Source organism: Empidonax traillii, unplaced genomic scaffold (assembly GCF_003031625.1).
Source record: "Empidonax traillii isolate 1590-97213 ecotype Southwest subspecies unplaced genomic scaffold, ASM303162v1 scaffold1046:size245406, whole genome shotgun sequence".
Taxonomy (NCBI): Eukaryota; Metazoa; Chordata; class Aves; order Passeriformes; family Tyrannidae; genus Empidonax; species Empidonax traillii.
Window position 1 is genome coordinate 54,752 of NW_020956239.1, and position 144,179 is coordinate 198,930.

General features: G+C 39.0%; 4 protein-coding genes and 2 long non-coding RNA genes across 6 annotated transcripts in view; 5 read left to right on the plus strand and 1 right to left on the minus strand.

Annotated features, from left to right (window-relative positions):
• STON2 (stonin 2) overlaps positions 1-1,935 on the plus strand; it is a gene marked incomplete at its 5' end in the record, with an annotated part of 56,682 nt that extends 54,747 nt beyond the window's left edge. The window contains one exon of the mRNA XM_027904357.1: positions 1,555-1,935. Coding sequence (XP_027760158.1) covers positions 1,555-1,638 — 84 coding nt within the window. The remainder of the gene's footprint in view (positions 1-1,554) is intronic.
• Positions 1,936-19,475: 17,540 nt separating this feature from the next.
• GTF2A1 (general transcription factor IIA subunit 1) lies at positions 19,476-47,063 on the plus strand. The gene is made up of 9 exons (XM_027904360.1): positions 19,476-19,742; positions 26,880-26,981; positions 28,642-28,849; positions 31,198-31,262; positions 32,521-32,596; positions 34,354-34,487; positions 35,028-35,348; positions 37,405-37,494; positions 42,545-47,063. The coding sequence occupies exons 1-9, from the start codon at positions 19,713-19,715 to the stop codon at positions 42,650-42,652; spliced, it is 1,134 nt and encodes a 377-aa protein (XP_027760161.1). The 5' UTR covers positions 19,476-19,712; the 3' UTR covers positions 42,653-47,063.
• A 4,168-nt stretch (positions 47,064-51,231) lies between these two features.
• On the plus strand, positions 51,232-72,851 carry LOC114068348. Its single transcript, XR_003573574.1, has 4 exons — positions 51,232-51,713; positions 65,923-65,996; positions 68,402-68,570; positions 72,664-72,851. It is a non-coding gene; the product is annotated as an uncharacterized LOC114068348 (long non-coding RNA).
• On the minus strand, positions 57,769-117,576 carry TSHR (thyroid stimulating hormone receptor). The gene is made up of 10 exons (XM_027904358.1): positions 117,379-117,576; positions 99,221-99,292; positions 93,944-94,018; positions 87,393-87,467; positions 86,196-86,270; positions 83,013-83,090; positions 81,944-82,012; positions 71,966-72,043; positions 60,322-60,510; positions 57,769-59,494 (listed from the first exon to the last, which is right to left on the minus strand). The coding sequence occupies exons 1-10, from the start codon at positions 117,546-117,548 to the stop codon at positions 58,087-58,089; spliced, it is 2,289 nt and encodes a 762-aa protein (XP_027760159.1). The 5' UTR covers positions 117,549-117,576; the 3' UTR covers positions 57,769-58,086.
• On the plus strand, positions 91,065-92,142 carry LOC114068349. The gene is made up of 2 exons (XR_003573575.1): positions 91,065-91,449; positions 91,538-92,142. It is a non-coding gene; the product is annotated as an uncharacterized LOC114068349 (long non-coding RNA).
• Positions 117,577-128,469: 10,893 nt separating the features above from the next.
• The window catches only part of CEP128 (centrosomal protein 128), a gene marked incomplete at its 3' end in the record, with an annotated part of 59,816 nt that continues 44,106 nt past the window's right edge, over positions 128,470-144,179 (plus strand). The window contains exons 1-8 of the mRNA XM_027904359.1: positions 128,470-128,502; positions 129,679-129,721; positions 132,035-132,195; positions 133,602-133,688; positions 134,878-135,004; positions 135,946-136,067; positions 138,724-138,815; positions 139,510-139,582. Coding sequence (XP_027760160.1) covers positions 132,049-132,195; positions 133,602-133,688; positions 134,878-135,004; positions 135,946-136,067; positions 138,724-138,815; positions 139,510-139,582 — 648 coding nt within the window. The remainder of the gene's footprint in view (positions 128,503-129,678; positions 129,722-132,034; positions 132,196-133,601; positions 133,689-134,877; positions 135,005-135,945; positions 136,068-138,723; positions 138,816-139,509; positions 139,583-144,179) is intronic.

Below are 144,179 nucleotides of genomic sequence, written 5' to 3' on the forward strand. Positions count from 1 at the left end.
GTGGCAATCACCATGGTTATGCTGCACGCTTTCATTGTCTTGAAAAGTGTGGGCAGACAAATAAAATACCATGGCCAAATGAGATGGGAATTTGGCACACGCCAGGCTGTCTGCAGTGGCTGCTCATGTGCTACCCAGGTGCTACTGATTCATGGCAAACAGCAAAGATGAGATAAATTTGCTGGCAGTTTCCTGTGAAAAAGCATGCACACAGCTAGCTGCTGGGGATTAGCTGATATGGTACAAGTGTGAACAGGGAGTTTTGCAGCTCTTCATAGCATCTCCAGTGAGAATACTACAGTGGGAGTCCTACAGCAGACAAAAGGATCACATTATTTCTCTGCTTAAATACTTTCTTCCTCCTGCCTGCCCTAAGAAGAAGAGCAGATGGGAAAGTACACTATATATACACCTACCAAGAATCTCAGTAAATTTACATGTTAGCTGAACACTTAGCAGAGAAATTGGAATCCTACCTGCTTTCTTTAAGAGCAAAGATGAGAGATTCTGGAAAGATCTTTGTAGCAAATATTTTTACTGGTAATTGTAATTACATTTTTATAATCTCTTAAATTCCCTAGAGATGATATTTGATCTTCCTAAGTATGCCTTGTAAGAATTAAACATTGGATTATTCCTGAGTTTTCAGAGATGTAGAAATTTAGAACCCAAATATAGACCCCCTTGGTCCTGTGCCAGTACAGTAAGTAAGTAATGGCCAGTCTTCGTGAATGAAGAACTGGGGAAGGTCTTTCCACCTTCCAGCCTGCGCATTGGATTTTTTAGGTGAGACACAGTGTGCGCGGAACTGAGCCCACCCTTTAATCCTGAGGTTCATCTGCCGGGGCCAAGCGAGCTTGGACGGTGGCAGCGAGGTCCTCAGGACGTAGATGGATTGCTTTACAGGGCTAACAAGCTCCATCCGCCCGGGGAGTGGCCCTGACCGGGAATCAAACCTGGGTCTCGGTGTTGACAGCGCCGCGCCTTAACCACTTGACCACCAAGGGCTCCCTTGGTATCAGTATGGCAAAGCACCTCTGAGCCTGAGGACAGCAATGAGGGTGCTGATGTTTGGGTGGTGTTAGGCAGTACCTCAAGGAGCATTTGATGTTCCTTATGGGTCCCTTCCAACTCAGGATCTTCCAGAAAATTAATCTCTTTGCTTTATACATCAGTCTTTGCAGAGTTTAAAATTAAAGCTGGTTTTCTGCTGGCACTTAAGAAGTCACCTATCACCTTCAGATTTAGTTCCAAGTTGGGATTCAGAGTGCATCTGGGAACGGTAATGAATAAAAAATCATGTGAGACCAGTTCTCTGCATGATGTTCTCTCTTCTGTAAATGGTTTCATGACACTATTGAGTTGTAGAACCGCTTGGAATAGACTTAAAATACTTACAGTAAATAAAATCCAACTTCCTCTGATTTTCAATCTATTTTAATTCCCAACCCTCTCAGTTCACCTGAGAGGACACAAACCACCACTGAGGAAGATTTTTGAATCTTTTGTTTTCCTTTCTCATTACAAATGTTCTCCCTCTTTTTCTTCTGCCAGGTTGAAATAGAGCGGAAAAAAAGCTTGAATGAGGATCTGAAGGGAGAAAATACAGCAAATGTCAATGAATGTGCTACACAGTGAAGGAAGATCAGTCTGCCAGTCCCAAGAGGGGTGGTCAAACTAGCAGACCTGAAAGAAAGGACTTGCAGGGTTTGGGCATTTTTCTATTAAATTATAGAGTACTACTTTCAAAATAATACCCTGAAGAGTATTATTTTTTCCTGTGTGATGATCCATACTTTGAGAAGAAGCTCATCAGTGGTTTGTTTGGAGCAGTCCCTTGGGCTTTTTCTGGAATGATACAAGTACAGTTGGAGAGTCAAGCCTGCCTTTTCTGCCTCTTCACCATCCAAGTTCTGCACTCAAGTATGGTCTGGCAACCATAGAATCATAGAAACAGCCGTGTTGGAAAGGACCTCTGAGATCATCAAGTCCAACCCTTGACCCACTACCACTGTGGTTATTAGACCATGGCACTAAGTGCCACATCAGAAATCAGCCTTTATCTCACTTACAATCTTGCCCTCCTACATTAAGCATTTTATTTATATGCCTTTTGGTTTGGTCATTGACTGAATCACTTCCTTCTGAACTACCAAAATAAAATCCGAGGAACATCAAGTGAAAAATTATATAAAATCTCCTTTTTGAAGTGGTCAATGGATTGAAAACCCTGAGCATCATTCTGGAGAATCGACACACTCTGCAACATAAACATAGAGAATGATCTCTATGACAGACGATTATGTAGCTGTTCTTCTGTTCACCCCTTTCTGTCTCATCCCCCAAAATGACAATGTCATTGTGCACATTTTCATGGAGTCTGCACAAGTGACAAGAAAACCTCTGCAATTTCTTGAAATTTTTATTTTTTTAGTCTGAGCTGTTCTGGTATCTTGACTGACCATGGTTATGGCTGCTAGCAACAGGGAATGCGTGTTATAATAAAGGAGATACAAGAGGGACTTTGCTAAGATTAGATCATTCCTGCTTAGAAAGATATTTAAGGGAAAAACATGGAGGGTTAGTTTTGGGTTTGGGGGGGTTTTATACATTTTCTTGGATGGGTAAGGTGGGTGGTTATTGAAAATGTCATAACACAATTACTTTACGAGACAATGTTGCTTTCCTGAAAATCCTTGGAAGTCCATACAGCGCAATATTATCTTCATGTTCTTTCTTGAACCTACAATATAAGTAATTTGTATCTTCATAATACTCCCATTAACTGGGCCCCAAAATCTTTTTCTAAAAAAATAACAACAAGCTTCTGTTACGGAGATTTTTTTTATCCCAACTTTAGCTTGGAAGTAACAGCAAGTCTTAAAGCTTCTTTCTAAATAAAAATACAGAAGACATAAATCACTCATTTACATATATTTTCTGAGAAAACAGTGTTAAAAGTACCCATTTTTAGTTGTTTCTATGGCCTGTGTAATATTTTGTCTCATAATTTTAAATGTAAAAAGATAATTTATTAGATCATTTATCTTTTGAAAGGTTACTACTGACTTTAAAATACATATTTGGAAAGCCTTGGTAATGTAATTTAAAATCATAGTGAGTTAAAATGAAAGCCTTTTTATAAATTTATGTCATTTTAAAATGAGTATAACAAAAAATTAATACACTCTTGATTTAATACTTTCACTGTGACTACTATGAAAATTGCTACAATGTTAAAATCCCAAATAAAACGTGATTAATTACATTAAGTCTGAAACTGGTAGTTGTAGAATTTAAAACAAATTGTACAAAACTTATAAATGCCTTTTTATACGTACCTAAATTTCAAGCCTATATCATCCTAGTGATACATACTTACACAGGCACACCACTGTAAATATGTAAAGTCTCAGTCCTTCTAGGACTTCTTAATAAGCATGTGATCCTCTGTTGCAGGTAGCCCTGCAGGGAACTCCTCGGAGCACACCAGTTAGTACTACGCAACATCCTTCTGTAAATGGAAGAATGCTATTAATTTTTATGAGGAATTTTGAGATCAGTGGATTAAAATTACTGATATTATTAAATGATTCAGCCCCAAGAGCATGGGGCTGAATTTGTGACTGATTGTCAGCTCTGCTACAGACTGGCTGTGATGACTTGCATGGCAACTCTTCTATACAAAATTCATTCTTCTGTTCAAAGGCAGTCAAAGAACTTCTGACTATTTTTCCTGTGTTTCACTACAGCTCCTGGTGTAAGTTTCTTAAATCTCACCAGCAAGAAATCCAAGAAAACCAAGCTGAAGGAGTGCTGAGCTGTTACTGAGGAAGTGTGAGAATGTTTTGTAAAAGAAATGGTTGGGAGATTTCCTACTCCGACCTGCAGGCTCAGTGTCTTAATTTTTACCTATTGCCCCCAGCCCATAGACACACAGATAAGTAATACAAATAAACAAATTTATTTCGTACTCCTTGAAGAGGGAAGGAAATAAAAGGAATTTCATTTCCCATCTCTGTTGAATTCTTAAACTGTTCAGCCTCTGTCATACTTCAGCCACAGAATATTCCATGCCCCAAAAACTGAAAGAAAAACATATTGGAGGTTTCTGGATTTACTTAATTTTTCTACCACTTTATCATTGATTCTTTTTGGGTTTTTTTTGATTCAGAATCAATGAATGAAAGAAAGAGTATGGACCTGAATCTAATCTTTCTTTTGTATTTAGTTGTACACTGAAGTATCTCTTCCAGTCCTCAAGGACCTAAGCAGGCAACACTGGAAAAGTGTTTTGGTTTATATGAAAGTCATTTTAATCCATTCTGAACTCCAGAGAGCATTTTTCAGATGTACCTGCCACTGAATTTCAAGAGTTTAGCATGAATACCTCAGCCAGAGTTTCAAAAGACCTTATTTCCTATTAAAGGACTGGAGTTAGTCATTTGATTTTTCAAAAAACCGCTCACAACCAAAACCTTTAGAAAATCCAGTGTTGGTGTCACCAGTTCTGCACCATTGCAAGCACTGAGCATTTGAACACTGGATCCTAAGTGCCCTTAATGAGGCTTCCACTGTTCTTTATTGATTAAACAGTGCCAATTTTTCAGTGTTAGACACTGTCACGCATGACCTTTATCTACATGAACCATATATTCTTCATCCATATGAATATAGTATTAATCTGAACAGACTGTTGATAGGAATGAGGGACAAGATATGAGCTGTGTGAGTTTGAGAGTAGCTGCAATTATTTAGAGATGCCTGTAGTGGGGATGATTTTTTTTTTTTTTTAATCTTGCAGAAAAATCTCTGACTAGTTTCAGATTAATACTTCTTTTGAGAAAAATGCAATCACTGGCCTTTGGTTTATTTGGAAGCTTTGTAGTACTCAGACACTCCATGCAGGAAATGTGCCTTCAAGGTAAGCATACTGCCTGAAGTTATTCTCACTTTCAGCCCTCCTTCTATTTCCCATGGTTGTTTTGTTTAATTTTGTACTGTGGTAAGACTTGAGCTATCGTATGGAATTTTGCCTAGAAAAATAAACTGTCTTTGATCACAAGGGGTAAAGATGAACAACATCTCCTGGCAGCTGAGTGTATTTTAGTTAATGCCTCTTGCATATATTAACTATGGACACTCTGCTAGAAAAGGAAAATGTGTAAATTCAGATGATAAATACTATAACTGACTTCTGTTATTTTTATTCTATATTTTATTTAGACTCTAATTTAGTCTTCGTATGAAGGAGACATATAACTGTATCATCAGAAACATTGCATAAATAATTTTCCTTTTCTGGTGGGTTGCTGGCTGACATATTTGATCAATAGGAAATCCAAGACCTATTGGTCTCTCTGTCCACACTATTTAGTAGCTGCTAAAACTCCCTCTCGAACATTGACCTCCCAGGATAGAGAGCAATGACATGCAGAAGAGCATGAAAGCAAGAGGAAAAACTGTACAAAGTTCAGCCTGGACGTACTTACTCTGTTGCCTGCATAAAATTTTCAGTAATTTCCTTGACCCTTGAGTGCACTAATAAAGCCCTTGATAAGTCACTTCTGATCCAGATAGTGAAAAATTCCTTTCAGTGACTCTTAGCAGTTGGTGTTTATAGCTATATTCGTCTCCAGAACTGGCCAGCACAAGAATTTGCAGCACACAAAAGATCACTTATGGATGAAATACTTAGGATCTTCTGCCACTACAGTTAAATCTATATCATGACATGCCAGAGATACAAAATTTTCTGTGTAACAGGCACAACTGTTCCTAACCTGTTTTGTGTAGCCAGCCACCCACCCACACATCCATCCATTCTCCATCCGTCCTAGCCTCCCTCCCTCTCTCTCTCCCATACTTGCAATTCATTCTTTGCACTATTGACATTGATTGGCTTGATTATTATTTTGTAACATGTTCCTACCTTTTTGTTTTGTAAAATAAGTAAGTCTATACACTGGCTAACTTCGTAGAAGTGGTTTTTATTTTTTTTTTTGTCTTTTTATTTTGTCAGTTGAAATGGGATGTCATGTTTTATTTTAAACTATGTGAAAACTTAAATAAATGTTAAGATGAAATAGCATATCCTAATTTTCACTGTGAAATTGAAAGTTTTATGTGCTGTACATTCTGATAAATCAGAGGCCTTGAATTCAGAAGAGGAAAAGGGGATATTTTGAATGGCATAAAGAACAATATAAATTAGAAGTAATGGGACTGCATACAGTAAAGAGATTATTTAATTCGATCTCCAGATTAAAATTTAGACTGCAAAGGAAATGGAGCAGGCCTAAAGCTTGAGTCACGTAACAGGTGTGTGGAACAATACTGACATAATATGGAAGATGTTCCAACATTTGAGCAAAACCATCCTGAAACAAAGTAATTGAAAATTGAAGCTTCTGCTCAGTGGTCTCCTGTTCTTTGATCACTAAAGCCAGGAGTACATAAAAAAGTAGTGTCTTCCTGTGATCAGAACATTTGTTTGCAAAGCAAGTATAAGGATATGGTCTACAGTACTTACAGAGTTCTCTGCTATGATCCTCTGTGTTCTTTCAAAGTAGAGTAAGCCATGTATCATTTCATACATCTTTCCACTTCTCTCACAGTCACCGAGACCCCCTTCAGTCTCCAGTCTTTATCAAAAGCATTCCCTGTATGAGACTGAAGAGCTGGGCACTCTTAACCAAAGGAAATCGGATACCTACCATCAGTGCTGTTCAGATTATTGCTTTGAGATCAGCACATTCTCCATAGGAAGCCTCAGTACAACTGACAGTAAATCAACCATTTTACAGTAACAGAAAACAGAAGTACACAGAGAATGATGCTTCATTTTCATTATTCAAGATTAAATCAGGTCAGCCAGAAGAGAAAAGTTCAAAAAGATTCAGAGGCTGTTAGTAATAGCAGTTTTTTTACTATAATTCAGATATTCAGAGACATTTGGAAATGATCCTATAAAATTGGGAGGGTAGGATTATATTAAATATGATGGTTTGCCAATATACAAAATGTTTTTAAAATGAAAATTAAAGACAAAAATCAAAGTTTGACACAAGGGAGCTCAGAGTTCCTTGGCAATAAGTGCAGTTCTTAGAGACAAGCCAAAATAACACCTGACAAGAGATAGAGGAGTGCCAATGCAATGTGTAACCAAAGACATCCCTAGAGTGAGATAGTGGAGAGAAAAAACTCCAGTTTTCTCTCACCGCTCTTTGTTGCCATGATTGCCCTCCCCATGTGTGTTGTACGCCCTCAGCAGGTATGTTGTAAATTTTTAAGACAAAAGGTGCTGAAGGTAAGCTGAGGTAAAGCTAAAGATGGAGGAGCAACCCACTGTTTCAGCTTAGATGCTGGTCTGGGTCACAGCAGACTTGTCTGAATCTGAAGCGCACCAATCACAGGAGAAACTCCTGTTGTTTTGGTCACAGTATCAGAAGCCTAATGGCAACTGCTGTGTGTAAAAAAGTAATTGGAATAGTATTTTATATACCAGCTAAGAAAGTTGTCTTTCTCAACCCTGAATAGTGGGATAGCAAAGCCTGATGGAAAGGTGTGACTATACTAGAGCCTGCAGTAGCATTGGGGTGCTGCAGCAAGGGGTAGACACATGCTGGGGTTAAGTGGGTCTGGGCAGACTTGTCCTTCCCTGATCAGGGGCCTTCTACAGTCTCTCATTGGTTACTGCCCCACAGGCTGTACATAAACTGGGAGCAATCAGCTCGGCCTAAATAGCTTCTAAAGGAAAAGGATGAATACTGGGTGAATATAGCCAAAAGTAATTTCCTAAGTTGAGAGCCTCTTTTGTAAAGGTTTCCCTGATGCAGGACTGAAAAGAGGAGCTCGACTCCTCTGTGGAAGTAAAGAAATTTGTTAGGGCATGGTCAATTTGGCAACTGTACAGATACAGAGAGTACTCAGAGTAAAAGGGAATAAAATGGGAAAACCTCATGTCAGTGCACAGATGCAGGCAGAACTGTAGCAGAGTTCTGAGTTCAGGTCAAGAGAAACAAAAGCAAAACTGCAGACAGTTTTCAGCTGAGATTAATAGAGTTTGACCAGTATGGCCTCCCCTGTCCCCATCTCCCTTTGATCAAAATCTTGCTTCTCAATGCATCAGTCAGCAGGCTTTTTTTTTTTTTTTCCCCAAGCTGTTACAGGTACCCTTTGCCCTGGCAGTCAGGATGTGACAGTTGGTGTGAGAGGAACTCCCAGGGGAATGCAGGTGGCAGAATAGGATACACTGAAGTTACAATCTCAGCAGAGAAAAATGTGTGCTAGTACTTCAGGTTTTTGCCTGGACCACTGACCCACTGCATTGAGCATCCTCAATGAATCACAAGTCTCTCTGGTTTTCAGGCCTGTGTACCCTATGCAGAATTTTGCCTGTTGTTAACACACTGGAAAACAGTTAGATCTCAAAATTGAGTTTAAGAGTTGACTACCTCAGCTGATTCAATGTTTAGCTCAGAAAAGGACAACAGAGAAATTAATTTTTCGGTTGTGTTGACTAGTCCTTTTCACCCAAGCAGTCCTCACTTGTGTGCGCAGTCATGCACACATTCAGTTTAAATTTACATTCATAAAGCACTTTAAATACCTCCAGCAGAAAATCCTGTAAAAGGACTTAACATTTATCTACTGTCTATTAAAAAACAAAAGCATATGTATGTGTTGTATAGTCATGTATAGACTTATACAGTTATGCATAGTATGATGGAAAGAACAAGTTGACAAAAAAGTTTTGTTTTTTTTTTTCTGGCCACTATTTTAAAAGAGAGCCACCCCCCACTGTCCCGAGATATGCCACTGGGGCTCAGTCCAAGTCGGGGCAGCCAAGCCCATTACTCCCATCTGGTCAACCCCCATGCAACTGCCTCCTTCTGGAAGTACCAAAATTCCCAGAAGCTCTCATACATTTGCATGAAAGATGTCTGCGGACACCTACTGTTCCTGTGTGTGCCTCTAACTACCACAATTCTATACAGCCTACTCCAGCTTGGGTTTCCAAGCCAGGCATTCTCCTACTCTCCCTCTCTTGAGGATTCCAACCTGCTGCTGTGCTCAGAATAAATATTTATTTATTCTATAAACCTGTGCACTGGTCACAACACTGCACTGCTGAGAAGCAAATGGGTTTGGGGTCCCTTTCTCCTCCTCGTTTGAGGCTACCTAGAGGGTAAGTAAAGAGGTAGAGACAATTCAAGACTGAAAAGAAGAACTGAAGGCTTTGAGTACTTAGAGTACTGACTGGGTTTGCCCATCCTTCAGTGCAGTTTCTGAAATTCTCTTGAGTATATTATGGAAATAGTCCTTGGAGCAGGAACTAGACACCAGGCTTACCCTCTCCCTCCTCTCCCTCCATAAAAATTGCTTTTTCTGCTGAGCTCACTGAATCTAGAAGGCCTGTTGTCCAGTGAAAGTACTTAATAGGATAAGTAATAGCACTATTTGAGGATAGTGCCTTATCTGTTTGCTGAGGTTCTGTGGAAGTGTTTAAATACATCCTTGTGCTGTATTTGCTAAGAAGCAAATTGTTATTAAAAGTTTCTTTCCTGAAACAAGGTGATCCTTCTATCTTAGAGCCTGGCAAGAATACAACTATATGCCTTTGAAGAACAGGGACAGTTTTCCTTCCAGTCTACAAAAAAAACACATGAAAAAAATTTCTCCTGAATCAGTTTCTAACCTAATTTTTAGGTTTAAGAAAATTATGTATTACATACTAATTTTCAGCTTACGTTAATTTAATGATTGCTATGCATTGTGAGCCCACTTTTGTAGAAGTTACAGACAATGGTCATTGCTTTCAATGTGAGAGCTACCGGACAATTGTAGCTCAAAGTGGGAAAATTATAGAACACATTTCTCTGATTTATTTTCTGCTGGGGTTATTATACAGGCATTGGAGTTCTGCCTCCCTCTTGTGGCTACATCTTTTAATTTGGACTTGGAAAAGAAACATTAATAGTGCAGCCACAATCGGAGTTCATGCTGGTTACCTTCCTGATAGTTAAGTTCCTGATATGTCTCGTCCTTGAGTTTCATAAAAAAAACCCATTATGTCAGGAATCTCCCATCAAAAAAAAAAAAAAAAAAGTCTACCTAAGGAAGAGATTCTTTTTCACATTCATTGGGAACAACTGAAGATGTTTGATAAAATCTGTAGTAATTCATGCTAGTTACATTTTGTAATTGAATCCAAATGTTAGCATTCAAGTCAGCCAAATGTAGGAGCTCCACCTAGGAGTTACTAAGATATATCGCACAGAACGTGATATTTTCAAGTAGATCAAAATCTCATGGCCTATACATTTTAGGATATCGCTTTGTTCTTTCCTATCCCCTTCCATTTCCTTACATAGTCCTTCCCAAACATTACGAAATCAAGCTATCTGAAGAGTTAAATCAAATAAAGCATTGTACCCCTCATGAGAAGAGAACCACAATATCATTAAATCAATGCCTTGGAATGATAGAGCCCCAGCTGAATGTCCCTCCAGTGTTTCCCTAAACCAAACCATCTTCTTCCTTCAAGGTCCTTAGCAGACTTGCAGCATTTGTAAGGTGATTTAACTTGAATGTGCCTATTCTGTGCCCTTCTTCATTCCTTTGCAATTTACACTGATAACAATATAGCCCATTTCCTCACACAACATTCAGAAAGAGATATGAATTGTGTCTTGAAAGCCACAGCTGGAAACTACGCAGGAGGGACATGGAAATTTGCAGCAGAAGTCTACAGTAATGGAAAGAGAACAAGCTGCACAGCTTAAACACCATTGCTGGTTATCTTGCTTTGTCACGTCTAAAAGAAAGAGACTCTGTAGTTCTATACTGCTGTTACTTGATTGCATCCTCCAGCTTTGTCTCCAATTTCATCTGGCTTTGGAAGCAGGGCAAGGAACTTGCTTTGAGCACTGATACATTTAGAGTGATGTGGATAGAGATATCATCACTTTGGCTTTGAAGGTACTCTCATCTGCTTCCCATTAGATCATATCCATCAGCACCTCCTTGACAGCTGGCCGCATTCATGGGAGCTGAGCTCAGCTGAGGTCAGAGTACAGACTCTACCAGGGACTGGCTGCAGTGACAGCTGGAACTTCTTGGGAAAAATCATCCCTGGTGCCTACAGACCGCATCCAACAAAGGCAGCCTTGGGTCCTCACCCTACAACTGTTAACACTGTGTCTGCATCTGAGCAGTTGGGTCAGAGTATGGAGCAGTCCTTCCAGCACAAATGCAGCTGCCTGAAAATTCTATAAACTGAAAGTTCTGTTTTCTACTCAGCAGATGCATTGCCTGTACCCTAAAACAGTGCAAACAAAATTGCAGGTATAGTGGATGTCATGGGATGCCTCACTAGAAATATTTCTTTTCAAGAGAGGTACAACCATGCTGACTCCTAATCTGTCTGGAGTCCCAGATTTGTAGTGGAAGATGATACTTATGGAAAAACTATCTTTCATCCAAAGCAGCAAGACAAGGGAGTCGGAGCAAGCAGCTGAGGAAAAATGTGAGCTCCAGTCTATAAGAGCAGCTTCCCATTTTTTTTACACGTTTGCAGATGTCAAAATCTTGGTATGCCAAAGAATCCCAGGTTATACATCAGTTACCACGAAGACTGGAGCAGAAAGGAGCTCTGGAAATGGGTCACAGGTTAGGAATGGCAATAAATGCCTAGGGTCCTATATCTCCATTACAGGATGAGTAAGGCTGACTTATTCCTGCTGTTTTCCTTTCTCTCAAAGCCAGAGTCTCCAGCTGCCCAGCAATTCTCACACTAGTGCAGCTTTGCAGTTAGATAATTAGCCACAGAACGAGAACTCCACATTAACTGCTCATAAGCCATAGGTTGTCTCCAGCTGAGTTCATGTTCACTGTTCCTCACTGGGAAGACTGAACTCAGCCAAAACTGAACTAGAGTTGTTTCCTCCAAATTCCACTCAGTCCTGTGAAAAACAAATCTAGGACTCATCAAGGGGGGGGGGGGGGGGAAAGGGGGGGGAGAAGAAAAAAAAAAGTCATCTCTTCCTGATGCTTCTCATGCTGCGTCCCAGAGGGGACATCTGCTCACTTCTGAATGGGCTGCAAAAGTAGGATACACCCATGGTTTTTCCATGACAGCTGTAGACTCTGTGCCCTTAAATCAGCTCTGTGAGATTCTCGACAACTCAGAAGCTTGTGTGGTTTGCAAGGCACAGAGGAACAGGTTAATTAAGTGTGAGGCAAGGAGCACCCGAAGTGGAACAAACCTGCCTCGCACAAAACCACTTTTAGCGGACACATGAACATGTGGCTGAGGGACAAACCGCTGAGTAAAATACATCACAGCTCATCTTTGCGGCGGCAGCCTCTGTGCTGTCTTCCACTCCGCCAGCTGTGTCAGGGAAGCTGAGGCTACAGAAACACACGGTCCCAAAGGAATCACAGGGTTATCATGCACACAGACCAGCACCATGCCATAATTATACACTGCATATTTGTATTCTGGCATACTCCAGGGGAATTGCTTTATCCTAAGTCACCACGTGGAGCCTGACATATGTAAGGCTTCTGAAGGCACACTATATAGATCACTCAAAATTTTCTCTATGAATATTTCATTCTCTGACGCTTATATATATCAGGAATAACTTTCCTGAAGTTAACTAATTTCTGCTGTGGATCTTTGCACATCATAGCTGCTGCCTGGAATATTTAGCAGTAGTCAGTAAAAACATCTATCAGCATACTAGGTAATGCTCTGCTTTGGATCAGTAAAATAGGACATTGCCTGTAAGGAGACTAATTGGTATTTTAAGTCTGGGTTTTTTTGTTATCTGACTTCTTTGTTGCTTGGCTTTATGGATCACAGCCAACAATATTTTGGCTGTTGTCAGAACCTCATCACAGCTGAGTAGCTTTGATTCATAGTGGTCACGGTCTGAGTGATTAATGTTACTACTTAAAAAGCAGTTCACCAAGGTAATAATATAGAATGTGTAACTCAGAGGCACTCCTTTAGCTCACACCCTTTTCAGAGAAGCTCTAACCTTCAGAATTTTAGGGACTTTTTTCAGGTATTTAAGAATCGCTACTCTATCCAAACTATGAATCATTCACTTTGCAGAGAGTTAAGTATTAGGTCAAACGTGTATACACACACGAAAAATGAAGGGGCGGTACATGCCCTAAGACAGTAATCTTCCTGCTACAAGCATTAGAGCTTGCTTACAGCAAGCGGGGTGTGCATTTTAGTAATGGCCAATTCTTCTTCAATAAAAGGAAGCCTGGAGACTTTTCTACATGACAAAGCATTTGGCAACAATGTTGTTTTGAAGCATTTCCTCCTCTGGTCACTTATTTCTACTCCTGTCAGCTCTTTCAGTCGCACTAACACGTCTTTTGTAGGGCTGCCCTATGAACTAGATCAGGAAACTGATCCAGGTTAAAAATTAGCCAGCATAGGGGAAAAAAAAAAAAAAAAAAAAAAAAAAAAAAAAAAAAAAGGCACAGCAAGGAACTGGCACAACTGCAAAAGCAGAGCGCGGTGGCACAGGGACAGAACGAGCACACAGGGGTATGGAAAGGAAGTACGAATGCCTGAAATCCTCATTATCACTGAATGCTTGGGGGTCGTGGGAAAGACGGGGTCAGTGTCTCAATTAAGTTTTGCCTTTATGAATTAAGTGTAGATTTGTCAACCAGAAACATGAAAAAAGCAGTCTCTGATCCACAAATCCATGACAGCAAAAACCTCTGCCAAGGTGTAAATAAATGCAGCACATGGTAACAGCCTGGAAAAGAGCAATTTGCCCCCTCCAGCTGTAGCTGATCATTTACTAGAAACAGCTGTTATAAAGACCATGGTGCACATGTGTGAAATGATTTTTTGCAGGAGACTAAGGAAAGCCAATTCCCTAAGCAGAGCAGGCACAAGTGGTCCTATAAAAGGAATAGTTTTGCAAAACCTGACATGGAGTTTGTGTATAAATAAGAGAGGGAACTAAGATTCTGCTAGAGAAGAAACCCTAGTATTGAGAGGAGAGGGTCCAGCAGCTGGTGTCAACTTTTGAAGAAAGTCTCTGATCAGTAGTCTGGGTTTCGTGGTGCCGTTCTTCAGTGTTTGAAGGCCTGAGAGGTCTGTTGAAGACAACTGGGGACAGATGGGGTTACAGTAACATACAGTAGCTGGTGACATGCTAATGTGGTCTTTTGTGAAGATGCAAGTCGAGTATTTTGTTTAGGGGAGAGAAAATGGCTTTCTAACCTTGGTAGCTGTGTGGCTCTGACTGTATACCTAAGCACAGAGTTTTATTGTCCAGTTTAGACATGCCCTAATGAGACAGGTTCATATACAAGTTGTTTCCAAACAACTATATACATTCTGACAGTAAACCATCTATATTGGAGAAAAATTGTTTGTATTTCCTACTTTGCTCCAGTAAGCACTTGGTAGGACCAGAGTAAGCCTGAGACTCTAAAACTCTCATCACGAAATAAAAGCTTAATGTGTAGCAAGACTTTCTTGCAGGTCTTGCCTGCTCTAGCAATTCAAGATGAGACTTTGCTGAAACATTTTCTACCCTCCGCAAGGTCACAAGAGACAAAACTCATTGCTATAGGATGACAAGGTTTGGCTCTCTGTGGGCCGTGAGGAGGGCTGTTGAATTGTGTATATATTAGACCCTTAAATCTGGTGTTAGTGTGCTTTGGTAAAGCATATTGCCATGCTTCAAATTCTAAGTATGAGAGTAAATCCAGCTAGACTAATACAGGTTCTTTCCAATAAGGGTGATGTAAGCTATTTCATACAACTTCTGCCTCGTTAAAAAAACTTTTCTGGAAAACCTGATGCTGAAGGCAAGAGGAACATGTTTACTGGCTTTTGTTTCCAGCTACTAGATCATGGTGAGCAGGTTGTCAGGAGAATGTCACTCAGTATATACTTTATATCATTTAATTAAGGAATTTTTATACAATACCTGAACACTGTTTGTTTGAAACTCATATCATGTAAGTTTCATTATGTGTCAGCATCTCTTCTGACTCTTGAAGTCTGGTTGTATCCAGAAAGGCTTCAGTATGATGTGTCTGCTGTCAACTTCTGCCTGTGCCCAACATTTTGGATTGTGGCTTGGGCCACTTATTTTTTTATTTTTTTTTTTAATCTGAGTTGGACACTTAAAAAAAAACAAACAAAGAACAAAAACCCCACGCACTCACAAACAAACAGACAAAGTTGCTCAAATTTTATTTAAGGTTATACTCTCCCTTTTGTACAGTGAATTGAAGCAGTGAGAGACTTAGAGGTGAAAATAAGCTCTAATCTCACAATGCGTGAGCATAACTTCGAGAAGCATTTTCCTCTATTAATGTTTTTTAAACTGACTTGGTTCTGTGTATGTTCCTGTTTTATCCTTTAACATGCACTATTACAATTTAAAGTTAAACATGTATCTCATTCTTCTGGAAAACTGCCATTTCAGTGATTGGGTCAGAAGGTTTACTTCCTTGACTATTATGTTGCCAGAGCCTTCTCAAAAGTGTTCAGTGGCTTAGCTTGTTTTTAAGGAAAGAGTGTAATATACTGTGTGAAAATTGCATGCTGTCTTCATTCCTGAAGTGGGAGACTTTGCCAGCACAACTACAACAGCAGACTGGTGACACGGATAAGACAGTGATGACAAATCTGGAAGGTGTCCTGACGGTGAGCCTCATTCTGGCCTCTATGTTAAGATTTGAACTCCCATAATACAGTTCAGACCAATTTTTGTTTTGTTTGGTCAACCACCCCCCCCACCCTGGGTGCAAGGGGAACCGGTCCACATGATCACACTGCACAAGTGTGAGCAACAAAACAAGTTTTCTGTTGTTTCAAGAACTAAGAAAATATAAACCACTGTGTCAGCAACACCTCTTCTTTGCTCTATGATCAGAAATGATCTGGTAGTGATTTCTCTGGGTGCAGATCACGCATACTCATGGTCTGTTCCTAGGCGGTAGAAGAGTAGTTTCAGATTAATTTCTTTTTTTAAAATAATTTTCAGATGAACCAAAAAACTGCAAAATATCAAAAATTAAAAAAAAAATTAAAAATCTCTTTTAAAAGGTGTAGTTCCCTGATGGACCACAAAAAAGATGAACTACAAATATCCCCATATCCTAGACCGTTACCACTGTTGCAGTGGTAAGTCATTTTCTCTGCTGAGAAAAAGTAAGGGATGCTTCTAAATAGGACAGGAATTGTTCACGGCACTCAGTGTAGGCTGTGCCTCTGAGTGCAAAATGTCAGCTATAAAAGATGATTTGTCTTTGTCTCAAACACCTGTTAGGAAAAGAAATATGATTGTGTCTAGGATTGAGTGGGAACATTTCTATTTTATTTCTTTCTCTAACACACCAAGGATCAGCTTTTGATGTTTTTGCACAAATCTGCTTTTCCTTACACTATCCCACGCTTGGCACAATTTTTGCAGTGAAGGAGAAAGTTTACCCAAATGTCATCATCTTTGCTCTTTATGTAATATCCACGGGGTTCAAGTCTAGACAGCACAATAGAAGTGTCCACTCAGCAGGAAAGATAACATTATTGATAAGCCTGGTGAAGCCACCCCAAGATGCAGAAACCTCAGGGAGAAAGATGACAGACAGGGTAACACACAAACTTAGTAAGATTCATGCTTGCCCAGCAAAAAAAGGGAAATTCTGGCAGATAAAGGCAGCTAACTATAAAGGCAATATTGCTATGTAGCTTATGCCTTCTGATGGTACCCCAACCAGCAGCGTTGCTACTGTACTGTACATAAGCATGCACATTACTCCAGCCTAACAAAATGCTAAATGAAGTAGAATCCCCTAACATCGATCCAGCAGGCAGCTATAATGCTGGGGAAAGCCAAGGTGAACAGATTTCAGGAAGCATCTAACTCACTTGACTCCCCAGGCAGCAGCTGAATTGCCATGAATTAGATGGACCATTAGTCCGACTCAATGGGGCATTTCTCCTGAGGGCTTGATTTTGTTCACAATAATATTCCTCAGAGGCACTTGGGGGTTTCAGTGCTGCACCACTACTGGATACTAGTGCCTGATAAACTATGAAAGGGCTGTGCACACAGGTCTTACCTTCTGGGAAGGCAGTCTGATAAAATGTGGAAAATAGCATGATACCAGATTAAGACAATACTGCTAATGTGCCCATATGTTAAATTTTTTAACTATTCGGTAAGGCACTCTGAAAAACAGGGAGGGGGTTCCAAGGAAGGAAACTGTAGCCATACAGTGCCTTGTTTTGGAAAGAAGGGTATGAATGGCTATCTGATTCCTTCCTGGTAACGTGCCAGTCATTTCAGCAGTTTCATTTCAACTCGCTGTGAGAGACTACTGCCTTCCTATCAGAGGCATCGTAAGCCAAGTGACACCAGCACCTCAACTGACCCCTGTAATTCATTCATCAGACCATGAATTAGGCCTTCTGAGGGGGCAGATCCTCTTCAGTCCTGTTGGTTGTGCTATGCAGGTAGAAAACTCTAGCAAAAAGATGAGAATGGTAGAACTTGATAAACTATGATTTTTTTTTTTGCCTGGAACTCCAGCAATATGCACAGGGAATAGTGGCAATCAGCTGACTCATAAAAAGTCTGTACTCCAGCAGGGAAGGAGGTGTTTGTTGCTGTAGAAATGAAAGGTTTGAAGGAATGGGAAGGGAAGGTCTCCTACACCTACTATACCCATTAACAAACTCCTCCCCATCAAAAGATACCAGACAGGAGTTCCTGAACTTGTTGCTTGGGATAATTAATAGAGAGGACTTCAGGTTGAAAGTAACATAACAAATATAGTTTACACCACCATAACTGTTAAAGAGATGTAACCTGCTATGCCTTCTGTATGCCAAGTCAGAAGTCAATGTTATTTTTCACTTATGCTTTAGTGGACCTTACACAGGCGAGTTACTCGTGGAGATCAAAGGGATGAGTGGAGTTCAGAAGTTGTGCTAAGGACTGAGCGAAAGTGGCAGTAGTTAACTTGGATGGAACAATATACTTACAGTTGAGAAGATTTTCCCATAGGTTCCCATAGCCTCTCATAGGTTGCCCCAGAGAAAGGAGATAAAGAGTGAATGGAAGCGAAGGCAATAAAGAGGGGAAAATGGAAGTCAAGTCAGCTGGCAGGGCTCTGACAACCTCTCGCACAGCTAGGAGATCCCATTACCTGTGAGGAACTGCTAAAAGCAGCAACACTGCAGATCAGTGTGCACCTGTGGGCCCTGCTGAGGCCCTGAGGGAGGACATCTGTAAATTCTTAGATCAAGTTGACTCCGTTATCCTGGTAAGCACCTCAGTTACCAGTCCAGGTGGTGGCACACAGCCCATGGCAGCAGCCTCTTGTCCCAGGCAGCCTGTTCTCCACTGTTTGTGAGGGAAGGCACCAGTGCTCACCACAGTGGGCAGGGCTCAGGGTAAGAGCCTCATAGTGGTCACCTGCAGTCTTTGATGGCCATGGAGCAGGCAGCTCCTGGGGCTGAGGTGAGGTGTGTGTGTGGAGCCTGGTGCTGGTGGCAGCACAGGGAGCTCGGCCTTGGCCATGTCCCCCCAGGGGCTGCTGGTCCTGTCCCTGTGCTCCATCCCTGGCACAGATGCACATGAGCCAGCAGTGTACCCAGAGGACCGAGAAGGCCAATGGTACCCTGGCCTGTATCAGAAATGGTGTGGTCACTGGGACTGGGGAAGGGACTGTCCTCTGCACTGGTGAGGCCACACCTCAAGTTCTGTGTCCAGTTCTGGGCCCATCAGTTCAGGAAGGACATTGAGGTGCTGGATCAAGTCCAGAGAAAAGAGGAATGAAGCTAGTGAAGAGTCTGAAGCACAAGCCCTATGAGTAGCAGCTGAGGGAGCCTGGAGGAGGCTCGGGGGGGACCTGATCGCTCTCCACAGCTACTTGACAGGAGGCTGTAGCCAGGTGGGAGGTTGGGCTCTTCTCAGAGGCAACAAGAGATAGAACAGGAGGACATAGTGTTAAGCTGCGCCAGGTTAGACATCAGGAGTAATTTTTTCACAGGAAGAGTGACTAGATATAGGAATGGGCTGTCCAGGGAGGTGGTGGAGTTTCTGGAGGTGTTCAAGGAAAGACTGGACGTGGCAGGCAGTGCCATGGTCTCGTTGCCACGGTGGTGGTCGATCACAGGTCGTACCCAACAATCCCAGCTCTTTCCCACCACACACGATTCCCGTTTCCGTCCCGCAGGGGCCCCGTGACGGCCCGTCCTCTGCGCCCCCGCCGCGCGCCCCGAGACGTCACGGGAGGCGGAGCTCCAGGAGACACTTCCGCCTCGGTAGGGCCCGGCCGACGCGAGCCCCGCGCGGGCACTTCCGCCTCGGTAGATGTCATGGCGGCGGGGGCGGGCGCCCCACGTGACGCCGCCGGGCCCGGCGCGGTCTCGCGGCAGCTCTCGCGGTGCCTCGCGCTCCCCCCCCCGCGCGCTCCCCGCTCGCCGGCCGCTCGCGCAGCGCTCGGCTCGCGCTATATAAAGGGGCGAGGCGGCAGCGCGGCGGCTGCAGCCCCGGGGCCGCGAGCGAGCCCGGCACAGGCCGCGGGGCCGCCCCTCAGCCGGGGCGGGACGCGCGGGCGCTGGGGGGACGCAGCCGGGCAGGTTTATTGTTTTAGGGGCGACTCCCCCCCCGCGGTTGGGGGCGTCCCGGGGGGCTCGGGACATGGCGAGCTCGACTAACACAAACCCCGTGGTAAGGACCGGGTCGGGGGGCGAGGGGGGCCCCGGGGGCAGCGCGGGCAGAGGGGGCCTGCGGGGCCCGCCGCCCCCCTCCCCCGCGCTCCCTTCCCCTCCCGCCGCCCGCCTCAGGCGGTCCCGGCCCCCGGCGGGCACGGACGGCGGGGGGCGCGGGGCAGCCTCTCCCCCGCGACGGAGCCAACTTGTGGCGCCCGGCGGCGGGCAGAGAGCGGTGGCGGGAGCGGGGCGGTGGGAGCGGAGGCGCGGGGCGGAGGCCCGGGGGCGGCCCCGCGGGGAGGCCGGGGGTCCGGCGGGCAGGGGAAGGGAAGGGAAGGGCCGGCGGGCGGGGGGCGCCGCCGGCGGGAGCCGCCCGGCGAAGGGGCGAGAGCCGGAGGAGAGTGGGCGCTGCCGCCCGCCCCAAGGCGAGGGGAAGGGGCGCCCGAGCCAGGTTTCGGTTTTGTGGTGTCGGCGGCGGGGAAAGCCCGCCCGGGCTCCGCTGGAGCCATTTTATGTTGCTTTGTACGAAGGAGACGATGGTTGAAAAGCACTTATCCCAGCCCGGCCTCGGCTAAGCTGGGCGAAAAGCCCTCAACTCTCTGGCGAGCGAGGCAGTATTTATTTTAAAAAGAGAAAAAAAAAAAAAAAGCCCCAGACTTCTTCCCCCCCCCCGTTCCCTTCTCGTGCTTTCTGCACCTTGGCGGGTGGCTCGCTGCTGCACTTGTACTCACAGAGGTTTGCAACAAGCAGTCCCACAGCCCTGCGCTGCCCCCGAGCCCCCCCGGCCGCCGCTCCGGTCCCCGGCGCGCCCCCGGCCGCGACCCCCGCCCCGAAGCGCTGGAGGAGACAAACCCGGCGTCCCGGCGGCGGGCTCGGCCCCCTTGTTTGTAGCTCTCAGATCCATCATGGCTTCCCCCTGCCTTTCTGCCTCCCTGCTCCTTGTGTTCCTCCTCCCTGTGGCTGCCCTGTTTATATAGAGCTATTGCCGCTCTCTAATATAGACTCTGCTAGGATGGGAAGGTGCTTTCCAGCCCCACGTCACCGCCTCTCCATTTAAACACCACATCAGCCTTTAAATAGGGAGCGAGCCGCGGAGCGCGGGCTGGGAGGTGCATGCGTCCGCGACGGAGGCTGGGAGACGGGCGGCTTGTCCCTCGGATCCCGAACGGCCTTTTCCACCGCTTTCTTTTCCCTCCGCGCCGCTCGAGCCCGTCGTCACCGGCCTGGGGGGCGGTGGTGCTTTCTGCCAGCTCCGGCGCGGGCGGGGGTGTCTCCCAGCCGGTGAAAATGGGCTTTCATTTGCTTTTACGCATTGTACAAAGACAGTTTTCATCCCCTCCAGCATTTGAATATGTTTACCTTTTTTTTTTCTTTTCCTTCTTTGTTCGTTTTTGAGTTTTAGTGGTTTGGTTTTTTGTTGTGTTTTTTTGTTTGTTTGTTTGTTTGTTTGTGGGTTTTTTTGTTTTTTTGGTTTTTTTTAGTAGCACACAGCTTGCACACGGTCCTGTGCTCCTGTAAGGTCTTCGAAGTAGCTTTTCTGCTGCGTGGGGAAAACAGTGTTTAAACGATTCTTACCCAGCATATCAAGGAGAAATGTAGTACTTTATGGCACTTTGCCAAGGTCTGACTACAGCTGTCATCTCAAAAGTGATGTTAATATTAGAGTTTTGTGTATGGGTCACGGGCTGCAGGTACTCAATGATTTATGTACGTTTCTGGTAACTAATGTGTACTAATTTTTTATTACAGTCCAGGCAGAGCAGAGGTTTTAGAATTTTGACTAACACTTGATTTTATTACAATATTTGGTATACTGCAGAATATTATACAAAAGAAAATGCAAAACATCCTACTTTTCTTTTCCAAATCTGAAATTTTACAGATTTGGCTGTCAGTTAGGGTCGTGCAACTGCAAAGAAACATCTTTGCTTTGATATTTTGCCAACTTTTGTATCAGAAAATTTTAGGAAAGTAGTCAGGTGTTACACAGAGGGCAGTTACTCAGTAGGATTTGTGTGATCTGAATCTGTTATTTGTCCTTCTGTTTATAAGCTTCTGGCTTCATTTTTTTATTGCAAGAAAGAGACTTGTTTCTCTGTAGTGAATTAGAGAGTTTGCTTCTGTTTCTTGGCCGTGTTAGTACTCATTAGCCAAAAATATATATGTTGCATCATCTCCAGAGTACTTGTAAATGTCTTTGACTCAACAGTTTACTACGACGTGGTTCCTCTGGGCTGTATTTCTGTACTGTCCTAAGTTCTTTAAAGTTCTCTTGAAAGGTGTCAGTGTTTGAACATTGTGTTTGGATTAGCAAAAGCCAAGCTTAAAATGAGCCTGCTTCAAATAAGTATACTTTAGGCTAATTTTTCAGTTAAGTAGTAAAACCTTGCAATGGTGCGTGGTCAACTTAGTTAGGTTAGTTGAATCGAATTTGTGTCTCATGCAATGGCAAAGATCACACTGCTTGCCCCAAGGGTTGCCAAAGATGAATGGGAGCATTTTGAAATGCTGCAACCAAGTGGCTTTAGGAAGCTGGACTTGGAGACTCAGAACCTGATATGTCAATAGCGTCACTGAAAGGTCTAGTCAAATCTGAATTGCTAAAAATCTGTTCTCCTAGTAGAGGACAAGTATAAGATGTTAACAGTTATATGCAGTATCAGATTTTGCAAGTGACAAAAGGAATTTTCTTGTAAAAGTCCATGACAACATAAAAAAAGCTCAGATTGTAGTGCTTGCAGTGTAGATACATACGTGTTACTTCTTTCTGTGCGCATCTTTGATGTAACTGTGACTAGTTACCTGTACAGTGTGCTCTTCTAGCTGCATATGGCCAGCTTACAGCAGTAACTACATGGTTGGGAGAGAGGTGCAGAAGCAACCAGGAGCAAAGTGCTGTCAAATGCACAAAGCATGCTGTGGTATATATGTCTCCATAACATGTTGGTGATTGGAAACCCAAACTGCTGAAATCCCAAGTGTTGTAATAATAATTACAAAGAATTGCAGTTTTTGTACCCTTGAAATGGAAGGGATGTAGGAAGTGTAGGCCCCCAAAGGCATGTGGTGTTTCCTAAAATAGCTTGCTGCTTGCTCCTCAGTTTGGAGTGTGTGTGTGTGTGTAGCAGTCTCACCATACTCAGAGTTTTCTTTACAAGATGCACAGGGAAAGTGAAATATAATCATTTCCTTATGTTCCCAGAGGGGGAAATACTAGATTTCAAATCTCTTCTGTGTGCTTGTGGTTGTATCTAATAAATCAGGAATTTTAATTGTTGTCTTTTATCTGTAGTAAGTGTTTGGAATAGTGTTTATTGAAGAGTGATTTGAGTATTTTGCTCTTAAAAGAGCTTGAAGTTTACAGCAATGTACTCTTTATGAGGGAGGCACTTTAATATAAACCAGATGAAAACATGATTATTGTAATAGCAGTCTTTAAAGTCTCCATTTGTTCTCATTGCTTTCTCTGACTTGAATGTGGAAATTTATTGGAAAGCTCACCTGCTATCCCATCTTTAGACTTATTCAGTAATTGTATTACCATGTTTATTTTTTTAGTAAACAGTGTATGAAAATAACTTTGTCATTCAACTCCAGAGTCTTAGATGGCTTATATAAACAGCTTGAGCATCATATAAATAATGCTTAAAGCCAACACTTGGTGTGTATCTAAAGCAATACAGTGTGCTTCCTTTTAAAGATTGGAGCTTAAGGCTGTTTTGTAATTTTACCAGGTGTGCCTCTTTTGAGATAGGAAAAGAGTGTTCTGTGGTACTCTTCAAAATTCCACTGTGAACGTTTCTTTAAGGCGTTACTGCTCCCACTGTGGAAGATGTTGCATCCACCTGAGTTGGATGCTTAGTTGGAGTGTACAAAAGAGAATGTATGTTTTCAACCAGACAAGATTTTTCTGGGTATTATGTGAACGTGTATAGGTAAAATCAGACACTGTTTCATTATAAGCATGCAGATACTTTCTTCTCCCTTCCTTTCCCTCTAATCATGTAGCCATGGGAGTATCATGATCAGAGCAGCATCTGAAAATTCTGAACCATGTTTAGATCCAGTGCGCGGTGTGACTAATACAGAGAAATATGTGCATGTACAAACTGCCTGCGGACTCGTTAACATGCATGGCACTCGACTCACTGCACCCCTGCAGGACTGTCGTGTTTTGGGGGACTTACCTGCTTGCTTTGGCTGTTGGAAGTAGTGGAGAAGGATGCTGTGTCAACAATGGCAGAGTGAACCTCTGTACTCTTAACCTGCCTCTCTGCTATCTTGCTAAGCGAATGCTGAACACTAGAAACCCCTATCTGCTTGAATTTGTTTTTTCTCTTATTACACATGATAAAAAATAAATTCCCGAGCAGACTGTTGGACTGTAAAGTAAATTTGTTGTATCTGAACGTTGATATCTTTCTTATAGGGCTTTACAGACTCAGGAGGCTTTGTGAATAAACCTTACAAAAATGCCTGGCTCTGGAGAATAGGAGGAGGTGTCTACTGGTGGAAATTATTAGGACCTGTTTGTGTAAAATCTGCTTTATTAGAAAAGTGGACCTAATAAGTGATTTAAGGAGAGAAGGATTAAAGGAGAAAATGTGGTCTCCATCCTGCAGGAATTTTTATTGTAATTTCATGCATACAGGTATTCCTGTTGACTTTAGTAAAGTAACTCATGTGCCCGAGGTTAAGCATGTTTATTTGCAGAGTGTGGTTTTGGCATTAAAGAACAGATGCTTTTAATATAATGAGGAGCAATATATGGAATAGGTTAAGTAGTATTTCTGTGCTAGTTGAATCGCATAAGCTTTATGCAATTTGTTTAATTATAGAAATAATAGGACTTAATAACATTAAGTAGAATGTCTTTTTGCATCTGTTATGAATTAAATCTAAGTGGAAAAATAATCCTGTTAATGGTGCTTGGTATTTCTAAGTTACTCACTACACAGATTTAAAATACTAGCACTCAAAAGTAGTCTGGCTTTGGGAGTCTGTTTCAATGTCTATAAGCACAGTTAATGCAGTATTTGAAGCCTGGATAAGTGAGCATGCAGTATGGCATGTTTTGTTTCTTTTGGAGGAGTTAAATTTGGGACATAGGTGCTGTAAATGTAGAAGTGTAATTGTCAAGGATGACAATCTTACACTGTTACTTGAAGCCTGAATTTTTTTTTTTTTGAGTGACAAGTAACAGAAGGATGAATTCTAGCATTTCAGTTACTTGATTTGCAACAGCATGTTTTAAAACTGCAAAGTGATCAGTAGTGCAAAGTGATATGTTGAGTTTTGTTGGTTTTTTTATTCTTTTTCTGTGGTTTTTTGTTTGTTTTTTTTTGGGGGGGGGAGGAGGGTAGATGCTGGCAAAGGTTTGTAAGAAAAATCACTAGATTTGTTTTAAACAGTAAGGACATAATACACTAAGCAGCCACCAGACTGCTTAGTTCCAGGTCCCAAAGATGGGGTTTTATCCCCTTGTAATCTCGGTGCATTTCTTTAAAGTTTTTTGGTTTTGTTTTTGGTTTCTTTCACACATTTTAAAGCAAAGATATTCAACTTCTTTTTTGTGCTTATTGGCCACTCAGCTTTTTCCTGGACTAGTAAATCATGTGCTGCTGTTCTCCCTTTATTCTGTAACTTAGGCATAGCAGTTCCATAATGTGTGCAGTATAATCTTGAGCATGTCTGCAACAAAGTCAGCACTTCTGGAATGCATTAAACAACTGTACATGCATAAAATGTTTCAAGTGCATGCAGTAAATTTGCGTAGTTCCAGCACCTCTCAACTAAATGCTTGTTGCAGGTTTCCTGTATGTACATTGGAGGCACAGCTTTTTTGGGGTACCAAACCCACCGCACCAGTACAAGATGATTGTTTTGCATGTGTACAACATATCTGATGTGTGCGGCATCATTATGGATTTAAGAAAGCATCATTAAGGAAGTTAGGGAACGGGGTTAAGGAGGATATCAGTTTAGAGAAAGTTGTGGCTACTTTTAGATAAATTTAAAATTGATGTACGCCCAGCCCAAGGAGCAGCCTTGGTCAGTGATGTGCATATGGGTCACAGGCTGCACGTTGATCAACCCTAATTTAGAGTTCACATTGCTACCTTGCAATTAGATAGCACAGATATTTAAACCCAGCCAAAATCCCGTTGAGGTTCTTACATAGGGAGAGACATCCAGGCTGTACTGTTTAAAAGGTACAGCATGTGCACAATACAATTTTGAGCTTTGATAAGTTTAGGTGTTCACATTCTGTGTTTTAAATGGTACTTTCATTTTAAAATTCACAAAATGGCTGAAGTCAGAAGGGACCTTTGGAGGCCTTCTTGCAACCTCCTCGCACAAGAAGGGCCTCCTAGAGCTCGTTTTCCAGAACAATGTCCAGGTGGCTTTTGAGTATATCCAGGAATGGAGGCTCCAGAACTTCTTTTGGCAACTTAAAGTGAACTGACAATTTACTTTATCTTTGATTTAGGCATGAAATCAGTGTAATAGAATAGTAGCGTATTTGTAGTGCTTTCCCATGAAAAATTTGTAATGTAAAAGCATAACTACTGATTTAAAACAGAAGTCTGTCTAGCCTAATATCCTGTCTGCAAGAGTTTTTGTAAACAGATGTATAAGGAAGAACAGGACGTTCATATGAATGCTTTCAGTTTTTTGGACCTTCAGTGGTTTTCAGCTGAAGATTGTTCTGAGCCGTATTTGGTACCTGTTAAACTAACAAGCACTAACAAGTTTTTTGTCTGTATTTGTCTAATATATTTTTAAACTGTTAATGTTCTTTGACGTATTTTGCACAGATGCAAGTATTTTTACGTATTCAGCATCTACATTTGCAAGCAGAAAACAAATTGACTGAATGGAAAACAGTCTTTTCTGTTTTGAGTTATACTCCTTATGGCTTGGTAACACTTGTGTTGTAGTTATATCACAAGAGGTCATGAGTAGTCCCTTCCCTTTTCACCTTGTTCGAGCTGTTCTTGCTTATTTACACCTGCTTGGATATTTTAGTCACTTGGAAAGATGCAGTGTATTCTGTAATGCAGTTTTCAGAATTTTTTTTATGTGAGGAAATCTTATTTTAAAGTGATAAATTTCTTCCAAAACAGTGCTGACTAGTTATTGTGTTTTTTTAAAGCCTAAATTGTACAGGTCTGTTATTGAAGATGTCATCAATGATGTCAGAGAAGTTTTTCTGGATGAAGGAGTGGATGAACAGGTTCTTATGGAACTCAAAACTGTAAGTTGCAACTTTAAAGTTCTTTTTAATAGACTAACACAGCAATTAATTTACAAATCTGGTTACTGTTGTACACAGTAGAAATACTAGTTTTTAGTTAATTAAGCATTGTATTAATCTGCTTATCTGTAGTCCCATATCATTTGAATTACACTGTCGTATAGAGAGGTTTGCTCACCTTGTGTATTTCCCCTAATCTGACAACAGCAGGCATCTGAATTCAGTGTTATTTTGGTCCCAAAAACATTATATCTTTGAAAAAGGGGAAGATGTTTATTTTAGAGACAATGTTTCTCTGCAGGAAAAAAGAAGTCTGCTCTGCTTGATGGTTTTGTCTTCTGAAGAAGAAAAGTTACACTGTTGGATGCATTGTCAGATTTTTGCATTTATGGTTTGTGGTTTGCAGAAATCTTGTCATTTGGCAGGTGGTATGTAATAAATCGCACTGTATTCATCACATGTTTCTCAATCTCTTGGATTCAGAATTTTTACACAGAGTGGTGTTGAGCTGTTATCAAGAGTCCAAAATAAAGGCAGGATGTTAACCTGAGCTAATGGGTCTTCTATGGCTTTCTTCAAATTCTTCCTGACTAAAAGAAGCCATTCAAAGGGGAAGGGAAAAGATGGGGGGAAAAAAGGCAAAACAAACCCAACCAAACAAAAGAAATAAAGTAAAAGGAAAGTGGGAAAGTAGGCCCTGTTTGTCTCAGCTTCTTCTGAGAGTGTTGTGTCCCACCCTCACAGTATTTTTGAAGCATTAAAAAAAATGGATGGAAAAGGAAACAAATGTTGAGTTTGACTAGACAGAAACAGGTAAAGACTTTTTTTCTGTGAGACCATGACCTGTCCTGATGGTAGTGCAGTGAGCACTATAAAAAAAAGCACTTTGGTGTTTGTGACATAGTTGTGTTCTGCAAATGATTTCACAAAAGATTAACGAGGAAAGAGAAGGAAAATGAAGTATTGAAGGGGAAGGGAGCTCGAAGCAGACTTGAAAGTCATTAGTCCTAGGTGCCTGTAGTCTTTTTGACTCTGTATTAGAAATAATTGTATTGCTGTCTTTTTGCAAGAGCTGCTTTTTTGCATCTGTGACTATCCTTTGGAGAACTGTGGGGCTGGAGAAGCTGAATTTGATATTGTGGTAGAAACTGTGTAAATGCTTGTAGAGAGGCAGTATCATAGGTATGCGGGTAGTTTCTGTTGAAATGTGTTACAAGGCAGTAGTTTTTAAGCAGCTTTTATTGAGTAGTTCCAAGAAGAAATGTCTTGGGGAAAGCTGTAATAAGGAATTCTTTTTGTGATTATAGAGGTAAGAAAGAAAGAATGTAGGGACGTGGAAAACTTAAAGGCTTATTTAAAGTTACCAGCTCTATTTGTGCTTCTGTTAGGGTTGTTATGAATCTTCCACACGTGGAAAAAATAAAGAATGTAAAAGTTTAAGCTTGGACTGACAAGGGGTATCTGATTCCTGTTCTTAAAACATTACGTCTGTGGAGTTATCTCTCCAGTCTATATTTGCCTAAAGGCTTTTTGAGCTAAGTAGACTGCACAAAATAAACAGTGAAAACAAATTCAATTTTGGAATACTGTCATTATGTTGTTACAAATCCTGTTGAGTAAAAATTGTACACAGACAGTTCTCTTTCCTTTTCCAAACTAGCTGTGGGAGAACAAGCTGATGCAGTCCAAGGCTGTAGATGGCTTCCATTCAGAAGAGCAGCAGCTTTTATTGCAGGTGCAACAGCAGCAACAGCAGCAGCAGCAACAGCAGCATCATCACCACCACCATCACACACAACCTCAGCCACAGCAAACTGTGCAGCAGCAGTCTCAACCACAACAGGTCCTTATTCCAGCATCTCAGCAAGGTCAGACTTAACCTCTAAACTCTCTGACAAAAGATTCTGAAGTTAGTCCGACTCCTTAACATATTCTAAATCTAGGGCAGGTTGAAAACCTTTTAGTCTTTCTACTTACCTCTATTTAATGTATCAAGAGAGCTGTCTTGGTAAAAGTATCTTGGTGTTTGTTTTAAGTCGTATTCTTTAAAAGATTTTGGAAAAGCTGGATTCTCTTGGTCTCCTGCAACATAACATGTTTTCAGAACATGTGACTTTCAAAATTCCATTAGCAGCTCTAAGTTCAAGCCAATATGTGTGTGCAATTGACAGTTTAGTAATGAGGTAAAAAAGTCATTAAGAGCAAATTATTTAAAAAACCCCGTTGTTTAGCATAAATCAACACTGGGACATGAGAAATACTTGTATAATAGTCTGAGTATGTAGGTATTTTTGTGGTCTTAGAAGATTGCACATTGTGTAGATGTGGATGTTCAAGGTGTATTTTAGGTAGCCGTAATAATATCATTTCTTGTAATTAGTCTCGTGTATTCCTCTTTAATAATTTAAGGGAATTTTTTTCAGCAATTATAATTTAATTTGAAAAATAATAAATATTACTGGATTTAACTGTAGATATGCTGAGTAAACAAATCTGCCATCTTTGAAAGGCTTGAGTTTTCCAGTGTATGAAGTTTATGGCATAAAATATTTATCTGTGGTAGTCAGAGACTTCAGTCTTTTCATCAGATTTCATGGATCAGAGAACCTATGTTGTCATAAGGACAAAAGATAGATATGAGCTGATTTCTCTCCCTGCCCCTCAAAAAACCAGTCAAAACCCAACCACCATATATTCAACAGAGAATAGAACTAATGTGACTAGAGCTGGTTCTTGTGGCATTTTTTTACCATGGTGTAGGAGTTTTTTGTGGTTGGTTTTGGACACTTTTTTGAGGGGGGAGAGGGGGTTGATAGCTTGTTTTCTTCTTATAGTACTTTGTGTTTTGGCTACACATGAATCAGTTTTGAGTGTTGGGATAAAATTAATTTTAAGATTAAGACCCCTAAATAAGTACTTGTGATTCCATGGGCTCTGCCACTGTCCTGCCGGGAGGACAGGCAGAGCCTGAAGCAGCTGCTCACCGCTCCCTCTGGTGGCCCCTTCGCGGAGGAGCCACGACTCAACCGACCTGGGTTCCCTGCACTGACGGGGAGGCCCCCGTGCTCCTGGGGTGCTCTTAGGGTACAGTGAGATCCTACCTATAGTAACACATCTAAAGCTGATTTATTGTTGCCACGGCCAAATGACAGTGTGGAGACTAAAAGAAATTAGGATATCAAAGCACTTTAATCCCAGACATGCAGTTTCATGACTTACTTGACTTCCCTGTTCCATGGTAGAAACGGTATAGTAGTTCCTTGCATGACCTGGTGCAGTCACAGGGAGAGATCAGAATCATTGTCCTGGTGATTCCTGCTGTCCTTTGTGTGGTCCTGGCATAGGTTCATGAGATTTTGTTAAGCTTTTTTGCCTTCCTTGGGTTCCCTGAAACTTGGAGACATGCTCTCACATCTTGGTGCAAGGTTGCAGGGCTTCCCACCCCAGAATCTTTTCCAGAAACTGTTACGCGTAGTATTCTTAAGTGTCCTTTGTTAGAGGATTGGATGGAGAATGACTTGTCAGTGATTCATTCATTCAAATTATTCTGTCATTTTTTGCTTTACAGTCACAGCTAATAGCAGCGGCAACCTGCTTGTTCCATAGGCTTGGACACTTTTTTTTCTGGATGGTCAACATGTTGTTTGTATAGTTTAGCTCTCTGTTTCCCTTAGCACGCCCAAACTGCTTTGTTGTGTGGGACAGGTAGTTGATAGCATTTCATCTGCTTCTGCTACATGAGGAAGACAGTGAAGGTCATGAGCTAACAGCTATGCTAACTGCTTGTAACTCAAGCTAACTGCAGCATCCTGTTACTCTTCATCTTGCAACAGTCCTTGCTTAAGTCTGTTTTAAGAGTTAACTATATTCAGTTGATGTTTTTGAAGAACTCTGATATTGGACGTCATCAAGTTTATCAACATTTACCTTTAATTTCAGAAATACATTTAAAATCTTGTTTTACTTAGATTGAGAGTAGGTAACTGAAGCCCTTGAAATAAGATCCATAAAGGCAAAGTAGTCATATCACCTCTCACATCTCCTATTGTATATTGTCTTGAGAGTAAAACTTAATAAGATCAGAGATTGCTTAGTAGTGGTCTTTGTGATGAATCTCAGTTGATGTTTGGGTGATGTTCCTTCTAAGTTACTCTGGCTTGGATATTATTTTGGGCAGACTCTGTATTTTTCATTAAATGCTGTTTTTTGTTTCTAGCACCTCAGCAGCAGGTTATTGTGCCAGATTCCAAACTGATACCACACATGAATGCATCAGGCATGGTAAGAGAAGCAGAAGTTTATACAGACATACATTGTCACTTTTTAAGTTATTTTGAGTAAATAATAAACAGAAATCTGGTATTAGTCATCAGATGCTTATAAGTAATTTAGGACACACTTCTAAAGCTATCTCCCATCTTTGAGTTTTATGGCGGCACTGACAATCTAGAATAAGTAGCAATCCATGATTTCAGTTCTGATAACAAATCTAGGACTTACCTTTATCCTCTGCTGTAAATGTGTTTAACCAAAACTTTTTTTTAAATTGGAAATTGGAGTACTGTTGGTATGCATGATGATATTCTCTTAACACACCACCACTGACTAATGCAGGCATATTGTTTGTGCTAGATGCAGGAAAAAGCAGTGACTACTCTGAAATTTATCTCAAATGAGATGATTTATCATTTCACATATATCTTTGCTGGTCACATTAATTTGATTCACTAATTTTGAAACCATATATAAAATTAAGTCTGGTCATTTACCCTTTTCTTGCAATTTATATCTCTAGAGGTTAATTTTGATTATCTTCTCTTGCTTTAAATGCCCTGGCTTAATTAAAAGGAAAGTAAATTGTTTACATAGCCATAAGAAGAACAGCTAATACAAGTTAAGTATGTGTATTGGAATTCAGTTTTCTTGCAGGTTCAAATCATTACCCTTTGAAAGTATTTCTCTTCGAACCAGCTGTCTTGAGAGAGAAATTAGTCATTCTGTGAACAGTCAATACACAGTATGCGTGTATTCACTTAAAAGAGCTATGTTATATGGAACTTGAAATGCGAATCACTTACTGAATGAAGAAAAGTGCAAACCTGATTACTGCTCCTTGTGAAAATGCAACAGGCGAACATAATCATTGCTTCAGTATCTTACATTTTTTTGGAATTTTAGGCCCCTATCCTTGGCTGCACTGAAAAAGTGTAGCTACGATTGGCACGTGAACCATGCAGTGTTGTACTGTATTAGTAGATTAGCAGAGAAGGCAAAGGAGAGGGGAAAAAAAAATCTGCTGAGCTTGCAGATAAACCAAGAAACCACATGGAGTTTGGGTTAGGGTGTAATACTTAGTGATTTTTTTTTCAACCTACTACCTATTAACAAAGAAGGAAAATAATTTTTATAATTAGTATAATGTATGCCAGAAACTTGTGTACAAACATTGTAAACAGCAATAAAATGGTACAGGCAGTATGTTGTGAGACGAAACACTGGCAATAATGTTTGTGGTTAAAAAGCTTTTTTTGTATTTCAGAGTGCTGCAGCTACTGCAGCTACATTGGCTCTCCCTGCTGGTGTTACTCCAGTTCAGCAGATACTTACAAATTCAGGTAAAATTGAGAACAAACAATAGCTTAGAGGGTGCTTGGGAGGGAGAAAATCTGGGGTTTGCTTTGTTATTTACTGTTAAAAAGCAGAATCAGGGAATCCACCCCTACAAGGTAGTGCAGTCTCTCTACTTGACTACTGCACTCTTTTGCTCTCTGAGTTTGCTATGAACCTTGTGGTTCTGCCCTAACAGTGGCTTGGGTAAGATTCTGTGCAAGTTTTCCCCACTTCTTAGAGAAGCTCATGAAGCCCAAGGACAGGTGTTACTGTCTCTCCCCTTTGTGTGTTTGTGGGCTTTGTGTTGCATGATACTGACCTGGGTATAAAAGCAGGATCATCTTATCTGGGACATCAGGTGAGGAATGTCTTAAGATTTCTTGTATCTGCTGAAAACACAAAGTGGCTAGCAATGCTGATTTTATTTCATTTCGTATTTGTGATTTCTAGCTACTGTTACACCATACATTTAGAATATAATCAAATGTTACTTTGAGCAGCATATCTGGTACTTCATATAGTTTTGTATTATGCTCATTTTACAAACCTGATTATAGATCTGTTCTGCATGGAAAGTAAAGAAAGGCCCAAGAAAGTTCATTTTCTAGATCTAGTTGGTGCTTTTGCCAGAGTAATTAATCTAGTCTGCTCAGAATTGCCTGGGACTTAACCTCCCTGCTCTAAACACTTGAATGTTTAATGGTATATAGTTGAAATAAAATTTAAGTGTGTAGCTTGTCTAAAAATTAAAATCTTTCAAATTTTAAGAAAGCACATCTGTTTGTTATAACATAGAATAATCTGCAGCTGGCATTTGTTACTTTTTTGACTCAATTATTTTTCTTCAGTTTTAAATATTTTTAGAATTTTCTTAAAGGGGCTAAGGTAGTACCATCTTTCAGATATACTTAACTATTTCAGTAAATGGGGCTTTGCATTTTACTCTGGAGGGAGAACAGGAAATCTGTCTCTGAGGGAAATTTGTAATGTTCAGGATTATGTAATTTAATATCCTTTCTTATTTCACCTTTCTCATTAGAAATGTGGAAAACTAATGTTGAAATGTATCTTAGCTCTTGCTTTTCAGAATTGCAGGCTATTCTCAAAGGTGTGTGTGTCTTGGATGTATTTTGTGAAGTGATGAAGGGTAATAAAGCTAAAGGATGATGAAAGGAAATCAAGTACAGGTATTATGGGAACAGAAAGGAGAAGTGGACAAGAAGTGTAAGGAGATTTTTTTTCAAAAAGTGACTGCATGTTAATACTGCAAAGAAAGTTATACACAGAGTAATTTTTTGAAATGTAATTGGAAGGAAAAATTCTGAGGAAAGGACATCATCTTACAGGACCCTGGAAATATTTTGGCATTTGTAGTGGATAGAATTTTTGCTTTGTGAATACCTGTGCGTTCCTATTTTTGTTTGATTTGTCTTTCTAGCTGTAAAATCTATCTTTTGAAACTTGAGGTATGCTTATAGTGGGAGCTTTTATTTAAAATGCTGTGTTTAAGGATTAGACTGTGACTTGCAAAAGTAAACGCATTTTTGGATTGCATACCTCATGATCATATTTAGATGGTAAACAACCCTATTCTTTGTTTCTGGCCCAGTTACTGTAGCATAATATCTTTCCACTGATGAAAGTGAAGAATTTGATGTTTCTCTGCTTTAATTGTCGTTCTTCCAGGAAACAAGCTTCTAGACTAAGATAATTTAAAAAGTGAACTTGTACATTTGATAATTTGATATTTATTTTACTACAGGTCAGATCCTCCAAGTAGTTAGAACTGCAAATGGAGCTCAGTATATAATTCAACCACAGCAGCCAGTTGTTCTACAGCAGCAGGTCATACCGCAAATGCAGCCTGGGGGAGTACAAGCACCTGTTATTCAGCAGGTAAAGGAAAATTTATGAAAAGGCACACTTGAAAGAAAAAAAAACATAATAGTAATTATTATTTAAAAGGCTTGCATTTTTATGAGCAAACTGAAATAGAACACCAAGTCAGAAATGGTATATTAAAAAAAAACCAAAAGTTAAGTGTGGTGTGGAGTTTTTTTGTTTGGTTAGTTTGTTTTTAACTGACCCATTTTGAAATGTTGTTTTCAATTTCACTTTTATTCTTGTCAAATACTGGCTGACTGCAGATTAAAATTTCTCTTGGGCATCTCCTGAAGACAATTATATTGTGTGCGTAATCCTAGTCTACCTACTATACGTAAAAATGTGATTATTGGTTAAAATTATTTTAAGTCCCATAACACACAGAAGAAAATACCTAAAATTTACAATTTAAATTATGTATCTGAGATAGGTGGAATATTTGTAACTGTCTTCTAATCAGTTAAATTGATATGCTTTGATTGTTTCTTTGATTAAGTGATGTGGTTATCTGTCATGTTAGCAGCCACAGTACTTGCAATGATATTCCATCAGGTCTTGGCTCCTCTCCCTGGAGGGATTTCCCAGCAGACAGGAGTGATTATTCAGCCTCAGCAGATCCTGTTTACAGGAAATAAAACACAAGTCATACCTACAACAGTGGCTGCTCCTACACCAGCTCAAGCACAGATTCCTGCAGCTGGTCAGCAGCAACCACAGCAACAACAGGCACAACCACAAGCACCACTCGTTCTCCAAGTTGATGGAGCAGGGGACACATCATCTGAAGAAGAAGAAGATGAGGAAGAAGACTATGACGATGATGAAGAGGAAGACAAAGAAAAAGATGGAGGTGAAGATGGCCAAGTTGAAGAGGTAAACTTATTTCAGTTATTTCAGAAGACTGGAGCACCGCTGTGTTTCATTTAAATTTTTTTGTCAACATTTTAAAGGAAACTGCTTCGAATAATACTGTATTTCAATAATTTTATCCTTGTACTTAAGGTTCTTTATTTCCCATATTGAGGTTCTGGAAGCGGTGTGTATTAGCAAAGCACCTTGAAATGCAGCTGAGGAAGTCAAGGGGGACTGTGAGCTGTCACAGATGCCATTTTAAAAACTTTATCAGTAATATTTTTTCATTTCATGGAGAGGTCAGTCATGATGTTATGACACTTGCTTGAGCAAACAGAAATAGTCAACTCCACTTGGGACTGAGTGCATATAAAAACAAGGTGTTAAGAAGATAGACAGAAAGGAGAGCATAAATATAATTCACTGAGGGGACCAACAAATGCAATCTGACCTGCATCTCACTGGCTATTCCATTGCATTCAGTTACTCTAGAACAAGCTTAAGAACTCAAATTTGATTATTAAAGCACCTTCTAGAAACACACCTGACCTTGATTTAATAAAATTAGGAGATATGAACAAGAATGAATTGTTGCGTTCTTAATATATGCTTAATTTAGACTTTGAATTTGCTTGGTTTTGGACTTCAACCAGTGTTTCTTAAAAAGTGTTGCACCAAAAAGCTTCACAAGAGTAAGAAATCTTATAAAAAGGGATAGGGGGAAGGCAGATACTAGTAAGTTAAAAGTGCTGATATTTAATCTCCGACAGGAAGCTTGGCACTCCTTAAATCAATCCCTAAAATGCATTTTGAACTGTCAGATACCTTCCAAAATTTTCTACAACTTTTACAATTATTTTTAGATTCCATTTAAAATGCCAGTATGAGCAGAATTTCACATTCACCCATGCAGGATACTCAGGTCAAACTTGTAAATTTATCAAGGAGTTAAATCAGGTTTTCTGTAGTATATTTACAGTGGTGTCTTAATGCTGTTTTTCTGTTACAAATTACAGCTTGGGTTCACATCACTTTTCCGTTACATTGATCAGCACTGATGTCAGTTTGAATGTTTTAATAGTTGCCTTATAGGTCATTATGCTTAAATACTAAGTGTTCTTTAATGCTTGATGCTAGCTTTCTTGAGGAAATTTTTTTATATGCCAGGATTTCGTTATCAGCATGCCAGAGATCTATTGTTTTTGCTTCCTTTGCTCATCAGCAGCTACTTTGAGTGGACTGGTTACTTTAAGCTTTTGAAGTCAGTTAAGCATAGCATTACTTTGAAAGGAATTAGGACCTCTAGAACATGTTCTCTCACTAATGTCTCCTGTTTAGCTTATGTACTTGGGAGTAGGTGGGGAAGATAAGGATTGAACAGCAGACTTGTTGCTCTGCATTTATTAGAGGTTGTTTTAGCTTTTGCAGTGTTTGTTATTTACATGGGATGAAAAAAATCCCATTACATTTCTGCTGGAACAGTGTGTTAGCTGAAAGAAAAAATAAAATTTAACTTCCAAGGACATGAAAATACATTCTAGAAGATGTGGAGGAGTTTTTTTTGTATGGGTCTATGCTAGATCATATTAAAGCATTTCCCCCCTGCTTGTAAAAACTTCCTGTATGTGTTGAAGTCTGTTTTCATTTGTGGTACATCAAATGTGAATAAGCCATGGAGTCTCTATTTTTAAGGACATGTAGGGAGTGTTGTTACTAATATCACCTTTCCACTGGTTAGATGCTTTAGGAAAATACAAATCTGCATACTTTTTTTAAAGAAATCTTGCAAACATCAGGAGCAAGAATGATTGTGGCAGAAGGCTTCAGTGCTCAGAATCTGGGCTGGATACTGAAGTCCCAGACTAAAGCTGGTAATCTTTTTAGGAATAAAGGTAGGAAGGAAATGTATGTACCTCAGCACTCTACTGGAAAGCCTAATATTCCCCACCTCAAATGTGTATTAGGTCCTGTAGTTCATAGACAAGACTGTAGCCTCATGTAAGTAATCATGTAACAGTTTTGTAGTCAAAGTAGGAGCTCTAATCTTCCTAAACGTCTTTGCATGTGTTTGTTTCAGGAGCCTCTGAACAGTGAAGATGATGTGAGTGATGAGGACGGACAAGAACTGTTTGATACAGAAAATGTTGTTGTGTGCCAGTATGATAAGGTAATCTCCACAAAACATAATCCAAGAGTTCTATTTTCTCTGTTCTTCCTATCAAGTAATAATTTTTTAAGTAGTATCTTTGTGACTGTTAAGTACAGGTAGATCTGTAAAGATTATAGTAAGAACAAGAATTAGCTGCTGTTTTTAAAATAAGTTTGTGTGGCATGTTTGTACTAAACTTGGTAATGAGTAAAGCTTAGAAAAATTTGGCTGTGTTTTATTTTTCTTCATGTCTTTTTGTGCCCTTTAATGAAGAGGAGAGTCCTCTGGGCTCAGGAGAGATGAACTGTTATAACTTTGTACATTTATTGTGGCTATGAATAGAAAAAGTAGCGTTAGGATTTAGACTTTGGGAAAACTGTTCCTTGATCGCTAAAAATATCTCTTCTGGATGATAGAATAGTTACCAGAGGAGAATGCTCTTTCTGTGTTATGCATTGTGCTATACAGAATGGCAATATGGAATGCTTGTACTTGTTTTGCTTTGAAATCTGCTGAACTGTCTTACCTCCTCTGTGATTAGTAAATTCTTGCATGTTTTCCCTGGAATATACAAGGATTCATCTGTGTCTGGAATTTTTTTTAAATGTGTCTAGAGGATCTCAGACACCTTTTGTCTGAGGTAGTATGCAGAAAGATTATTCAATGGAGATTTTCTTTCTTTTCCTATGCTAGATCAATGGGACCATAATGAATAAGGATCCTTTTTAAAGAAGAAAAAAAGCTGTAAACTAGTTGAATAAAAACTCCTATTTTGCAAAGAATGACTGTATTAGAAAATCTTCAGTTATGCCCAGATTCTGCTTAGACTTGCCATCAGATTCCACTGAGAATTTAGATAGAGAAAAGTGGCATCAGTATCTAGATCCCAGCCATCTGTCTCTTCCAGACTGTAACCAAAACTGTTAGGTTTGAGGCAATTTGTAAGGACCTCGGAATAGCAGTCAGTAATGCTTGTTGGGAGCTGCTGAAGCTGAGTGACAGGAACTACTCTGAAATTCTCACCTTCTTAAGAACGGCAACTCAGAGGGCAGTGTCCATCATTAACCTCCAGTGGCCCAAGGACTTCATCTCTTACCTAGCAGTCATTGATTTGTCTCTAAACTATCCAGGATCATCTCAAATCTGAGCAGAGTTCCCTCCTGCCCAGCATGCTGAATCAGCTGATGGTGGACTTCTCCGGAACTAGGAGAAAAGGGCAGAGAGGTGACAGTGCTCACGTAGAGAGCATTTTACCATCCTTCTGTAAACTGTCTCTTGAGGAAGAGACAGTGGCTTCTCATCAATGACTAGCTGAGAATTTTTTCCTTTATTTGACAGAAATTATTTTGGTTATGTGTGAATCCTTCAAAACTTTCTGATGACAAGAAGTTTCATAAATGCATTGTCTGATTTGTGGTGAATCACCTAGTGTTTAAAGCTGTTAGTTTCATATGATACCTCTTAGTTCTAGAGAGTGTTGCCTTTGTTTTCTTGGTGTCGTTTATGATCTTGCAGACTATCATAAGTCATCTCTTTGAAATCAGAACTATACTTTGCTTTGATATTTGTGCAGGTGTCCAAAGATTTAATTGTTCTTACTTTCATTCTCCAGATGTGTTTTATTTTTCTGTGTCTTATTTGGTAAGGGTAGATAAGGTTGAGGGACAATCAGAGCAATCATAACACGTGTAAATCTTCAATTTATCCAGTGGTGTCACAGTCTTCTTCAGTAGTTTGTATATGCTTTTGACCCCATTGAACACAGAGCTGATGTTCTCATGGAAAAGTCTTTGAACATTGGGATCTCATTCCTGACTTAATTGTTAACTCAAACCCATCATTTTTATTGTCCATGTAAATTGAAATAATTTTTCTCCCTTGTTACTACCTTCATGTACATTGAATGCCACCATTGTTTTATTACACAATGAGTAAGGACAGTAACATTGTTCTGCAACTCTTCAGTAACTGTTCTTTTGTATCATCAATGGCGTTTTGTCATTTGCCAGATGCTTAGTGAGTTCTTAAACTGCAGACTCCAACCAGCACAAACTTTTGCTGGAATGATCTCATTGCATTGAACACAGTGTTCTTAACCTGATTTTCCCATTTTTAATTCAGTTATTCATTCATCTGAGGACCCTCCTTCTTACCTCATGGCAGCTAAAATGCTTCTGGTTAGCGTTTTTTGTTGAATGCCATTGGGTAGGACAAATAGCATATATAAGCCAGACCTTTCCTTGTTCATTTATTTGCTGACTTTTGCCGCTTTTTTTTTTTCTTTTTTTAGCTTAAAATGAGAACAGACCAAGCAGTGTTACTGATAATTAATGGGGTGATATGGTCATAGCTGTGCTGGTGCTACTTTACTGTTCCTACAACACTAAGAGTAGACAGAGAGACTTCTTATGCTTAATGAAAATTGCAGAAGCAGTTTTTGGTTTTATGCCTCTTGTTAAATTTTCTTAACTTTTTCTGGGCAGGCTTAATTACATTTTTGTTTTGTCGGCGGAAGTTTATTGTAATCTTTCCTCTTTTGGACAGCATTTCAGCTTTGTTCAAGTTCTTTGAGTTTTACAACTTAATTATACTAGTGATCTTCTGCTCTTTCTGATGATGTTTTTGATAGACATCAAGTATTTGTCTACTCTATGCTTACAGTATGTGATGACGTTTTTGTTTTGTTGGAGTTTTTTCACTTTTTCCTCTCAGGGTTTACTCCTTTAACTTCAGACTGAATTTTGTTCAACTTCCGTTAGTTTTAAATTAAACATACAGGTTGGACATCAGGAAGAATTTCTTCACAGGCAGGGTTGCTAAACATTGGAGTGGGCTGCCCAGGGAGGTGGTGAAATTGCCGTCCCTGGAGGTGTTTAAGGAAAAGACTGGACAGGGCACTTAGTTCAATGATCTTCTTGATGGGGTGGTGTTCAGTAAAAGGTTGGACTCTATCTCAAAGATCTTTCCAACCTAATTGATTCAGAGAGAAGAATCTAAATTTACTTAGACACTGCTAGTGGATTTATGGACCTTTTTACCCCTGGGAAAATGTTTCTCTTGTATAGTTTCTGTTACTTCTGGTGATAATTTGTAACTTTATCCTTGCACAGTATCTTGAACCGAGGAAAGGATTGTGGCTCTTGTGAGTTCCTGACTTAGCTTCTTCATGAAGTAGGGCTTGACTGTGCAATGTCTAAAACAGCCTCGATGCTGCACATTGACGTAGGTGTGAGATAATTGAAGTCTACAGATGTTTTTTGGTTTTGTGGCTTCTCTGACCTCCTTCACCACATTGGTCAACTGGCTTCCTGTACTTGGATAATACTTGTTTGGGAATGAGCATGAAGAAAGAAGAGTTACTACTATATGAAATATTTTTGTAAAAAGAACATGAATAAAACTGTTGTTTGATTCTTTGTCTTATGCTGTGTCAACAGGAATATCCATTATAACAGGAAGATTCACTGTCAAGACACCCATAATAGGGACTCTGCAGGGAGCAGGAGTTGAATTAATATTGGTGTTTTTCAAGGGTTTTTTGGGGGTGTGGGTATTTTTGTTTGGTTTTTTTGTTTTGGTTTAGTTTTGTTTTGGTCTTTGTTTGGTTTTGTNCCAAAAAAAAAAAAAAAAAAGTAGACACTGGAAACAAAGTGGTTGCTCAGAGAAGTTGTGGATGCCTCATCCATTGAAGTGTTCAAGGCCAGTTTGATGAGGCTTTGAGCAACCTGGTCTAGTGGAGGGTGTCCCTGCAGGGGATTTGGAACTAGATGATCTTTAAGGTCCCTTCAAACACAAACCATTTAATGCATTTAATGTTTGGGGGTTTGTTTGTTGTTTTGCTGTCCTAGTATTTCTTGGGCTGTTGCAATTAGTTGAACCTATCTCCCAGCTCAATCTTACAAACTTGTTTTAAACAAAGCCTTAAAGCAGCCAATATTTTAACTGGAAAGACTATAGCTTGAAGTTGAAACTTCGGGAATCATTCCTAATGCTGGAGATACTACTTTTCTCACTTGATACTTTACAATATGAATTGGAATGTAAACTATTTAGCAGACTCACTGTTGAAGAGTAATTTTACAATATAAGACTACTACATTTGGAATCGTAGAATTCCTTAGGTTGGAAAAGACCTCTAAGATCGTAAAGTCCAACTGTTAACCCAACTGCTGCCAAGTCCACCTCTAAAGCATGTCCCTAAGTGCCACATTTACATGTCTTTTAAATCCCTTCAGGGGTGGCAACTCTGCCGCTTCTTGGGGCAATGTTCCATGTTCCAGTGTTTGACAATGCTTTTTGTTTTTCCTAATATCCAATTTAAACCTCCCCTGAAGCAACTTGAGACCGTTTCCTGTTGCCCTATCCCTTGTTACTTGGGAAAAGAGACCCCAACTTGCTTGTGCGTTTGGTACCATAGAGATGTTCAGACTGAAAACTTGTAAATGATCCAATTGCCTTTTAACCAAAGCTTAACTTTCAGAAATCCAGAGTCAAACTCTTCTGATAAGAAGTGGAATGTTAAGTAGGCCTGCTACCTATATGTACAGAACCTAAACTAGTTTTCATGCAAAATAGAGGATAGATAAGAGTTACAAATAATGAAACTTAATGTTCTAGCCTTTTAGGACTGTTTTAAAACATTAGTCTTTGTTACAGTGGTTGAAATAAGGATATCTAGATTTCAAGTAGTGTTTCATGGCTGTCATAATCAAAGATAATCAAAATAAAGCATCAGAGGTGGATATATCTTTATTCTTCATTTTCAGCAACCTGTAAAAATGTACTGTATGCTTTAGATTTTGGAATGTCTCTGTGCTTGCATGGTTTTGTGACAGTTGCTGTCACTGATTTAAAAAAAAAAAACACAACAAACACTAGAAAACATTGATATATGCATAATTAGGTTTTGTTTTTCATACCTAAGCACACAATTGATTTTCAGCATATTTGTAGTAACTTACTAATACACATCTAATAGTTATTTTCATTTTTTCTTGCCCTTATAATTATGCATAATCACCCATTTCTGATACAGAGTAATAGTTCAGCTTTTTCCCTCTGTTTTTAGATTCACAGAAGTAAAAACAAATGGAAATTTCATCTCAAAGATGGCATCATGAATCTTAATGGAAGAGATTATGTATTTTCCAAAGCCATTGGGGATGCAGAATGGTGAAGTTTTAAAAGACAAAACAAAAGAACTCCCTGTAAAAGGAAAAAAAATCAAAAGTAGAAAAGGCTGAGACTTGGATGTATACTCCAATCAAAATGTGTGTCTGCACATCAGAAATAAGCAAAAGTATTGGAACAAAAGTAAAATGTGGCAACAAAGACACTACTTCAGATGAGCAAGCCATGGACTGTAGCAGCTATAGCATTGTCTGGGAACTGGTTTTGTGTGTTAGGAATACCTTAATTATCAATTCTACATACAGGTACCTACAGCTGGTATTTAGCATGTAAGGCTTTGTCCCCCTCCCCCTTGATTTAAGATTTTAAAATACTTCTTCCACTGATTGAAGGAACTATTCCCTTTAATAGATTATTAATCTGAAAATGCTTATTGTGTGTACAAATCTTTGCTTTGAACACTTCCTTTTGGTAGTGAGGATGGTCAGAATGTTACTTAAACTGCGTGCAAGCTTTGTACAGAAGGGTAAGACTTAAGGTGTTAAATTTTAAATAACTTGTATAAGGAAAATATTTTTAATTCTGATATGCTCATTAATTATTATATCTATTTGTTGTTTTCAATGCAGTTCCCCGTAAACAAGTTGTTGTTCCTAGCAGTTACAAAAGGGTAAAACGATCACTTATATTTCAAAATTATTTTAATTTCATGTGATAGATTTTTAGGGCTGCATTTTTCAAAGTCTAAGCACCTGTAACTCCTCCCCCATGAAAGATTGTTAATTATATTCCTGCTGTTTGGTGGTGGTTCAGCATCACTGAACTAAAATAACACAGTTTCCAGTGATTTTTTTATTTTTTTTTTTTTAGAAAGTTTTTGGAGACCTTTTGAATCAAGTGTGTAGGTAATGCCATAATGGATGCATTCCTTTATCAGCTTACTATGTGTGTAGTCCAGACATCCACAAATATTTCAAAAGACCACAGAAACGGCTAAATTTTTGATACGGACAGTTATATAAAAATTTTAACATCCTAGCTGCAACTCTTAATCAGGGATCTGCTGTACTAAAAAGTATAGCCCAAACTTACCTGCCGCAGTTAATGTCCCTAAAGTTTCCAGATGGCGTGTAATTTCATGAAGAGAGCTGCACAGCTTTGAGAACACAAATTTTGTTAGAGTATCTTTAGACTGTCTTGGTAACAGAAAATCAAGCAGTCAGATGCACTAAACCTTGTGTAGTCACTTTTTCACTTGCCTTTTTTATTATTGTTTGGTTGTCTCGGGTTTAGGTTTGGTTTTTTTTTGTTTTGTTTTGTTTCATTTGTGAAAAGCAATGAAGTTGTTCCCCCCTCCTTCCCTTCCTCTCCTCAGAAGGTGAACAACTTGTCTTTGTGCATAGGTCGTTCTTGCAAACCCTGCTTTTGGAAATGCAGTTACTTTTGAAAAAGGAGAGGGAATGGGCATTATACTTCAGAAACTCACCATTTCAAAAACAATTTTGTGTTTCATTGGGTGCTTGGAAAGATGATGAAAAAAGGACATAACAAAGATAATATTCACTAAATTAGAGAAGACTGAGAAGCAGAAATGATTTCTGCTTTTTGCTTGAGAACGAAACCTCTCAGTCATTTAACAAAGTCACAAGTGTATTTTAGCAGTATGTAACAACTGCTCTAACTTTATTCTCTCTGATTTACTTGCCTCCAAGTGCATTTGTAGTCTCAGTAGTACATAGAAAAATCACAACAAATTGTAAAGAGATTTTTTGTTGTGATTTTGTATGCCTGTGCTCTCATTGATACAGACTAAAACTGCCTGTAGGCTATGTCTAGAACCATAGGGTTGTTAGAAAGCCATCTACATTCATAAGCTTTATGACAAATTAATTGGTGATTCTTCTAATTAATTCTTTTAGTGGAATCATCATTTAGAGTGCATTTTTAGCTTGGGGCTTCAAGGTATCTCAAACTGATCAGTGTTTGCTTTCTTCTGAACAAAGCAGATATTTTTTTTTTTTTACCACTGTTGACACTTCTATGTACAACTGCAAGGAAATCAATAATATACCAACTAATTCCTTCCCTCACCTTTTCCATGTCTGTTACCAGTAAGTCTTAAGTAGCGGACTTCAGAAAAATTCCTGTAATGCTGCACAGCCAAACCAATCAAAGGAAGAAATATCCTTTTAGCTCTAGATTCCTTTTTGTACTACTGGAACCCAGATTACTTGTACAACACTTTGTTTTTGTACATTCTAATTATATTTTTCACCCACATACATATACTAGAAACTGCATCGCCTTTCTATTTATTTTTAAGGGGTAGCTGAACTTTAACGGTAATTAAGCTTAGTTTGTTCTGAAGGATGTTAGAAGCTTTCTGAAATTGCACAGTCTCTTGCAAGCTAATTGTATGGTATGCTTTTCAGATAAGTTTTGTCTTCAAATACAAATATCTGTGAAGTTTTGGGAAAGCCAGTCAGACCATGCACATACCAATCTGTGCTCTTATCGCTACATCAAGTGTTCCTTTTTTTAAATCAAAAAGCATGTTTAATTTCATTTTATTGTAGCAGCTTGCTGTAAGAATGTAGTTTGCTTAATTTTATTATTGTACTTGAATTTTTAATCATGGTTTTAACAATATAACTGAACAGACCATTTCATTAGGTTCAAAAGAGACCATTCCTTTCAGAGGGCAAGGGATTCTCATGTTCATAGTTCATAAATGAATTTTTCCCCCTTTTAGAAATAGCTTTTGTTGTTGTTGTTGTTGGGGTTTTTTCAATTTAAATAGTTCAGTATTATGGAAACAATTAATGGTTTCAAGAGGGCTTATGTTAAAATTTGCACAGATAATGGAGCACCTTTTTATGATAGAAAAAAATGGGGAAAGATAACTTCATAATTATAACCATGATGGCTGGTGGAAACTTGTAGAGCAACTGGGCAAAATTGAGTCTTGTGCCTTTTCAGTTTGCAGAATACCTGTTTTGCCAGTATGACAATACTTTTTTTGATTCCCGAGAGAGTAAATTTCCTGCAGTGCTTCAATCAGAAAGGCAACTTTTTTGCTCTAGTTATGTTGGGTTTTAGTGTGTGCAATTATTTAAAAACATCTAAGTGGAAAACAAATTGAAATATGTTTTCTTTTAAGAAGATAATAGAGAATTTAGTCACATAAGGAACTTTATATTGGACTATTTAAATAAAATATGTTTTTATTCCCCCTCAGTTGCTGGATAGCGGCAAGATTTCTTTGAGGCTTCATACTCCTTGTTTCCTGCATTGTACTCACAGGTTGCATTTGAACATCATTCAGTTTCCTAAACACTGTTTAAAGTGATAGTTGTGGTCCGAATTTATTTCTAAGAATGATATGGGATTCTGAAGCACATTTTCTAGAAGAGAGCAAAAAACATGTTGTGTCATGTAACAGATTTTTTATAAATGTTTTCTTACCTCTCTGCTGCACAATTAGGAGTGTTAAAGTAAACTTCATTGAGTCTGTGAAAATAATTCCACCACTTGACTGTTAGCAGTAATTACGTCACCACATAACACTACCAGAGTAAAGTTTCTTAATTTCAGTGAAGGAGTTAGAGACCTTGTTAACTAAAGTTCATATTGATTCAATCTTTTCAATTTGTAAAAGCTCCTTTAAAAACAATAAACCCCCCCCGAATTTCCCCCAAATCAAAAGCTTCCTAATAGAATGCAATAAGATGTCTGGGAAGTGAACAGTGGTTTTAGGGTAACACACACTGGATTGATACTGGGCTGCCTTATACAGCATTGTGGAGTTTACTGTGTGCCATCCCACCTGACCCACACCCCCCTGACTGAGATTAGAGTTTTTCTCAGACTTTGAGATCAGTGACTATACAAGATGAAGAAACTTGCATATTGTTCTGTATTGGTGTCTGGCATTTAAAGTCTTGTTTTTCCCATTGCTGTGATTGGTTGGGAAATATGTAAAACCAGTACATTGGTTTCCATGTTGTCTACTTTTTTCAGGCAGTTCATGCAGTGTGTTTTTTAATTATTTTTTGATGGATTAGATGTGGAACAAAAGGAGCTTTTTTAAACAGGAAGAACTACCTTGGGTTAGCTGTATGTACAGTCATCCAGTGAGACATGTTCCAGAGTGCATAGGGTACCAGTAGATTATGGAGAGGGGGACTATCCTTTTTTGCTGTTCTGAGCTACTATTGTCAACTGCTGTTGTACATATACTGTTATGTGTAAGGGGGTAAATATATTTATTATGTTTGTAAAATTCATTCTGTACAATTGCAGATCAAGGTTGCTCCTCTGTGATATACAGGATATTATGTTTCAAAGGCCATGCTTGGAATACGATTAGAGAACTTAGTATTTTGATGTACTAAGACCTATTTTAAGTTTAATATTTTGCCTTTGCAAAAACTTTAATTAAAGATGTTATTTAAAAATGTTTGCCACTTCATTTACTATCTTGCATATGCATTTGTTTCATATATAAGGCTTATTACTACTATATAATAACACTGAAAGTTCTGAATTGATTTTCATCTCACACAGTTAATTTCACTGTCACCTTTTCTTGAGTTTGCCTTGCAGACTTTCCATTTAACATCATCACAGTGTTATAAAAAAAATTTTGCAGTTTAATCTTGAGACCAGAGTTGTGTATTTGTTTCAGTATTTTCTCCCTATGGTAACTTGAGGCTTAGGTGTTGAGACAAGATTGATTGAACAATGTGGTTTTAGGGCCAGTAGTATCCTGGGGTGCATCAGGAAAAGCGTGGTCAGCAGGTCTGGGGATGTGACCTTCCCCTTCTGTGTGGCACTAGTGAGGCCACATCTGGAGTACTGTGTTCAGTTCTGGTCTCCACAGGTCAAGAAAGACAAAAAGCTACTGGAGAGGATCCAGTGGAGGCCCTAAAGATGATTCGGCATCTGGAGCATCTCTCTTTTGAGAAGAGACTGAGCGAGCTCAACCTGTTCAGTCCAGAGAGGAGAAAACTGACAAGGGGTCTCATTAATGCATACAAATATCCCAAAAACTGGTGCCCGGAGGATGGTGCCAGACTCTTCTAGGTGGTGCCCAGCGACAGGAGCATGGAGTAATGGACATTAACTAAAACACAAGAAGTTCCACCTCAACATGAGGAAGAGCTTCTTTACACTGAGAGTGGCAGAGAACTGGAACAGGCTGCCCAGGGAGGTTATGGAATCTCCCTCTCTGGGGACATTCAAAACCCACCTGTGACGATCCCGTGTCACCTGTTCCAGGTGACCCTGCCTTGGCAGGGAGATTGGACTGGATTATCTCCAGAAGTCCCTTCCAGCCCTGACAATTCTGCGATTCTGTGTGACATGTCAGTGCCAGTCCTGTAAGTGGAAATGAGAGACAATATCAAGAAGTAAAATGCAGAGTTCTTAAATGATAGCTGGCTGATTAAAAAGATTTCATCTTCATCAATTAATCTAATCTGACAGAATTGCTTTCTAGCATAAGCAGCTGACATATTTTTAGTTCTTGTCTAAAAGCAATACCTTGAGACATGACTTGTGATTTATTTTTAAACCTAAGTTTTGAACTTGAAATTCAAATAGAAAGAAAATAAGCTATAAACTATACTGCCTCTGTGGGTTGTATCTTGTAATGTGGGATTTTGACATAATCTTTTAGCTGTAGTGGTGTCAAGGTATAGCAAACCAAGTTTTGTAAGGAGTGATGTGGTTTGGTTTGGATTTTTTCCCTGGTATTCAAGGGTTCTTCCTTCCCCCGCCCCCCCCAACTTTAATACTCCTCTTTGCCCTCCAGCTTTCAACACTTGAGCAACTCTGAAAAAACACAGTACTGCTTTTTCCATAACATTTGCCTTACTTGAGAAGGATTTGGAGTTGATTCTGGATAAGTATCAGAAACTATGATGTTTTATCAAAAGAGATCATTACTATCTGAGCTTGCCTACTATGTAAGAAAAACAGTTCAGAAGAATGGCCTGTTGTTTTGGCCAGAATGTTTTCAGAAGGACTGTTGCGGTTTCTCCCAGCTGTATTGGAGCAAAGTATTTCAAGGAATTTTTTTTTTCAAAATCAAGTATAGTTAAAATTACATGAATTTTTTCTGATTTTTCTATAGCTCGTTTATTGTCATTGCAGAGGTACGAGAGGATAAGAATCTTGGGATATTAGCGTAGCTTTCACTATATCCCCATTTAGTTTCAACTACACATCATTCCTTAAAATTTGTCTTTGACTGTATCAGCTTTTGAGTTTTGTTTTTTCTAACCCAAACTTTTGTTTGTGAAATACTTGTTAAAGACTTGCCCCTTGTTTTCAGAGCAGATTCCAGCATTCTTTTTTCAAACAGTTTTTACCACTAATGGGATTATGCTAAACTCTAATCGTTTTAGATATAATGACATCTGTAGTACAGTCAGATGAACTGCAGTTGAACCACATTTGACCTTCAGTGGTCATAACATTCCAAACATTGGTTTTTGTACATGTTTGGTTTTTTTTTTTTTTTTTTTTGGAGTGAAGTCATTCCCAGTTATTTTTGTGTGAAGTGCCTGTGCAATTGCATCTTTTAAGACAATATAGATGTGGATGCCCTTACGTGACCTGAAAGAAGGTTGGTTATCTGAAGTAAAGAATATGGAGAGAAAATAAATTAAACAGTGCTTTACATTACAAATGATACTGAGTTGCCCATTTACTCCCATAGGTCAAAAACTGCTCTCTGAAGATGGATATTGGTGAACTGTTATTTTAAAATACTTTTTTAATGATAACTATGTATCTAGCTTTGTTCTCATTTTTAGTTCAGTTTAAGAAATAAAAAGTTACTGAAACTGAAAACATGGTGTTTACTTTGGATAAGTATATTTCAGTAGCAAATCCAAAACAAAGACTATCATTGAACTGTAACAATAATTTAAGAAAAATCTTGTAACAGCAAAAAATGTTACGTGTGGGCATGTGATTCTGTCAAGGTAGAAGTGCTTTTCTTCCACTAGAGGAACCACATGAAGGAGAACTGCGCTGTGGAACATTCTTCTAAATGTCTGAAGAGAGGACAATGTTTGAATCCCAAGGGAGTTGGGATGCTTCTTTACAAGTGCCAGAGCTGTCAGGATTTAGGTCCAAGGTAAAGAAAAACCCTTCCTTACTGGTGATAGAGAAAACTGTTTTGACTAGCAAAATAAGGAAGGCAGACTTTTCTGCCAAGGCTCCGGGCTACCTAATTTTTCCAATTTCTCCTAGGAATCCTGCTGCAAGTCCCTGCAGATAGGACTCCTCGTGTCCTGCTGTACCTTTCCCCTCAGAGGAGCAACTAGCTGACTGGAGGTAGACTGTCTGGTTCCAACAGGTAATGTATTCTGGAAAACATAGCGTTCTGGGAAAGTGCAGCATTTTTAAAAGGGATTTATTGCGGAATTCACCTTATAGAAATACTGCTTGTAGGTTTTGTTTAGGCACAGGGTTGCGTTTTGTTTCAGAAAATTCAAGTTGTTGCAGGATGGAAGCTCTTTCCTCCTGAGCTCACCTTGTCCGAACTTTTAACAAAGAAAAGGCATTAGTGCTGGGAATAATATTTTTGACTTGCTGGTTTTTGTAGACTGAATTTGTCTGTCTGATTTTCATAAGTAGCTTCAGTGCTGAAACAATAAAGCAGCATCTAATGAAATTCCATGTATGCTTAGAGAGTTGACAAATGGCTTGATAAGTATGATGATGGTACTGGTGTTAAAAATGAGTTAGCTGAAGGAGAGTACGTTCACGTCGCAGACACTTTTGCATTTATCACTTAATTTGGTTTTGGGAAGGGGCAGAGAGAAAGTGAAACAGTTCTTAATTTTAGCAGATCAAATTGCTGTTAACCTTTATTTAGAGTATCTTTTAGCTCTCGTTTTCTGTCCTGAATGATTTTCATATCCTGAAATGACTTTCTCCTTGAGGTTGCTGTGTTGCCATGTAACCTATATCAGTTTAGATAGTAGGTGGGGAATACAATTCAAACAGAGTATAGAGTTTCTTCCATAGTAGCAAAAGGAGCTGTAAAGAGAAACTGGAAAGAAGAAATGGAGAGTACAGAGAAAAAGGTAAAACAGTGCAACCAACCTTTAAAAAAAAAAATCAAGGAGAAACTACGGTCTTTCTTGTCAAAAGAGAAGTGTAAGAAATAAAAAGAGGGAATTTTTTTTTCCCCCTGCACTTTCATGGGAAAGCACGTGTGCCAGTTTATCAGCAACCCTCTTAATTGGTTTTTAATGAAAATATACTTCTTGCTGCTTTGTACTGACATATCATTGCAGGGTTTAATTGGAAATCTGTAGCTGGCTAGAAAAGAATTGATCTGTTGTTTCCACAGCTCCCTCTAGGCAGCAGCAGTAATCCACACATGATTTAGGGAATTCTTACTACAGTCAAACTGAAAGCAGCATTGTACATGCAGCATAAATACAACCATGGTGCTGCTTGGTATTTCAGTGCTACTGTGTGTGCCAAGGGGAGAAGAGACATTCAGATAACACCTCAGCATTTGCAGTGAGAACTTTTTGTTAAAACTCTTATTTCTTCTTAGGTTTGGTTTGTTGCAGCTTTACCTTCATAGAAGACATGGAGTACTGTAATTTTTCTTCACTTTTCAAAGAAAAGCCACTGTAATTTCAGTTGAAACTTTAAGACAACCAACATGGGTTTGGCAGTCCAGCCAGTCATCAGTCTCAGCGTTTGAAAGAGGGAGGCTCTTCTTGGCAGCAAAGCGGGTCTTATAAAAATATCACAGTATATATGCAAGTATCAGTCACTTTGTAATGACTGTTTATATATGGGTTGTTAATGAAGTTAGCTCACAACAGATTTCATTCCTTAAAAGAGAGAAGAAAAATAGAAAACTTAAAGGAGACTCTTCATCACAGCTGCATTTTAAACAGCTGAGAACCAAAAATGAATGTGCTCCTTCTCCTCGAACTCACTAACAAAGCGTCACGAGCTTCAGTGGAACTGCACAGGTGTACAGCAATAAGGATATGATGTTAGATGGCCACACAGACAAGCTCTGTCATTGCATATCTGGATGGCACAGAGAAGTCCTCCCCTAAAAGGTAGGGTGTGAGATTGAAGTTGATTATATTGATCCTACAAAAGTTAAGCTCTTGGAAGGAGTAAGTTCAGGATGGCCCCAATGAGGTCCAAGTTCTGGACTGTAGTTAAGACTTTTCTGTGTTTTGGAATAGTTATCCAATATTTTCAGGGTGGAAAATAAGGACAGGCAGTTACAAAACTCCACAGGATTGGTACTCTCTGAGAACCTGCTGATTTGAATTATTGTGAAAATCCATACCTATGTGTGTATGTGGGGGCAGAGGGGAGGCAGGTGTGGGATGGGATAGGAAGTTAAAACTGATGGTTCTGCTGATGAAATACTGTGTGTTGACCTCATGGAACCTTCATTTGTTCACTTTCACATTATGATTTCCAGTCACACAAAAATAAGCCAGATCAGATGGAAGGGCCTAAATAGATGAGAAATATTTCAGCTTTATGCAGATGTGTTATTGAATCAGTGTGGATTCTAGGTTGACACTGCTCTCAGAATCTCTCAGTGTGCGTCACTGAGACCTCTTAACTATCTTCTGTTCCGGGGCATGATGATGGCCCTTCAACATCTTGTGCCTTAGCCCACAAAGCCTACATCTAAATGCAGTATAATGTCATATACTTTCAGAATCCCTACCAAGGAATAGGCGAGGGCGTAATGGAAAGGCATGATATCCAACTAATTTTGTGCCTCACTCTGTCCAATTTTAACAGCAACCCAGAAACCATTTGATTACTGAGTGGTTTTAGAGTGCAGACACCTGGCATCTGTTAGAAAAACAGTACAGATTATATTACTATTACTCATTAGCCTACCTAAAAAACTGGAAGGGAGGGTTTGGTTCATTTTAATACACAAGCATAAGGATTCTGCTCAAATCAAGCTTCACTTTTGAAGGATATTGTTTTGGTACAGATTTTCCAAAGACTGTGTTATGAGCATTAATACTTCAATTATTCCACAAGAAAGGAAACAAAAGTGCATCTCACTTAAGTTAATAAACCAAAATGTTATGGTAGTGTTGTGAAACTTATCCTTGATTGCCTGTGCTATTTTCAAAATCCAGATAACATAGCAGGGTGTGCTTTACTTTGACTGTAACTGACCTGTTGCAGATGGTATCATCTAGAACTGATACCTACTCAATAAAAACACTCCACATCTGGCTAGCAAAGGTCAGAGAATGTTCCAAGTCTTAATAACTAAGGCTCCAGCTCAACTTGACAGCTTTTTTCGATAGCGTCTGAGAATGAATAAATCTTCAGTAGCGTATTACCATCACATAAAGCAAATAGAATCATAGAACTTTATGTAGAGAAAATAATGGCATTCTCTGCCCCTGTGAAACAGGATTTTCTGTCCTCCAGTCTGAAATCTCAGTCGTCTGAAGCTCCCCAAAATAGTAGTATTGTCTCTTCCCATTTTTGTGCAAAGTTCTGAGAGAAACCTCTGCCCTCATGTCAAATCTATTGAGGCAACTCTGTGAACAGGGAATATGCTGTTTTTCACTCAGCTGGTTTTGTTTTATCTACATGAGCTCTGAGGTTGGGTCTACTGAAGAAAGATGAGATTGAAGCTGCCTTTGCAGTCTGAATAGGGGAACTGGTTGAAGATAAGAAAAGTGGCTGTTGTGGAGTAGACCAAAGGTCCTCCTGTGCCAGAATCCTGTCTCTGATAGCTGCTAATGGTGCATGGTGAGCCAAGAAGAAAAGAATAAGCAAGCACACATGATACACTCCCCAAATACTGCCATTTGCCAAATATTTGCAGTTCAGGAGCACCCTAGTCAGACAGTTTTTGTAGGTTTAGTATCTTTCCTCAGCTTTCTCTTCCATGAATTTTCAGTTTACCTGTAAACCCATGTAAACTTTATGACCCACAGCAACCTTTGAGAGGAAGTTCAGCAACTCAGCTGCTACTCCTGACTTCACTGAGCTTTGTCATTTCCCTTCTAGTCTGAGGCCTATTTTACTTAGAGATTCCTTAGCTGTAATTCCAAACCTTTCATTTTCCTTGCTACCCTAATCTGAAAATTTTCTAATTCTATTATATTAGTTTTCTGTTGTTCTACTCCTTTCTCAATAGTATAATTTGATTTGCTTTTTAATCTCCAGGAAGCATAAGATGGTATTTTTATGAACTTGTCTACTGCACTGTTAAGATCCTGTCCTGAATAGGGGTTATCAGCTCAGAGCATGTAATTTAAGATACCAATTCATATTTTTTTAACCAAGTGTATCACTTTATCTACATTGAATTCCTCTTCAATCTTAAGAAGCCCTTCTACAGTTCTTCATAGCCATCTGTTTTTCTTATTCCTCTGAATATCTCAGTATTATAGCAAATGTTGTTATCTTGCTGTTCACTCCTTTTTCCAGGTCCCTTATGCACCTACTGAACTTCCTAGACCTCTTGGAACTCTTTCCTCCTTGTCACTTGTTGACCCATTGGATTTTATTGTAGCCTATAAACTAAATTGTCCTAGCTGATGTCACTTGGCATCTGCAACTGAGAAAAAGCTTTCCTTGCACCCTAAAGCTTCATGTAGCAGGAAGCACAATTACAGGTGTAATTGGCAAGGGGAAGTCAGGTGTCTTTTTTGAGAGAGGGAGGCTATCTCAAGATAACCCATATTTGATCACATTGACAGTTTTCAGTAGTGGGATCCATATAGCAAAGATAGTAATCTCCTCCCACTGATAAGAATTACCAAAAATAAAATTTGGCAGCATAAATTTTGACAAATATGGGGCTAGGGATATTTGCCCTGAGGGAAGACGTAGTGGGAGGGAGGGATCTTATTTCGTGTTGCATAATGGCAGATTCGGTTAGTTATTCTGAGAATTGCTGCAGTAGAGTCCACCACACAATCTTCATTGTATGTAAGTGTTTTCTCATGAAGTGTTCAATCCTTAGTCCCTGTGACAGACCATACACATTAAGTTTAAAAAAGGGAATGAAAAGATTAGATTCCAGATTTAGTTTTTTGAAGAGGACCTTGTGGCAGTTAGGTGATTCTTCTGATTGTCCTGGATGTAATTAATGACGGTTTTGGAATCCCAGAGCTCAGCAGTACTACTACCTTTCTTTTCTATCCCTGCTGCACTGTCTGAGATGACCATTCAGGACATCCCTTTCACAGCTAGTGATGGAGGGAAAAAATCCAAACCGATGTCAAACAGTGTGTTGTGCAGTCAGTCTTTTTGGCTTTAGGTCAGCCAAGGAGAACAATGAAGTTGAGTGTAAGAGAAATAGTATTAACTTCATCTATAGAAAAAATATTTTAAAACCTTCAAAAGAACCTGAACCTCTTCCAATTTTGAACAAAACATTTTATTCCAATGCTCTGCATTATTTCTGAAGTAACATAGAGAAAATACTTACTGAATGCCAGAAATAATACATCTTGCTGAGACAGATTTAAAGTAGCAAGTGTTACATAAAGGTGCGTGCAAAACCAAAAATGGCTGAAGGGATTGATCAGAGCAGAAATGGAAGAGAGTATCTGTAGGATACAAACATTTACAAGAAAAGGTCTGACAAATTAATTATTTAAAGTCTATTGCCTGGACCTTTCCATTAGCTTTTAAAATATTTTTCACCCAGTTAAACACAAGAATAAGCAAGACAAACTGGAAATATCAAACTTCGTTGATAAAGGCAATATCACGTAATTCTTTCAATAGGCAATAGTATATATGCAATGATGAGAGACAGGAAAGCTCAATGTGTAAATATATCTGTCCTCCATTAGTAATAGTAAAGAACTGTATTAATTCAAAAGCAACCTGTGTCAGTCCAACATGCTACATCCTTCCAGTGTCCTACTACTTTCCATGGAACAAATATTCTGGTTTAATGTAAAAAGAGGTTTGAAATAATTGATCCATGTTATTTTAGAAGCACTTTTAATGTAAATGTTGATTTAGCCTTTCCTCTCTTTCTGAAAAAAGAAAATGATTCAAGCTTGAATGTTAATGTTCTTTTCCACTGGTACACTGCTATCTGTGAAGTCTGTAGCATAAATGTTAGAACTTGATTGTCTTAGCTGCTGCTGAGATACTAAAGGCACTCAGGAAACCTTTTCTCCCTTTAATGATTATTCCAATATCAGAAGGGTGGCAGAACCTGGGGGTGGGGTTGCACTTCAACGTAATATTGCTATGGGACTCTCCTGCACAGCCAGAGCATCACAAATGCAACAGTTTCAAAAGTAGGGACCTTTGCTGATCTGCACACTTAAGAAGCTATGTTTATGTTTCTGATTTAATACTGGGTGAGTCCAGATTGCAGAAGGGGAGGCCATAAATCATTATTGGTTTCAAAGTTTGCTGAGAATGAACAAAAAAAATGGAAGCATGCCGCTCCCCCAGAATAAGCAGCTAAATTAATCTATAGTTCAATATTGTAGGGTTTTTTATGGCATTAGCAATGATGGATTAATTATTTTGTATAAGACCATCTCATGGAAATGGTGAATCTAGGCCCTTGTTTCTGTCCACTGAAGCAGTCTTTGTTTATAATCAGAAATACGGAATCAAGTTGAGTTTGAATTAGAGCATGTCCATGGCATTTGCAAGCATTCAGTTTCCAGCTGTAGTAACTAGCAGTTTGAAGGGCTTCACAATTATGGTTTCTTAGATACTACTAACCCACATTATAAAAGAACTGCCAATTGTCTGTTCACTTTAATTATACTTCCTCAAAGACTGTAATTCCATTAAAACCAGTATAGATGTTACAAAATGACTTTTGCAATACTTACTTGAAGGCAAATATTCATTCAGTGTTCTCCATTCTTACAGCAAGGCTTTCAGATAGCCGAGTAAAATGACCAGTGGTAGTCTTGGTAGCAGTCTTACAGAGCTAGTCTGTACAGTTGGTTGTGAACAGATCTGATCCTGCTGGCACTCAGGCCACACAAGTGTTGACAAGCCAGCTGGGCAGAGCGGCTCCTACCCTGAGTCCTGATGTCTGCAGGAGGAGTAGAAAGGCAGGCCCCAGTTCATTTGTTTGTGGTGTATGAATGAACTGAGCACAGCCAAGCTTTATCTCGGTCTAGGCCCATTTAACAGGAGGTATGGCAGAAGGATGATTTAGTGCTTCACTGGAGCAAAAGACCAAAGCAAATGAGTTGTTCCTTGTATCTGAGCTTGGAATTTTTTTAAGCACAGTGTGGAAACTATGTGCCCAAGTTACAGACAGGCTGTGGCCAACCAGAAGCAAACCATGTGATTCGTGTAGTTGTATTGCAGACATTACAGAAGTCGGATAACAGATCTCGCTACAAAGCAGATGTTATTAAAACATTTTGGAGGAGCTGCAGGTCAGCTTTCAATTCAGCAACTGTATGGCATGAAGTAACCTGAAGGGGTGATCCACTCCCGTGGTCTAAGTGTAGATGTGAGGCAGTTCAATATAGTAAGTACTAAAGGGAAAGTCATTCTAGCCATGTAAGGGAGAGGTAAGCAGGGACAGCAGTAGTGGTGAGAAAGCAGGAGTTACAGGGTGTTCAGAGCAATAAACATGCTTAGATTAAACTTCAGCACTGAAGTATGGTAAAAACTGTGTCAGTCATCAAAAAATAAAAATACAAACATTATTAACTTGACTGGATAGCCTGATCTTCAAATTCAAATTAAACCATTTCCTAAACAAGTTTATTAAAAAGTGAGAGAGTGATAGTAAGGGAGTTTTTGCAGCACACCAATGTCCTAGTGTTTCTTACCTGTTATCTTACAAGCACCTGAAAAGTCAATGATATTTCCCTTTTACCACTGTATAGCCATATGAAGAAGCTTCTTTTTCCACCTCACACAGCTAAACCAAGAATGGCAAACAAAAGGCTAAGTTTGTTTTAGGTCAGGATGACAGAAGCAGAAGAAATCTGTTCCATTTTAGGCCTAGTGAAAGTTTTAGAAATTTTCTTTTAGAAAACAAACTGAACCTTTTGATACATAGGCATTTGAGAATGTCAACTTTTTTTTTTTAATCTTATTTTAATTATAAAAGTTTTTTAGTCATATAAGTACCCCTAAGACTTATTGTTAGTCTCCTACTACCTTAAATTTTTTTAGATTAGGGTATGCTTTATATTTGCTCAGTTTATATATATAAGTTTTCCTAGTTAGATAAAGTATTCACATCTACTTCCAGAATTATCATCAGAACAGCAGCTTTTGACTTGCACTGATCGAAGTGTGAAACAAGAGGTTCAAATGAGTGGCTTGTCCAAAAGAAGACCGCTCTGAAGGTATTTTCAGACATAGCAAGGGATATGCTATGGAAAAAGGATATGGAGAGTGTTATCTTCTCACTTGATTCACTGTGTGCACAATCACCACTTGACCAGGTTTTGGCTGTGATACTTTAAGATGTTATAGCTCAGTTTGTTTGCATTCTTCCATGAGAGTTTGGTTCTGCACTGTCACAGCAGGAAGGTAATCATTGCCTGGGTCATGAATGCTTGTGAGAATCTGACCTATCCCTCGGCTGATTCTCTGCCCATATGAGCCACTGCTGTTTTTGGCTGAGATTGTCTGACCTCTGTAGACTTGAGCCTGATGCTCACATATACCAAACTTGCTTAGCAGGATAAACACATCTCTGCGGAAAGCTTTGGTGAAAATCGCATAAAGAAAGGGGTTGGCACAAGAATTGAGGGGGTAAAAAAGTACCAGCAAAATCTTGGAATTGGTGACAGTTATCAACGGTTTGTTCATAATGGCAGATAAAGCATGGAAAGAGATGGGAGCCATGCACAGAAAGTCTGTGAAAATCAGCACAGCCATCCGCTTGGCAATTTTGGTGTCTTTGTCCCCTGACTTGTACTGAGGGTTTCGCACAGTTATGTAGATTTTTATGTAGCAGGCACAAATGATGACAAAAGCAATAATGTTACATATTAAAACGAAGACAACATAGGCTTCAGCCACTGGTGTTTCAGTGTCCATAGGCAAGCAGATGCTGACTTTGCTGTAGCTGCTGACCCCAAGCAGTGGCAACAAGGCAAGCAGAATGCATGAGAGCCACCCTCCCAGCATGATAACCAAGGCGTGCCGGAGGCGAATCTTCCGATCTGGACGCATGGCGAATGTGATCGCATACCAGCGCTCCAGGGTGATCACAGTCAACGTGTACACAGAAAGTTCGCTAGCAAAGACTGTGAAAAAGCCAGCTGCGTTGCAACCGGGCCCAGTCTGCCACTCTATGGCGTGGTTATAGTACTCTGACCTGGTGTAGAGATCCACTGAGGCGATCAGAAGGAGGTATAACCCCATGCAAAAGTCAGCGAAGGCCAAGTTACACATCAAAAAGCGTGGTACGGTCAGTTTATAATGGCTGGTGAGAAGGATGAAAAGGACAAAAATGTTACCTAGAATGGCAAGCAGATTCACAAACCACACCGCAATCCTCAGAAATTGATATCCCATTATATCCTCACAGGGATTAAACTCATCAGGCTCTGGGGTGCATATTACATCTTCGTTGGCTCCGCAGACAGGATAGTCATAATGACTGTCAAAGGTCTGGACATCTTCCATTTGAGGGTTTTTGAGCTCTTTGCCAAAGCCAAGATTTTCTTCTCCATGTTCTTCCAGGAAAATGTAATAATGAGGATTTTCATGAAAATTTGTAAACTTGGTGTTTGTGTCATACACAGCATCAGTGTGGTCTGTGTATTCTTCTGCATAGTCTTTGTAAAATGGACCTCTGAGAGTTTTGACTGATCTCTTATGAAAGCTGTGGCTGCCGCTCTGGTTACAAGTCAGGTACTCCAGGATCCTGAAAGAGTAACAGGGGAAATAATTTCTGGCATTTACAGTCTGACTGGAGCACAGTAATCAAAGGGAACACTTGAAGTGTTTCATCACGAATGAAAACATAGCTATAAAAATGTGATTGGATATATTTCTGTTAACAGAACATACAGTGTACAATAAACTTGAGCATTTCTGGACTTTTTTTTTTTTTTTTACTCTATTTTTACTTTCTCTGTTGCTGTCAGCTATCCCTGGTAGTAATTTGACTTGTTTGGTATCCATAATTCCTCTTCCTTTTTGGGCTCTACATTCTTAGTAGGTAATGATATTTATCTGCTGTTTATCACTTCTTAGATACAGTATTACTTTCTTTTTTCAATGCTTCTCACAAATCAGTTTCTCCCAGAACTTCCATCAGTTCAGTATCTGTTCTGTAGGTTCTTTACAGCTAACTAGCAGTGCAGTGATTTGGAATACTGTATGTTGTGGTGTGATGCAACTGTTTTTCTAGTGAAAAATTTTTCAGTAGTCAAAAACTTTTCAGTTTGAAAACATGAGACTTGAGGCTATAATCCCTCCCACACTTTTCTCCAGGTCTTGCTACAGCACTGTACCCTTTTCTTTTTTCTTTCGCTTTAATTCTGGGCTCAACAAGAGGATGAACTTCTAGAAAAGGTCCTAAAAAACATTCTTTTTCCTTCCAGTTTGCAATTGTAATCTCTGTTTCAAAGAGCATCGTTTTTACCTAGAAAAAATGGTAATAGAAGTGCCAATAGATGTAATTTTATATTAATAATAAAGCATTGTCTTCACTTTCAAGCTTAAAAAAAGAATGATAGTGAAACTCACCCACTTTTCTTTTTCCAGCTCTTGAAAGCACAGCAGTGACTTGGGTATGATAGGTCAGCTCGCATTATCTGAAGAAATATCTTTACAGCTGGTAATTTCTTTAAAGTCCATGTATTTTTGGCCATTAGTTCTTTTAGGCTTTCCAGTCCTTTGGCTGGAAGGTTAGAGACAGCTGTTCTGGAGACATCCCTAGGTAAAGGAAGAAAAAACAACAAATGCCAGAACATTCACTGACTGGATGAGAATTTTTTCAGATTCTTACAGTACTTCAGGAGTTTCATAGAATTCTACATCAAAAATCAAATCCAGAGGAGGTGGGGATTGCATATCACCTTGGTAAGTTCTGATACCATTCAAATTCAAGTAAGTTATTATTTCTCTGTGATTTTTTTAATCTTATAAAGCTCTTGTCTCTAATGTTTCATAATGCAGAATATGAATTATAAAGAAATATAATGACTTTTAAAATTACACATTTAAAGCCAACCAGATAGAAGTGCATATGCAACACAAAGCTTTAAAAATTCTTTAGAGAAATCACATCTTCCACTGGAAGAGGTATATTCCCTTAGACTTCCTTAGGCTCATTTTAATCTGCTAGCACACTTCAATAGAAAGTACTGCAATTACTAAAAGAATATTCTTTATATACAGAAATTAAAATCTTCTATATTAGTCTATCCTGAATATCTCAGAAAATTGAGTATTATGTTTGTTGCTTTCTACTTGCCTGCTGAGGTAGAGTAAGTACTACCTCAGAAGACAATTGATGGGGAAGGTGGCTTTCCTTCTGAACAGCTGGTTGAATGTCATCTGGTCCTGATAGTGCTTTCTACTCAGTTTTTATTTTGTCCCAAAACCTCTTCTACTGACTCTTGAGGTCAGCATGTTCTCAAGAGTTACACTCTGTGAAAAAATAACCTGTAAAAAGGATTCTAGTGTAGAAACATTGAGCACTTTCATCATAAACACCCTAATAATAAACAATAATCAGCTTTTTTCTTTGCATTGGTTTTTAAGAGTGCTGTTCTTATCCCTCTAGAAGTCTTGCCTGCTGACTAGTTTCTTGCACCTAAAAGAAAACTAGTACTAATTTTATGGCCTGTAGCAAACACCCACAACAGTGTTAGCCTTACTGTGTCACCCTTTTATCTTAACCCATAAGCTCTCAACTTGCCCATCATCCATCCAAGACAGAGCTCAGTACGTTCCAAGTGCTGCCTCACATAGAGGGCAACTTCACCACCGTGCCTTCCTGGTCTGTCTCTCCTAAATAGCGTGTAGCCCTTCATGACAGCATTCCAATCGTGCAAGCTGTCCCACCATGTCTCTGCAATTGCAGTGAGATCAAAGCCCTGTGACAGCACACAGACCTCTGGTTCCTCCTGTTTGTTCCACTGCATGTGTTGATGTACAGGCACTTTACAGAAGTATTTGATTGTGTCAGTATCCCAGGAGGGGTGCAAAGGGATGCCCCATAGTCCTGTCTTGAGGTTATATCTTTGGATGCTTTTATTCCCTCTTAAGTCTTCCTTTGCTCCTTGGGTGATTGCTATAGCTCTCCCCATACCTTATCTCTGTTAAGCTTGGCAATGTCCCCATTCCCTTTCAAATGTAGTTTAAAGCTCCCCCTGCTAACTTCTGAGCTAAGATCCTTTTTACCTTTTGAGTCATTTTACAGAACTCTCCTTCTGGAGCAAAATGTCTTGGTAAACTAGATCTTGGAATAGATCTTACCAAGACAAGACTGGCCTTTCAGCAACCCTCACAGGTGTCCATCAAGTCCTCATGGTGGTGGCAGTTATCTGCAAGTAGGTAATGTGGTTAAATACTGTGTGATGGGAGATGCTGAGACATTTTGGAAGGGAAGTGATACCTCACAAACTCTTGGGAGTTCTTTAGAGATGTACTGACACAAGCTAAGGAGAAAGGTGATCCTGTTTGTGCAATGAATTGGGATTTCTGAAAAGCCTTTACAAAATCAGCTATCAAGGGCTGTTGAGGTAACTAATCTGTTATGTGTCAAAGGGAATGGCTCTCCTGAATTAATTAAAAAATAAAAGAGTGGGGAAAAAGCCTGAAAATGTGACAATTTTTCATACTAGAGGAAGAATGGAAAATTATTTGCTATCTGAATATACAGGTCATTGCAGCAGGGTGCATGGAGTCTAGGCTAACACTGGTACTACTGAAATACTCATGAACTGTCTGGAAAGAAAATGAGGCGAGCTGCAACAAAGCTTGTTTCTGATACAAAGTAATACAAGGTAGTGAAAGCTAAAGGTGATTGTCTAAAGAAGCAGAAGGGTCCTGCAATACTGTATGACTGAGCAGTAAAATAATTGATATGATTCAATATTGATAAATGTAAAGTGCATTTACGATCAAGCAATTTTAACTGTACAAGGATGACAATGGGGTTTAATTTAGCTAGCACTCTGGAAAGATCTTTGAGTCCTCTGCAAATGTCAGGTCGGTGCTTTTAGTAATGTTGAAGGGAAACAGAATGATAAGTTTTGGGAAAGAACTAGAAAATAGAACAGAAGAACTTCACTTTGTAAATCTAATATGACTTTAACAAATATCATATGCAGTTCTAAAAATACTATATGCACTTTACAATTAGAGCATGAAAAGCTATAGCTAGGATGATAAAAGTAGAAAGCTGTTTATATATGAAGTAATAATGAGCAGATAAAGACTTTTCTCTTGGAGAGAGCTATGACTGGAAGCAGTATTAGACTATAGTGCTATGCATATTGGCAATGATTATTCACTCTTGTGAGATAAGTTTTGGGAGACCTAAAAATACGTGACTTAAAAAATGAGAAAAGGCATAATCTTTTCACAAAATTGCATATTCTATTGTGAAAGTCATTGCCATGTTTCATTGTGCAGGTCAAAAAACCAAAGTAACAAGAAGAACAATATACCTCTTTGTTTTGTTGTGTAATGTTCCTAACAGAAATGGCTGGGTCAGGAGGAACACCCTAGGGGACAAGGGCTCTTGCCTTGGAAACAGTTGCTGAGAGGAGCTTCTCCAGGGCCCTGGATGCACAGGGAAGGGAACTGCAGCTTCTGGAGAGCTGTGAGCAGAAAGGAGCAACCAGCCCAGGGCTGAGATGGAGTCAATTTCCCAGGGAGCAGAGGTGAACATACAAAGTTTGTGGCAACTCAGAATGTTATCAAGAAAGATCTGTTCAGTGAAAAGAAAGAGCTTGGAAGAATTAGTAATAAGATTGGGTAATTTCTGTTTTATCTTACTGAATCCTTTGAAGTCTTTTGAGTATGTGCATAGGAGTGTATATTTAAGCAGTTGTTGTTTTCAAGCACTCTGCTTGCTTTATACTGGGGAGCTTGGATAAAAGTTACAGGCACAGCTGCGTTGACATTCCTGTTGATTTAGGATTAAACTTATTGCAGACCTAACAATAGGTAATTGGTACCATCCATGGGCCATATTAAACACAATGGCTCAGAATTCTGGAAGTTTCCATAATTCCCAGTTTGGGAAGTCCCTAAACTGCTGATATGGTGGCTGCCATCAAGAAGTCTTGTGGTCGTACTGTACCGCCGCTATTGCAAATCAAAAAGCCTCCTGGGAGTCTGACGATAATTTTTCTCCCAGTGGAAGATACTTCTTAGTTACTCCATTGTAGGCCCACACTTAGTGATGAAGTGTGTGTCAGCTGACCAATAGGAAAGTGTGGCATTGTCAGGGATTTTTTTACCTTACAAATCTAGTCTTGATGATTTTCTCTTCAGATTCACAATCTACTTCAAGCAGCACAGCAGCTGCCTTCAAACTGGAAAGCATGGGATTAATATGTTTATAAATTACTCATCTTCAGAGCTATGTGAATCCAAGTAGCTGGAGTTTGCCAAGGCTATAGGATCTGTGTCTGCATTCATATAGAAGACACATTTTCCTGAAAGATTTCTTTGTAGTGTGCCGTAATATAGAATCATAGAATAATAAAGATTCTAAGAGACCTTTAAGATGATCGAGTCCAACCATCAATCTAGCACCACCACCATGTTTACCAAAAAACCATACCGTCAACTGCCATATGCACATGTTTTTTGAACACTTCCAACCCTTTCTGTGAAATTTTTTTCCTAATATCCAATCTAAACCTCCCCTGTAGCAACTGGAGGCTATTTCCTTATCCTTTCGGTGGTTACCAGGTCCTGATCAGTCAAGTGTGGTCAGTCCCAGTCGGTCAAAGATGATCAGTCCTGATTTTGGTCCGCTCAGGAAAACAGGAACTGACTGCAGTTATGTCAGTCTCATTAATATCTAATAGTATTGATAACTAAGATGTTGTTTAAACACAGCAGTGCTTACATTACACAGAGGTTGGACTTGATGAGCTCAAGACATCCCTTCCAACCCTAACAATTCAGTGATCCTGTAATTCAACTACTTCCTCCTTCAGTTGCTTCAGAACTTTTCTGGTGAAAACCATCCAGTCCTTGTGACTAACTATCATTCATTTTATCACACTTTCCTGCGTAGTCTCCTTTTTAGTCACTTCAGTTTGAGACAAATCCTCTTGACAGGTCCATCAGACCTTTGCCCATTCTCTTGTGCAACCTCCAACTTAGCTCCCCAAATGAATCACCAACTAATATGACATACCTGGGAAAAGTCAGCATGTAAAAGGCTTTTGTAAAAATAAGTCCTGCCTTGCAGACTGCTCTGAGTGTTGTACCTAAGATCTCCTCAGAGTTGCCTGGGACTTCTACAAGGCCTTTGACAAATGGCCACAGGGCTGATACTGAAACTGGGCAACCACACTCCTTGTGGAAGGTGTCAAATGTTTAGGATTATGGTGAAGGCAAGCAACATTCACTTCTAGCCTAGATCCAGATCAGACTTCAGCCTTTAAATAGCCTTGGTCTACAGGTCGCTCAGGTGCTGGAAATGGTCTGTCTGCGGCAATGTAGAGCTCTACACTGTGAAGCGTAACAGCAACCAAAGTGCTCTCAACCAAATTCAACATTTTGGCTTGATAGCTGGTTTGTTTTGTCCTCACATGTTTTCTTATAAATCTCAAGTGACAATTCTAGGCTGTTCCTTATCTTATATGAAATTTACACATTAGATTAAATGTTAAAGAGACTCTATTGATCTTCAGATAAATGTGGGAATAAAATAACAGCTTATGATTTCAGAGATGTTGTTTTCTGAACCAACTGTATATATTATAGAAGTGTTAAACAGATATTTAGTTACCCAAATTTTCATTCTTTTTTCCTGGGTTATTCTTTTTTGGTCTAATTCTTTGTTGGCTTTATGAAGTCACAGATAATAGCTTTTGCCAACAACCCTTTTCATTGCTGTAAGCATGCAATTGTAGTATGAAATCAAGTAATACTGATTATTTAAAAGACAGATAATTAAGAAAAAGAGACTGATTGCATCATAGTACAATTGAGAATTTTTACTGAATCATATACAGATTTCTGAATATTGCAATAGTTAAAAAAGCATAAAATATATAATAAATATACAATAGATGGGCTTAGACTACAGATACTATTTTATTCTCTTCTGAAAGATTTTTTTAAATCTACAAATTTGCATTGCTTGATTAGCAGAATGCAGAGTGCTCCTGTTGCTTGAAGACTTGCTTGTGCCCAGCGGCAGGAACAGAACAGAATCTCCTGAGGTAGGACCCTTTCTTAGAGTGGGAAATGATGCTTTAAAGAGCTATTCTGCAGAGAATTAACTAATCATATGTATCTTGTGTGACTGTAATGTTTTGAGTTTGGACTGTGTGTTTTGTAAAAGCTAACTAACTAACGAGCCTGATTGTATTTTTGTTGCACTCTGTTGAACTTTTGCTCTAGGCAGCAGCTCTCATTGCATTTAGTAAATCAGGTCTTCTGAGTTGCTGCATCCTTGCCAAGATTTCATTTTCAGATGAGGAGCAATGTTACTATTCTGTTAAAATAGTTTTCTAAAGGGAGCAGTCTGTATATACATCTAAGCAGATCACATCAGTGACAAAGGAACCGGAATTACTGACTCCCTCCTTCCTTTGCTGTTGTAAACTGAAAATTTAAAAAAAAAAAAAATAACCGAACTTTTCAATACCTGCTTAAATAAACCGTCTAATTAGGGGGTCTGAAAGCATGGCCAAGCTAATACAACAAAGATATAAACAGGCACAATTCTTTGTAGTTAAATTTTTCTCATTGATTTTCTTTAAAGTCAAATGGAATATTACCCCATTAGGGTGGATCCATAGTCTGTATTTCATTCTTTAAGTTGCTGTTGCTGCTGAAATTCTGATCAGAAATAAGCACCATTTGTGGAGCAGATGTTCCATCAACCATAAATTCTTGTTTTGATTCAAGAGTGCATAAAGGGAACTCCATACAATTAGTTCTTCCAGCTTGCTAAGGGAGGCAAGACAGAGCTTCTCTTTTGAGATCCATAGGTGTTCCTTTATTTTTTTTTTTCTCCATACTGCTCCCACTATAAGCAATGCCATTCATTGCTCCAGTAAAAAAAGCAATATTCTCACGATAATTTCCCATAGAGTTAATTTTCAAGACAAAGCAGTTTTGAAAGTAGAGCTTTCTTTTTGAGGAATATCCAATGACCAGCTAACAACAGCTAAGTACCTGAACTGAAAATGACTTAACAAATTATTTCTTATAATAAACCAAGCTTTTTACACTGCCCAAGGAATATGGAAGGGCTGTATTGGTCAGACTGTTATGCAAGTTAACAAATCTCTGTTCTTTTTATAAATGACTCATTAGTGTTGATCATGATGATGTAGTGGGGGGTATATACTAAGGCGCTAATTCCAAGGACACTTCTATTTCCTGTGGGAGATGTTAATGGGCATTGGCATGACACAGCAATAAATATTAGGCTTCCACTCAATTTTTGGGTTTGGCTGGCATAGAGTTAAATTTCTTCACAGCAGCTAATATGAGGCTACGTTTTTGATTTGTGAGTGAAAATTGTGTTGATAATACAGTGATATTTCAGCTATTGCTGGGCTTACACTGAGCCAAGGCATTTTCTGCTCCTCACACCATCTGACCAGCGAAGAGGCCAACCAGGACAGCTGACAGTGAAGAGGGACACAGCCAGGACAGCTGACCCAAACTGATCAAGGGATATTCCAGACCTTATCACATCATGCTCAGCGATTAAAAACTGGGTGGAAGTTTGTCAGGACTGCCATTGCTTGGGGACTGGCTGGACATCGATGGGCTGGTGGTGAGCAATTGTTTTTGTTGCATCACTTGTTGTTGTTTGGTTTGGTTTGCTTGCTTTCTCCTCTGGTTTGTGTTTTTGGTTTTTTTGTGGTTTGTTTTTTTTTCTTTTTCAGCAGCTGTGAGGAGCTGAGATTCAGGCCAGGGTTAAACTGTGACACCGTATTAAAATCTTTAGCTTAGGACTAGTATATCACAGCTACCATGATGTGAAATACTCTGGCTTTTTAAATCATTGTTGATTTACTATGCTTACGTGCCATTTTTTGCTTTCTGCCTTTGAGAAGCGATACCTCTCTCTGTAATGACACTATTTCTCTTTAGTTGTAAGTAGTACTGGGACTCTTATTAGCCATGGAGGTATATCATTCTAGTAGGAGATGGATAGCTGACTGTTCAGACTGAAATATAAAACATCCTGAGACTGAGGATCAGTGGTAGCTGGGATAGCACAATAATTGTAGAAGATTGGAAAAAATTCAAGTAATTTTGGAGATCTAACTTAAAAATATAGAGTAAGAGGGAAGTTCTTTACAGTTAGATATGCATATCCTAGGAAGTCATCTCTAGCCCCAAGAGGTTTCATGTCGCTCACACGTCTCAAAGTTAGCCCTTGCAGAGGAGCTTACCTGTCAATGTTATTACAGCATATGATTAACCCACCACCCTTAGCAGCATTTTAACTTGTTCTGTCTGTCTAGCATAACAATAACAACATTGGTGTTTTAAATACCAATGTTAACCAAAGTTGGAGTCAAGAGTCAAAAATCTATGCTGCTGCAAGCTCTCACCTCCTTTGACTTAAGATACTCAGTATTTTGTCTTCTGCTATCTCTAGGAAGAAGCTTTTCAGCCCATTGTGCCACCTGTAGCCTCAGAGGAGAGGTGTGCAATGCTATGTTTGGAAGCTGTACGACACCAAAAATGTAACAGAAGATTGCACCTTGCTTGGAGACTGTATTTATTATGACCATGTAATATAATGGAAATACGTAATGGAAATCCAGGTAAAGTTCTATCAACTGAAAAATGTCTTTCTGACCAGGAATAAAATGATAAAGGGCTTCTCTGATGTCATCTGCAATGTTCAGAAAAAGGCCTTATTATCCAAATACTAATTAAAAAAAGGCTGTCGTATTACCAACCCAGCCTCTGTCACAGTTGTCTGACCATGGCTATTCTAGTTCAGGAATAGGTAGCCTGACCCCTCCTGAAAGCAGAAGCAGTGGAAATGAAGGTGATGCAACTAGCAGGGAGGAAGAGGAGCAACAGCCACCACAGACAGGAAGCTGAACAACCCCTTTGTGAACTTTTTCAGGTTTCCCTCTTGATTTATTGCCTTCTGCTTTCTGAACACACTTTTTTGTTCTGCCTAGATGGCCGGTTCTTCTCCTGATGTTGGACCAGGGCTTTGATTGTACTTTTCTTATACAAAATGAATAACTGTTAAGACATGGCCAGAAAAAACTACCATCTCTCTGCTATCTGAGAATCTGACCACTCATGGCACAACTGAGATTTATCTCTCAGGTGACTTAGTGCTATGAAACAACAAAAGAGCATGTTTATGTTTGACAGTATCCTGAGGGACACAGTGTGTTACTGTCTTTACCTATTCTTCTCTTAAACATCTGCATCCCAAGGATTTTGCAACTCCAAATGAAGAGGTCTGGACTAGTTCCCTCCCTTCGTAGACCTCTGGAGAGGAGCACTGGGTGAAATGACCCACTAGCTGGTAGCTAGGGCTGCCAGACTTGAGGTGAGAAGGTCTTGGTGTATATTATCCCTACTGACTTACGTAGTTTTTTGCAGAGGGAAGGGCAGTGAAAGTAGTGAGTGAAGTGGGGAAGAAGAACTGACCTGCATGTCTGTGTAAGGATGACTTCACTGGTCTTTCCCAACTTCATTTTTCTGAGCAGCTCTGAAACAGAGGAGCTGGTGATGCATCAGGGTTCACTGGGAAAGTGACTTTAGAAATGGACAAAATGTCATCCTGGTGTGACAGGAGTGGCTTGGCATGAATTGCTGTTGGATTGACTGATTATGACAAAGTGACCCACTTAGTAGATGAGGAAAAGCCTGTGGATGCAGTCTATCTGGACTTCAGTAAAGCCTTTGATATGGGCTCCCACAGCATCCTGCTTGCAGCTTGGATGGGTGGATTGGCTAGATGGCCAGGTCCAGAGTGAATGGGCCAAATCCAGTGGGCAGACAGTCACTAGTGGTGTTCCCCAGGACTAAGTTTTGGGGCCAGTCCTATTTAACATCTTTATTGATGATCTGGACGTGGGGATTGAGAGCACCCTCAGTAAATTTGCAAGTGGCACCAAATTGGGTGGGAGTGTTTATCTGCTCAAGAGTAGGAAGGCTCTGCTGAGGGATCTAGACAGACTTGATCACTGGGCTAAGGACAACTCCGTGACATTCAATAAGGCCAAGTGCCGAGTCCTGCGCTTGGGTCACAGCAACTCCATGCAATGATACAGGCTGGGGGAGGAGTGTCTTGAGAGCTGTTCAGCATAAAGGGACTTGGGGGTGCTGGTTGACAGTCGGCTCAATGAGCCAACAGTGTGCCAGTGGCATCTTGGCCTGTATCAAGAATAACGTAGCCAGCAGGACTAAAGATGTGATCATTCCTCTGGAATCAGCACTGGTGAGGCTGCTCCCCAAGTACTGCATTAAGTTCTGGGCCCTGCACTTTAAAAGACATCGAGGTGCTGGAATGTGTCTAAAAGGGTAAGAAGGCTTGTGAAGGGTCTAGAAAACATGTCTCATATGGAACAGCTGAGGGAGTTGGGTTTGTTTAATCTCAAGAAGAGGAGGCTCAGGGGGGACCTCACCACTCTTTATAACTGCATGAAAGGAGGTTATGGTGAGGTGGGGACCAGTCTCTTCTACTGTGCCTGCAGTGAGAGGACTAGAGGAAATGACCTTAAACTGAGAGAGGGGAGATTCAGATTAGATTTTAGGAAAAACATTTTTCACTACTAGGGCATGGGAATAGGTTGCCCAGGGAGGTGATGGAGTCATTATCCCTAGAGGTGTCTAAGAGGCATCTGGATCTGGCACTAGGTGATGTGGTTTAGGGGTTACAGTGGTAGTGCTAAGTTGATGGTTGGACTAGATGATCTTAAAGGTCTCATCTAACCTTGATGTTTCTATGATTATTATGGACTGCCCCTCTAATGTCCAATTATTTAAGGTATCTGCTTCAGACATATGACTCTCTCTCCCCTCACACCAATGAAAGGAAAACCTGGAATTTCCCAGAACTGGTCTCATATCCTGTTCCCAAGGACCCAGCTAATAACTTCGGTTATGGTAAAGAGTGATATGGAGGAAGTATGTGGTCCTGAAAGGTGGGCCTGCAGCCAGATCTTCCTCTTCACCCTAGAAGACGATGTAATTTAGGTGGCTGAAGCAGAAGACAGGCTACCATTCGCACACAGGACATGGAATGCATTTAACTTGAGATGTGGGAACAGAGAGAACCAGAGATGTGATGATGACCTTGCCATCAAAGGTCTGTTGTAATTTTGCACAGCAAGGGCACAACTCTTCGTAGCATAAATTGGTTATGATCAATACAACTTCTGATGTAGTTTCCTATGTTGCTGGTAGCTAGCCTGATGTTCTAGAGTTGGAAAGATTCTGGAAGAAAAATAATATCTTCTGCACCTTTTGTTATTATAGCTTAGCTGCTAGGATCCTTCTGTGAACACTATACTGTTATTCTGCTGTGAATATACTATTTTCCTGAAGAGCAGAAAGTAAAAGTTATTCTTATGTGGACTGAGCACTGCCAACACCATCTGGTTTTGCAGTGGAGGAGGAAGTCCCTCTTTCACTATTTCAGTTCTCCTTGTGATCAGTCGTATGCTCTACATTACATACTACAAGATTTGAGTCAGGGAACATGATTCTTCAAGAAGTTCTTAACCTCTTTAAAGCTTCTATTTTCATTCTGTAGTATGATTCCTAATTTTAGTAAAAGTTCTTTGGAGAACTATAAAATCAGACTGGAAGCAAATTACATGAGAAAGAAGAAACGACAGCACCAGAAGTAAGTATTTTTCTGTCTAAAATTATTTTTTCATCTCTTTCGATTTCCTTTACATGAATGCTACTGGGGTCCTTATTTTATATTACAGTTGTACAGTCATGAAACAGATTGTAGTATGGAATCTTTCAAAAGAAAAATTGGTCGGAATGGTGTATGTAGTGTAAGATACAAGCATTTCATAAATCCAATTCCCTAAAGCACAGCTTCTGTTCCTGGTATTGTTTTTGTAAACATGCTATTCCCATCCCTTCTGCTCTGCTCCTAGTGATTGGAAAGAAAGTGCAACCTAAAATAGTATTATTTTTTAAAGATTTCTCTACTCCATTTTCTCCTACTTACAGTAGAGTTGGTCCACTATGCACTCCCAGAAATGCATCATCATTGATAACTTCCAGGTATTTGTTCTTGTGCAGATAGCTGCAGAAACAAACAAAACACAGTGATATGGAAATAGTTATCCATAGGTTACAGAAGATCTCCAGTTTACTTGCCTAAACAGATTTACAAAATCAATATGTATAAGGGTCATCCTACCCCAATAGCATATTTAAGAATAATCAGTTAGCTCATTTTCTGTGTACCCAAGAAACAAAATAGAGGTTTTCCGTTTTGAAAAGAAATTAATTCTTCAATTATTAAACTTCCTAATTTTTTTTCCTCATTGTCATACACATAATATGGATGTCATACACATACACATGGATGCGCGCTGTATCTTCAGGTACATATGTGTGCTGCTGAGGTGAAATAGTTTTGATTCCTTTTATCAGAATGAGGTATGGGGAATTACATTGTTACAGAATCACAGAATATTCTGAGTTGGAAGGGCCCCACAAGGATCACTGAGTCCAGTTCTTAAGAGAAAGGCCCATACAGGGATGGAACCCACAACCTTGACATTATTAGTGTCATGCTTTAACCAACCAAGCCAACAAATCCCGAACAAACAAGAAAATAATTTCCTCGGTGTTTTGAGTTTGATAAAAGTTTTAAATGCTTTGAAATCTCCATAGTGAAGTGTAGGTTTCCTTATACAGGTCAAAAGTTAAGAGTGAAGTTGTGTTATAAGAAGAGCAAGAGTGAGAGTAAAGAGAGTAACTTCATATTAAAAAAATAATTCTAAATTCTTGGGAAAATCATGAACAATTTCCTGAGTATCGAGCACACGGTTTCCTGACATATGTAAAGCTGCAAATTTCTCCTATCATTCCACGACTGAGGTAAGCAAAGATCATCATTAATTCCCATAACTCTGTAAACTGATGTATAATAAAATGTGGATTCAGGAGGTAGGGAATTTAGAGTTGAATTAAAGGTGCATGATTAAAAAAAAACAAGTAATGCAAGGCTACTGAACACTCAAAAAATTAGCATAACCCAAATGGTACAATCAATGTTAAATTAATTTATGGGGTTTTAGGTTTAAAATTTACTGATCTAGAATGAATCTTGATTTTTTGTTTGTTTGTTTGTTTTTTAGCTGGATTCCTGTTTACCGTGGTCTGAAACTGTCATTTGAGAAACTTACAGATACATGGATTATTATTGCAGGTAATTCAGTTAAGTTCCAAATTGCTTCTGAGGGGCTATGCATTTCTGTCTGAAGAAATGCGTAGTAGAATTTATAGTTTTTGTGAAAAGACTTGGGAGAAATAATTGGCTTCACTGGCTCCACAATTGTAGGTGTACAAAAAAAACGTGCTGCAGAACCACTCAGCTGCTCACACACTCCCCACCTCCCAGTGAAGGGGGAGTAGAGTTGGAAAGAAGGAAAAGCCTGTGTGTTAAGATCAATTTAATAATTGGGAAAAAAATTGTAGTGGAAAGGCAGACAGCAATAAAACCTTGAAAACCTCAAGTGTTTCACGATACCATTGCTCACCACCCGCTGACTGATGCTCAGCCAGGCCCCCAACAGTGCTTGGGCCCTCCCAGCCAAGTACCCCCAGTTCATATGCTGGGCATGATGTTCTTTTGTGTGCTCTTTGGCTGGTTCAGGTCAGCTGTCCTGGACGTGCTTCCTCATGGCTTTGTGTGCACCTGCTCGCTGGCAGAGACTGGGAAACGGAAAAAGCCTTGACTTAAGGTTAGCACTGCACGGCAGCAACTGAAACCACCAGTGTGTTATCAGCATGAGAACAATCTCATACTGTATCCAAAACATAGTACCGTACCAGCTACTAGGAAGAAAATTATTACTATTCCAGCTGAAACGAGGACAAATATACAAATATGTATTAGTTGGGTATTTTTGATACATTAAAAATGTGGGTTTGGAACAATTGTCCAGCTAAAATATACTTCACAAAACACAACAGGCATGTAAATTTCCTTGATGAGGTGATTTCTCCTGGTTATCTAGGAGGGAGAAGGATTTGGAGTTATATGCAGCTGGATCTCCTAAACACACAGACAGGAATATGCTGAATTAGCTGAGCAAAAGGAGACTGAAGATTAGATTGCATCATATACATAATACATACATGTGTGTCTGTTTATACATGGATAATTACACGTGGATACTACTGTGATAATTCTTTCCCTAAGACAGTAATTAAACTCTGGGTGGTGTTTTTACTTAATTCAATCAAATTCTGTCACAATGTTTACAAGAGAAACAACTTGCAAACATGAAACCTAGTCATGCCTTTTAACTTAATTTAGATGGAATTTGAAATCTTATGATGAGATTAAGAATCATTTACCAAATATAGTAGTCCCTGGAGGAGGATGGAGAAGCATCTAGCCCCTTTGGCTGAGGGGAATGAAGACAAGAAGCAGGAGGACACAACAGTCCAAGTGTTTTGTTTCTGTACTACGATGAGAAAGAACCTCTGAGAGAAGGTTGAACCAAGGCAGCAAAAGGGATGGTACAGTTGCAGGACCACACTTTGGGGCAGAAATGCAATCAACCCATTAAGAAGGAGAACACAGAAAGTTGTCAAGGGAGGTTTTAGAGGAACATGTCTGTTTTCCTTGATGAAATAATGGCAAAATGATCAATCCTGTAAAGGCTCTGAAGGACTAAGGTGCTTAGGCAGGAAAAACTTGTAGCACTTTTGACTATTCCATTTATAAATTTTATCATTTTTCGTCCCAGTGGTTAGGGTAAAGTGTAATTGTCCCAGTAGCAAACCACAGATGAAAGCATGAGGCTGCAGTTTGGGAGAGCAACAGGGCCCACAGACTGCATTATTACAGGTAGCTCAGGTCCAGGAGAAGCAGGAGGAGGAACTCACAGAGACAAAAGCATGGCAACAGTGGATGACCCAGACCCAATAAACCACAAGCTTCGGGATTACTTGACATTTTACCAGCAACGGGACAGGGCTGGTGGAGGCTTTTTAAGGCAAGAATGAATTAAAAGATGGCTGCAGATGATGACCGTGAAACATTGCTCAGGAGAAAACAATGTGGTCCTCAGTCCAACTAAAGGACAGAAACTTTGCAAGAAACGCAGACAGGCTGCATTATGGAGGTAATGTTTCACAGGGTAGAGTAATTTCATAAGATTTCAGAGTGCAGTTGGCACAGAAATTATAAGATCACCAGATCTTTTAAAGAAATTAACTAAAATAAAAGGAGAAAGAATATGATTCTATCTGTGCAAGTAGTAATGCCTCAGGCAGGGAGGGATGTTTGGTACTTTGTTATAAACATTTACAAATGAGCTGGTGATGTAACTAGGAAGGCAAAAATGCAACAGAAAGGTGGTCACAATAAATTTAAGAGAGTGTCCATGAAGTTCAGAGAATCACAGAATATTCTGAGTTGGAAGGGACCTACAGGGATCGTCAAAGTCCAACTTCTGGCTGTGCACAGGATAGCCCCAAGAGTCAAACCATGTGCCTGAGAGTGTATTCTCCAAACACTTCTTGAACTATGTCAGGTTTGGTGCTGTGACCACTTCCCTGGGGTGCCTTTTCCAGTGCCCAACCACCCTCTGGGTGAATAACCTCTTTCTAATATCCATTTTAAACCTCTCCTGACAGAGCTTCAAGCCATTCCCTGGAGTCCTGTCACTGGTCACCAGAGAGATCAGTGCCTGCCCCTCCTCTTCCTCTCACAACGAAGTTGTAACTGCAGTGAGATCTCCCTTCAGTCTCCTACAGGCTGAACAGACCAAGTGACCTCAGGTGCTCCTCCAGAGGCTTCCCTTCTAGACCCATCACCATCTTTATAGCCCTTTGTAGCTCTCTAATAGCTTTATATCCTTCTTCTGTTTTGTTGCCCAAAATTGCACATGGTACTCAGGATGAGGCCACAGGAGAGCAGAGCAGGACAGTCACCTTGACCAGCTGGCAAGCCAGGGTGTGGAAAAAATCAAGTTAAGATTCTAATCTCTCCTGGTTGAAGTCATTGGCAATTTTTTCATAACATTCACTGAATATAAGTTTATATTGATCACCATAGCGAGAAATGAGAAGTAAATGCACTTCATCTGTGTTACACAACAGAAAGTCTTAAGGAGCCAAATCAGAATAATGCTTCTGGCATGTTATTCATTGGACATTGCCCATGACTTAAGCCTTGTTTCTTGCAGAGGAAAATAGTTTACATCACCTTCTGAGCTATTGTTGTTTGAAAGAAGCTTTTATTCTTTAGAAATATATGGCACTCTAGTATTGCCTGGTGTTTGTATTTTCTGAGAACTGACTTTCTTATTCTGAAAATGGCACACTTTTGTTGTGAACATTTCCTTCAGTGTACTAATTTCATCATGATTTTATCTGCAAAACAAATACAAAAATTAAAATCAGAGCAAGAGTTAAGAATTAATCCAAGATTTCAACATCTAGGTTGTAGTTTTGAAGGACACAAAAACCTGCTTGACCTAAAAAAACCTATCTGCTTTAGTAACTAGATACTATTATACAACCAGATAATTGCTTGTCCAATCTTGAAATATTTTCCCCTGATATTTGAGCACCATAGTAAGTAATAAACCTGAAATATAATAGTCTACCTACACAAAAAAACCCTTCAAACTTACAAATAGAAACAGCTAGAGCCTTTGGGAAGTTCATAACCATGTGTTACTAAGGAGGGGCTTCAGTGTTAGCTGCCAGTTTCCGCATCGATGAGTCAGGCCCATCAGAATGTACAATTTCCTGATACTAATTGATTTCAGTTGTTTAAGCTCTTTTATTTTGATAGGTACTGCTTTTAAATGGAAAGAATAAGACTTTGGTAGATATTAGTTTGAGAAAGAAAGCTTATGTAGAGCCAGTATTGTTCCTTCTGAGTCTGCCTTTAATCCTGTCATTAGTGATAGTTAAATGATATAGAATGTTACTTAAAAATGCTGCAGAAGAGAAAACCATAACAGTGGTGTCCACGTCTAAACAAATGTTTGAAGTCTTAGAAATCACATAGTTGATGTGTAATATCTAGCCTCAGTGGGGACACTAGAATAATAGTTGTTTTGGAGAGTTGTGGATGCCAATCAGATAGACATGGATACCCCAGAGCAAAGTATGCCAGAAGTCTTAGTGCTGAATCTGGAGTAGGAGATGCTGATGGTTTCATGGTGCTGTAAGTAAATGAAGGCTTTTTTCCCCTTTTTTAAATCCAATCGTATTAGTAAGCTAAGCATACCAGTGACTAATACAGAGTCTCTATGGGCTCAAGATCCAGGGGCAAGTGGGAAGAATATTGTGTTAAGTTTCAGCCCCACCAGAAAACAACATGACTGCAGTGTGCTGAGCAGGACCTTCTGAGAGCATGAAACACTAACAGGACACTTCAAGTGCTATGTAAAACCGGACAATGTCATATCAGGGCATGACAGAGATACTGAGTATTCAGACATTACCAGTGCATGTTTCATAAAGCAATAGAGTCCTCATGAGGAAAAGCAGCCTTTGATTTCATCTTGAGTGGCACACATGCTCTGTTTCAAAATGTTAGTGCCTCAAGTCTCTTTTAGAACAACCGCCAGGTACTGACAGTTAGCAACTCTCTATGGCCAAAAAAGCTGAAGAGGCAAATACAGCTGTAGTCTCCAAAAAGAAGAAATAAATATATATGACAAAACTTCTTTAAAAATAAACAAAAGTATGAAAGTTACGTTATTGAAAGCATTCTGGGAGCTCTTTAAGGATACTATTTTGGATATGCAGAGTAAACATGAAAAGCAAGAGCTGGCAAAACAAAAACAAGATCTTGAATATTCAAAGTATTCAGAATCTTCAACTGAGATGAAAAACTGAAAAATACTGAAAAATCTGAAGATAATTTTACATAATATTTTATTTTTACCAAAAGTGTACTTTCTTCCAGGGATAAAAGATATGAATGAAAAATGCTGACCAGCTACCTTCATTTAAAGACCATATAGTGAGTGCCACATACCTTTCTTGAAGTGTGAAAGATTTCTATTTTTCTTATTTCATAGCCCAAAATCATTCATGCCATGCCCTGTGTTGCAGCTGGACACACCTTTCTTGGTGTTTTTTTTTTTTAAAGCTGGATTATTTCACTGATAAGTTTTTATTGTAGTCCCACAACCAATTTTATCTGCAAAGGGTATGACAGACTAAGAATGAAAAGAGAGATTAGGGAAAAAGGGGAGATTTTGCAAAATTTTCTTACAAAGAGTCAGTTTAAAAAGAAATAAATTTACAAGTTCCTTCTTGGAACCTCTCATTGTCTGATGGAATTATGTATTGTCTGCTTGCTTGCTTTCAACTTCTAGTTTTAAAATGAGGTGTTCAGAGCTTAAGAAACAAGGAGAAGATAAATATGTTGGCCACGTATTTAAGTAACACCACTAGAGCATTAAACGGGCTCTGGACGTGTAACATGTTAGTGTATCTATGCATCTGGTAGGATTATGAAATTAAGGTTAAAGAAAGGGAGAACAGGCAAAAGAGATGTGTTAGTAAGTGAGCAGTACTAAGGATTCATCGTATGATTTTTTCACACAGTTGTTTATCTTGACTCTGAGCTGAGCCAAGCATTATAAGTGAACCCTGAAAGTGTATACCAAAGTAAGTATATTCTTTTAGAGTTCATTTTTGTAATTAGATTTTGAGATTGCACACTTTCCGTTTCAGTAATTTAGAGAGCTCTGTAAAAGCTCATCACAAATATATTTTGCCATTCACTGAAAATATGTTTTAAAATCTCTTCTTTCCTCAGCAGTTTCCTTACAGAAATAAACACTGGTGGAGCAGCACTGCTTGCAGAAGTCTGCAGGAGTAATGCAGTTTATGAACCTTAATGATGGGTTAGAATGAGGGATTCAAGTTTCAGATGAATGCTTTTTGGTAAAAGTGTCACTCAGCCCTTCATTCCTGGTTTCTTACTTCCCTGCCTTTATAAAACTTGTACAGCAGTACTGTGGTTTGTTATCAAAACACACATCCTTGCTGGATGAGAAGATCAGTTAGGTATTGCCATTACTCAGGATGATAATGGAAACCATTTATGCATGGTTTCACACTTATATCTGCATTAATTTTTTTGACCTTGAATTTCATAGGCATTTTAATACTGCAAGAGTGGTAGAAAGGCACAGTGCATAGGAGAAGATAGCCTCGGAGATTCCCAAAATGTCTTCTGATTTATGGATGGAACACTAAGTCTTTGAATAATTTGTCAAAAATTTATTATTATTTTTGATAATTTTTGTTTTTTACATATTTTCATCTTCGAGATCATTATTCCGAACCCATTCAAATTTCCCTCAGCCTTTTTCTGTTAGTTTCTTTTCGCTCCTATTTCTGTCGAGTTCAAAGGCCCTTGAATCAGACACAGAGAAAAATAGGTACTTCCTTCACTGTACAGTGGCAGATAAAGAGGAGTTCAAATTAGAAATATCAGAACAGAGAAAATTAAATATTTGCCTTTTGCATTAACTTAAAGCTGCTGCTAGAAACAACAAATCTCCAAGCTTGCACTTAGCAAAATTATGCCTTATCTTGTCCTATGGTAATCAAACTACTTCAGAAAATTAGTTTTGAAATTTCAGTGTAGTTTATCAAACAGATCAAGTCTTTACCACTGATGTTCAGCTCCCTAGTTTGCCTTGCAAATCTGGAGTACTGCTTTGCTCCAAGTAAATGTCATATGATTTAGTTAGGAGAAAAGTGTTTATTGTAATAAACCATTTTTACTGCTGGTAGATAAAACCATGAACATAAGTCTCATTCTAGTTATTTTGTTGTTTTGTTGGTAGTTTGTTTTTTGTTTGGGTTTTTTTTTTAATTTGATTACCTAGGACATCATAGCCAGTCTCTGAAAAATTCACTTAGGATCATAGAATCAAAGAACATGTCCATATATCTGGTTAGAAGTCCCCCATAAATGTAATGGAGTCCAGCTCCCTGCTGGCAGAATGACCAAAAACGAAATCTTATGACTATGACCATCATCCAGATGCTCTTTGAACTCTGACAGTATTGGTGCTGTGACCACTCCCCATGAGAGTGATCTGACCACCCTCTCAGTGAAGAACCTTCTCCTTATGTCAAATCTGAACTTCTCCTGATGCAGATCCATTCCATTTTCCTGGATCCTGTTGCTGGTCACCAGAGAAAGATCAGCACCTCCCCCTCCACTACCTCTCTTGAGGAAGTTGTTGGCCCCGTGAGGTCACTGCTCTGCCTTCTCTCCACCAGGCTGAACAAGCAAAGACCTCAAGGTCTTGCCCTTAAGGCCTTTCACCATCTTGTTTGCTCTCCTTTGGACACACTCTGATGATTTGCTGTCCAGCTCATACTGTGGTGCCCAAAACTGCACACAGCACTAGAGGTGAGGCCACCCCAGTGCAGAGCAGAGCAGGACAATCCCCTCCCTCGAGCAGCTGGTGATGCTTTGCCTGATGCCCCCCAGGACACGGTTGGCCCTCCTGACTGCCAGGGCACTGCTGACTCACATTCAACTTCCAACTCCCAGATCTCCCTCTGTGAGGCTGCTCTCCAGCCTCTCGTTCCTCACTTTGTATGTGTAACTAGGATTGCACTGTGCCAGATGGAGAATCCAGCAACTGCTCTTGTTAAATTTAATATAGTTGATGGTTGCCCAGCTCTCAAGTCTGTCCATTTCTCTCTGCCCTCTTCTCTCAAAGCCTTGAAGAATACTTAAATGTCCTAAAAGAATATTAATTGCAAACTTTTTTTGTATTCCTACAAACAAGGAATCAAGCAGTATCTATAGAAGCTAGTATATGTTGTCTGCTTCTCTAGTTCTTAGTCCAGTAACAGATATTTAGGACTCCAGATTTTCTAAAACTACATTTCACTTGATTCTTTAATAATAATGAGAATTCCAAGGAGGCCAGAAGCAATAGCACTTTTACACTATCAGAGAAGCATAAAGAAAAATTGCTACAAAATAGTCTCCAATCTGTTTCATCAAAATGTAAGAAATGGAAGAGCCAACACAGTTGGCTTAGAAAGGTTTTAAATATTGCTACATACAGCTTAGAGGGATTCAGTCAAGACACTGGATTCATATTTTATATCTTGCAATTTCCGCAGGTACTAGTACAAACACTGTCATCATGATATGTGAAAGTTCAAAGTAACTGAATTAATATGAGTGAAATAAGATCTATTCCAGATCTTTAGTTTAACTCAAACCTTTAAAACTTTAGGTCTAGCTAGCTCTTAAGGTAAAAAAAAGGAATTTTGGAAGACCATGTGAAGGATGCTCTAATAGAATTCTTAAAGAATTTAAGCCCAATTTAAAATAAAGTACGGAAAATAAGCATATCTATCTCCCCGACTCTCTGGTTAATTTAAAAGCTCATGCTGAAGAAATCTCTTTGCTCATGAGATTGACAGCCAGACTCTTCAGTAAAGCCACTGTAGGACCAGAGTAAGCTCTGCCAAAATGAGTGGAGCCTCTGGAACTGAGATTTATTCTGTTTTAATGATTGAGGCAGATGATTACGGGTATGGTGTAAAGAGGATATTCACTCACTAAGTATTAATTTTCCAGAGGATACAGTAAGAAGGTGAAGGGAAATATGAAATGGTTAATTCATGCTTTTGAGATGTTCATCTCTCATTTCTGATGTGACTGGTTCCTCTGAATGGCTCCCAGCACCTTACACAACTCTCTTTTTTTTTGCAAGTAAGAGATTTCTGTGGAATCTGCCATGATTTTGTTTCTGAGCTATAAATATACATACCAAATGAAAACACACTGCAAAAGACATTAAGCGACAATATTTTTATTGCTGGCTGAAATTGGCATCCTCTTTTTACTCCTTAAAAGTAATTAGAATAAGATATGTGTTTAAGAACCTTGAATAAGCATCAAAGGTTGTTTTTTTCTTCTGAAAGAAGAGAATGATCTGCTACTTACATAGCATCCAGATTTGTCCCATTAAAAGCATGGCCCTGGATACTGGTAAAACCATTATTGTAGAGTTTGCTGCAAGGAAAAAAAAAGACTAAATTAATCTATTTTGGGTTACTTCAATACCTGAATATCTAACATCTTATGTATCATTTTTCTTGGCAAGAACACATTTATGGATGGGTTAATTTTAATCTCTTGTAGAAGAAGTAGTTATAGTGCAAGGTCAATCCAAATACCCACAAGCATTCTTGAATGTACCTGAATCAAGGATACTACATGGCAGGTGTGCCATCTTTTATATCTTTTTACAGCAATGATAGAATGAGACTAAACCACTGTGCTATAACTTTCCCACCATCAAACTAAAAGCAAGGAAACAAAATCCTGCTAGGACTGATTAAGGAAGGCTAAAGGAACCAACAATTAGCAAAATAGGTCTGATTTTACTGTCAGGCCTGCCTGAATTTTTAGAATTCATTCTTTTGCTCCCTTAGAGCAAATGAGGTTTTTTATAATTTCTTAGAAGTCATTCATTTGCATTCTATTGCTCTAGAATGAGTTATGAGTTATGAGAATGAATTAGGAGTTCAGGTCATAACTCATTAGAGTAATTTTCACTCCCTTCAGCCCCTATGACTTACATAACTGAACTTTATTTAACAATTTTCTTTCAAATATGACTCTTCTAATGTGTACCATCCATTAGTTTTCATGGTATGAGCTACTTCGGTTGCAAAAAGAGTTAGACAGAGTTTTAATCATGCTGTAGCTTTACGGGGGAAAACTGCAAACTTTTTCCTTTGATTTTCTCCAGTATAATAATTTGCTGGCATTAGGGTCATACAAAACCAAACCCACTTTAATCAAGACAGTTTAAAGAAAAACATCAGGACTGATTCAAATAACTGTCAAAAGTACAGGATTTATGCAAACTAAATTATGGATACTGCCTGTCTATGGTGTTTCTCTGTTACAAACTACTAGAGAATAGGACAGGGATAAATTTTAAACATTTTACCATATGCATTACAAGAGAGGTCATTGCCTTGTGACTTAAACTGGAAGAACTTACAGGGTTAAAGATTCATTACAAAGCCCATGGAAAGCATTTGCAGGCACTGAAGTCATGTAAGGATTATCTGCAATTTCACTGAAAAAGGAGACAAAATATCACAATGAAACATCTGCCCAACTGAGCTTCTCCAGAACATATTTGTTATTAATTTTTCACTGCCTTGATAATAAATGACAGTTTAAAATAAAACTTCATTTATTTAAATAAATAAATTTATTCACTCTATATATTATATAATTCATAATATTAAAATTAGTAAAAATAATGTTTATTCTATATTATAAATCTAAATTTATTTAAATAAACATGTATTTATTTAAAAATAAATAAAATTTTTAAAGAGTAACCTGTTTAGTTATATCTAAGGCCAGAATATACATGTGGGATGAAGAATTGAGCATGTTCCAGCATCCAGGAAGAGAGTTTGTGAGGTAGATAGGTTTTGCAGTCCTGGTGAGGAGTGCTAGTCTGTGTGATTATAGTGGCTAATGGCACAGACAGGTCCCTGGTCTCATGAGCCAGAGAACCAGCAGAGTGAATAATGCTGCAGTGTGAACTGAACAACCCAAATGGCTTTAGAGCTGAAATCCTGCTCTCTAAGGTCAGATAAGGCATCAAATAATACCTTACTCAGGACAGAGGCATTGCACTTTACAGAACTGCATCTAGCACAAGTGAAATAACTTACTGTGGAATCTAATCTAATAATTTTTCTCTTGTCCAAATGACTATTTCATTATCTCTCATTACTTAAATACTTTATTACTCCTGCTCTGCAGTCTTAATAAATACTATGTATTTTCAGACCAAAACTCTGTTCGTAATGAAAGATAGAAAGAAGAACTGAAAAGATTTACTACGACTAAACTGGAGAAAGGAGAGACGAAAAAGCTGGTAGAAACAAAGTGTCTTATTGTCCTTCTTCTGATTTTTCCTGAATCATATTATAATCTGGAAACCAAAATATTGTGGAAATTTTTCTTTTCTTCAGCTTGTGGATTAGATATGGTCTAATAAGGCCAATCCATAAGGTACATAGGCTGAGAAGTCCTAACAATTTCCCATGTGCCAGGAACAATTTTGTTTCTTTTCTGTGCTATATATCTGCATACATATGTGCTAACACTGAGCAGTACTTACAGCCATTTTCATTCCAAGCACTTTTCACTGATAGTTGGTTTTCACCAGAAGTTATATTGGTTTGATGTTTTTTGGATTGGTTCACTTTTCTAAATAAATGTTTATTTGTAAGCTGCTTGACCTCAAACACAATTAGTAATATAATGAATGCTTTTCCCCCCACTATACCTTATTTATCATTTAGATACCTATTATTTTTCAATAGCTTTTTTTTTTCTTGATGAAAGAAACAAAAAGGCTACCTTTCTTTGAATAGCAATGTTTAGAAATATACAACACAGAAATATCTTCCTTGAAAGTATAGGTCAACTCTTTAAAAAGTCGGTAGCATATAAGAGATATGTTTATCTTTTATTAGTGATCTCTATAAAAAAAATTTCAAGGTAGAAATAAAGTAATGTTTTGCTTTCTGCCACTTAGAAAGGCACTGAGTTGGTTGGAAGTAAGAACACAGATGGTTGTATAAACTGCTTCTGTTTCATCTAGCCCATTAAATTCTTGCTTCCCTTTACTTAGTAAGTGTAGTATCTAATTTACAATCTAGTAGAGCTTAATCTAAGCTAAAGCCCTTTTGGTCTTTGAGAAACTCCCTAATAGTTCTTATGATATAGGTGTATCTCACTCAGAGCTCTAAATGACTCAGGTTTCAACCTTGGGGGCCTACAGTCAAGGTGAGCATAACAGCTACAGGTTAATGGCCAGTCTCTTCGCGAACGAAGAACCGGGGAAGGTCTTTCCACCTTCCAGCCTGCGCATTGGATTTTTTAGGTGAGACACAGTGTGCGCGGAACTGAGCCCACCCTTTAATCCTGAGGTTCGTCTGCCAGGGCCAAGCACGCTTGGACGGTGGCAGCGAGGTCCTCAGGACGTAGATGGATTGCCTTACAGGGCTAACGAGCTCCATCTGCCCGGGGAGGGGCCCCGACCGGGAATCGAACCCGGGTCTCTGCAGTGACAGTGCAGTGTCATTTCCCCTAGACCACCGGGGGCTCCCACAGGTTATGAGTGTGAGTTGGAACAAGGCCTACTTCTTGTTTCAGAAGATCCTTGGGAGGGAAGATCTCATTGCTTACTAGAAGTTTAGACTTTTTAGCAGAACAAGCAGCATTTCTACATTTTTCTGAGGTTCATCTTGCCAATGACAGACCGAGAATGGGAACTGACCGTTCTTGACCAAGAACACTCCTTAGGAGCACTGAAACAATGCCTGGGATAGATCATCAATTATGTCTTTGCAAGTCACCTTCTAGCATAACGCTGCTTATTTTTAATAGCCTTTTGCCTAGCACATACAGCATTCAAGCCTCTTCCATCTGAAAACTGCTACAATACAGGATTTCTAACTCTTCTCTAGGATGAAGAAGTGACCAAGACACTTTTATCTCATGTCAGCCTGCAAGTTTTATCTGAGCTGTTCTTCCTCCTTGTCTTGATTATGACCCAGAATTTGAACTTAAATTGCAGGTTAGTGCACAAAGATGGATGTTGTCTTGGCTTTTTGAATACCAAGAAACACCTGCTTTTTTTTTTTAGAGTTCAAAGCAGAACTCTTTGTTTCTGAAATATCTTAAAGTATAATAGTGGGAGACCTAATTTTCTCCATTTGTATTCCCATTCTCTTTCTTAAAGGAATGGTTCTGCAATTTGCTTCACCATGAAGGCACAAATTCGTTGGAAGAACGATAGTGTGACAACTTCATATTAGCAGGATGTATGCTAGCTCAGGTCCTGTGTGCCACACTGTTCTGACTTCACATTATTTCAGGTATTGCACAGACGTTACAAAACCAAAATCAAAAGCAAAAGGCCTGTAGAAGTTGTGTACCATGAATGTGCTTGTGTGTCCATGTCTCTAATCCAGGTTAAATGTATTGGTGACCTGTCATTTTCCAGATTTGGTACTAATGATCGTTTAAATAACGCTTGAGGAAAACTTCTTTATTAGACTTATTTGATATTTTTCTTAGAAACCTTCATTGGAGGTTTCTTGGGATCTGAGGATGGCAGTTATTCTAACCAGCTGTGAGGAAGGATACTTACAGTAAAAAATTCACATCAAATGAGTAGATTTTTTTGAGGTCTGGAAATACTTTGAGTCCAGTATTGAAAATACCACTAAAAAAAAAGAGAAACGGAAAAAATTACAAGTACTGGATCATTGAACAACAACAACAAATGTATTTAAAGTGTTTGACGATACAGGATGGTTATTTCATCCTCTCTATTGTCAATCGATTCGTTTATAATCAACTGTCCAAAATAAAAGGATGCAAGAACAATTGAGAAAATTCAAAATAACAGATTTATGATAAATTATAGAATCTAAAAAATGGGAACACAGGCTAATAAGACAGCTAAGCAGATCTGCAGAGGGAAGTAGCTTGTGAGGTTTCACTTGAGAGTTTAAGGCTGCTTCCACTAATAGTCTGGACCCCCAAATCCTCTACCTTTCATTGAGGTTAAGAGCTGATCATATCACTCTAAAAAGGGAAACTGTCTTTAAATGTGAATATGCTTAATGCTCCTTCTTTCTCCATTCCTGTATAGTGGAAATAACTTAAGAAAATGTCATTCTCAATCTTTAAGCTATTTTCCTGAAATGAAATTTTTTGATTACTTTTTTTTTATTATTGCTTTCACATCTGTAGGAGAAACCTGGAAAAATCTTTCCTCCTTGCCCCAGCCCCCACCACACACAGAGTCCTTCCTCATGTCTTCCAAACATTACTCAAAATCAAAGAAGTTTCTTTAGAAATTCGTGGGAATTTTTCACAGTTTCTTTCTGCCACAGATGTTGTATGAAATCAGGTGTATATAGGTGGGCTTTTCACATTTGGCTGATAGGTATGCTTTAAAATCCTGTGTAAATATCTAGCAAAAAGATGAGTATGTATCTGTTGTGTCCCTTCTTCCCACTATTCCCTACAAAAATAGAGTATAAGAGCACTTAACATAAGAAGAAACTAGCTGTGGAATTTTGCCGAGGCACATTAGTGTATTCTAGATATTTAATCTATAAGACAAATGGGAAAATTACTGATGAATTTGTGAATGTTTTCCTTTCTTACAAAAGTAGTAAGAGTTCCAACCCCTACCCTGTCTGGCTTTCTGTCATTAAAATAAAACAACAGGGAAAAACAAGTTCCAAAATGAAATGCAAAGAAACAAAACTGTTATACTGTAAGGAGTCATCTGTGAAATGTAAGTGCCATCTTGTTACAGGTGCTGAATACTTACAGGTATTTCAAAACTGGAAGGTTCTTAAATGCATCTGGATCTATGTAATCCAAGTTTCTAAGATTTCGAATTTCACTGTAAAAAGGGGAGGAACATTGATAATTAATATTTAATTACTTATGCCAAAAGAAATCAGAAATGTTAAAATGAAATTTCAGGGACTTAACTCCTGCAACAAGTTTTTTGTACTAGCCAGCGCTAGCCCAAGACCACTATGCATTCTGAGCAATCTTACAGTGATGCAATATCACCTGGATAGATGCCATCCTGGAGACTGGCTACTTGAAGCAAGGGGGTAAGAAGCACCTGAGATTTGATTATGGATCCTTTGTCTGCATAGTCCTAAAATCAAAACAAGTACCCTGTGTTAATGGCCATTACTTTGAACATGGTGAGAGTTTTGTGACGGCAAAGTTGAGTAAAAAGAAGAAAAGTTAAGTAAAACTTTCAGTATTTATATATAATAGTCCTATCAAATTACAACCACCTGTATAGTTTATAATTTTATGGTCTATTTTCCTGGTTAATTTCTTCGTGTGTCTAACAGTATTTTGGGTTAATTTTCCTGTCTCTTTTACAGAACTTATCAAAAAATGGCTCAGGTCACTAAAATTACCTTTGTTCTGAAACTTTAAGTGGACACACTATTCACTGTATAGCCATGTCCAGCAGTTTAGAGGATAGTGTACCTGTGCTATATAATGACATAAAACATAAGGTGGGCTTCATTCCTCACATCTTCTGTCCATGGTTAAGTCTTTAAATACTTCTACCCAGGGAACAGCTTGGTCTGCAAATGGCTTTTTAGTCTGCACATGTTGAAAAACCAGCCTGACACTAATCACAGCAATGGCCATGATGGGTGATTTCCATAGGTATGTAGATGGGGCTGCTCCAGCCATCATGGTCATTGCCTGGAGTCATGACTCTTCCATGTTTCTCTGAAATGTTTGTCTCTTTCCTTAATGTAATTTCCCTCAATCTTTCTCATTCTTCTGTTTTCTAGAAGATTTCTTTCTTTTCTATCCACAGTGACAGCACTGCCTGCACCAATCAGACTGGGCCAAAATTCCCTGTCTAGACTGAGTGGAGCTACCAAATTTTCATCTTTTATTAAAAAAGCCACACATACCCTCCCCCATCACATGCAGACTTTTCATTTCATGGCCTCTTTACTGTCTCCAGAAGAATATGGACATTTTGCCTGCTTTTTTCTATTTCTTTACCTTTAACCACCTCTGGACACTGGTCTCAACACTGCCGGAAGAACACTCAGCCTTCCTTAATATAGAAACCATTTAGAAAGAATGGTGCCCGTCTTCCTCCTGATGCTAGCAGGGGATCAGTAGGCTGAAGAAGGCACTTCTGTGTACATATATAGAGAAATCTGATGAAGATGACAGGTACAGATGGCATAGTGGTGCAGGTTATGTGGGTGATTTTCTGGTCTTAAGTCAGTCCAAGAAGTGCTACCAGTGGGCAGAAACTCAGTGGGCAGAAACCAGTAGTACTTAATTTACCATGGCCTAACAGTGCCAAGTAGTTCTTAGCTACGCAATATAAGAATCAGAAAATCAGAGTTTAAGGCAAAGTCTGCCACTGGAATTATTTTTACAGGATAAAATCAACCCAGATAAGTAGTCTAAGAAATAAAAGTGGGAAAAGAGACTGAAGACAGTAGATACTGGAAGACCTCAAGTGTAATGAGAGAAAAGGTTAAACCATGTGAGAAAGGGAATCAATATGATTCAGCGGAACACCGGGGAAAGGTTTATGTCCTTGCTGTTCAATTTACTTGAATTGGTAATGCTAGGATTAGAAAAGAAATATGCTTTAATATATACTGGGTTTATACTTGCATTTCATCCTACACTTTGTATTACAGAGGTGACTTGAAGCCTAAAAGGAAGAAAAGGGCCTATTGTGGAGCAGATACACAGTTGCTCAGAAGTCTCTCGTCAAAATAAATGAGAGAAAGGACAAAAGAGGTATAAAAACATAAAAGGTGATTTAACAAAAGTGAATGTTACGCTTAAGGAAAAAAATGAGGAGGAAAATCCAATGTTCTCTACTTCTAGTCCAGTCAAATGTGCCTCCTGCATTTGACTGGCCTGAGTATGTGGCCTCTCATCTCATCTCATCTCATCTGCATGAAAAAGAGAAAGATCTTCAGTTCCATTAATGAGCTGTACTTCTGTCCTTGTTTTAAACACTTAAACGTTGTTACTCTTAGAGTACTGGAAGGAATTCCCCTGTACAATCACAGATTTAAAGGATATCTAGTGCTCCATTGATAGAGGAGCCTATGAAGTTAAGCTGATAAGGAGAAAAGATATTTAATAGTTCTGAGCTCATCAGTTAACAGGATACTGATACACAAACTGAATTTCACAATTTCTTTTACAGTAATCCATCATGAGTAACATACTCAAGGGTGCATAAATGTTATATGATACTAATTTTCAAATTGTAATCCAAAGACTCCTGTGGTGTAAAGATTAATCCCGAAGGATCCATAAAGCTAAGAAAAGCAAGTTTATTATCAGTAAATTTGTTAAGCAGGGCTTACACATTATCATTTAGCTTTTATGAATTGGTGAATTGAAAAGATTGAAACTCACTAAATTAAAAAGCTAAAGTTCTTTAAAAAGCAGCTCTAGGAAAACTGTTGGTAGACTTAGCTGCCTAAAATGCAGATAAAGTCAAAGAGTATACTTAAAGTGTCTAGTAAGCTAGTTCCCAGACGTGTATATGTGAACTGATTTTAAGTGACTTTTGAAATGCAATTTTGACACACTCTACAAACACACCTTAATCGTAGTGTATAGCAGTGTAACAATTCTGAGTCCCTCTGGGGATTAAGTGCTTTTCAGATATGAAAAAACCTGAGACAGTTAGTAGGCATTTTTGTTCACCATTAATATAAGAAGGCATAAGGTGCCCTGAACAAACTTTGCAATCCTAACCAAAATTACTTAGAGATGCTCATAAGAAAGAAAGAGGCTTCTACCTACCCACAAGATAACAGAATTATTTTGTAATATTTACAAAATTGTTCAAAGTTACTTTACAAACTATTTAACTTCTGCTCTATTTTTAGAAGTGCATAAACCATTTAAAACTGGGTTATTTGTCCTTTAAAGACAATTGATGTTTGAGAGTTGAGGTTCTGGCACTCAGACTAGGAATTAAAAGTGTACTAGGTTCACAATCAAACCACCACGTGACTGTCCATGAACAGCAACTCAGTTTTGCTTTTTAAAGAAAGTATACAAAAAACTTTATCATGTCAAGAACAGGTATGCAGAGAAAGTCACTTGATATAAAGAGATTATGTCAAGATTTACAAATAATTATGAACTCATGTTCAGTTACAAAGATATAACTATTTAGTTCCAAATCCAAATGAATCTAAAAATTAAACTAATAATAACTATTCAAATATTACTATAATTAATTAATTGAGACATATGTTTGCCAGGTAACTTCTAGAAAGATTAGTATGCTACTTAACATTCTATATGAATATAGTTAGATTTAAAAAGGCACAAATATTTATATATTTAAGTGCATTCCAAGTTTCATTTACCAGATATTTTTTTCATATCTGCCTTGCAATATTGACTCATCCTTGAGTTTGTTTAAGCCCAGTATTCAGAAATTGCGAATCTGGCCATAGAGTAGGAATATAATCATGTTGTGCTGATATACTTAAAAAGACAAAAGATATCCAGGTCAGAAATTCTGAAATGTTTTAAATAAGCTCTTTTTTTCTCTCTTGTAATAACTTGAGGCCCTTCTCTACCATCTTAGACTTACTTTTCCTATAGCTTCCTTGGCTTATTTCACTTCTACATCTACTTCTATGTTTTATTCTCCCCCTACAGACAAATTATTTATGTTATTTCATCTGCATGCACCTGTCCAGCCTTTGCACCACTGGCACCAGAGAATGGCCGTAGGCTATTCCAACAATCTGTTCCCTGCCTCCAGACTGCAGATTTTGACAAGGTTTTTCTGCACAACACTTAACCCTGTGTCCTGAAATTCACTGCAGGTATACAGCAGTCCCCCACAAATCTCTTCAGTCTTCCTCTCCAGTTGCTTCTCATATATTTCCATCAAATCACTCCTTCTTTCTGCAGTGCTGTATCCCACGGCCTGGCATCACAAGCTGTCCAAGGGAGACACAACCCTGGCCCAGAGGATGGGGGGGGTTCCCTGGCCCTTGGCTCCATCTCACTGCAGAGAGGGAGAGTGGTCCCCCCACCAGCTCTCCAAATGACGTCACATACATGAGGGCAAGCCACTTGAACCATTGGCTGTGTTCCCAAATGCTGGGAGAGCTTTTTATGTGGCTGTGTAAGAGGAGAATACTTTTCAAGTGAGGAGAAGAGAGTAGGGAGAGTTCAGAGGAAAGTGAGCAGAGACACAGAGAAGAGAGAAAAAGGAAAAATGAATTTTTCTGGGGTTCCTTTCACAGGAATGTTTCCTTGAGAAACAAAGACCGAATTACAAAAGGTTTTTATTTAGTGTGAGGCTACCAAGCTGCAGCTCTACTACTAAAATTACCACACAGAGATATTGACTGCTAATCAGATACTTTCACAATTACATCTAGAAAAAATAAATACTTATGTAATTGTATGGGAAAGACAGTTCTAAATTTGTAAGTTAAGTTTGACTTACAGACATACTTAAAAAAGAAGAAACAAGAAACCATTGTGAGAACAATTTAACACAATTGGGGGAAAAAATGAAACAGCAAAGTCTTGTCCCTTATTTACATATTCATAGAGTGGGACTTTTGCCATTACTTATAACTGAAATAAGATCTGGTTCATTAAAATATAGCATGTGGTCAGTATCCTTAGTTTGCAGAAGTTGCTCAGTACTTGAAAGGCATAGATTCATAAAAATATGACCTATGCTTAAAGAGAGCTGAGGTCTGGAAGGAAGAGAAAACGAGGACAGAGGTACATGAAGGACCAAGAAAATGAATTGCTGAAGGTCAAGGCAGAAGCACACTACTGAGCTTGGCAGACAGGGATCATGACGAACATAGGTTGCCTATTCACATAACACTTGACTCAAGCCAAAGCAATTAGTTCCGCCCTTCCACAAACACTAAATTTTCTCCTAAGAAGTTCTTATACACAGGGTTTCATTTTAAAGACATTTGTTTTTAAATAGAAGTTTAAATTAGGGTAAAAAGATTATTTTAATTTACATAAAACTGCATTTTAAAGTTCAATGAAAAACAAGCTGTAAAAATGGAACTCTGTGAAATGACTTTTCAAAAATGTTGCAGTAACCTCAAACTCCTTTAAAATACCTTGATATCTTAACCCAGTATTATTTTAGCAATAATACTTTGAAAATACTATGCAAATGGAAAATGTTAATCAAATGTGTAACACAAGATATAAATTTAGCCCCATATAGTTCTGCTGTTTAGAAAGTAAATCAAATCCAACAGTGATAACTGTTAACAAATCAGGAATTATGGAAGCAATTCGTAAAAATGATCAAATTTATAAATTTATAATTTAACCTTATTATTACTTTATCAAACATCAGTGTGGAAAATGGGTGATAGTTTTCACCCCTTGCAACAACCTTAAAGGATGTATCTGCCTCTGGCATGTTTTCTTTCTGGACGCAGAGGCCTTTCCTCTCTGACAATGTTTTCTGGATCCATGAGGACCAACAGTGCTCTCCCACGGAACCTCTGCAAACAGAAATCTTCTCTGAATTATGACAAACTGTAGCTCATCCTCATGAGCTTTACAACAGTGGCATACTTTCCATTCCCTCCTTCAGATCAGTTATGGAAACATGAAAGAGTACCAGGTACAGGATGGATCCTATGAGGCTCTCTATTCAATACATTACATTTTCATTTTAACAGGGTCCTCCTGATGAATGACAGGAACTCTCTGGATGCAGGTATCCTACCATTTCTGCTATCCTAGTGCATGATTTGGTGAGGAATATCAGAACAAAAAGGTATAAAAACACTTCCCAGAAGCCTTTTTCCATATTATTCCTATTCCATATAATAACCATATAAACACTCTTCATTTTACTAGTGCATTTTCAGAATGATTACTTATTATTCTTCACGTCTCCAGCTAGTGCCATTTTGCTCTGTGCTTTGGCCCTACTGATTTTATTTCCAGTGCTTATATTACTGTTTTACACTTACCTGCGGTAATTTGACAGAAGTAATTCTTAACTGCCATTTTATTTCAACTTGCCATCAATCTCATGATGTAGCCCCACGTATTTTTCACTATATTTACCTACATTTCTATGGGAGGATACAAAAGAGCAAGGAAACAAAAAAGATGTATGGAAAGAAAGCACAATAAAATTAGCTCAAAAAAAGAGACTGACTCATTCCACATTATGGAGAAAGAAAATGAGAAAAGGAATATTTAGCTATAGAGGAGACAGGAATGGCAACTCAAACATCATCGTGTATGTTATTTCCACACATCCGACATTTATCTCATTGCTGTATTCATTTATTTAATTCCAGTACTTACATGTGAGTGACTTTGCTTAAACTGTTGAAGGAATGGGCCTCCAGACTCTGAAGTGTTTCATCTATAGAGATGTAGCTAAACACCAACAAACAGAAAAATAAACAGGTCTCAGACACTGGGAAGCCACTGCTAGTGCCCATCATACCACTTCATTTTTCCTCTCATTATTTTTCTTATCCACCTATCATGACACTGCCAGACACATGGACAGTATCTGAGGGACACACTTTTAAAATCCTTTTAAGGATTTTGATTTTAACTGAAGCTTTAGATGCACATCATACTGCCGAATACAGTGAAATCAGAACAACACACAGCAGTGCTAAGTAGCAGCAAAAGCAGACACCAGTATTTCACAGTTCAGCATGATATTTCTTCCCTTTTTCCCAGCTTAAGATCACCTTCAATATCTCCAGGGATAATCTAGCCCTTAGGAAAATTGGCACATTTCTCTATATCAAAGAATTAAAAAAAGGAAGGAAAGAAACAGAGATGATCCTTGGGCTACCACTGCAACAACTGTTGCGATTTCTGTAGAGGGAGAGGTCATCAGGGCAACTGGTGCTTTGATTGCTAAGTTAAAAACATTCATGTGCTAAACATGAATTTCGAGAGAAACTCCAGCCATACAGTGAGTGTGGTAGAGGATGTTAGGAGTAATGTGGCTCAGAAAGAAAGCCAGACAACAAGCTTAAGAAATATTTACTTTCACACAGTTCAGACTGTGTTGCATTTGTACTAATGGTGATCTTTATGATGAGAAAATAGCTCTACAGAGTTACCATTATTAGGAGAATGATAACATTGTAACTACTATTACATGCTTGACCAATCTGCAAATGACTAATAACACTAACTGGATGGGAATTTTAAGTCTTTTTCAGACTGGAGCTAAAGCATATTACCTGAATTAATGTTAACTCTTTAACTGTGTGATTTATTTTGTATTGGTCGCTTTGGAGATGTATTCAACTGTCTTTGAAAAGACAACAGAAAAATAACAGGTAGAGATTGCATGACTATCATATTCTCTTTCTAGAGTAATATTGTTTTTCCAAAGCTATTAGCCTCTTCCAAAAGGTAGGAAGATAATAAAAGAGGAATATAATAAAAAAGTATTCCAGTCTATACCTCTGTGACTGAGTGTTGCAGAGTTACATGTTTATGTGAGATGTTTTAATTTTGTTCTCCTGTAAATAATAATGTCTCTTGACTAGGAAACTGGGGTTCAGTCTTGGAAGAAAAGTAATTATTCAATTCTAACAGACCCTACACTTTAACATACCAAAAGAAAGGTTATGCTAATGACATATTATAAAACATATGTAGCAAACAGATATATATAAATGTTTGACAGAAAATGAAATTAAACCAGGTAATGAACAGAGATTGCATCCTCATGCCAGGGCTAGAAAGTAGGAGAGCACTTTTTTTTTGCTCTGTAGTCAAAGTGAGTCACCTCACATCAGGCAGGCAGGTGCTTTTCTCTCACGTATGAGAAGGGGATTCCCTCTCCCCTCCCTCAGCCCTACAGCCATCATGTACCTTCCCACCATGATTCGTGTCACATTTTTATTTTACTCTTTACCGCCTGGCTTGGACCTGATCGAGGTATAGCTTTATATATTTTTCAACCATAGGATCCAGTGGGAAAGAAATAGCTTATTTTCTTCATGTGTTGACCTCTGCTCTTCTGCTTCATAAACATATACATTTGTGTAAATTAATTAAACCACACCATCATTGATGGCAGGGAAATGAGTAGTTTTATTTGCTTTAGGGTCATGTAAGTAAACACCCAAACCCCATGCAAACACACTCAAAATCTCCTCTGAGATGGGGATGTCAAACAGAGACATGTTAATGGCACATAAACATTTACTTCTAAGTATTCGGAGTGCCTCCAAAAACCTGTGGGCTCTGCGCCTTGAACACATAGTATCACACATTAAATGTGAGCAATAAAAATCATAGTAATCAGAACTGGAAGGAGCTGCATCAGAAGAAGAGAGAAAGCATGTTTAAATTCCCATTTTGAATGCATGTTACTATTCAGCACCTCCTCTGCCTACCAGCTGTGTTTAATTTGCAAGATTTCAAAATGCCTTCAACACCCATCATGAATGCATTGATAGCTTAAACACCAGATGCACAATTTCACAGAACGTCTATTTGCGGACAACACTTTAATCACCGTTACTCATTCAGAAAGAGCCTGAGAGCACAGGATTTGTCAGATGGAGCAGCCACAAGGCCCCCTACCAGCCCTTATTTTCTTCATTCTCCCTCTCTCCACCTTTTTTGCTTATTTCCAGCCTCAGCATTCCCTGTGTTGCAGGAAAATGGTGCGTGGGGGAAAATGTGCTTTGCATGGGGCTGCTGGTGGAGAGCACTATGGGATGCAACTTTGTATGGAGAGGCTGTGGAAAAACACTTCGGGGAGCTACGGGTCAGGTATCTGTGAGGTACTCATTAATGTGACCCCAAAGCACCACCCTAAGCCCAGGAAAAATGTTCCTTATCCTTGCCCTTAAAAATACTGAATGTTCACTATATCCTTAATTCAGTAGGAAACAGCAGGTGAAGCCCTTCTAAACAAAATTTAATGTATTTGTGTCTTTAAGAATGTGTGTATATGGCCAGTCTCTTCGCGAACGAAGAACCGGGGAAGGTCTTTCCACCTTCCAGCCTGCGCATTGGATTTTTTAGGTGAGACACAGTGTGCGCGGAACTGAGCCCACCCTTTAATCCTGAGGTTCATCTGCCGAGGCCAAGCACGCTTGGACGGTGGCAGCGAGGTCCTCAGGACGTAGATGGATTGCCTTACAGGCTAACGAACTCCATCTGCCCGGGGAGGGGCCCCGACCGGGAATCGAACCCGGGTCTCTGCAGTGACAGTGCAGTGAATTTTCCCCTGGACCACCGGGGGCTCCCCTTTAAGAATGGGCTCCCCTTTAAGAATGTAAACCAGAAATGTCTTACACTTGAATAGCCTATAAAAGCATTTTGTATTCAGTAATGCTTTTCTGATAGGAGTTAGCTTTGCAGTTGAGCATGTAATTAAAATGCTTTTTCTTTCATTCCTGTGGAAAAGCAGCACAGGGAGACAGCCTGCTTCTGGCTATCAAGAGTACATATATATGCATTCATTTACAAGAAACTGTAGCTCTAAAATTTTTGTTTGAACTAGGTTCATAAAGAGGACAACTACATTTTCTATTCAGTACAGAGGAAAAAAGTGTTTATTTGTGGAAATCGTTTAGTAGAAACCCTATAGTAAAATAAAGTGCTGTACTTGGAACAGTAAACACAATCTATATCACCCTATTGAAACTTCAGAACATTTTCTAGGTGAATTTATAAAACCAGGAATGGTCTGGTAATTTTCACTGCTGATGGAAATTATGGGTTGGGAGAAGCAAATGAAACGTGTTACCTTAGAGGCCAAGACATACACATACGAGTTGTAGTTAAAATACAGGTACTGGTTCCTTAACCTGAAGTTTATATCAAGATATTGGAAGTTAATGTTTTATGGTAGTAGTAATGCTGTAAGAAGTATCCAGACAGGCATTGACACTATTCAAATTTAAACTGCTGGTTTTGGAGGTTTTGGAGGCATATTTGGAGAAAGGTTCCCTAAATTTTTAAGATGAACACCTGTTCTTTTAAAAATTCATAAATATTACAATTTTAAAGATTTAAAATCTATAAAAGCCTCTAGGCAATGTATTGGTGTCACTGAAAGACGAAGAAGAGTTGACATCCTTTTACATTGAATCAAATTCTGTTCTAAACAAAGTTTATCATGTTTATATATGATATCGTACATCATATGAGGGATATTTCCTTTCTCCCTCCCCCCCAAAAGAAGAAACAAAGAAAACAATACACCATCTATCTGATTAAAGTGAGATGGTAAATGAGGCTGTAGATATTCAAGAACAATTACTTGTAAGGATTTTAGAAAGTCATTGCTTCAATACACCTGAATGAAACTATATAGTTAGGCAGACCACATTCCTCCAAAGTCTTTTTTCACAAATTTTTAAATGGTGATCCATCTCAGCTATTCAGTCAAAGCTCATATAGATTTGAGACTTGCAAGGAACATCAAGGGCAAGAAGAATTCCTATTGCTACATTAGTAATAAAAGGCTGAACAAGAAAAAAGTGGGACTCTTGCTGAATGAGGTGGTTTATTTAGTTAACATTGGCCACAGATAAAGCTGAGCAGCAGACTGATAAAAACTGAGTGTTCTGATTGGATCTTAAAGTTGGCCCAACTTTGAGCATGGATTAGAGGACTTCAGAAGTCCCTTCTAAATCACATGGCTCTGATTCTAGGGAGTGAACTGGGAAATGACAGAGAAATTCCCTGCATCAAATAATCATGGACAGGATCACAAATTATGGGCCAATCAACAAGAACAAACAAATGTGGGACAACCTTTTCTCCAGGCTGCTGACACCAACGAGCAGTACAGTGCAAGGGTAGCTGTTGAGGAATACATTCAGTGCAGGTAGCTCAGTGTGCAGCTGCAGGGCCAGCTGCAGACTGAGCTCTATGTGGTGGGATCCTGAGGCAAGAGGCCATAGAGTGCCAACCCTTTGGACTACAAAAGGCACGGGGACCTGTGGTGCCAGCCAGGGGACCTGACACACAGAGGCACAGCAGGAGACATGACTCCAGACAGTGAGGGTATAAAAGCTCAGGGATTTCTTTGTTTGGGGTCCCTCCTTGGAGCCGCCCAATTCAAGCTGTTATTTTGATATTTAGTTATTGGTTTAGTTATTGCTTTTTAGTTATTGATGTGAGGTCCCTCTCACATCACACAAACACTAATATTTTGATGAAAGTCCACCTCTAGTCTGGAAGTGCCACATGGTCTCTGATGAGGTGAGTTACAAATCATGCTGGCTGCTAGAAACAAATTTTTAGCCAGGACCAGGAATTGGATATGTTAATTTTTTATGAGTGAAAAAATTTCCCATAATTTGCAAACTGTAAAAAAAAAAGTTTTATAGTCTCATTTATCACATTGACTTCAATAAAGGTGTGGTCTTATCCATGAGTGCCTAGAATGCCTTCCTATAGCTGATTTGGGTTATTAAACAACAGGATTATCACCCGCAGTTCTAACATTTAAGGTAAAATGAGGTAACAAAGGTGTAAGAACATTTTCTTTTCACAAGTTTTTAGAAGACAGAATTTCAGAGAAGGAGAGTGATTTTTAATAAAATAGCTAAAAAAACAATTATCAGAAACAGAACTTACATCCTAGAGATGTTGGGGAGATTGGAAAAAGCATCACTTGGAATTGTTCTTAGGTGAGTCTCCATAAATCTCCTAGAGGAATAAAAGTTTGACAGTTAATATCCTTTGGGAAGTACAATTTAACATTAAAAAGTCCTACACAACTTCAGCTCTGCTCCAATATTTTTATTCTTATCTTTCCTTTTCCTAGTGTTGCCTTCTTTGCTTCATTTCTCCTCCTATTTCATTATGTGGCTTGCTTTGTTTGGTGTGCTCCCTCAATCTGAATTACAACCTTCTGCATCATCTCTCCTAGGAACTCAGGGGTGATGATGGACCTCCCAAAACTCCAGAGCATGGCCAGCAAACATATTTTCTCATTGAAGGCAATGAGAGAAGAAGCATTTTTATAACCATTTCAGGCTCTACAAAGATATCCCATCCCTCATCCTCAGCAAGAAATTCAGGTATGCCAGCCAAAATTGAATTGGAGCAATGGCATACTACTTCCACAGAATTCTCCATTTTCTTTGTAATAAATGCAACATTCTTCCTCCCTAAACTGCTGATGTGGGAGTGGCATGTACCTTCCCCATCTGCAGGAGATTTCAGAAAAACAGGAAATATTTAAGGGAGATAGTTATCAACAGCCAAGTTCTTAACAGAATTAATCTCCAGCAGACTGAGTACTCTAAAAAACCAAGGACAAAATACTTTAGAAAATCAGCCTATGATATCTGTTCAATTTACAGTCAAAACCTGTCATTTTGGATTAGGTAATCGTTGGTTTTCCAGTATAGCTTGGGAATACACTTACATAATTTCTAGTCAATGCATAGTCTGAAGAACAATCAAGAACAAATTACAAACTTTTCCCATAGCGGCTGTTTAACAACAGCTCAAGAGAAAGGAAATAAACGAATCACAATGATTCCCTAATTCTGTTTCCTGTTTCATAATGTGAAGTATCTGATTACTATAATTTTATTCAATTTAAACAGACAAAAATATTATCATCTTAAGATTTATCAAGCTTCTGGAACTTGCATACAAGAAATAAAATTATCTGTAGAAATTCTTAAAACTTTCGTCTTGAATAAAAATATAAATTAAGTGAATATACTTTCCTATAATCCCTAGGGAAGTCTCTACTTCCCAAGTATACCTCCCCTCCTTCATATACTTGTTATAAGAATGAGTAAAAAGAATGGAAAGAGTTCTACTTTTCCAACAGTTGATTGATGTTTCTCCCGACCTCAATACACCTGGCTCCAACCAAGTCCCTCATCAGGGGAATGTCGGGGGAATTGTCAGTTGCTTACTCCCCTGCACTCATAGCACTGTGACACCCATATCACTGCTCTCCCATCCTTCTCTATCCTCCTTTTCATACTATTGCTTCCTTCTATTATCACAGTCCTAGACAAAAAAATTGTAGAAAACAGCTGCTTAGTCCAGCACAGCCTGCTGATCTTACTGTTCTGTTTCAACATCTGTCTGTATTTCCAGGCTTTGAGGAAGCTGACAGTGATGCCCATGGAAGTTCTGGTTCAGACAGGTTTTAATGAGTCTTAATGTGGAACAGTGACAGTGAGGACCTTGACAGGTTGGAGAAATGGGCCAACTAGAACCCTACACAGTTCAGCAAGTAGAAAGTGTGAAATCCTCCACCTGGGGAGGATCAGCTAGGGCCCAGCACATGCTGGGGGCCAGCCGTCTGGAAAGCAGCTTTGATGACAAGAACCTGGGGTCCTGGTGGACACCAAGTTAAACATCAGCCAGCAACGTTCCCCTGCTGCAAATAAATCTAGTGGTATCCTGGGTGCATTAGGAAGAAAAGGCAGTTCTAAGGCTTCCACTGTTAGAACTAAAAACCCAAGAAAAATATAGTTTAAATCACTTCTGACTATCCAAGCTCACTTTTAACCTCTCTTATCCTTTCTGGTCCTCTGTTCACCTACAAAATGCTGACTCACACATAATTACTCCCTGTTTGCAACTATTACAGACTCTAGTCCTTAACGTATCACTTAAACATCTTTCAATTTTCTAGAAAATGAAGAATTTAAACAACATCCTAAGTCTCGACCTCCTGCTCTTATGTCAGACATTCATACCACTCCAAGAATGAATGGAGTCAGGCGCCTGTCATTCATGCAGTACATTAAATGAACTCACATTAACCTTTTACATACTTGAAACTTATGCTTCCTATCAGGAAAGCCTGGAAATTCTGGATGATATTTATTAATCAATTATATCAAATTAGTTGTATTATGAAATGATAAAGAGGCATACCCTTAAAGGTTACATTTTGACTGAATGGGTGGTAAATTTAATATATGAGCTGGAAGTGGGAGTACTGTATTTCTTCCTATCTATCTGCTATGGTTTAAAGATACACCAACATTCTGCAAATATGACAAAAAACCATATGGGTTACAGGATGTGTTTATGAACAGACTTAAGAAGAATAAAGAGAGATAATAAAGTAGAGGCAAGAGAAGAGAAGAAATAGCCTGTTATATGACAAAAACTTGGTTGTGTGGGGAAACAGTATCAGATTGTCGACAAAGCTAAAAGACTCCTATTTCATGTAACAGACCTACTACATAAACAAACCACTGAACAGTAGCATGTAGCACATATTGACAAATTGGTGTTTATTAGAGCTGTCATTCCTCAAATACTTAGTCTTAACAGATTGATCATTGAGTTCAAAGTGTCAGTGATTATGTAGACCATAAAAGAAATTCTACATGCTAATTTCATTTTTTCTGAGAAAATTGTAACAAGCAATGACCTTCCAGATTTTATATAGGAGAAATAACCATGATAGCTAAGCTAATGGCTATGCAAACAGCTATTGACACATTAGTTTATAGGTGTTTATATTCAAATAAATCCAGCACTACTAAACAAACAAAAATATTTTTTTTATTTATTCCCAAATAAATGCACTGTCGTCTTTCAGTGATGCAAAAATAGCTATAAAAAGGCATTTTACACAGTGAAATGCATCCTAAGCATACCAGAAGATGATTACCACCTAGTGTCCAATGCTAGTATTACCAATGTGGTAGGAATGAGACTTACACAGCAAAGTAACTCTGAAAGTAAGGAGTCACTTTGGAATATGCTAGAATACTACATGACTGCTTTCCTACAATTAACTAGCAGTCCAACAGAATAACATAAAATATACATCAAAACTGGCCCAGCTCTAAGAAATTAAAGAAATACTTAATCCTTACAAAATGAAAGTGTGCAGGTCAGTGTTTGGTACAATTCTGTACTGAAAGTAAGTTCTTAGTGCTAATGTATCCTCTTCCTACAAACTGAGGTACATATGGACTCTGTCAGACTGTCAGAGCTAATTTATAGCAAAACAGAAGTTTGCTAATTTATAGCAAACAGAAAATACCAAACCAGAATGTTGGAGCTTATCCTTGCTCGGTTTGTGATCACTCACTGCTTCTGACTGGATTTGAGTGAAAAAAAATGACTTTATGGGAAGCAATGACCGTACTGAATATTACTCTCCATTTACCAGCGAAACAGTAGGCTGCTAACGTTGTGGCCTGCCTACTAGATGAGGGAAAGGCTGTGGATATAGTCAATCTGGACTTCAGTGAAGCCTTTCACACTGTCTCTTACATCATTCATCTGGAAAAGCTGGCAGCCCATGGCTTGGACAGCTACGTTCTTCACTGGGTTAAAACCTGACTGGATGGCCGGGCCCAGGGAGCAATGGTGAACAGAGTTATATCCACTTGGTAGCTGGTCACTAGTGATCAGTACTGGGGCCGGTCCTCTTTAGTATCTTTACTGATGATGTAGACAAGGGGATGGCACACACCCTCAGTCAGCTTGCAGATGACACTAAGTGGGAGTGTTGATCTGCTGGAGGGTCGGAAGGCTCTGTAGAGGGATCTGGACAGGCTGGATTGATGGACCAAGGCCAATTGTCCATGGTTCAACAAGATGAAGTGCTGAGTCCTGCACTTGGGACACAACAACCCCAGGCAATGCTCCAGGCTTGGGACAGAGCGTCTGGAAAGTGGCCCAGACCTGGGGGTCCCGGTCAATAGTGGCTGAACATGGGCCAGCAGCGCATCCAGGAGGCCAAGGCGGCAGTGACAGCCTGGCTTGTATCAGTGTGGCCAGCAGGACTAGGGAAGGGATCATCCCTCTGTACTTGGCACTGGTGAGGCTGCACTGCAAATCCTGTGTCCAGCTCTGGGCTCCTCACTGCAAGAAAGACATTGAGGTGCTGGATCGTGTCCGGAGTAGGCCAACGAAGCTGGTGAAGGGCCTGGAGAACAAGTCTTACGAGGATCTGCTGAGGGAGCTGGGAGAAAAGAAGGCTCAGGAGAGACCTTATTGCTCTCTACAACTACCTGAGAGGAGGCTGTTGAAAGGTTTTCCCAGGTAACAAGAGATAGAACAAATAAGTAGCCTAATGATAGGTATAAGATGAACTGGGAGAGATTTAGACTGGATTTAGGAAAAATGTCTTCAGGAAAAGGAAAGTGGTCAGGTGTTGGAAGAGACTACTCAGGAAAGTGGTTGAGTCAGCAGCTCTGGAGGGATTTAACAGACATGTAGATGTGGCACTGAAGGACATGGCTTAGTGATGGATTTGGCAGTGTTAGGTTTACAGTTGGACTTGATGATCCTAAAGATATTTGCCATCCTTAATGATACTATGATTCTATGATTTTATTGTTTACTGTGCCTGAAACCAATAGTGTGTCTCCACTGTAGGCATTATGTCTTAAAAGGTCTACTCACTGAACGTAATACCTTGGAGATAAGTAAAAGACATGTAGACATCGTGATTAAGGGACATAGTTTAGTAAACTTGGCAGTATTAGGTTGGACTCAAAGATCTTTTCCAGCCTAAATGATTCTATGATTCTATAATGCTATGGGTCTCATAAAGGCACAGCTCACCTCACATATATGCAAGTTCTTTGAAGGAATCAGAAGCAAGTGATAATTGATTTTTGAACTCATATTTTCAAAACAAATCAGAAAGGACCTTAGGAAAGATTTCAGAGAAAGTGGCTCTTAGACATAGTAAAAAAAAAGCTGGTTTATGGATTGACAGCAGGTTCAAGCAGGGGCAAAAAAAAAAGGAGGTAGTGAACCCTGAATTTTCAGTATATAGGGAATTAATCAATGGATCTTTACTTAGAGCTATGACACTGAACACTCTGGGCTCCCTGTTCAGGCCCTTCCTATTTTCTTTTAATATGGGTGTTGTAGTAAGCTGCACATAGATATGTTGTGATGAGTCAGCTGCCATCAATACATGCCATTTTTATACCCTGCTATTTTTCCTCAATAGGCTGTCACCAGCTATTATCAAGGCAGCTGAAAAGACAAAAATCTTTCTGTGCCCTTTAACTGAGCCTAATTGCCCTTAGAGAGAGCAGGAATTATACAGATTCATTGCAGGGAGACTAAAACCTATTGAGTACTGGTTTAGTTTCATAAAGAATGATAATGCAACTTTTTGCCCACATCTTTTAGGAACTGACCTCATAAGATTTCTGTAAGATGTAAACTAATTATATGGTAAAAAAATATTTGGGTGGGGAATGGCTTCTGACCTACTGCCATTTAATTGTAGCAAAAAGAGCATGCTTGCTCTCTAACAATTGTTTAAGTAAAACTGTTTGTAAACAGTCACATGATAAATATGTTATAAAAAATGCTAGGTGCTCATTTAGGAATTTCATTTGTTTTGCCTTCTTAATAAGCTGTAGAGGCATAGATTTTAAGGCTAAGAGGGCTCATGGGAACATCTAGTCTGGCATTATGGATGATAAAATGCATGACATTTCACAATGGGTACAGTACTGCTTCTCCTTTTTTATTTTTTGGGGATAGGAAAGTCATATATTGTTGTTTTAAAAGTAATATTAAAAAGAATCCCATACAACAATTAACAATTAGTTCAAGTGCTCAATCATCCTTGCTTTTTGCCCTTGTTTGTGGCTACTGGTGTGCAGTACAAAGTTGGGAAGTGTATTTAGGCATTGAGTTCGTGCACTTTGAATTGGCACTCTGGAGTAAATTGTCATTCTCTGCATTGACTCCAAGAAATTCAGGCTTCAGATTTTGATGCTCTGAACTGCATTAAAGAAAAGTGCCAGAATTATCCTGGAGTAAATGGTGGGATAAATCCTTTCTCTCCCAAGATGAAATCTGGTCGACTGTAGCTTTATGCCACTAGATTTTGTGCAGTCTTTACCTTTTAAATGAAAGAGCCTCACATTCTCACAGTTAACATGATAAAATTGTTCCTTTTTTGTTTTGATAAGTTGAACAGCTATGATCACAGAATCACAGAATGGGTAAGGTTAGAAAGGAGCATAGTGGGTTATCCGGTTCAACCTCCCTGCTCAAGCAGGGTTGTCCAAGAGCATATTGCACAGGATTGCATCCTGGAGTCTTCTACTGTAAGGTATATTTTTCAATACTTTATTTAAACCTGTGATTCCTTTCTGAACTGTTTCCAGCATTACATCCTTCTTAATCTGTGAGCAGTAGAATTAAACAACCGATATTCTTTATTAAATGTTTTTTGGTATAGAACTCCAGGCAATTATCCACTGAGCATCACTGATATGTCATTTTCAAAGTCTTTGGTTTTAAGAATAGTGTCTGCCTAACCTATAGGAAAAAAATTGTAGTTTACTGTTCTTACAAACACTTTTTTCCCTGCCTGTCTCTTTCAGTGCACATTGTGTGCTTTACTTGGTTTACCAAATATTCCAGCTTGGTTTGTCAGTGACTTGTCCTTTTCATTATTTACAATTTTCACAGAATTTGATCTCTGAGTAATTTAGCACCTTTGTCAGTCTCCTCATCAGAAAGTCTGCTTTCCTTCTTTTGTTGAATCTTGCAGTATTTCTTGTTTATGTAGGGATCATAAGCAATTTATACCTCTCATCTTCCTTCTCTCTCAGACTGTTGCAGTGCAAATAACTCCTCAGCTGAAAGATTTTTCTTATCAACTTGATAAAAATAAGATGATGTTATTATTTAACAACCAACTCTGGATTTAACATTAGAGTCTAAATCTGAATGTTTATTTTAAAGTGGAACCTTTTGCAAAAAGATCTAATAATCAGTGAAATACTAAGTTTGATGAAACTTTCAAATCTTCCTGGTTTTGGAGTACTTTTTTCATCTCTCAAAGGTAATTATTGCCTTCATTGCAAAGCCAGAAGATTGATATAATGACATTATCAATGAAAGGCATTTACACGTAAGAGTTGATCACAGTACAGCAATATTCCTTTTTTTTTCTATCCACAGATTTTCTCATTTCTTGGTCTACATTCTTCTTGTAATGATATTATTTTAGAAGTAGCCTATGACATCTTGAAGCCAGGGACAAATACTATCAAAAAATACCACAAAAGGAAATCCTTTTAAGAGCAGAGGAATGACTGTACTTGGTGACACCAAAGGTCCACCTAGTCCACTATCTTGTTTCTGGTAGAGTCCATTGGCAGATGCTGAGAGAAGAGTATAAGAAAAAGAGAAGTGGATATTATACTTCCCACTATTATTCTCCAAACCTTTCACAGTAAGATTGTTAATGAGCTAGATGTTCTTGTCCCTTTGCAGAAACAACTATTTTCATGTTTTTCCTAGAATGGTTTTGTTTATGAGAACTTTCAGCAATAGTGTCTTCCCAAGTAGTCTTTTCCCCTTCACTCTCTTCCTGATGCTTTTGTTTGGATTGTTTCCAATTAATCCACAATTTTCCTGAACATTGACCAAAAGCAGTTACCCAGGGCACAGGTATAAATAATCTTATATAAATGGATCAAATTAGGAGAGCCAAAGCTCTGCTGGAGTTGAAACTAGCAAGGTATGTATAGGGTAACAAGAGGGATTTCTGCAAGTGCATGGTCAACAAAAGGAAAACAAGGAAATTGTGGGCCTGCCGCTCAGGGGCACAAGGAACTTACCAACAAAGGACATAGAGAAGGCCTCAGTGCCTTCTTGATGTGGTTTAACCCAGCTGGCAACTAAGACTCACACAGTTGCTCACTCACTCCTTCTGCAGCGAGATGGGGGAGAGAATCAGAGGAGTAAAAGTGAAAAAACTTGTTGGTTGAAATAAAGATGGTTTAATAGGTAAAGGAAAAGCTGCACAATAGCAAAGCAAATCCAAGAATTAATTCAGTGCTTTCCATTAGCATGCAGGTGTTCAGCCATACCCAGGAAAGCAGGGCTCCATCAACTGTGACTTGGGAAGACAAATGCCATCATTCTGAAAGTATCCCCTTTCCTCCTTTTCCCCCCAGCTTAATATGCTGAGCATGACATCATATGGTATGGGACATCCCTTTGGACAGTTGGGGTCAGCTGTGCTGGCTGTGTCCCTTCCCAGCTTCTCATGCACTCTCAGTCTGGTGGGATGGTGTGAGAAACAGAAAAGGCCTTTGCTCTCTAAGCACTACCCAGCAATAGCTAATACATCACCATCAGAATTACCAACTCTTTCCAGCACAAATCCAAAACATAGTGCCATACTAAGTACTATGAAGAAAATTATCTCAGTCAAAACCAGCACACTTTTGCACCTTTTATCTTCACCTGCTCCCAGGCCTCCTAAGTCCTTCCCCTGGCAGCGCGGCCTGAGGAAACGAAGCATTACCTGCAGTAGAAAACAGACTAAAGAAGCAGTGAAGTGTACTGGGCATACAGCAATCTATGGGACCTGGTGGGCTGCATGTAAGAGCAATGAGGAACTGGTTTGATGCCATTTTGAGGCCACTCTACTATCTTTGAATGACCATCATGTTCAAGGGAGATTATGTCTGAGAAACACATAGCGTCATGCACGTCTTCCAGTAAGGCAAAATGGAGGATGTGAGGAAACACATGCTAGTGGCTAGTTGGTTTTTGTATGTAATTAATTGTGTACCTTTAAATGTCCTTTTGCAGGTGCTATGTACACAATCAGTGGAAAACCAAATTTCTTTATTTTCATCTATATTTCTATCTTAATAGTTACTAACATTGTTTGATTTTTTGACCTCTACTGAGCAGCTGACATCAATTACAGGCACTTAGTTGTTCTCTGATTAGACACAGTAATAGCAAGCAATTACAGCCTCTTCTTGCTCTCTTTCCCTGTAGAAAGTGAACCTCTTCAGACTGCTCTTGTCTGGAATTTCATGGTCCCATTTGAACTCTCTTTGTAGCCATTTATAGAATCTTAGCTCCATTTTTCAGAAACATAGCTCTTCTCTATTGAATTTTATTGTAGTCCATCATAAAAGTTTAAAGTTTAGGGTAAAAACTGTAACAGTATCAGTTTTAGGTCAGAATCTTAGTTCAAAAGTTGTGAAATACTTATGTCTGTGATCACAATAGAAGGAAATATATGAAGCTGTAATGTTTTAATATGGCAATTGAGTGAAGGCCCAGGCAGCTGGAAAAAGGGAAATATTGTATCCATTGTTTAAACGGGTGTAAAGGAGGACTCTAGGAATTACTGACCTGTCAGCCTCACCTCTGTGCCTGGGGAGATCCTCCCAGAAGCTCTGCTAAGGTTCATGAAGGTCAGGGAGGTGATTTGAGACAGCCAGCACAGGCTCACCAAGGTCTTGCCTAACCAAGCCAGGGTGGAGTGACTTTGTCAGCACACAATGTCATTTATCTGGGCTTCTGTAAAGCCTTGGACGTGGTCCCTCACAACATCCTTATCTCTAAATTGGACAGAAATTGATTTCATGGGTGGATAAGGATTTGTTTGGATGGCTGCATCCAGACAGTGGTGGTCAATGGCTCAGAGTCCTCATGGCCATGAGTGACAAGTGGTGTCCCTCAGAGGTATTTATTGTGTCGGGTACTGATTAGTATCTTCATAAACAGTTGGGTCAAGTGCACCTTCAGCAAGTTTGCAGATGACACCAAGCTTGACACACCTGAAGGACAGGATGCCATACAGAGAGACCTGGACAAGCTCGAAGAGTGGGCCCATGGGAATCTCATGAGGTTTGACAAGATCAAGTGCAAGGTACTGTACCTGGGTCAGGGCAACTCCCAGTATCAATTCCGGCTGGGGGAAGAACAGATCAGGAGCAGCCCTGCTGAGAAGTGCTAATGGATGAAAAGCTGGACCACAAAGGAGGGCCACAAAGACGATCAGAGGGCTGGAGCACCTCTCTCTGGGAAAAGATTGAGAAAGCTGGGCTTGTTCAGCCTGCAGAAGAGAAGGCTCCATGCAGACCTTATTGCAGCCTTTTAGTACTTAAAGAGGATTTATAAAAAAGATGGGGTCAAACTTTTGTAGCAGGGCCTGTTGCAATAGGGCAAGGAGTTATGATTTTAAACTAAAACAGGATAGATTCACACTTGATATAGGGAAGACATTTTTGCAATGAGCATGGTGAAATATGGGCACAGGTTGCCCATAGAGGTAGTAAGTGTCCTATTCCTGAAAACATTCAAGGTCAGACTGCATGCTATGCTGACCAACCTGATCTAGTTAAAGATGTCCTTGCTCACTGCAGAGGTGGTTTGACTAGACGATCTTTAAAGGTTCCTTCCAATCCAAACTATTCTAAGATTTTATGCTAACTTATAGTATTAGGTTTCATTTCAATTACCTTTACTGGCTCTTCAACCTCTATATTTGAGTATCTCCTTATTTGTGAGAAAAAAATAGGTCAAACTTTTTGTGTTATGTGACTCAGTGGATCTTCATAAAGACTGCCAATTAAAATGCCAGTTTCTTTACATCCAGGCAGATCACACTCACAGACTTGAGATCAAAAGAGAATTAGTCCTACTTTAGCATCTGTCAGCAGCTCATTGTCTATGCTGAAGTTTAAATTGCAACAAGTCTACTGTAGGTGCTATCATTGCTTCTACCTGAGTCCATAGCATCATATTTTGCAAAATCTTGAGTATTACTGTTTCCCATTGACTTGAGTAAGGTATCAGGGCACTGGCTGGATTGAACAATTTTGAACAGAATAGAAGCTGTTGACATAAAATGGCTTTTTTGCAGATGGGTTACTTCTCACTGAAATGAGTAAAGCAAGCTACATTTTCTACTCTCTAAATTCTGGCTACCAGTTAGGAGACACCTAGGGGTGGTTAACAAGCTGCTATGCTATTAGTAGCTTCACAACATGATTTTTTAGGTTTTTTGAGACTCTTTAGTATGTGTCCTCTGAACATAAGGATATGTAAGGGCTGAGTCCAGAAAAACACAAAAGCACATGTTTGAAGTTCAGTTTTTGAAAAACTGAGACTGTACCTCATTTTTCTCATTCTTGTTTTACCAGATCAGCATCTGAACTGCATGTGGGAAGGTTCAGACACAGTTTGTAATGAAGACAGATCATTCAGACTTTTTAAAAACACTTCCTGAGATAGACCAGTTTTCAAAATATAGTCACCTTCTCTTAGACTGTTTTGAGGTTCTGTAAACCCAATGGAAAATATCCATTGATTTTGCAAATATATGAACAGTATCAGTCAGATTAATGTAAGGTTGTCCTCTCAACTAACAGAAAATACAGTATTAATAACTTTTTGCAATATACTCTGTAAAGTATTGCTTAGTAGTTACAGGGGGCTTTTTTTAAAAATTTAAGCTTTTTCTTTCGTTTTACAAATATATCAATATGCTGTTTCTCAATTCAAGAGAAGGCTGTTGTGTGCTTCTGAAGTGTAATGGGTTGGAAATTCAATGTCTAAAGAAAACAATGTAATGAAAACTGACTGCTGTAGCAATTCAAGATTCGGTGGAGTGTAACACTTACAGAATCAGTCTGCTAAACTATTGTTGAAATCATCTCCAAAAATAGAGGTTTTTAACTCTTGTGTAAAACACCTTTTTGCTATTAAGCTGATCAAAACTCATGATCTTTACAGATAAGGAAAAAATTAGTTTCTACTGCCATGTCACCAGTGTCTCTTGTAAAAATGTTGATATTCTTATTGAGATTAACCTCTACATAGCATCTACAAAAGAACTATTTGCAGTACTTGTGCTCTTCTGTTGAGCAAGCTATGTGTGTATTTAAAGCATGCTGAAGAAATGCTCATTCTACTAGGAATGAGAATGGCTTTTTTGTTTGTGCTTGTACAGTTCCCAGCATTTGATGGGAATGTTATGTATGCATTTTACCTCACGACACTGGAAATTCAAACATTCCAAATTCTACTGATACAATGCTACTGATACAGTAACTGATAAGGAATGAAAAAAATACTCTATTTAATGTTCAAAAAATATTTTCAGTAGTTTCTCTGGTCCCCTACTACTTTTCATTCCTATTCTTCATCTACTCACTTCTTTGAGTTGGGGTGTCTGTACAGTAAAGCAGTGCACAGTTTGTAAGTAACTTTTAGAACCCTTAGTAAGTTTTTTTCAACCTACCATTGTGATTATGAACAAATTCTTTCACTTTAACATTTCATTTTAACTGAGAGGATAATATATACTAATTTTTTAGTCCTAGTGTATTGGACCCACTGTATGTCAACATGCAGGATTTTTGTATGTCAACAGCAGGATTATACAAGTAATATTATGCCTTTCCAAGTGAAATGTGTAGGTAAATATAATAACATGCATCAGATTTGGCAAGAATGCATAGGTTTTTGTAAAATGCAGTATTTAGGAAACATTTTATGTTGAAGCGTATACACAGTATTATTTAAATCATTATCTGAAAGAACTGATAAAATGATTTCATGGATTTGCTAAACATAATGGTGTTTGGTAAAAAAAAAGTTAATTTTAAGAAAGCTCAAACTTGATTTTGTCTTTAGAAACAGTTAAATACTTCTACAAATGAAAACAACTCTATGTTGTTTGGAAAATTAACTAATTGCAACTAAAACATTATTTCATAAAATGTAGCCATTTTATATTACTTCCAGAATTTAGAGAATATATGGTCCTTTTCATCCAGGCAGCTTTCAAGCCACTCTTCCCCCAGCCTATAGTGCTGCATGAGCTTGTCATCACCTCTGTTAAGATCCCTCTGCAAAGCCTACATACCCTTTAGCAGATCAACACTCCCATCCAACTTGCTGTCATCTGTGAACTTGCTGAGAGTGCACTCACTCCCCTCATCCAGATCATCGATAAAGATATTAAACAGGACGGGCCCCAACACTGAGTCCTGGGGAACATCACTGGGTCACTGGGGAATATCACCAGCTGCCAGCGGGATGTAACTCCATTCACCATCACTCTTGGGCCCAGCCACCCAATCATTTGACCATCACTGACCCAGCAAACAGTACACCTCATCCAATCAGATGGATTCCTTCCTATTTTTCAGAATCTTCCAGAGAGACCTACAAGCATTTAGTTCTTAAGGTATTTTCTAAAGCACTTTTTAAAAAGAATTATGCTATACCTGTGACCTTCCATTCTTTTGTCACCATGGCTGATTTAAATGGTGAGTTGCATACTACAGTAGGCAATGCAGCAATTTTTTGCCTTTGGAACTCTTACACAAGTATTATTTGGCTCAGACTATTTAAACATATTCAATTTTTCAGTTTGTTTCAAACAAACTTCATATTGACACTTTAATTTGGTAAAAGTTTTTCAGGCTTACTATTTGATGTTTTAAAGGTTATACTGAGTTTTCATGATATTACAAGTTTCTCTTCAAAATATTTTTTTACTGTGTTACTTCAATTTTCCAAAAATTTTCATTTCTGGGCATGACTTCCATTTTCTGAAGGATGCTCTATTAGCTTCCTTCAGCTTTCTAACCATGTCAGTGTTTTTCCTGTTCTTTTAGACTCTCAGTACTTCATCATTAAAATAGGGATAATAATTATGTGCTTATGTTGCAAGGTTGTTTATGAAGATGTATTTATGAGGATCCATACTTAATTCTGAAGCAATGAAGTCTATAAAAAGATAATTATTAGAATTACCTGAAGTCAGAATATCTCTGAATTTCAGAAAATTCCTAGGACTTAGGTTTTTGGGAAATATTCTAAATCAGTGTAATTTATTTTGAATATAAATTAGAGACACCATCTCCTTCAGTTCTACTTATAGCTTCTTTAAATCAAAATGCTTTAAAGTACTCATCACACATATAAAAAATGTGGATGCCAGTGATGCAGTTATTACAGGTAAAACAGTTAAGTCCCTAAGTATTTTGCTCTCCAGCTAAAAAAACTCCCATTTTTATCAATAAGAATTTATGAATATTTGACATATAATTGCTACTTCTAAATATCACATTGTAAATACGTAGAAGATATTACACAGTCTCCATATGTCCTTTATCAAAAGTTGACAACAACATGGGAAACTAAACAGACCAGCTGTTTCAATACAGCTGTTATCCTGGTATCCACATGCTAACCCCTACCAGCATAGTAAACATGACATATGTCAGGGTTTTTTATCCCTGAAGGCTGAGCTCAAAAAGCAGTGTCCTACCTATGGCCATCTGGAGCAGATGCAGAACTGTAGCTTAATACCTAATGTAAAGAGCATATTTTCAAAGACTGCACTGGTTTTGTGCCTATTTATGTGCCAGTTCCAGTGTCCCTTCCAAATTACCTCTTGTTCAATTTCAATCAGATTCGATTAAGCTGATGTGAAAAGAGCACCTGGGTACAGGACAGAAAACTTATTAACATCCCCTCTGAAAAGGGAGAGAGAAAGGGAAAAGAGCAGAAATTATTTTAGTAAGTGAATGCAGGAGATGTAGTGCACAAATGAACAAGAAGCAAAACTTTATTAGTTTTATTTCCAAAAGAAAAATAATTAAAAGCGACTAATAATAGACTCATAAAATGAAAAGCATCATAATAATGCCAAGAAGGGTATTACAATAATTCAAGCGTTATGATGATTGTATCCTGAGATTCTGGTAATCTGTAAGTGTAAGTAATTATTTGCAGTCATTAACCCTCCCTTCCTAGTGGATCTACTTGAACTGAAAGACTAGAATCTCCCCTGGCATATTCCACCAAACAGAGAGGAGGTTAGAGCACCAATTGCTGCTCTGCTCCAGCACTTTGCTGGTGAAAGAGAAAAGCACTACCAGCCAAGGGGTTGGGACAGAGATTTCCTCAGTACCGTTGCATGTAATGCCCCTGTGACAGCATGAAGGAGTACTGGAGTCAAGGATAGGCAAAGGTAGAAGCAAAGGAGGAGGACCTGGCAGGGGTAAAATAGCAACAGACCAAGTCAAGGTGTCAGCTGTGCAGAGAGAAGTATAAAATACACTACAGATGCAACAAAATTATTGGTATATAATTTCATTTTTTTGTACTGTATTTCAATAGCACTTAGAACTGCTTTCCTGCCATAGTATGATATGAGTATATTATATAGGGATTATATAACCCTTAACTTCAGGCAACAAGACAAGAATTACCTATAACACAGAAAAAACTTTTTCTTTCTACTTGATTTGTTTATTCCCCAGGAATGGAAATTTTTTAAAAAAACCAAACTTGTAGTGAAAAAAGGACATTTCCAAGATCAACATCTGTGAATTCAGGCATTCTGGAATTTTTTATAAGCATGGCTTGTTAAAAAAATGCTTAGCCCATTCTCCTAAAGTAGGGTAAAGAAATGAGAACAGTCCCGATTGTTCATCAGAATGAAATTTTAATTGGAGTTTCAAGATCCTGTGGACTGAAAAGAGCTCATCATCTCCAAAAGCAAAGGGTTCTTAGTCTGACAAGCCTCTTAGTTCTACAACCCTACAAAACTGAATAGCCACATAGGAAAGTTTTAAAATTGGCAATCTTGAGGTTCACACATTACCACTACCAAGCAGAATTACTTTGCCTAATGTAACAAAGTTGCTGGAATTGGGGAAAATTGTAGAGTTTCAGTACACAATGTGCAGATACGTACAGTTACATACTTCACCTCAAAGAAGTGTTCATTTGTTCTAAGGCTGGCAGAAACTTATTTTGGAATCTTCTGTCTTTAATTCAGAGCTATTACCACTTGTAAGGCAGAAGGATGCAAAGCATGATGGAATCAGGGGCACATGCTTTACAATCTCTTAGAAAAACTCTGTGTGCTATTTTATCTGCCACATGCAAGTAATCCAGTCTGAAGCACCTGAAAGCACTCTCAGCAACAGACACATATAAGTAACTGTTATGACTCCCATTTAACATACAAGAGAGGAAGAAAGGTTAGGTCATTTGCCGAGAGCAAGGGACTACAGAATCAGATTTAGTCCACCAGAATTCAAGTAATAATACAGAAGGCAAATAAATATACACACTTTATCCAGAGAGAACTCTGCAAACTAAAGTAAAAAAATATTGTGGGATATTTTTGTTTGGTTTTTTGTTTGGTTTAGTTGCTGTTTTTTTGTTTAGGTTGTAGTTGTTTGGTTGTTCATTCAGGGTTTTTTTGTGTGTGCAAAAAACTCTGTTTTCCTTATTTCCTCAAATAATTTTCCCATTCATTTTCAAATAAAAGACTATACAGCGCATGTTCTACCTTTTCTACCATACACTATAAAATCACAATTGCCATTACCTGGAATATTTTCTTGTCTATGGGAGTGAGTACATGTCTTGAGAAGTTTGCAATGGTCACTCTAGTTGGTACAGATGATTAAATTCTACCCAAAATAAACAGAAAAATATTTCTCAGCATTTTTCTTAATTATTTTCCTATGGAAATAAGATCTGCAGTGATTATTTTTATCTTTTAAAAACAGTGATTTATGACCTTAGAGCTCTCATTAATACAGGTGTTTAAAACACTAGAACTCCAGTGGCCGAAGTGCTTATTTGTGAAGCTGTATGTAGAGAGGTACTTCCCAGCCATCATAACAGCATTTTTTCAAGAAAAGTATCCAATTTCATTATGTGATCTCATTGTTTCTATTAACTATTTTAAATGCCCATACAAAGGCATATTTCTCCTATAAACTGAAACTGCATTATTTTCTAACTTGTCATGGTAGATTTCAAAGAACATACTACTTGGTACATACTGTAACATTACTGCAATTTCAACTTAAATAAACTGTGTATATAAAAGTATAATAACCAAATGAAAACCTGTATAGTTTAAAACCTTATTAACTGAAATACTGCAGTCTACTCATCCAAAAAATTAAAGGCATGTAAAAATAATGAAAATAACATAAATATTTTTTCTTTCTTTTAGTGATCAATTTGCTAAGCCTTTACTTTCAGGTGTTAAAGAATCTTGAGAAGTTCAAACTACTTCATGGTTCATATTTTCCAAAAAAGTACTGAGAATCATTATGAAGACATAAACCAATCAACCTGTTATTGTTTTATCTTGCCACTAAATCAACTGAGTTTGTTTACTTTATCAGAAACCTTCTCTTGGAGACTAGAAACAGTTTGTACTTCATGAGGCGAAGTAAAAGCCAGGAATGATTCATCTTAGTTTTAGGTGACTGGTGCCATTTAAGTTTCCCTGCAGTATTTATCTGACAGACAAGACAGAAGATACTCATCTGGACTGGCAGCAGGAACCCAGACAAAATTTTTTACTGTGCCTGTAATGTCACCACTTAGGCTTAGGTACCTGAATTACTTTATGACTTTGGCAAGCTCCAAATTTGCTGCTTTCTCCCACACTCCACACTTTTGTTTATCTGAAGTACTTCGTCTCCCAGACAGTGTATTGGGATTCTCAATTCCCATGGATTTTTTTTTTTTTTTCTGGCTCTGACAAAGCAGCTGAAAATGCATAGAAGATTTTGTGGAACTCTTTGTGAGGTGGCATATCCAATTCCTATTATTTTTTTAATTACAAAATTGTGCTTGATCTACTTCTCCTATACCTCACCCTCTAGGCACTTTCCCCACAGAATCCAGCCTCCCACTCAGTTTGCCCATAAAAAGCCCAGTTACTAATTCTCCCATATTTTACAAAGAACTCTTGAAACCCAGTGGACAATCGTCTCTTCACAGCTCTATAAGGGCTGAGTTTTCTACCTCTTCCTGCCACACACACAGTCCGCACGCGGCCGCTCCCGCTATTCTGTACGGCCCAAGTAAATTGCAGCACTCCCCTGCTCATAACTTCCTCATCTCACAGGTCATTAGCTCAGAGCTTCTCCTGCCTACAAAGTACGAATGCTCAAAAACTGGGTAGTGCCTCCCCTAAACCATCCCGAGGTACTCACAGGGTCTGGGTGTCCTCCGGAAGGTTGGGAATAAAGTGGATGTCCCTGCAAGTGATTTTGTAGTCGTCCCAGTCGGAGCACTCGCAGAAGGCTGAAGGGCACCTCTCTGTGCCCTGGCTGCACAGCACCAGCACCAGCATCAACTGGAAGGCTATCGGGAGGCACAGCATCTTCCGCCGTCCGCTCCCGCTCTGCCCCTCGCTTCTCCGAGGGGACGCGGAGACCCCAGAGCTGCAGGGGCAGACAACGCCGCCCCGCCGGGAAAAGCTGCTGGGAAAAGGCGGCACCTTTGCAGGACAACGCCGCCTCTTCCCTAAGCGGGTCAGGAGAGGTCTTAGAGGACCTTTCGCGCCCTCTCCATCGGGCAGGCTCCCTTTCCTCGCCTCAGTCCCGCGCCCACTCTGCCTGCCATCCGTCCCTGCCTCTGCTGCTCCACACCGGCCTGACCCCCCCGCTCCTCTGCACCCCTCCCGCGGGGCCTGTCCCCCGGCAGCGCCCGTCCCCCGGCTCTCACCGGGGCCGCGCCGCCCGAACCCGCCGCTCCCCGCGCTCCGCCCGCGGGTCCAGCGCAGCCCCGGAGCGCCGGGGCCACCTGCTGCGGGCAGCCGGGACTGCGGCGGGCGAGAGGGCGCCCTGCCCTGCCCTGCCCTGCCCTGCCCTGCTCGGCACAGCCCTGTCGAGGCGGCACCGGCCTCGGCTCCGCTGGGACAGAGGGACGAGCCCGCAGAGCCGTTCTCAAAGGTGGTGGAGAGACGCCTGACCCTCAACATCTCTCCCGGCATCTTTGCAGAAGGGAGGAGGAAGGGGGCTGAGTAAGAGCCATGCTAAGTCACCTGTGAAATTAGTGAAGTCACAACAGAGCAAAACACCGAGCAAAAATTCACTGGCTGCAAGTTAGACATGCACTACATGTAAAGCAGTGAAAAAAAGCACTGAAAATTCGGAAGAGTGATTCTGAAATTCACACCGCAGATCAAAATGAAAAGGAGAGATTAGCATTTTCCACATTATCAGAAAAGATAAAATCCATTCACCAAAGGAAAAAAACTAAAAAAGAAAAAAAAATCCTAACCCTGACAGAAGTAAAGTGGAATTATTGTCTTCTGAAGTAGGTGCACAACAAGAAAAATGTCAGCATAAATATTTGTGGCCTTGGGAGGAGGAAACTTGAAAATGTAACCTATTCATAGTAAAAAGTTAGACCACAATCTTCTTGGATAAATACTTCTCCTATAGCTAGATTAGAGTTACCCGAACATTTTGAGTACAACACATCAGATATTATTTTGATATAAGTCTTGTAGTTCAACAGTATGTGTTCCCTAGATGTAATTAATCCCCTCAACACACCTTTTTAAGGTGAGAAAATGATACTATGCCACAAAGAAACACAATATAAATCCTGATCATACGGGCATATGTTAGCACTCACTTGTGTAAGTGAGGAATCCTATCAGATATATTTATCCTGTTTTGGATTGTGTATCCCATGAGGGGACAAGCTGAAGCACCCACAACAGAGTGCAGACAACTTCATGCTGCATTGCACGGAATTCTTTTGGGAATGCTGGCTGTCCCATGCCCTGCTCAGTCATGTCCTTCTGGCACACTGCTCATATCTATAACTCACCTGCAGCCCTAAGAGCCACCACCCACCACCATTTTTTGGCGTCCATACCAATCTGACTAAGTAACAATGAAGCCATAGGCAGATCACTGAATTTCAAGGCAAATAAACAAGAGAGCTACATAGTCCACTGAGGCATAGATGAGGGAAAAGATGTGACTCTGTCTTGCCAAGTCAGACATGGAGCTCTGTAACTGTTCCCTACTTTGGTCAGTGCTAAGGGAGACTCTGGTACAGTGTAAGACAGACCAAGTTGCTGGAAGCTGCAATGTGTTCAGTGTTGCCACATTTCAGCAATGGGATCATACTCTTTCCCAACCAACCAAGGGCTAATGGCAAATTTCATGAAAAAGAAGGCCACAAAGCAGTACAGTTTTGGAGTGTGGAAGCACACCTGCTTCTAGGCTGCTATTCCATCCTGTCCTGTCCCATCCCATTCTGTCCTCCTTGGAAGCTAAAAACACTACATCCTGTTTGGCATAGTAATTCAGAGTCAGCAAGTCCAACATTACCACAGTTGCTACAAACCACAAAACACCTACTCATTAGTCTACTCCCTCATTGTTGTCCAACACACCCAGGGTAATATCGCCTAGCATTTATGAGGTATGGCCTGTCTTCTTGTTTTGGGGACCAAAGACAAGATACATATTCTTACTGATGTCTGAGGGCTAGGGGGCTGTGGTGCAAACTCAGTGATCCATTCAATTCCACTGATCCTTCCCAGATCTGGAAACAACACCTCAATGTCCACCCATGCTGCAGGGAGGCCTTTGCCAGGGTCTGCAGAATTTGCCTTCTTTTTTATTCTCATGCTGTTGGGGTTTTCCATGATTTACACCGCTGCAGTCACAAGGTCATACTTTTTAAAAACTCAAAGCAGCAACATTAAAATTCTTTTCCAGTTTAATCTCTCTCTTCTCACAATCAATCCTGATGACCTAGTATAACTAGGAGCACAACAGAGGAGTCCTTACTTCTCATGACATGACCTAGTTTGCAGGAAGAGAGTAGGGATGTGTATCCCCTCTCTAATGACAGTATTGCTGGGGTGATTTGTTGCAATGTCTTCTGAGTACTCTCTTGAAACCCCTCTCTCCCCCATTTTTATTTCAGCTTCAGACTAACTTTTTTATGTATCACCGTATATGGACAAAAAAAGTAGTTTTTTTGGTGGGTAGATAAGTAATCCCAAGACTGGAGTATTTTCAGTAGTTTTTCACAAACCAAATTATATTAATTCAAAGTAATTCATAATAATTCGTCTTTGTGCTACTTACCTTTACTAACAGGGTATCCTGCATTAGTTACTCGATCATAATTGTGTTTTAGACTCTTAAACTAGAAGAAGGGTAATTTGTTTTATCACTCTTTCACTGGGAGAAAGTATTTTGAATTACCTTTTATTTATTAGGAAAAAAAGCATGCACATAGATATTAGCATTAGACGCTTTGGCATGGCAACTGCTCTGTAGCAGTGGTGATAGTACAGAAAGTGTTAATGGAAGCATAGCTATTTCTAAGGGATCAAAAATGGAAACTATAAAGGACTGCATATCAAAGAAGTGGTAAGGCTGATGGAAGGTGTTATGGGCAGATTCTAAAATAAATAAGGATGGCTTAATATATGGTTTCTGGATTTGGATCATAAATGAGAGAAGCAAGGGACTCCTCTCATTCAAGGCCCAATAGCCTGAAGGAAACAGGACAGAATTTCAGCCTGGAAAGAGCTGCAGGTCTGGATGCACCTCCTCCTGGGCTCCAAGACTTGGCTTGCACATTCTGAGCCAGGAACATGAACAGAGTTTGAGGAGAAAAAAGGACTGTTGCTAGCCACATGGTGTTTCCATGGGCATTAGCTTTGCTCTGAAAAGTTCTAAGCAAGAGGATGTTTACATTGTGGTTTCTAGCATGTTTAAGCAATTTGCTGGCTAGAAGTCTGCAATCACACTATAATTCCCTCTATCAGGGCTCTGTCCTGGCCAACCTGCCCACTCCAGCGGTATGCACTCTCTGTGACTCTGTGACAGCTCTGGGGCTCTGGGTCAGCTCAGGCCTGGGCACCCAAACCTGACCCAAGCTATTTAAAAGCTGAACCCATTTCCAGCCTCTTTCCCGTAGCCTTGTCTTGCCGCCTGGTTTTCCTGTGTATAATGTGGATTCATGTGGAAGGTAGCATCGTCCCTGGTCTTCTCTCCAGTCCTGTCTTATTGATAGACCTTAGACCTAGATTGGAGTCTTGTCTCCAGGTGTCTCTTGATCTTCCTGTCTGGATCCTGGACCTGTTTTCATTCCCTGCTTTGCTGTGACTGCCAATATCACTGACCCAGTCCTGCTAAGATGCTGCAGGACTGTGTCCTGTTGGCAAGGTCACTGTGCTGTGGCCACACTTGGCTCCTAGCCTGCAGTCCTCTCCTAGAGCAGCCTGGCAGGGCTGAGGACACCGATGGATCTGACTGCCCCTGCCTGGCCTCCTCTAGGACCTTCCCTCACCTTGCCCAAGCCCAGGACCACATTATTCTCCGGGGCCATCAGTCCCTGCACCAGTGCCACCACACTGGGGCTGGTATCCAGCTGTCCTGCCTGGCCATGGGCCCTGCTATGCCAGTCCTGACACCCAGGCTGACACCCTGGCCCAGACTTGGCCTGGTGACCAGTGCCTGGGGTTGTGGCTGCCCCAGAAGCCATCACCTGCTTGGCCCATGGATGGGTTGGTGGGATGGGATGGAATGGAATGGGCTGCCAGGACCTGCCTTCTGCTCCAGGGGGATCCCCTGTTGTTCCTAGTGCCTGGCCCTGAGGGAGCCACTGGCCTTGCAGTGTCACGCTCTGCCTTCTCCTAGACAGCTTCTGGCCATTCTGTTCACCTTTTTCAAGAACAGGCCTGCAGATGGGGGAACTAAGAGTGCATTTATAAATCTACAGATAGCCCCAGGCTAGGGAGGTCTGTGAACTCTAGATCAGAATTTAAATTCAGAAGAAAAAACCACAGGTAGCTACATGCAATAAGACACACCCTGCATGGCAGAAAAATGGGAATATTGTGCAATTATTCCACTTTGCATTTATATAGTTGTCTGGAATACTTTATCTGTCAAGAAGGAAGTAGACAAACACAAATTATTTACAGGATAGTAAGGAAAACGTGAGGTTTAGAAACATGACCTGTATGGAAAGAATGATGTAACACAGTTGCTTATCTTAGTTAAGACCATAAGTGGTTTAAGATTTAAAAAAGAACAATAATCAACAGTTCTGACCACATCAGTATTGAAAAGTGATGGCATCTAGCAGCTTAGAGTGACTGGCAACTTTTCACTCCTGGAGATAATTAATGAATGTTCCTTTTTCTCATACTAAACCCAGTAATGTATTAAAAGTATAATCAATATGTATACATCCACATAACATAAACCTAAGAACAGACATTCAAAATCCTGTATGCCCTGAGGTTAGAGAAATTGAGTAGTTTTAATCAATTAAAATGTCTTATGCTCTGATTCTAATAAACAAATAGGAAAGAAAAATCACTCTTACATCTGCAGTACATTGAAGATTTGTTTTTCCTGGTGCTTTTTTCAAAGACCCCTGCAGGTTCCTAGTAATTTAAACATGGCAAAAATTGACAAGAATCTTTTTCCACTGTTACAGACACTCCCTCTAGTGACAGTCGTGGTTGCTTATTTAAGACCTATCATCTCAAGCACTGCAAGGCTCAGAATTCCATTGTTTTTGTTGTGCTTTCTGAAAAAGTAACATTATTATCATCTGCCAGATTTGATAAGGTATCTCGGTTATCTTTGCACTGTTTATATGATTTATAAATAAATCAGATAAAACACAACAGGTTCTAACAAAGAAGCAATTAGCTCTAATTGGTGTTTCACATAGATTACCAGATATCATCAGCTACATCTTGTAATTTCTGCATGAAAAACTGTTCAAAGTGGGAAAATAAATCAGGAAGAGTAGAATAAAAGACTTGGTGGGTTGGTTTTTTTTTTCTCTGATTAATCAACGTTTTACCATTCTAGATACTTGCAAGATATGCCTGTGCCTACCTTTTTCTATTTCAATATCTCAAATAATTTCTGGCCTGTCAGAAAAAAACAAATTAGACACACTGCTTTGACAGCATCATTCATCAGACCAAGTGTTTGAATAGGTATAGGCAAGAATTTTATTCTAGGTTCTTGAAGATTCATGTCTATATAAAAAAATTGTCTTCAGTGTCAAAAACAGGTAGTTATGGAGTTTTATGGTTATGGGATATTGAGGAACTATTGTGCTTTTCCTTTTACTTTATTTCATGAAAAAGCCATGAAAAACTGCAAAAATTGGAATACTCAGTTGCCTGAAGGCTAAAGAGGAGGTACTTCTGTGTAAAGCCTTATAAAGCCTGGAGTTGTCAATTGTAAGAGTGCCCAGAGAGAAGGACAAGATGAAACTATCTTAAGCCATTAGTTAAGGTAAGAACTATGATAGCTGTTTTCAGGAAATTATATTTCTCTACAGAATCACAAAGTCACAGAGTCACAGAATCACTGAGTTTGGAAGAGCCCCTGGAGGTCATCTGGCCCAAGATCCTGCTCTAGCAAGGTCATCTAGAGCTGGTTGCCCAGAACTGTGTCCAGACAATTTTTGACTATTTTCAAGCATGTAGATTTCACAACTTCTTTGTGCTGGTATTTGGTCACCCTCACAACTGAAAAGTGTTTCCTGATGTTCAGACAGAAATTCTGGTTCCATTTGTGCTCATTGCTGCTTGCTTTGTCACTGGAGATCATTTCATTTACACCCTGCCTTCAGGTATTTATACACATTGATGCGATCCTCCAAGCCTTCTCTTCTCCAGGTTATATGCCCCCAGCTATCTCAGCTTTTTCTCATGGGAGATGAAGCTCTTAATTATCTTAGTGGCCCTCAGCATATTAGTAGCTACCTCAGGATCCACGGGTGCAAACGCACCAGAGCCTATGTACTTATCTCTTTTTTTTTTTTTTTTTTCCTTCAGGTTTACATTGCCTGTGCTTCTTCAGCTAAAGTCAGGTTTCTAGTCATCTTTTATTTCATTCTGCTCTGCCTGCATCTCTTGCATAGGCATCCACGCTCAGAAATTACTTCTTACAGCAAAAATTTATTTACCCTCATAATTCAGACTTCAGACTGATCTTGCACTTTTTTTTGACTTGGGTCATGGCACACATCTGCTTTGATATGGAGGACAGCACGTTTAATAGAAGAGTTTGACTGTTTATTACAACAATCATAAATCAAAACTGAATTTTAAGCTCACTGACCTAGGTGACAATTCATCTATCAGAGTGCTTCTCTTTTGTGTGTCTATGATACCTGTTCATAAAAGAACTCATTTTCTGAGCCCAGTAAATGATGAATCTGTAACCTTGTAAAAGAAAGAGCTAAACAATCTCCTGAAAGCTACATGAATAATGACTTGTCATGGATAACAAGTAGCGTAGCATGAAAATATAGCACTAGTAACAAACACAAGAATTAAAAAATTTAAATTTAAGCCTAGAAAAATGAAATTGTTTCAGAAAAAGTTATAGTACTTCTAAATTTTTCACCCTTAAGGCCTGTGTTTTCAGACTCGCTACACATTTATTTGAATATATGCAGTAATGTAATGGCTCATAATGATCTTTCCATTCTTTAAAAAATAAAAGGTCTGAGTCAAGATCTAGACTTGCATTAGTGAAGGGGCCCAACAGCATTAACCAAGAAGTACTAACCTTAAATAGTAAAACCATGCTGGTCTCTCTAAATGCAAGCACTGTCAAGTTACTGTCTCAACACAGCACTTCAGATAACAGAATGCTGGCATTTACATGTTTTTGAATTCATATAATGAGAATCTTCTGTCCCTGTAAAATTAAACAACCTCTTTATAAGCCTGTCTAGTATAGTAGTTTGCTGTGCACAGTTAAATAATTTCTCATGCATACTCATTCCAAACTGAAGAGATGTTCCATAGCAATGCTACAGAATGTACAGAATGTTCTTTACACACTTACATGTAATATCCTTATGACAGAAGTAAACAAATTAAAAATAGTTGTGGTACTGTTCAGCTTCAATAAAGAGAATTAGAGAAATATGAATAAACTTGTTAAAATGCAAAAAGGGGCAGACAAGAAAGCTACCTTGTATGTCCCATGGTGAATCTTTAGGGTCACCAAACTGCAAGTGCATATTTACTAAATAATGGTTCAGGAAGGGCATAAGAAAGCCAGTGTTGTTAATACAGAGATAAGGTCAGTCAGCAAAATCAAGAAATTATACTTCAAAAAGTTAATGTCATGTTTTAGAGGAGAATATAAAGTTTTCTTCTGAATGCTAGCAGACTAAATGTAAAATACAGTAAAACAAGCTCAAAAGCAGTAGAGGAACAATTTGTGCAAAATAGAAACTAACAATCCCATTTCAAATGCAACAAAACAAGGAATGCTACCAGAGTCTATAAGGCTAGTAGATAAATCAGCATATAAAAGGAGCATGTAGAGAAGATAAAGCCATAACCCCAGACTGAATGATGTTCTGTTTCTATGCTGTGTTGTAGAAGAGCTTGGAGAGGTTCTCAGGTTTATACTCTTCATGGACAGATAAATCCAACTTGAGAAAAATAACCAATCAAAATCTTACTTACTTGTTGATTGCTATAGCAGAACTGGTGACTGTTGTGTACTTCTCAATCAACACCCTTTTGTACCAGAGGAGTAATTAATATTATGCTAATATTTAACAGATATTCTAGGGAAAAAAAATTAAGGAATTTCCAATGATAGAGATTACAGAATCCAAAATAAAAGACTGCAGTTTCAGCTCTGATAACTGTAGCAGGTACATTAGTAGAAACTATTATAAAGAATAAAATTAATGAATGCATTCTCTTTGGAGGAAGAATCAAAACTGCTTTTTTGAAAGACAGATGTTCCTTATGTTTTTGAAGTCTTCTGAAGCTGCCAACAGAATTTAAATATAGTTTACTTGGGTTTTCAAACCAGCCTTTAGCACAGCTTTATTATGCAAAAGCATAGAGTAGAAAGAAAGCAGGTTTTCACACATCCAGAAGGAAACTTGCAAAAACCATTGCCAAGAGGTTGGGGAGGCACACAGGATTATACAGATTTAGGAGGCAAATGCCTGTAAACATATATCAAAGGAAACAGTCCTTTTACAGATGTCCCCTGACATGACAAATGTGGGTGCCAGAGGAAACTACTGAGAGGGTTAGATCATAGAAGGCAGCAAGGTTCATGTGCTCTCTCTAAATATCATCTCATGCTCTCACTGATGAACACAGTATGCTGGGCCAAATGGACCATCAGGGTGGTTTTTTATGTTCCTATTTGGACATGGTGGCACATATGTGCACACAAATCTTAGGGTTCTCCCTACTCTAAAGCAAGTTGTGGCAAAAAAACCCCTAATGCACCGATCTAGTCTGGAAATCAAAATGCACAGGGAACAGATTTTACTGAGCTGACAGTTCATTGCACTGGTAAATTAGCAACCTTCCCTGTTGGGAGTGGTGGGATTTTGATGGTTTGGATCTTTTTCAGCAAAGACATACACTATACAGGAATCTTGGCATACATGCCTGCTTACATGTTTTCTGTAACAGTCTTTAGTATCTCACTTTTTATACCAAGCAAGTCTCAGCTTGATGAGGATGAGAAAGCTGCGTATTAATCATCAGCATAAAGCTTTTTTCATATGCATATGTGAAAGAGTTACAATATTTGTATAATGCTGCAGCTGACAATATAGCTGTATGCAGACAGATGTCTGAAGTACTGGAAGCATCTGCTTCCTTCTGTTACAACATTAAACCAATACAGACATAGATAGCATGCGCTGCTTGCTGCCTAGCTACTTTCTCAGTTGGTGTATACATGGTCTTTAGAATCAGTGGATGTGCCCAGTACCATCCATATCAGGTGTTGGCATCAGTTCCCATTGGAACATTGTGTTAGTAGCAAGCCAGATGTGCTCACAGTCAGCCCAGATGCAAATACACTTCTCATATATGTACCGGTCACATCCAGGACCCATTCCTTACCCCCTCATCCACTCTGTGATGACCTTAGAGAGGCTACTAGGGCAGGAAAAGAAATTTGCTCATGGATGAATTCTGTTGAGTCTGTGGAGCACCAAGCCCACTGCCACCCTCAGAGACCTCAGGAAAATTCAGAGCCTGTCTCCCAGAGACCACCATAAGCAGGAGACTTAAGCATAAGACTGAATAGAAGCCCTGACTCTCACCCTGTCAACACAAACTGACCATGCTGCAGAGGAAAGGCCAGGACAATGGCCAGGCATTGGAAGCCAGAGAAGACTTAATTCTTTGCTAATTATTCACTAATGCTTCAGTTCACAGTGAAGTAAAGTGTATAATTAAATTCCTGTTCTGTGTCTCACCTCCCTTCAGCTGAGGATAACGCCTCTTACGAATGACCAGAAAGACACATAGGCCAGCAGCCCGGGCTGCTGATGGATGCTGCCAATGTAAAGGGCCTGGCTTACTCCTGAAGTGTGTTGTAATCATATGCCATTCAAGCATGCCTGATTAATTGTGAGTAAATGAAACAGTCCTGCAAGACAGGAATGAAGGTGGACAGCATGGATTGTCATCCATGCCTTATTACTGTGCTCAAAGGCCAATGGTCACTGCCTGGAATGGATCCCAGACGCAATATGCACATACATGTATTAAAAAATCCAACGCACTGCATTTACCTTGGTCTTGAGTGCACACCTACAGGCGAATTGCAGTCAAATATTCCAGTGATTCTTGGACTACTGCAAGTTCTGCCCAAGTTTCAGAAGGCCAGGTGACATTTCCTGTGATCATTCACAGAACTCTATACCTTTTCTCTCTTCCACGTCAGCACTCCAATATTTGGTCGTTTTTACTGCACACAAGGGTAATGGATACAACATGTGGGAACGAGGAGATGCGTGGCCTAAGGAAACAAGAAAAACTCAAGAGGCAGGAATGGAGATGCCTCCCAAGTAAGAACCGGCTAACACGCCTTCTCCCAGCTGGTAAGCCAGGTGCCGTCTCCTCGGAAGAGGAACAGCGTCGCTGCTTTGCCAGGGCAACAACTTTTGTTTCTGCTCTCCGCGATCGTTTATCTGACGTGTTTGTAAACACCAGCGCGTGTTTACAAACAAAAGGTTTAGAGTTTACCAACTTTAATAAACGCCACAGCAGGTCACCTGCCACCGCCACCCATCCCCCGCACAGGCCCTCCGGCCTCCCCGCACGGCGGGGTCCGCCCTTCCCTCTCCGCTGCCGGCGCCGCCGCCGCAAAGCCTCTCGGGGGCTGGAGTCCCGTACCCCGCCTGTCCCATGGTGGGACTGCGCCTTGTGGACTCCCTGTCCCACACAGCCTTGCGGGGGACCCGGCACCCGCACGGAGGCTGCGGCGGCGGGCGGCAGGGCGGCTAGTTCAAGTTGCCATAGCGGCGAGGTGAGGCGGGCGGTGCCCGGGGAACGGGGAGGCATCGCCTCGGGGTGCTGTGCGGTGAGGGCGGGGGATGCGGGACGGGCAGAGTCGGGGCTGCGACCGGGGCGGCTGTGCTGGACGCGGCTGTGCGGGACGCGGCTGTGCGGGACGCGGCTGTGCGGGTGCGGAGCGCCGCGGGAGTGCGGGCGCGGGCTGGAGCGGCGAGAGGCGCGGGGAGCGGGGCCGCGGGGGGCTCCTCGGGACAGCCCGGGACAGCCTGGGGGCCTGGCGGGGTCCCGGCTGCCGGCGTGCCCGGAACCGTGCTGGGCTGCCCCGCGGCCCCAAGGCTTCCACGGTCCTGTCTGGGCAAAAGAACCATGAGGCGCTCAGAGGTGAAGTCAGGTGTGAGCGAGGTTCCCGACGTGGCCGGCGGGAGGAGGATTTGCAGAGGGCATTAGTCGAGCTTGCTCATGAACAGTGTGAAGGAACAGTTTTCTGTGTCGTGGTGCTGAGGAGTGGAGTGTGGTGTCAAAATTTGATAATAAAATGTGGTAGAGATACCTGAAAGCAGGATGGCAAACTGTCACCATGGGGATCACCTTCCCGGCTTTTTGAAAACTTCTCCTGGCTCAAATATAAGCACTGAAGGAAAGGGCCTTTCAGGTGTTATGTTGTCCCTCAGTCTTAGCTATAAGGCTTCAAACATACCTTTTTAACAGTAAGTTAGTTACATAGTGATGTATTAGTCTGTGTAGAGGTGGACAAATAAAAACACTTGAGGAGTAATCGGTTGAGACTGTCAGGTCTGCTTCGTGTTTGTTCTACCCTGCAGATCTCTTTAACAAGAGTGTCCTCAGTGAAAATGACACAGGAAAGGAAAGTATCAAGTATTGATGCTTTTCATCAGTTCAAGAAAAGTTATGATCTGTTTGTGTAGAACTAAAACACAGTAGGTTGTATGATTATGTACTAAAATTAGTCAAGGTTTTTGGAAAAAGTGCTAAGTAAGTTTGTTTGTTTGTTTGTTTTTGTTTAAATAAATAGGCAAATGTACATATGGAACATTTGTACAAATTTCTATTTCTTTATGATTTTTTTTTAAGTTTAAAACGAAACTTCTATATTTCCTTTAAAAATGAGGATGTTTCTTTATATGAAACAGAACTTCATCATTTTAAAAGTACTTGTGGTTCCTTTTAGGTTGCTCATAAGAATAAAAAGGAATGCTACTTAATCACAAATAGTAAGTTTTCTTCAGACAAAATGTCCTCCTTGTTTAGTGCTTTCTTTTATATTTACCTTACCTACTGACCTTTCTTCAGTGCTTTACCTAGTAAGTATCTTAATGAACTTATTTTTGGACAGCTGAAAATGAACCAAATAATCTTTCCTGTTGTAAATCTTAATTTCCCTTTTTTTTTTCTCTAGTGTCTTTGCTTTTCAGTAGTTACGTCTCTTATTGTTGAGTCAACTTGTTTGTTCATTTTTGTAATTTTTTTTTAACCAATTCATGGTATAAATCAATATTACTCCAGGTTGTTATTTCTATCGGTGTTTTATTTATTTTAGTTTTCTTTGTCTTTGAAAATATCCTATATTTCCTGTTTCCCAGTGTTTAGTATTTATGCTTACTCAGCAGCATTAAGATTTCTTTGCAGCTGACTAGAGTGAGAGGCACTGGAATAGTGAATTCTGATACTGTCAGTAAAAATGTGCTTTAGTGCCATAAGAGGATGGAAGATAAGATAAATTCACCACTTCAGAAAATGTAAGGAATACTGGTGAACTTGAGCATAGACTGAGCACATTGATTTACTCTTCTTTCATGTTTGAAAGGTTTCTGTCCAAGTCAGGGGAGACAGAAATAAACAAACTTTTAAAAACTAAATATAAGGATCTGGAAAAAATTGCCTCCATATAAAATACAGCATAAAATTTGAGTCCATCCATGGTTTCTTTTGGAAATTTCAGCTCTAATGGCTAGAAGAATGATTCCTTTACTTTCTTTTTGGAAATGTTGTTGACAATGGGACTAAAGGTGTTTCAGGAGTACAGCGGTCTGTTTCCTCTTCCCTCAAGTAGCCCCAGACTGTCTCCCAACAGATGATATTAACACAGATTTTGTGAATATGATTCCATGACCTTTAGACAAACTACTGCAGTGTGTAGTAGTCTAAGAAAATATTTCTATCTAACCTACCTTTTGAGGTTTGTTATTTTAAACTGTTACTGTGTGACTTTACTATACTAGGCATAGCTGTTTGCATTTCCCTCCTCTATCTTGCCATACTCGAGACTTATTCATCCCTATTCTTTCCTTACAAGCTGTATTTCTACTGCCTTTGAATTCTAGTCAAGTGAAGTGCCTCAGCATCAAGATAGTAATCTGGGTTATGTCAAATTAACATTGGAGAATAGAAATAATATTTCACAATTTACATTACCCTAATTTTTACAATTTGTGTGGTGTTAGCTTTTTCTTTCTGGAAGATGATGCTGTTGATGTGTATTCATTTAGAAGCCTTCCCCACCTCTTTCTTCTACCAACTTTAGTTTTTCTAGCTGTATTTGTCCAGTGCAGCTTTATTTGTGTCAGCTGCAGACTTATTAAGTGACCTAATAACGTAATATAATGAAAAGATACAGTGGATTCACTCTTGGTTCTTGCTTGATACCTCTGCGATTTGTCACTTAATTTTTGTTAATTGCTCTATGAGTTCTGATAACTATCCAGTTTTATGAAGGCTTATTTTAGTTCATTTTTCTTTAGCTTACTTTTGTGATTGTCCTATGTGTTCAAGACTTAAAAAAACAAACAAATGAAAACACTATCTCTACTGCTTCTTCCTTGTTTAACAAATTTAGTTACTCATTATCAGACTGATTTATTTAATGTCAACACATACACTGTTGTGTTTTTTTTTGAGAACAGATATTTTGTTGGGAACTTAAAATAGCCCATTTTAATTTTTTCCACATATTTAAATTGATTATTCTGTAACTTCCTGGCCACAGTTTTCTTTCCTTTCCCTTCTATTTAAAAACATTCTCTTCTCCCATAATATCTCCAGTTCTCCTTGAGTCATTAAGAAACTGATTCCCAGACTTGCTTAAGACAATTACTTGGGGTTATTTGTCTTAGCTGGCCCTGGGCAATCTGAATAGAGCTTAGCAATAGTGTGAGGTAAAGGGGAATGGTTCTGCAGACTAGAACAATTGATAAAGCATTGATATCTCCACTGTACGTTCTAGGGGCAGAATTTGCTTGGGGCCATGATCTTGTCATGGGTACTGAACACTTGGAAGTGTTGAGAGTGCATCTTTTGATTTAATTTGCTCCTAAGAGGCTTTGCATTTTGCTTCGTGATGTGAACGAAGATAATAACTAAAGAGCAGTTGGAAGATCTGCTTCAAAAATACATCCTGCTGACCCAAACTAGAAAGGCTAATGGAAAGGTAGTCTGAGTCTGTGAAGTTGCTTTGAAATTATTGTGCAGGACTGTTCAGTTACAATCAGGATTTAACATACATTACTTTTTCTGGTCTTCCTACCTAGATTGCAAGATACTAATGGCAAATTCATCCAGTGATTCAGACAACTTTCATTCGGGTCGAGCAGGAAGGCGACTGCCTTTGAGAGCATCCTACAAGAGAGCTCAGAACTATGGTGCTGAAGCAGTTACAGAGAAGATCCATACTTTAGCAAGCACTTTACAGGTTGTTTACAAAATACAGTTTTAAAGTGTTTACAGAGTCTGCATTTCTGTAACATAGGGTCAAATTTTCATTTCTAAAGTCGTGGAGTATACTGTATGGATGAGAAACATTGCTTTCTGTGCAAATGAGAAAGGTTTTGGAACATTGATTGTATTGCTTTTGAGCTGAAAGTGTGTAGCTTGTTACATTTTTATACAGTTGTTATTTCAGACAGTAATAGTAATAACAATTTTAATTGTTAGAAACAATTACATGATGGATAATACCTTTATAAAGTTAGCAAACAGGATAAGGCCAAATAAGCTTTTTCAGATTCTCACAAAAGGCATTAAATTTTTAGAAGAAAGTTCCAGCCCTGTCTTAGTTGCCTTGTACTGTGTAAAATTTCCAAATTTCTGATAAAGTAACTATGTAGGCAGTCAATTCCTTCATCTTAGAGCTTACCTTTCAAATATTTTCCAGATGTGGAACAGCGCAATTAGAAGCACTATTTCTAAACTTGTAAGAGATGCATACCTGAGCAAGAAAGAGTGTTCATCTAATTCCTTCTTCTTCAGTGAAGGCAGTGGAGGGAATATCTGAATCTGTTTTGCAAGTGGGAGGAGACACTTGCATTATTGCATTATTGCTTGAGACAGCGTTATTGCTTGAGAAGTCATTCCCATTCTTTTCTAGCTGACAGTTCTGAATACCCAGAGTGGGTGGGCATATGTTTTATCTCTTACTGCTTGGCCAGGAATATTTTTTTCCCCTTTAATATGTGGGAAGAGAAAAATCAGTTAACTTCAGAACTTCTTAGCTGGAAAATAATCATCAATCTAGAAAAAAGATGAGTTAATAAGAATGTTATCTGACTATTTTTAAAAGGGAGTCTTTGGTATTCTCCTGATTCTGTCTGACTTCTTTCTAGGTGCTCTTCTGAAATTCTGATTTTAAGCTAATTGTTTTTAGTTGATTGCTTTTCAGCAGATCTGCCATCTGATCCAGCTGTTCATCTGGTCAGAAAGTGCTCATGTAAGCACCTTACCTAGTGTGTTCATCTTCAAAAACTTGTTATTTCTTGGTTAACTAATTTTGTTCTATAGGCAGGTAAAAGTAAGATCTTTGGCTTAAAAAGGTTTTTCTACAAAATGGTTGAAACTTGAAAAAGTTTTTATTTGAAGCTGAGGCCTTACTGTTGTACCGAAATAATAGTGTGGGTGTTTTGTTTTTTTTCTTCTTCCCTTTAGCCACGCTGTACCACTTAAGACTGTGGTTACTTGAATAGGATTTTGAATGCATAGACCATTTACAAAGCCCTCGTGTTATCAATTTAATCTTAGAAACCAAGAATAATAAAGGCAGTAGTAATGTTTGATTAGAGGTGGTTTCTGTTTTGACTTTTTTCTAAAACTTTTTTATTTAAGGATACCAACAGAAATCTGAGACATGTTGACCATTTGCTAGGACAGTACAGAGAATACAACAAGGAACAAACCGAAGCAATAACAACTGTGAGAAACTTTCAGTTTATCTTAACTTCTTCAGTCTTTTCCATTAATAAAATTCATAGCTTAAAACTTGGCAGTAATGGACAGAATATATAAGGAGTTCAGTAGCTGTAAACAGAACCTTTTCCTATTTATTTGAACGATCAATCTAAATCAAAATATAGTAATGTGTTATAACTGACAGGTTTTGTAGCTTCAGTATTTTTCTGGTTTATAAGTACCCAATAGATTGTTATGTTATGGTACTATGCCAAGTACAAGATGAGTAGCTAAAATAGAGTGTTGGTGGAGCAAGAAAGGTTTAAAACTTGTTTACAAACAAACTGTAGCAGGTTTTTTTTAGCAGTGCTTCCTTGAAACAGACATATATGAAATATAGGAATATTTTACATATGAAGGTAGAGAGAGTGAAGAAGGAAATGTGTAGAGAAGAAGGCTTGTTTTCCTCAGAGAAAGAGATCCAGCATGGTATAATTCTACAAGAGTAAAGCATCAATTTAACCATAATATATAAGCTTCTCTTAGAAAGAGAACCTTCAGAAATTGATATTTTTTGGATTGTCAAATAAAGGTGTGACTAAGCAAGTGGCTAAGAACCAAAGTTAGCAAATGCAATTGTAGAAAATGAGATGCAAGTTTGAAAAATGAAGAACTTGTTTACAACTGCAGTTACTTCTGTATTCTTAAGTTGGGAATGGCTGCCTTTTCCTGGAAGTGAAACTACTAAAAGTATGGATTCCTGTAAAGCTGCTTAGGGAAATTTGATAGCTATATGTAAAACTGATTCCAGGTGTAGGGCTGGTGAAAAATTCCAGTAAAAAATAATTTCTTTGAAGTTATTTTCTGGATTTTGCAGGGCTGTTATTGAGCATTGCTGGCAAATAGGTCTTATTTTGGTTGCAGGAGACAGACTTTTCTTTTGAGTTTTCGTCATGGTTCACTATGTGGTGCACCACAGGTTTAAGAAACTTGATATTTGAAGCTACTAGTCTTGGAAACATGTTTTGCTATAATTATGATATGGAAATATGATATATAAGATGTTGGAGAAAAGTTATTATTAATTCATAGCTGTACTTGGCTTAAAAATAATTTTGATTCTCTTAATGACTTTTAAAATAAATACTATTTTCCAGTTTTTGTAGGAAATGAGTCTGTGTTCATATTTCAATAAATTATAATTTTTCTGCAGTTAAAAGAAACACTGGAACAATCTATAGGTCAATTAAGGAGCCAGCGACTAACACGAAACTCTGGAATGAGAAGTGCATCTCTCTCAAGCTTATATCCTAGTGATCTGGATGGAGAAGGACCATCAGGTAAAATACTTAAACTGCTTGAATATACTTAAATTATGTCACATAGCTGTGGTATAGAAAGAAGAAATTAAGAAGAAAAATGTGTAAGAGATAGGGGCATGAAAAGTCATCATTGATTACTTTAAAGAAATTAATTTTAGAAATTTGGGAGACCTACATTAAGTTACAGAGTTGTTTATTTGGTAAATTCTTCTAGCTTTCTGTTACATAGTATTTTCTGATGATATCTCAAGATATCTAAATGAAACATTGATTCTTTCAGCTGAGAAAATTTGTTGTCCACTGCATGAATTGTAGGTGCATATAAGTTAAAGCTAAGTCCAAAAGATATGGCAGCTTCTGAAGCTTGCTTCACAGCAAAAATGGGAATTTAGGTTTTAAATGCATGAGATTATGGATGTATAGATGAAATTATGTAAAGCTCAGTGAAAAAGGAAAAAACAGAACCAATTTATCACCTACAGAAAAGTAGATTTTTTTTCATTTGCCTCTGAAAATTCATTATATTTTAAGAAAAGGTGTGTTTGGGAGTAGTACTCCTCCCAGAACTAGTGTTTAATGTATTTTAGTAGAGAGCTCTATAACTTTCATTCCTATGTAAAAACTGTGAAGTACAGTAGTTTGAAGCTCTAATAGATTCACGTGGAGTTGCTAGAGCAAATAAAATTTGAGGAAAACTACTTACTCCTTGGAGAAACAAAGGAAACCTCTTTCTGGAATACATGTATGTCATAGGCAAGAAATGTTTAAATTGAAGAAGAATCCTGAGAAGAGCTAAGAGTTGTATGCTTGTGCATATTATTTAATAGGTTTTTTTCTGTAATGTGGCCTATAAAGATATCGGCAAGATGAAACTCGCATTTTTCTTGAAGCAAAATGAAAAATTTCCAGTACAAAGTTTTGTCTTCCTACTTATTTTTTTTATCTCTTATCTCATAAAGGGAACCGCCACTTCCTGCCTACTTCTCCTCTCAGGGATTACGGAGACTCACAGGGCAATAAACATCGAAGGTCTAGATCTGCAAGTGTGCGATTTGTCAATGAGGCAGATAATTGGGACCAGGTACAGAGCATGAATGGGAATTGCTTCCCCAAACAGGCAATCTGTGGTCACCAGATTCTTTGGTTTTACATCAAATGAGGTGATTCTGATGATGCAAATAAGAATGTTTCAGCTATGAAGTGTTTTTTCAATGTTACATGCCACTTTTTATTAGGCAGTCACCTCTTGTATCTGTCGGTGTCATGAAGTGTCACGGGAATTATTATAGAGAAAGAGATGCAGATGGTGGTAATATCAAAAGTAGAATATGACAATCTGTGTATATTTTAGGCCATCTATGAGAAAGAAAAATAATCTCTGGATAGCCTGTTTGGTCTGGAGAAGAAAAGACTGAGAAGGAATCTCATTAATGCATACAAATATCTCAAAGGCCAGTGCCAAGAGGGTGGTGCCAGACTATTTTCAGTAGTGTCCAGTGACAGCACAAAGAACAATGGCCATAAACTCAAACACAAGAAATTTCACCCAAACATGAGGAAGAACTTTACACTGAGGTTTGCAGAGCACTGGAACAGGCTGCCCATGGAGGCTATGGAGATTTCCTCTCTAGAGACATTAAAAACCCACCTGGATGAGTTCCTGTGTAACCTGTTCCAGGTGATCCTGCCTTGGCAGAGGTGTTGGACTGGATGATCTCCAGAGGTCCCTTCCAACCCTAACGATTCTGTGATGAACATTCACCTACCTACATGCTGGAGTATGATGTGGTTGTAAAGCAGATTGTTCTGTTTTAGTTAATGGCACAGAGTCTTAGTGCTTTTGCTGCTTACTTCAATGTAGCTTGGATTGATTTTGAGCCAGGTAGTTCTTCATCTTAGTTCTAGGTCTGACCTGTGAATGGGATAATTTGACCCTGTACTTCAGGCAGATGGTGGAGGAGAGGATGTGTACACACATTGGTAATTTTCATATTTCATACATACTTCAACTTGTGTCTGCTTGCAGACTTCAGAAAAAATAAATCAATTACTTTAATGGCTAAGATCATAGTCTTTCTATATCCGACAGGTAGAGCGGAGATTTCACTACCTGTTTTTACTCTTTCAGACAGGGTGGATAGACTTTCTTGAGTGAATTTCCTCTTTATCGACTAATTTGTCCAGGAGAAATTGATTATGACTAGTACTAAAGAAACTGATTGTAAGGTTGACTTTATTAAATCAGTATCAACTTCCAAATAATTTTAACTTGACTACCACACATTTTCTCAATTGACTTTTTTTTTTGGGAAGCTACAGTAATTCCTAGGCTTTTATTTCACTCTGTTTCATGCTCCTTTCAGTCTAGTTTTCCTCTGATTCCTTCTTCCTCCAAGGTTGGTGTGTAATCTAATCTACTCCTTGGAAGGAAATAATGTTATATGGAAATCCTTCCTCCTAAGCTTCTAAAAACTTTAATACTATTTTAGGTTATTTCTATATATTCCATAAATATCTTAGAAATTTTATTAAGGGAGTTCTTGCAATGCAGGCAAACTCCCTCATTTTTATGAAGTAACTATGTAAGCAAGTAGGTTTTTTTCCCCGTTTTGATAACTGCTGGTTTATTCCTTACTCTTTTCAGTGAGTGAATATGGCTTTATGCTGTCATTAGCTGTTTTGTAAGAAGCATATAGTGTCGTGGGGAATCATGAACTAGAGGTAGTAATTGATCATATAAGGAACAGAAATTAGGACACAGATGAATTAATACTGCTTAACTGAAGTTGTGGCTTCTTTTTTTTTTCTCTAACTGTGGTTCCCCTTTATTTCCATTCTGACTCCTTCTAGCTGAGGTAATTTTGAAAATGTGCTATGTTTTTTCAAAGTCTCCCAGGTCAGGTTGAAATTTTTGGTTTGTCACACAGGGGAGGTAGTAGAGCCTGTGTCTGAATGTTCATGGTGGGCAGCTGGATTGTGGAAGATCTGGGTTTAAATCTTAGGCATAGAACAAAGGGATATTATAAATCAGGGTTTTGCATAACAATGATCCCTTAAAACTTTGACTATAAATTGGGGGCCTGCTGAATGAGGGAAATGGGAAGTTTTACAGAGGAAAATAGGCTTGTGTTTTGGGGTGTTTTTTTTTTTTTTCCCCCAGCTCTGAAAAAAAGGGTATATAAAGTCTTGGGCAAGGTAAAATACCTATTTTTGGTGTTTTGATAGTTTCTGACTACATCATAGTGTTCTACTTTTTCACTTTCAATTTCTTATGTCATCTATTTATGGTAACATATATAGCTGGGCAGAAGTTTGTTTCACCTATACTAGCATTTATTAGCATGAAATGTGTTTCTCCTGACTTCACCTGTTCAGATCTTTCTACTTGCTTTTCACTAGGTTTAAAAGTAGGTGCAGTTTCCAAGATCTGAACCACAGGAAAAAAACAAAGTTATGAGACTTGGTTTAGCAAATAAGTTACTGAAAGTTAAACTTCAATGAGCATGTGTTGTGAAGGGTTGAAAATGAAGTATGCAAACCTCATCCAGGCTCAGCTACAATTAATGGAATTTTATTATTTTGTAGTTTATTTTTATCTGTTTTATTTAAAAAATATATGTTTATATATATAAATATATATATATGCATCTATATGTATATATATGCAGATATTTTGGAATATCACAGGAAAAGAGGGTTCGTAAGCCTTGGATTAATTTGTGTATTTTAATTTACAGCTGCATTCTTTCCACCAGTCTCTTCGAGATCTCAGCAGTGAACAAGTTCGCTTAGGAGATGACATCAGTCGGGAGCTTTCAAGGAGAAATCGGTATAAACAGAATATAACTCCTTGTGAAGGATGGTGTGGAAAATAATTCTTAAACTCTTCTTTATTTCAAAAAATCATTTTGGGGAGAGTGAGGGATTGCACAACGTGTAGATGAAAGCAATATTGTCAACTGCTTAATTTATGTCACTTTTTGCAGTATTTAGAAGTGTAAATATCACCTGTCAGTTCCAGTTTGTATAGTATATGTTGATTTTCTCACCTTTTTTAATATATGGAGAGCTCAACTGGGACTTGGGAATTTATTTTATTACAGCTTTGCTCATTTGTTCTTGGTCCTGGAGTCCCTTAAGGGCAAGCTCTCGTGCAACCCATAAAGTACATACTTTCTCAACATATGGTGCTTTACTGAATAGGAATAATAGGAATTAGACTGATAATTCCTAGTAGGAAACTACTGTTCAGAAGGACTGTGTAGATGTGTCCATAATTTTGTGCTTGTTGACCTGATACCTAGCTGATACCTAGATGCACTGTTGTTTCACTTGAGGAATGGAAATGCTTTTTATCATGAATTTTCCACTTGAGGCTTGTCTCTAATTTTACTAGGAATTTAGAGGCTGTAGAACAAACTGAAGTAGCATAAAATTCCAGGAGGTTGTTGTTGCTTAAAACTATCATGGTTATTTAGTTTTTGCCCTGTAGAATATTGTTTTACTTATACTTTTCTATGAAGGACTGATGCTGAATTAAGAAAGACTCTAGAAGAATTGTCTGAAAAGCTCACTGAGTCCCAAAGACAAGAAACGGTGAGTGTGACTAATGTGAAAAGATTATTTGGTGTTCTAAGCAGGATGTGGGCTTCTAGTTTCATGTGTGTGTTGGTCATTGGTATCACATATTGATATGTATATCTGAACATGATCTTATTTAGTCTACTATAGGTTGTTGCAATATTACCTTTCCATAATGAAATCAGCAAGACAAGTTTTATATTTCAGGTACTTGTTTCAGTTAAAAGTGGGTGTATGTTGTGGATTTTTATGTTTCAAAATTCACAGCCTTGGAGAGAGCTGCTTTTTAACTTTGAACTTTGGTTTGAAAGGTATTATACTTATTGAAGCTACCTTTGGAAAGATACAAGTTTTCCCATGTTATGATGATAAATACTATTGTTTCTTCTTCCTGCCTACCTCTCTCCCCATCCTTTTCAATCCTTACCATCTGTGCAGCAAAATGGAAGGAGTCTGTTTGGGCTGCACTCTTCTGAAGGCTTTGTGACAAAATGTAACAATGGAGGCAGGATGGCCGTGACAGTCTTCTTTTTTGTCTCCTGTATCTGCTGGAAGCAGACTAACTGCAGGTTATATTACTTAAGTGTGAAAGAGATCTGCTGTTGAGATGGAAGTCGAACAGCATATTGCTCTAGGAACAAGAGAGGTTGAGAATCTCCCCAGTGATTAGTAGGTGAGAATCTTGTAGGTAGTTCTTGACACATAAGACTTGAGTGTATGCTTTATGTAAGTATTTATTGTGGTATCAGTAGCAATGCAGAATTTTCAGAAAAAAGTGTTGTGTGTCCTTATTTTCCCACTGGTGATTCATCTTGCCCTAAAATAGCATGAGTTGGTACTAAATGCTCAGTCAAGGGCTTTAATGATATGTTTGTCACTGATAACAATATTGTTGCCACCAACCACTTGCTGATACCAGCAGACTTAATAAATGTACTTGTATAAATTCCTAGCTCTAGATTAAGTTGGACAGTGATTCAAGAGACTCTATCTGTACCAGTTATATTCTTGATGTGATAGAGTCCATCAGGGAAAGAAGGCTTACCTTGTCAGCCTTTGTAGCAAAATATAATGGGTTGTCTTTGTTAAAATGTTAGTTTTACTTTCTCCTAATAGTCTGGTAGGATAAAGTAAGTTTATCTGATAAAGAACTCTTGATACTTGTAAAATTCTTTTTTTTTTCTTGTTGCATCCTTTTTTTTTTTTTTTTTTCTCTTTCATGTACCAGGAAATTAGCAAACTCAATAAGCTTTAACTAAGGTGGTTCTCAAGAAAATAGCTGCTCCAACTTGCTATGCTGCAGCTGTTCAGTGCCTTTGAATGAGAGGAACAAACCCTCCTCAATTCTCTGGAATGCAGGCATCCATTGTCTTTTTATTAATAAAAGAAAAAACTAGCTCTTTGACCTCCTATAGTAGGACTCCAAGATGTGAAATTGAATGTTACAGTTTTGACCTAAGAGAAGCAAAAAATGAGTGATGTGAAATATAACAAGGAAGTCTTCTGTAGTTTGCCAATGGTAAGGGCAATACCAGAAGACTAAGTCTCTTAGGTGGGAGGGAAAAATATCCTCCAATAATGAGCTAGAAAAATTGAAATGTTTACTGATACTCTTTTAGTGAAGAGAAATGCTGCAGTAAGCTGCAGTACTATGGTTTGCATGTGTAGGACTAGTAAGAATTCAGCTGGAATATTCTGCTCATTGATGCTTATTAAATTTATGAAGAACATTGACCAAATGGAAAGAGGAGAAGGAAATAAAAAATGGGAAAAATAAAAAAGGCCACTCATTTGAAGACTTCCTTGAAAAGATAAAACAATTTCTGGGGTTCAGTTTGCAGGAGAAATATGTAGTTAGGAAAGATCTAGCCATGTATGTTGAATAGTCAAAAAGCAGAAGTTTTGTGAACAATATTAGAATAGAAGGACCTCTAACAATAATTCTGCACAGTACTAGTCTAATCATGTGTGAAGTAGGAGCTTCTTGGTCTGGAATTGATCTGTGTACTTTCTGTACTGAGTAATCCCTCTGTGGATTTCTTTTTTGGAACTTGTCTTTGTTATAACTTGCTTATTTTTATCATCTTGTCCTATAGCAAAGGGTTCTCCAAATAGATTATGTATTGTAAGAAGAACTGCTGTTTTCCTTCCTAATTTTTATTGAAGGAGGTTGTTCAGTTTCTTCAGTCACTAATTCAGAATTTATTTTTATTGGAATTTATGATTCTTAGAGCCTTTTTAATGCTGAATTTGAATACTTTAGGACCCACAACACAGTGAATGCATATCACCTTTAAAGAGAGCTTTTCCACCCAATATAAAAACCAGAGGACATCTAGGGTGGTGACACAGGCATATTTGGATGCCTGTTTCATGTCAAGCACTCTTCATGGCCTTGTACTTGAGAGTCTATGTTCAGCTTTAGTATAAAGACTTGCAGGTTCTATAACTCTCTCTATTAAAATCTCTTTCTTAACAAGACATTTTGTGAGATTTCTTTTTTCTTCAAAAGGATTTGAAAGTTTGCTGGAGGAACGCCCATAAGCAATGAGATAAATACTTAATTTATGGTTATATAAGATAGCCCTCTTGGATATTTTGTTGTAATCTCTCGGATAGAAGCACATCCCAAATAACACAAGATGCTGATCTTTATACATAAATGTTCAAATTAAGTAGATGCTTACTTGAGATGATGCCATTAGAAAGTAGTTGTAGGTTGTGTTTCTGGAAAAAGACAGCAATGTCAAGTGAAAAGGGACTTACATGGAGTTAGTGTGGTTTCAATATCTCAGAAAGCAAGGATTATTGTCAGATAAGGAACTGTCCTTCAGAAGATCTGATATAAGGATTTTTGGTACTGCACGGGTGACTTGTAAAAGGTGTAACACACATTAGCATTTATCATGAGGGAAGAGTTTAACATTATTTAAAGTGATATCAGTGAAAAAAAAATTTACTGTTTTTGTGAGTTTAATACTCCTGTTTTAAGTATGCATTGATGATAAAGTGAGTCATACAAGAAAGGCAGCAAAAATCTGTTGAAACAGGTTTCAATTAGCAGGACTTGTGAAAAACAGGAGAGAAATTCAAGAAGTGGGATGCCCCTTGTTGAAAAGTAAGCATCCAGCATCTGCCACAAGATTATATTTAGCTGCATGGCTTAAATGTCACCCTTGTTTTAGAAAGGGCACTCTATTCTTTGTGTTTAATTGCAGAGAAGCAGGGGGAACTTTTTGATAGCCTAATCCATTTTCATAGATTTTGCTGCTACCTGAAAGCTTTATGTGGAGACGTAGCTCTAGTCATCATCATCATTCAGATGGTCTGTGTTGCTAAAAATGCACGCTTGAAATCACATTCTAGTATGTCTGAATGCAGTAATTTACTGCTGGTATTTCATGTCATTTTATGGAGCCTCCATATTCTTTGTACTGTTCTTCACCGAATCACTTGTCTACACTAAGCTTTTTTATAAGATTCAGAGGTCAAGATACATACTTTTGTGGTAGGAATCTTGTCCTGAGTTAGAGTTATTTGGGACAAAGGAAGCAAGCGAGTTTTAGAGTTTGCTCTGCATGTACTAATTAATGAGTTAACACTTAACTGTTTCTAATTTTTCTCATTTTAATCCCTGTTGTTGTATGTTACAGCCTCTGTGACAAACTGAGGAAGGTCAGAGAGGCTACAAAAACAGGGAACATAATTTTTGTGGGATGTAACACCTTGCTAAAGTGCCCATATACTCATGCACGGTGTGGGAAACAAATAGATTTAGAAATTTGTGTGCAGTCGCAAGTCTTGAATGTCTTCGAAGTTACAGAGCTGCATGATTGAAATGTTGTCAGGAATAGCTAAGTGCTTTTGGGAAAGACAGACCAGAAAGGCAAGGTGATGGAGTAGCCCATTATGTAAGAGAACAGATGGAATTTGTGGAGCTGTGCCTTAGGGGGGATGATGAGCGAGTTGAGGGTGTATGGGTTATTATAAAAGGGCAGATTAGCAAGGAATGATACTGTTGTGGATGTTTGTTACAGACTGCCTGATCAAGAGGAGATAGTAGATTGGACCTTTTAGAGAGAGCTGGAAGTAGCCTCAGAATCACTGGCCCTGGTTCTCATAGGAGACTTCAACCACACTGACATATGCTAGAGGAACAGCACAGCAAGGCTCAGACAATCCAGGATGTTCTTGGAAAAAATTTATGATAACTTTGTGATGCAGGTGATGGAGGAACCAGCATGGAAAGGTGTGCTGCTGGACATTATGCTAACAAACAAAGAAGGTCTGGTTGGAGATGTGAAGGTTGGGGGCAGCCTTGGCTACCATGAGATTGTGGAGTTCAGTCCTCACTGCCAAGGCCAGCCCTCTGGAATCCTTGACTCAGGAGATGAAGGAGAAGGTCCAGAGAAAGGAAGACTTTGTCTTGGTCAATGAGAACCAGTCAAACTTGACCTCAGCAAATCTGTGGGCCGTGAAGGGATGAACGTCCATGCACTCACATGTGCACTCTTGCACTCCTATGAGAGCAGAGGGAACTGGCTGACATCGTTGCTGGACCACTCTCAGTCATCTTTAGGAGGTCATGGCAATCAAGAGTTGATGCCTCAGG

Coding starts and splice junctions, on each gene's coding strand:
- GTF2A1 (XM_027904360.1), top strand. CDS start 19,713: ATGGCGAGCTCGACTAACACAAACCCCGTG. Junction 31,263..32,520: donor ACATGAATGCATCAGGCATG/GTAAGAGAAGCA, acceptor TTTGTATTTCAG/AGTGCTGCAGCTACTGCAGC. Junction 35,349..37,404: donor AAGATGGCCAAGTTGAAGAG/GTAAACTTATTT, acceptor TGTTTGTTTCAG/GAGCCTCTGAACAGTGAAGA.
- TSHR (XM_027904358.1), bottom strand. CDS start 117,548: ATGCTGTGCCTCCCGATAGCCTTCCAGTTGATGCTGGTGCTGGTGCTG. Junction 82,013..83,012: donor TGTAATGAATCTTTAACCCT/GTAAGTTCTTCC, acceptor TTTTCCTTGCAG/CAAACTCTACAATAATGGTT. Junction 59,495..60,321: donor AGCTGGAAAAAGAAAAGTGG/GTGAGTTTCACT, acceptor TTACTCTTTCAG/GATCCTGGAGTACCTGACTT.